Consider the following 124,033-nt stretch of genomic DNA (forward strand, 5'->3'; position numbering starts at 1 on the left):
ATTCTTTTCAGTAGCCACATAAGCAGCTCAGGAACCACAATGGATTCATTAATTAAGTTGATTGATACCTTTCTGCTGCTCCTTTATTTCTCACTGCACTATATTTTGCTAAGTACGCTCTCCACCTGCAGACTCATAAGCATTTGTAAGCTAAATTATTTTCATAGTCACACAATAAATAATGGTATTTCCCTCCTCTGTTTTTGCTGAAAAGAAAGAACTTGCATTTATATGGCACCTTTCACATCCTCACGATGGCCCAAAGTGCCAATGAGTTACTTTTGAATTGTGATCACTGTCGTAAAATGTGGGCAAGTTTCATGGCATCTGTGACCCCTTTGATTTTTGTCTTTTTGGCACTGAAATTAAAACAGTTTATCAGCCATGATACATTTCCATCTGTATCTGCCAGCACTAATTCAGTCACCACTTGTTAACTCCCGATTCGATGTTGGCATGATTCCATCAGCAAAAAAAGCTGTTTTTGATGGCATCTATCTGTTCCTTGATGAAGACAAAGAACAGTGAAGGGCCAATCTCTCCCTGAGGGGATTCCTGCATATACTGTAGTGCAGTGGTTTTGTCACTAGACTAGTAATCTAGAGAATGTGAATTTAGATTCCACCATGGCAATTTGAGAATTCAGTTTAAAAAAAATCTGGAAATAAAAAGCTGCTATTAGTAAAAGTGACCATGAAGCTATGGATTATCGTAGAAACCCAGCTGGTTCACTAATGTCCTTACCCGGTCTGGCCTATATGTGACTCCAGTTCCACGCCAATGTGGTTGACTCTTAACTGCCCTCTCAAGTGGCCTAGCAAGGCACTCAGTTGTATAAACAGCTATAAAGAATATCACACGGACTGCAGCAGTTCAAGAAGAAGGCCTTGCACCACCTTCTCAGGGTAATTAGGGATGAGCAATAAATGCTGGCCTCGACAGTGACGTCCACACCCTGAGAATACATTTTTAAAAAGACTAAAAGATGGACATCTTTTTATTATGACACATTGTTTACCTTCTCTGAAGAAATTATGATTTAACAACACATTGGATAGACCACAAGAGTTCAGTTTAACAATAATGCCTTATTATCATATCCTAACATAGGCCATGCAAATGTCAAAGGTTAGTGCTCAGACTTTGCTTTTAGAGAATTGTTCCATTTCCAGAACATGATATTGAGAATATCACCAATTGACAAGTATGCTACACTGGTGATCAGATAATAATTGAATTGTTGTAGCAGCTCTTCATTCACCAGGGTTCCCAGGAGCTTTGACAATGAGCTGGATCAATGTGCCGCAGTGAATTGATTTCAAGACCTCCTTATCCTTGTTATCAAAAATCCCACAGCCTTACCTCACCCTATTTGGGAAATCTTCTCCAACCATATGTCTCAGCCTGAACTTTTCATTCCTCTGACTTTGGATGTCTGCTTATGTCCCTTTATTGGAGGTAATCTTTCAACCATTTAAGCCACTATATCCCTATTACTGGATTTCTTTTCCAAAGCCATCTTGCCCTGTGACCTCTCCTCTGCCTTCAAAAGCCTTCTTAAAGCCTATTGCTTCTGTCTTGGCTTTGGTCACCCTTCCCCACAAAACAATTTATCTCTCTCTCTTGTAAAATGCTCAGTGATGTTCTTTTATGTGAGGTGCACTATACAAATGTAATCTGTATTACGTCTTTTGGAATTTAGTACAATAATTTTAAAATAGTAGCTATGTGCGACCTCTACCACCTAGAAGGACAGGGGCAGCAGGCACATGGGAACAACACCACCTGCACGTTCCCCTCCAAGTCACACACCATCACCATTCCTTCATCGTCGCTGGGTCAAAATCCTGGAACTCCCTTCCTAACAGCACTGTGGGAGAACCGTCACCACACGGACTGCAGCGGTTCAAGAAGGCGGCTCACCACCACCTTCTCAAGGGCAATTAGGGATGGGCAATAAATGCCGGCCTCGCCAGCGACGCCCACATCCCATGAACGAATAAAAAAAAAATTTTGCTAGCATGGTCTTCCTGATTAGTAAATTGGGTAGTGTTAGCAGAGGTGATCCAGCCACTGAGGCCTCATCTACAGTCATGGTGTTTTCATACTTTTTAAGCACATTCAGTTGCCAGTTAATTAATATTAAACAGCAAAATCCAGTTGTAGTGTGGAGAAATCTTATGGAGCTTCTGTAAAGTGAGGTTCAGTAACCAGGACCTGCATTTCCTCATTGACTGATTCGGAGACATTTTGGTCTAATGAATATCATGACAGCCCAATGCCCCGGCAGGAAATTGTCTACAAAGTGAATTCATGGTCCAGCATTATACGGCCCACCGGAAGAGGCCAACAAAAAGCTCTGTGACCTCACAAGATAATGAAGATAGGGCAAGAAAACCTCTCTATTAATGTGGTTATGAAGGAAATATTAATGACAGATGAAGTTTTAAGTGGAAGTGTCTTTAATTTCTTAATGAAATATACCAAATACTTGACTGAGTAGCCATTTCTAATATAAATGTGAAGGACATATTTGGCAGGTAACATTTCAAATGATTTTTTAAAAAAATTAATGGTAATAAATTAAATACTCACACATACAAATGAACAATTGCCATGCTAGCCTGTAACTGTTCATGTTTTAAGGCCAAACTTACATGGAAAAACAGGCCAAAGACATGAACAGGATAATGGATTGTACTGTGGAAAGCCTTTAATCACACTTGAACATAGAATTGTCCAACACATTGTACATAAGACACTGCACCTTAGGAGGTTGGGAGTGTTGAAAAACACCTGGTATATACTAAATTAAACTATATTAAACATATAGGGTCTAAAATTATTGGGGCCTCACTCTGTCGACAGAAGTGAGGTGGGGTCAGACTTCCGTCCGCCAATCTGCTGCAGCCCTGACCTGGTCGAAAATCCCTGGGTTAGGGTCAGAGTTTCAGATTGTGGAGTTAAAACAGCTGGTGGCTTTGCTACCAAGGAGAGGATGCAAAGGAGGCCAGAGTCAGAAGGTCAGAAGGTGCAAGCTGGCATGTAGGGCTGGAGGAGGTAGCAGAGGTAGGGAGGGGCGAGGCCATGTTTGGATCTGTCGATGCAGCCACTGGAATTTTAGATGCATTGGAGTTTATATAAGATGGACCTTCTGCGGCCAGTGAAAAGAACATTAGAAAAGTTAAGCTTGGAGGTGATGAAAGCGTGGTTGAGGGTTTCAGTGGCAGTGGGGGAGAGGTGGGGCAGAGGTGGGTGATGCTGTAGAGATGGAAATAGTTTGATCTTGCTGAAGGATTGGATAGGGGGTTTGAAGTTTAGCTCAGGGTCGAACAGAACCAAAATTGCAAACTTTCAGATTCAGCCTGAACAACTTGGGGAAGGGGATAGAATTGGGGGTTAGGGAATATGGTTTTTGGCAGGAGCCAAAAGAATGACCTCTGTCTTGCTGATGTTAAGTTGGAGTAAATTCTAGTTCATTTGTGACCTGATATCAGAGAGCACAGTGGTGATTATGGAGCCGAGTGTGATGGCAAAGTGGTAGAGCTGGATGTTGTTAGCATACATGTGGAAGCTAATCGTATGTCAATAGATGATATGTCAGGAATAGAACAGAGTCTAGGATGGATCCTTGGGGCATACTCAAGATGACCGTGCAGGACAGGAGGAAAAGTCCTTTCTGACTATGATCAGACAAGTATGAGTGGACCCAAGCAAATGAGGTACCATGGAGAAATGGCGGAGGACAATGGAGTGGTCAACTGTGTCGAATGCTGTGGAGAGAACAAGGGAGACAAGGAGGGATAGTTACACTCATGATATTGGTGAACTTGACCAGGTTGGTCTCAGTGCCGTGGCCAAGGCAGAAACCAGACTGAAATTACTTGAGCAGTGAGTGATGGGAGAGGTGAGCACGGAGCTGGGTATTGATGACATTTTCAAGAACCTTGAAGAGGAAAGAGAGGTTAGAGATGAGGCAGTAGTTAGAGAGGAGAGATAGGGCTGGGGTTTTTACAGAGGGATTGATGATGGTGGTTTTGAAGGGTAGAGAAACAAAGCCTGAGGAAAGGGAGCCGTTAACAATACCAGCAAACATTAAGCCAAGGAGGTAATTATGTGGCCAGAATTTGGATTGGGAGGGAATTAAGGGCACAGGAGGTTAGTCTAATGAAAGAGATGAGCTTGATGAAGGTAGGAAGGAGATAGGGAAAAAAACTACAGAATAATTTGAGGGCATAATTGAGGTATAGGGAGAGCCAGGAGGTGGTCAATGGTCGAGCAGGATAAGGCCGAGGCAGCCAAGTTGATAGTCTTGGTACCTTCGGGACAAAAAGTCAATGAGTTCCTGACACTTGACATTGGAGTTGAGGATGGAGAGAGTAGAGAAAGATAATATTTTGGCCTTTGCCTTATCTTATTAATTAATAGGTTCAAGAGTCTAGTTTCAGCAACTTTAATACTTTATTAAGAAATATAAGATTTAGCCTCTGCCTTATCTTATATATACATCAATCATAGTAAGCACGCAAGTGATATACGTCTACGTACTTACAAGCAGACATCCCATTGGCCGGACCTCGGATGCACTGAGCTTGATCTCCAATGTCTTTAGTCCAAGCTTCCCACAGGCCACTAGGATGTCCTGACCTTTATGCTCACTAACAAACAAACCATGTCACCTGACAGACCCCTGACCGTGCTTGTTTTTTTAGCACAAGATTAGAGCTGCAACTTGGACCCTTTCTTATCTGTGTTTCCGAAGGTCATGTTCCTTGCTGTCTGGCAAGTTCAGCTCCTTCCTTTCAGTATTTTTCCATCATCCCTAAACTATCTTACCTTCTGTTAATTATGTTATAGTATCAAAATCATATGTACCAAAATCATGTTATAATCTGATCTATCCTATTATTCATTCTGGATTTAGTCTACTTTATGATTAACCACAGTCAGTCACATTTTCTGCTGTTTCTACCATTTCAATTGCTGTTTATGCTTCTCTTGTTCTAATGTTATCTGTTCCAGATGGTTACAATTCCTTGTCTCTCTCACTAGTCTGTTTGCATACAGAACTCATTATTGTACTTTCAAGCTAAGAAGCACTTCAGAGGAGATGGTTTGTCATTCAGAAAAGGAGTTTGGCATTGCATCGAGGATAAACCTGGAATAGTATCAGGATTTGGCAATGAAAACGGAGACATGATATGCAGCCAAACCAGATGGTCATGTGCTTAAAGCAGCAGCCCTCAGACTTAAAGATTTTAAACATATAAAGACTTAAAGATATAAATGGTAAAAGGGTAGTCAAAGGAAGGATGGGATCCATATGGGACCAAAAAAGTGATCTTGTGGAGGCAGAGGGCATTGCTGATGTGCTAAATGAGTACTTTGTATCTGTCTTTCATTAGAGAAGAGGATGTTGCCAAAATCACAGTAAAGGAGGAGGTAGTAGAGAAATTGGATAGGATAAAAATAGAGAAAGAAGAGGTACTTAAAAGGTCAAAGTAGAAAAGTCATTCGGTCCAGATGGGATGCAGCCGAGGTTGCTGAGGGAAGTAAGGGTGGAAATTGGGGAGGCTCTGGCCACAATCTTCCAATCCTCCTTAGATATGGGGATGGTGTCAGAGGACTGGAGGTTTGCAAATGTTACACCCCTGTTCAAAAAAGGGGAGAGGGATAAACCTGGCAACTACAGGCCAGTCAGCCTAAAGTCGGTGATGGGAAATGTTTAGAGACAGTAATCCAGGACAAAATTAATTGTCACTTAGCAAAATATGGGTAAATAAATGACAGCCAGCGCGGATTTGTTAAAGACAAATTGTGTTTGACTAACTTGATTGAGTTCTTTGATGAAGTAACGGAGAGGGTTGATGAGGATAGTCCGGTTAATGTTGTGTATATGGACTTTCAAAAGGCGTTTGATAAAATACCACATAATAGACTTGTTAGCAAAATTCAAGCCCATGGGATTAAAGGGACAGTGGCAGCGTGGATATGAAATTGACTAAGGGACAGAAAGCAGAGAGTAGTGGTGAACGGTTGTTTTTCAGACTGGAGGGAAGTATACAGTGGTGTTTCCCAGGGGTCAGTATTAGGACCACTGCTCTTATTGATATATATTAATGACCTGGACGTGTATACAGGGCATAATTTCAAATTATCAGATGACATGAAACTCGGAAATGTAGTAAACAGTGAGGAGGATAGTAACAGCCTTCAGGAGGACATAGACAGACTGGTGATATGGGCAGACACATGGCCGATGCAATTTAATGCAGAGAAGTGTGAAGTGTTGCACTTGGGTAGGAAGATTGAGGAGAGGCAATATAGACTAAATGGTAGAATTTGAATTGGTGTGCAGGAACAGAGAGACCTGGGGGTGTACGTACACAAATCTTTGAAGGTGGCAGGACAAGTTGATAAGGCTGTTAAAAAAGCATACCGGATCCTTGGCTTTATAAACAGAGGCATAGAGTACAAAAGCAAGAAAGTTATGTTAAATCTTTATAAATCACTGGTTAGGCCCCAGCTGGAGTATTGTGTCCAATTTTGGGCACCACACTTTAGGAAGGAAGTCAATGCCTTAGAAAGGGTGCAGAGGAGATTTACTAGAATGGAACTAGGGATGCTGGACTTCAGTTATGTGGAGAGACTGGAGAAGCTGGGGTTGTTCTCCTTAGAACAGAGAAAGTTATGGGGAGATTTGATAGAGGTGTTGAAGACCATGAACGATTTTCACAGAGTAAATAAGGAGAAACTGTTTCCAGTGGCAGAAGGGTCGGTAACCAGAGGACGCAGATTTAAGGTAATTGGCAAAAGAACCAGAGGAGAGTTGAGGAGAATTTTTTTTACGCAACGAGTTGTTATGATCTGGAATACTCTGCCTCAAAGGGTGGTGGAAGCAGATTCAATAATAACTTTCAAAGGGGAATTGGATAAATACTTGAAGGGGGAAAATTTGCAGGGCTATGGGGAAAGAGCAGGGGAGTGGGACTAATTGCGCGGGTTGCACCTCAACATAGCTGGGACCAATGTCCTCACGGAGAGGTTCAGTAGTGTTGTGGGGAAGTGTTTAAACTAATTTGCCAGGGGGATGGGCACCAGGATGTAGCACTGGAAAGGAGAAACAAGGTGCACAATAGATTGGGAGAGACAGATAGCACTAGAGTAAGAAATAGTATGGTATTAGGTGGGATCAGACTAAGAGAGAGTACAAGAAGGTCTAAGATAGGTTTACAATGCATGTATGTAAACGCACGAAGCGTGGCCGCAGAACTGATTCCAGGATGGTATGTTCCCTCCCTGGTGCCAGGGTCAAGGATGTCACCGAAAGGCTGCAGAACATTCTGGAGGGGGAGGGTGAACAGCCAGAAGTCATGGCACCAATGACATAGGTAGAAAGAGGGATGAGGTCCTGCAGGCAGATTTTAAGGAGTTAGGAAAGGGATTAATAAGCAGGACCTCAAAGGTAGTAATCTTCAGATTACTCCCGGTGCCACGCGCTAGCAAGTATAGAAATTGGAGGATAGAGCAGATGAATGCAGGGCTGGAGAGATGATGCAGGAGGCAGGGCTTTAGATTCCTGGGGCATTGGGACCAGTTCTGGGGGAGATGGGACCTGTACAGGCCGGATGGGTTGCACTTCAACGGAGCTGGGACCAATGTCCTCGCAGGGACATTCGCTAGTGCTGTGGGGGGGGGGGAGGGAGGGCGGGGGGGGGGGGGAGGGCGGGTGGGGTTAAAACTAGCTTGGCAGGGGGATGGGAACCTGAGAGTAGATTCAGAAGGGAGAGAAGCAGAGCTGGAAATGGAAGGCTGAAAATTCGTAAGTGAGTTTGGAAGGCAGAGGGAACACTTTTTTTTATTCATTCATGGGATGTGGGATTGTTGGAAATGCCAGCATTTATTGCCCATCCCTAATTGCCCTTGAGAAGATGGTGGTGAGCTGCCTTCTTGAACTGCTGCAGTCCATGTGGTGAAGGTTCTCCCACAGTGCTGTTAGGTAGGGAGTTCCAGGATTTTGACCCAGTGATGAAGGAACGGCGATATATTTCCAAGTCGGGATGGTGTGTGACTTGGAGGGGGACGTGCAGGTGGCGTTGCTCCCATGTGCCCGCTGCCCTTGTCCTTCTAGGTGGTAAAGGTCGCAGGTTTGGAAGGTGCTGTCGAAGAAGCCTTGGCAAGTTGCTGCAGTGCATCCTGTACACACTGCGCTGGTGGTGAAGAGAGTGAATGTTTAGGGTGGTGGATGGGGTGCCAATCAAGCGGGCTGCTTTGTCCTGGATGGTGTCGAGCTTCTTGAGTGTTGTTGGAGCTGCACTCATCCAGGCAAGTGGAGAATATTTCATCACATTCCTGACTTGCGCCTTGTAGATGGGGAAAGGCTTTGGGGAGTCAGGAGGTGAGTCAATCTCCACAGAATACCCAGCCTCTGACCTGCTCTTGTAGCCACAGTATTTATGTGGCTGGTCCAGTTAAGTTTCTTGTCATTGGTGACCCTCAGGATGTTGATGGTGGGGGATTCGGCAATAGTAATGCCGTTGAATGTCAAGGGGATGTGGTTAGACTCTCTCTTGTTGGAGTTGGTCATTGCCTGGCACTTTTCTGGAGTGAATGTTGCTTGCCACTTTACAGCCCAAGGCTGGATGTTGTCCAGGTCTTGCTGCAGGCGGGCTCGGACTGCTTCATTATCTAAGGGGTTGCGAATGGAACTGAACACTGTGCAATCATCAGCGAACATCCCCATTTCTGACCTTATGATGGAGGGAAGGTCATTGATGAAGCAGCTGAAGATGGTTGGGCCTAGGACACTGCCCTGAGGAACTCCTGCAGCAATGCCCTGGGGCTGAGATGATTGGCCTCCAACAACCACTACCATCTTCCTTTGTGCTAGGTATGACTCCAGCCACTGGAGAGTTTTCCCCCGATTCCCATTGATTTCAATTTTACTGGGGCTCCTTGGTGCCACACTCGGTCAAATGCTGCCTTGATGTCAAGGGCAGTCACTCTCATCTCACCTCTGGAATTCAGCTCTTTTGTCCATGTTTTGACCAAAGCTGTAATGCGGTCTGGAGCCGAGTGGTCCTGGCGGAACCCAAACTGAGGATCGGTGAGCAGCTTATTGGTAAATGCCGCTTGATAGCACTGTCAACGACACCTTCAAAAAGTTAGTATGCAGGTGCAGCAGGTGATCAAGAAGGCCAACGGGATGTTGGCTTTTATTGCTCGGGGGATAGAATATAAAAACAGGGAGGTATTGCTGCAGTTGTATAAGGTATTGGTGAGACCGCACCTGGAATACTGCATACAGTTTTGGTCTCCATACTTAAGAAAAGACATACTTGCTCTCGAGGCAGTACAAAGAAGGTTCACTCGGTTAATCCCGGGGATGAGGGGGCGGACATATGAGGAGAGGTTGAGTAGATTGGGACTCTACTCATTGGAGTTCAGAAGAATGAGAGGCGATCTTATTGAAACATATAAGATTGTGAAGGGGCTTGATCGGGTGGATGTGGTAAGGATGTTCCCAAGGATGGGTGAAACTAGAACTAGGGGGCATAATCACAGAATAAGGGGCTACTCTTTCAAAACTGAGATGAGGAGAAACTTCTTCACTCAGAGGGTAGTAGGTCTGTGGAATTTGCTGCCCCAGGAAGCTGTGGAAGCTACATCATTAAATAAATTTAAAATAGAAATCGACAGTTTCCTAGAAGTAAAGGGAATTAGGGGTTACGGGGAGCGGGCAGGAAATTGGACATGAATTTAGATTTGAGATTAGGATCAGATCAGTCATGATCTTATTGCATGGCGGAGCAGGCTCGAGGGGCCGATTGGCCTACTCCTGCTCCTATTTCTTATGTTCTTATGTTCTTCCATCACTTTGCTGATGATTGAGAGTAGACTGATGGGTAGGTAATTGGTTGGTTTGGATTTGTCCTGCTTTTTGTGGACAGAACATACCTGGGCAATTTTCCACATTGTTGAGTAGATACCATTGTTGTAGCTGTACTGGAACAGTTTGGCTAGAGACGCAGCTAGTTCTGGAGCACAAGACTTCAGCACTACAGCTGGGATGTTGTCGGTGCCCATAGCTTTTGTTGAATCCAATGCACTCAGCCGTTCCTTGATATCACGTGGAGTGAATCAAATTGGCTGAAGACTGGCTCCTCTGATTTTTGGGATATCGGGAGCAGGCCGAGATGGATCATCCACTCGGCACTTCTGGCTGAAGATGGCTGCAAATGTTTCAACCTTGTCTCTTGCACTCACATGCTGGACTCTGCCATCATTGAGGATGGGGATGTTTAAAAGGCCTCCTCCTCCCATTAGTTGTTTAATTGTCCACCACCATTCACTACTGGATGTGGCAGGACTGCAGAGCTTTGATCTAATCCGTTGGTTGTGGACTCGCTTAGCTGTCTAAAGCATATTGCTTCCGCTGTTTAGCATTTTTTTTATTCATTCATGGGATGTGGGCGTCGCTGGCAAGGCCAGCATTTATTGCCCATCCCTAATTGCCCTTGAGAAGGTGGTGGTGAGCCGCCTTCTTGAACCGCTGCAGTCCGTGTGGTGAAGGTTCTCCCACAGTGCTGTTAGGAAGGGAGTTCCAGGATTTTGACCCAGCGACGATGAAGGAACGGCGATATACTTCCAAGTCGGGATGGTGTGTGACTTGGAGGGGAACGTGCAGGTGGTGTTTTTCCCATGTGCCTGATGTCCTTTTGCTTCTAGGTGGTAGAGGTTGCGGGTTTGGGAGGTGCTATCGAAGAAGCCTTGGCGAGTTGCTGCAGTGCATCCTGTAGCACACTGCAGCCACGGTGCACAGGTGGTGGAGGGAGTGAATGTTTAGGGTGGTGGATGGGGTGCCAATCAAGCGGATTGCTTTGTCCGGGATGTTGTCGAGCTTCTTGAGCGTTGTTGGAGCTGCACTCATCCAGGCAAGTGGAGAGTATTCCATCACACTCCTGACTTGTGCCTTGTAGATAGTGGAAAGGGTTTGGGTAGTCCGGGGGTGAGTCACTCGCCGCAAAATACCCAGCCTATCACCTGTTCTTGTAGTCACAGTATTAATGGGGCTGGTCCAGTTAAGTTTCTGGTCAATGGTGACCCCCAGGATGTTGATGGCGGGGGATTCAGCGATGGTAATGCCGTTGAATGTCAAGGGGAGGTGGGTAGACTCTCTCTTGTTGGAGATGGTCATTGCCTGGCACTTGTCTGGCGCGAATATTACTTGCCACTTATCAGCCCAAGCCTGGATATTGTCCAGGTCTTGCTGCATGTGGGCAGGGACTGCTTCATTATCTGAGGTGTTGCTAATGGAACTGAACACCTGTGCAATCATCAGTGAACACCCCCATTTCTGACCTTATGTTGGAGTGAAGGTCACTAATGAAGCAGCTGAAGATTGTTGGGCCTAGGACACTGCCCTGAGGAACTCCTGCAGCAATGTCCTGGGGCTGAGATGATTGGCCTCCAACAACCACTACCATCTTCCTTTGTGCTAGGTATGACTCCAGCCACTGGAGAGTTTTCCCCTTGATTCCCATTGACTTCAATTTTACTGGGGCCCCTTGGTGCCACACTCAGTGAAATGCTGCCTTGATGTCAAGGGCAGTCACTCTCACCTCACCTCTGGAATTCAGCTCTATTGTCCATGTTTGGACCAAGGCTGTAATGAGGTCCGGAGCCGAGTGGTCCTGGCGGAACCCAAACTGAGCATCGGTGAGCAGGTTGTTGGTGAGTAAGTGCCGCTTGATAGCACTGTCAACGACACCTTCCATCACTTTGCTGATGATTGAGAGTTGGCTGACGGGGCCGTAATTGGTCGGATTGGATTTGTCCCGCTTTTTGTGGACAGGACATAGCTGGACAATTTTCCAGTTTGTCAGGTAGATGCCAGTGTTGTAGCTGTACTGGAACAGTTTGGCTAGAGGCGCGGCTAGTTCTGGAGCACAATCTTCAGCACTACAGCTGGGATGTTGCCGGGGCCCATAGCCATTGCGGTATCCAGTGCACTCAGCCGTTTCTTGATATCACGTGGAGTGAATTGAATTGGCTGAAGACTGGCTTCACTGATGGTGGGGATACTGGGAGGAGGCCGAGATGGATCATCCACTTGGCACTTCTGGTTGAAGATGGTTTCAAATGCTTCAGCCTTGTCTTTTGCACTCACGTGCTAGACTCTGCTATCATTGAGGATGGCGATGTTTGCAGAGCCTTCTCCTTCCGTTAGTTGTCTAATTTTCCACCACCATTCACAACGGGATGTGGCAGGACTGCAGAGCTTTGATCTGATCCGTTGGTTGTGGAATTGCTTAGCTCTGTCTATAGCATGTTGCTTCTGCTATTTAGCATGTATGTAGTCCTGTGTTGTAGCTTCACCAGGTTGGCATCTCATTTTTAGGTATGCCTGGTGCTGCTCCTGGCATGTTCTTTTACACTCCTCATTGAACCAGGATTGATTCCCTGGCCTGTTGGTAATGATAGAGTGAGGAATGTACCGGGGATGAGGTTACAGATTGTGCTGGAATACAATTCTGATGCTGCTGATGGCCCACAGCACCTCATGGATGCCCAGTTTTGAGCTGCTAGATCTGTTCTGAATTTATCCTATTTAGCACGGTGGTAGTGCCACACAACACATTGGATGGTGTCTTCAGTGTGAAGACGGGACTTCGTCTCCACAAGGACTGTGCGGTGGTCACTCCTACCAATACTGTGATGGACAGATGCATCTGCGACAGGTGGATTGGTGAGGACGAGGTCAAGTATGTTTTCCCCTCGTCTTGGTTCACTCACCACCTGCCGCAGGACCAGTCTGGCAGCTATGTCCTTCAGGACTCGGCCAGCTCAGTCAGTAGAGGTGCTACCGAGCCACTCTTGGTGATGGACATTGAAGTCCCCCACCCAGAGTACATTCTGTGCATTTACTAACCTCAGTGCTTCCTCCAAGTGGTGCTCAACATGGAGGAGGACTGATTCATCAGCTGAGGGAGGGCGGTAGGTGGTAATCAGCAGGAGGTTTCCTTGCCCATGTTTGACCTGAAGCCATGAGATTTCATGGGGTCCAGAGTCAATGTTGAGGACTCCCAGGGCCACTCCCTTCTGACTGTATATCACTGTACCGCCACCTCTGGTGGGTCTGTCTTGGCAGTAGGACAGGACATACCCAGGGATGGTGATGGAAGAGTCTGGGATATTGGCTGAAAGGTATGATTCTGTGAGTATGGCTATGTCAGGCTGTTGCTTGACTCGTCTGTTGGACAGCTCTCCCAATTTTGGCACAAGTCCCCAGATGTTAGTGAGGAGAACTTTGCAGGGTCAACTGGGCTTGGTTTCCCTTTGTCGTGAGCGGTGCCTAGTGGTCCAATGCCAGGTGGTCCATCCGGTTTTATTCTTATTATGACTTTTGGTAGCGAGATTGTGAAATTGAGTGGCTTGCTAGGCCATTTCAGAGGGGGATTAAGTATCTAGAAACTAGACAACAAAGGAGTTTGGCAGTGCTTAATGGTATATACCTCAATGCAAGGAGTATAGTGAATAAGGCAGATGAGCTAAGGGCACAGATAGACATGTGGAAGTACGATATCTTAGTTATTATAAACATGGCTTAAACTGGGGCAGGAATGGCAGCTCAACGTTCCTGGGCACAGGGTTTTCAGATGAGATAGAGAAGGGGATAAAAAAAGGAAGGGGGTGACAATATTGGTTAAAGAAACAATTACGGCTGTCAGGAGGGATGCTATGTTAGAAGAATCATCGAATGAGGCCATATGGATTGAGCTAAAGTACAAAAAAGTGCTGGACATGTAGTATAGATCCCCAAACAGTTAGAGGGAGATGGAAGAGCAAATATGTAGTCACATTTCTGAGAAGTGCAAAAACAATAGGGCAGTAATTGCAGGGGATTTCAACTACCTTAATATTAACTGGGATACAATCAGTGTAAAAGGTATAGATGGCACAGAATTCTTAAATTGCATTCAGAAAAACTTTTTTAGCCACTACATAGCAAGCCCAACAAGAGGGGGTGCAGTTCTGGATTTAGTTTTAGGGAATGAAGCTGGGCAGGTGGAAGGAGTATCAGAGGGAGAGCATTTTGGTGGTAGTGATCACAATTCAGTTAGATTTAGCATAGTTATGGAAAAGAACAAAGATAGAATGGAAGTAAAAGTTCTAAATTGGGGAAGGGACAATTTTACCAAGCTGAGAAGTGATTTAGCAAAAGTGGACTGGAAACAGCCACTTGAAGGTAAATCAATGTCAGGGAAGTGGGGGCATTCAAGGGGGAGATTCTAGGGGTTCAGAGTAAACATGTTCCCACAAAGAAAAAGTGAGGGACTGCCAAATCTAGAGCCCCCTGGATGACAAGGAGCATACAGGGTAAGATAAGGCAAAAAGGGAAGCTTATGTCAGACACCAAGAGCTCAATACTGCAAAACACCTAGAGGAGTATAAAAAGTGCAGGGATGAAATTAAAAAAGAAATTAAGAAAGCAAAGAGAATGCATGAAAAAATACTGGCAAGTAAAATTAAGGAAAACCCAAAAATGTTTTACAAATACATAAAGAGCAAGAGGATAACTAAGGAAAGAGTAGGGCCTATTAGAGACCAAAAAGGTAAACGATGTGCGGAGGTGGAAGATGTGGGTATGGTTCTTAATGAATACTTTGTGTGTGTCTTCACAAAAGAGAGGGACGATGCAGACATTGTAGTTAAGGAGGAGAAGTGTGAAATATTGGATGGGATAAACATAGTGAGAGAGGAAGTATTAAGGGGTTTATCATCTTTGAAAGTAAGTAAATCGCCAGGCCCAGATAAAATGTGTCACAGGCTGTTAAAAGAAGCAAGGGAGGAAATAGTGGAGGCTCTGACCATCATTTTTTGATCCTCCCTGGCTACAGTCGTGGTGCCGGAGGATTGGAGGACTGCTAACATGTACCATTGTTTAAAAAGGGAGAAAGAGATAGACCGAGTAATTATAGGCCAGTCAGTCTAACCTCAGTGGTGGGCAAATTATTGGAATCAATTCTGAGGGACAGCATAAATCGTCATTTAGAAAGACATCGATTAATCAAGGACAATCAGCATGGATTTGTTAAGGAAGGTTGTGTCTGACTAACTTGATTGAATTTTTTGAGGAGGTAACAAGGATTTTAGCAAGGCTTTTGACAAAGTCCCACATGGCAGACTAGTAAAAAGTAAAAGCCCTTGGGATTCAAGGGAAAGTGGCAAGTTGGATCCAAAATTGGCCCAGTGGCAGGAAGCAAAGGGTAATGGTTGACGGGTGTTTTTGTGACTGGAAGGTTGTTTCCAATGGGGTTCCGCAGGGCTCAGTACTAGTTCCCTTGCTTTTTGTGGTATATGTTAATGATTTGGACTTGAATGTGGGGGTCTTGATCAAGAAGTTTGCAGATGATACAAAAGTTGGCCGTGTGGTTGATAGTGAGGAGGAAAGCTGTAGACTGCAGGAAGATATCAATGGACTGGTCAGGTGGGCAGAAAATTGGCAAATGGAATTCAATCCAGAGCAGTGTAAGGTAATACACTGGGGAGGGCAAACAAGACATGGGAGTACACAATAAATGGGAGGATTCTGAGAGGTGTAGAGGATCATAGGGGCCTTGGAGTGCATGTCCATGGATCCCTGAAGGTAGTAGGGCAGGTAGATAACGTGGTTAAAAAGGCATACGGAATACTTTCCTTTATTAGCTGAGCATAGAATATAAGAACAGGGAGGTTATGCTAGAACTGTATAAAACATTCGTTAGGCCACAGTTTGAGTACATTGTACAGTTCTGGTCACCACATTACAGGAAAGATGTGATTGCAGTAGAGAGGGTACAGAGGAGATTTACGAGGATGTTGCCAGGGCTGGAGAATTTTAGCTATGAGGAAAGATTGGATAGGCTGGGGTTGTTTTCTTTGGAACAAAGGAGGCCGAGGGGAGATTTAATTGAGGTGTATAAAATTATGACTGGACTAGATAGAGTGGATAGGGAGGACCTATTTCCCTTAGCAGAGGGGTCAGTGACCAGGGGGCATAGATTTAAAGTAATCGGTAGAAGAATTAGAGGGGAGCTGAGGAGAAATTTTTCACCCAGAGGGTGGTGGGTGTTTGGAAATCACTGCCTGAAAGGGTGGTAGAGGCAGAAACCTTCAACTCATTTAAAAAGTACTTAGATGTGCACTTGAAGTGCCATCCTTTAGGGCTATGGACCAAGTGCTGAAAAGTGGGATGAAGCTGGATAGCTTTTTTTCGGCCGGCATGAACACGATGGGCCGAATGGCCTCCTTCTGTGCCGTAACTTTCTATGATTCTATGAAATAAGGTTGGTGAACTGCAGGCGCAAATAGACACGTGGGAATATGATGTTGCGGTGATAACAGAGACCTGGCTCCAAAAAGGGCAGGATTGGGTCTAAATATTCCTGGATACAAGGTTTTCAGGAAAGATAGGGAAGGAAAGAAAGAAGGGGGGGGGGTGGCAATATTGATTAAGGAGAATATTTCAGTGCTGGAGGGAGAGGATGTTCTGGAGAGGTCAAGGACAGAATCTATTTGGTTAGAGTTAAGGAACAATAGAGGTGCCATTACACTACTGGGTGTATTCTAAAGGCCACCAACTAGTGGGAATGATATAGAGGAGCAAATTTGCAGGGAAATTACAGAGAGATGCTAGAACCATAGAGTAGTGATAATGGGTGACTTCAATTATCCCAATATAGACTGGGATATTAATAGTGTAAAAGGCAGAGAGGGGGAAGAATTTCTGAAGTGTCTTCAGGAGAACTTTCTTGATCAGTATGTTTCTGGCCCAACAAGGAAGGAGACATTGCTGGATCTGGTTCTGGGGAATGAGGTGGGTCAAGTGGAGCAAGTGTCAGTGGGGGAACATTTAGGGAACAGTGATCATAGTATCATAAGGTTTAGATTTGTTATGAAAAAGGACAAGGAGCAATCTAGAGCAAAAATACTTAATTGGAGGAGGGCCAATTTCAGTGGGTTGAGAACGGATCTGACCGGGTAAATTGGAAACAAAGATTGGCAGGCAAAACTGTATTCCAACAATGTGCCGCCTTTAAAGAGGAGATGATTCGGGTACAGTTTAGGTACATTCCCATGAGGGGGAAAGGTAGGGCAACCAAAGCCAGAGCACCCTGGATGACGAAAGAGATAGAGAGTAAGATGAAGCAGAAAATAGGGGGTATATGACAGATGTCAGGTTGATAATATAAGTGAGAACCAGGCTGAATATAGAAAGTTCAGAGGGGAAGTGAAAAAGGAAATAAGAGCAGCAAAGAGAGAGTATGAGAATAAACTGGCAACAAACTTAAAAGGGAAAGCAAAGGTCTTCTATTGGCATACAAATAGTAAACGGGTAGTAAGAGGAGGGGTGGGGCCAATTAGGGACCAAAATGGAAACCTACGCATGAAGGCAAAGGGCATATCTGAAGTACTAAATGAATACTTTGCATCTGTCTTTACCAAGGAAGAAGATGCTGCCAAAGTCACAGTAAAAGAGGAGGTAGTTGAGATACTGGATAGGCTAAAAATTGATAAAGAGGAGGTACTAGAAAGGCTAGCTGTACTTAAACTAGATAAGTCACCAGTTCCGGATGGGATGCATCGTAGGTTGATAAGGGAAGTAAGGGTGGAAATTGTGGAGGTGCTGGCCATAATCTTCGAATCATCTTTAGATACGGGGGTGGTGTCAGAGGACTGGAGAATTGCAAATGTTACATCCTTGTTCAAAAAAGGGTGTAAGGATAAACCCAGCAACTACAGGCCAGTCAGTTTAACCTCGGTGGTGGGGGAGCTTTTAGAAACGATGATCCGGGACAAAATTAATAGTAACTTGGACAAGTGTGGATTAATTAAGGAAAGCCAGCACGGATTTGTTAAAGGTAAATCATTTTTAACTAACTGAGTTTTTTGATGAGGTAACAGAGAGGGTTTATAAGGGCAATGTGGTTGATGTGGTGTGTATGGACTTCCAAAATGCATTTGATAAAATGCCACATAATAGGCTTGTCAAAGCCCATGGAATAAAAGGGCAGTGGCAGAATGGATATGAAATTGGCTAAGAGACAGGAAACAGAGAGTAGAGGTGAACGGTTGTTTTTCAGACTGGAGGAAGGTATACAGTGGTGTTCCCCAGGGGTCGGTACTAGGACCACTGCTTTTCTTGATATATATTAATGACTTGGACTTGGGTGTACAGGGCATATGAACATACGAACATACCGAATTAAGAGCAGGAGTAGGCCATTCGGCCCTTCGAGCCTGCTCTAGCATTTGATAAGATCATGGCTGATCTGATTGTGACCTTAACCCTACTTTCCCATTTACCTACTATAACCTTTGACTCCCTTGTTAATCAGGAATCTATCTAACTCAGCCTTAAAAATATTCAATGACCCTGCCTCCACCGCTCTCTGGGGAAGGGAGTTCCACAGAATCACAACCCTCTGAGAGAAAAAAATTCTCCTCATCTCCATCTTAAATGGGAGACCCCTTATTTTTAAACTGTGGCCCCTAGTTCTAGTCTCTCCCACAAGAGGAAACATCCTCTCAGCATCTACCCCTTCAAGTCCCCTCAGGATCTTATATGTTTCAACAAGATCACCTCTCATTCTTCTAAACTCCAATGTATACAGGCCCAACTTGTCCAACCTTTCCTCATAAGATAACCCCCTCATCCCAGGAATCAGTTGAGTGAACCTTCTCCAAATCGCCTCTAAAGCAATTATGTCCTTTCTTAAATAAGGAGACCTAAACTGCACACAATATTCTAGATGTGGTCGCACCAATGCCCTGTACAACTGTAGCAAAACATCTCTACTTTTATATTCCATTCCCCTTGCATACTAACTTTTTGTGCTTCGTGTACTAGGACACCCAGATCCCTCTGTACCTCAGAGTTCTGCAATCTCTCTCCATTTAAATAATATACTGCTTTTCTATTCCTTCTGCCAAAGTGGACAAGTTCACATTTTACCACACGATACTCCATCTGCCAGATTTTTGCCCACTCATTTAACCTATTTATATCCTTTTGCAGACTCCTTATGTCCTCTTCACAGCTTACTTTCCTACCTACCTTTGTGTCATCAGCAAATTTAGCAACCATACATTCAGTCCTATCATCCAAGTCATTGATATAGATTGTAAATAGTCGAGGCCCAAGCACTGATCCCTGTGACACTCCACTCATTATATCTTGCCAACCTGAAAATGACCTATTTATGCCTACTCTCTGTTTCCTGTTAGCTAACCAATACTAATATGTTACCCCCTACACCGTGAGCTCTTATTTTATGTAGTAGACTTTGATGTGGCATCTTGTCAAATGCCTTCTGGAAATCCAAGTATACCACATCCACAGGATCCCCTTTACCCACGTTGCTTGTTACTTCCTCAAAGATCTCTAATAAATTAGTCAAACATGATTTCCTTTTCACAAAGCCGTGTTGACTCTGCCTGATTGTATTGAGATTTTCTAAGTGCCCTGCTATAACCTCCTTAATAATAGATTCTAGCATTTTCCCTATGACAGATATTAAGCTAACTGGCCTGTAGTTTCCTGCTTTCTGACTCCCTCCTTGAATAGAAGAGTTACATTAGCTATTTTCCAATCTGATGGGACCCTTCCAAAATCTAGGGAATTTTGGAAAATTGATACCAATGCATCTACTATTCTGCAGCCACTTCTTTTAAGACCCTAGGATGAAGTCCGTCAGGACCTGGGGACTTGTCAGCTTTTAGTTCTAATAATTTTTTCAGAACCCTTTCCCTGGTGATTGTAAATGTTTTAAGTTCCTCCCTCCCTTTCACCTCTTGATTCACAATTATTTCTGGCATGTTATTTGTATCCTCGACAGTGAAGACAGACGCAAAATATCTGTTCGGTTCATCCGCCATCTCCTTATTCTCCATTATTAATTCCCCAGATTCACTCTCTAGAGGACCAACGCTCACTTTACTTACTCTTTTCCTTTTTAAATACCTGTAGAAACTCTTACTATCTGTTTTTACATTTCTAGCTAGCTTTCTCTTGTACTCTAATTTCTCCCTCCTTATTATTCTTTTAGTCATTCTTTGCTGTTTTTTATATTCTGTCCAATCTTCTGACCTGCCATCAATCTTCACAGAATTGTATGATTTCTCTTTCAATTTGTTACTATCTTTAATTTCCTTAGTTAGCCACGGATGTACGTCCTTCCCCTAGAGTCTTTCTTTCTCACTTGAATGTATCTTTGCTGAGTGTTATGAAATATCTCATTAAATATCTGCCACTGCATCTCTACTGACCTATCCCTTAACCTAATTTCCCAGTTCACTTTAGCCAGCTCTGTCTTCATGCCCTCATAATTGCCCTCACCACACGGACTGCAGCAGTTCAAGAAGGCGGCTCACCACCACCTTCTCAAGGACAATTAGGGATGGGCAATAAATGCTGGCCTTGCCAGCGATGCCCACATCCCATGAACAAATAAAAAAAATGTAAGTTTAAAACACTAGTCTTAGACTTACTCTTCTCTCCCTCAAACTGAAGGCACAATTTCAAAATTTGCAGATGACACAAAACTTGGAAGTGTAGTGAACAGTTAGGAGGATAGTGATAGACTTCAAGAGGACATAGATAGGCTGGTGGAATGGGTAGACACATGGCAAATGAAATTTAACGCAGAGATGTGCGAAGTGATACATTATGGTAGGAAGAACGAGGAGAGGCAATATAAGCTAAAGGGTACAATTCTAAAGAGGGTGCAGGAACAGAGAGACCTGGGGGTATTTGTGTACAGGTCATTGAAGGTGGCAGGGCAGGTTGAGAAAGTGGTTAAAAAAGCATACTGGGCTTTATAAGTAGAGGCATAGAGTACAAAAGCAAGGAAGTTATGATGAACCTTTATAAAACACTGGTTCGGCCACAGCTGGAATATTGTGACCGATTCTGGGCACCCCACTTTAGGAAGGATGTGAAGGCCTTAGAGAGGGTGCAGAAAAGATTTACTAGAATGGTTCCATTGACTTCAGTTACGTGGGTAGCCTGGAGAAGCTGGGGTTGTTCTCCTTAGAGCAGAGAAGGTTGAGAGGAGATTTGATACAGGTGTTCAAAATCATGAGGGGTCTGGACAGAGTAGATAGAGAGAAACTCTTCCTATTGGTGGAAGGGTCGAGAAAGGTCGAGAACCGGAGGACACAGATTTACGGTGATTGGCAAAAGAACCAAAGGCGAAATGAAGAAAAACTTTTTACACAGTGAGTGATTATGATCTGGAATGCACTGCCTGAAATGGTGGTGGAGGCAGATTCAATTTTGGCTTTCAAAAGGGAATTGGATATGTAGGTGAAGGGAAAAAATTTGCAGGGCTACAGGGAAAGGGCGGGGGAGTGGGACTAACCGGATTGCTCTTGCAGGGAGCCGGCATGGGCTCGACAGGCCGAATGGCCTCCTTCTGTGCTGTAACTATTCTATGATTCTATGAATTGGTTCAGTTCTTTCAAAGAGCCGGCATGGGTTCAATGGGCTGAATGGCCTTCTTCTGTGCTGTAAGATTCTATTAAATGTTTATGAAGAGTAACGATTGAGGTTCTTGCTGACCTATGGATAAGTGTACTTAGGTACTAATAATGATCAACTTGCTCTCTTCAGAGCATAGTGAACCAAATAGACTTCAGAATAGCACCATTCACCAGAGCACTTGGTGCATTTACCTTACATCTATTATTCAGTGAATTGGATGAGGCAGCTTAAGCTGAGGCACAGGTCAATGTTGCTGAAGGTGTAAGAGACATACAGAGTATGGTACGGTAGCATAGTGGTTATGTTACTGGACGAGTAATCCAGAAGCCTGAACTAATAATCCAGAGTAATGAGTTCAAATCCCGCCATGGCAGCAGGGGAATTTAAATTCAATTAGTTAAATAAAATCTAGAATAAAAAACTAGTATGTGACTCCAGACCCACAGCGATGTGGTTGATTCTTAATCGCCCTCTGAAATGGCCTAGCAAGCCATTCAGTTGTACAATCTCACTACGAAAAGTCGTAATAAGAATAAAACTGGAAGGACCACCCGGCATTGGACCACTAGGCACGGACACAACAAAGGGAAACCAAGCCCAGTCGACCCTGCACTAACATCTGGGGCCGTGTACCAAAATTGGGAGAGCTGTCCCACAGACTAGTCAAGCAACAGCCTGACATAGCCATACTCACAGAACATTCCTTTCAGCCAACGCCCCATACTCTTCCATCACCATCCCTGGGTATGTCCTGTCCCACCGGCAGGACAGACCCACCAGAGGTGGCAGTACAGTGATATACAGTCAGGAGGGGGTGGCCGTGGGGGTCCTCAACATTGACTCCAGACCCCATGAAATCTCATGGCATCAGGTCAAACATGGGCAAGGAAACCTCCTGCTGATTACCACCTATCGCCCTCCCTCAGCTGATGAATCAGTCCTCCTCCATGTTGAGCACTCCTTGGAGGAAGCACTGAGGGTAGCAAGTGCACAGAATGTACTCTGGGTGGGGGACTTCAATGTCCATCACCAAGAGTGGCTCGGTAGCACCACTCCTAGCCGAGTCCTGAAGGACATAGCTGCCAGATTGGGCCTGCGGCAGGTGGTGAACGAAACAACATGAGGGAAAAACCTACTTGACCTCGTCCTCACCAATCTACCTGTTGCAGATGCATCTGTCCATGACAGTATTGGTAGGAGTGACCACCGCACAGTCCTCGTGGAGATGAAGTTCCGTCTTCACACTTGAGGAAACCATCCAACGTGTTGTGTGGCACTACCACCGTGCTAAATGGGATAGAGTCAGAACAGATCTAGCAGCTCAAAACTGGGCATCCATGAGGCGCTGTGGGCCATCAGCAGCAGCAGGTTTGTATTCCAGCACAATCTGTACACCTCATGGCCCGGCATATTCCTCCCTCTACCTTTGCCAACAAGCCAGGGGATCAATCCTGGTTCAATGAGGAGTGTAGAAGAGCATGCCAGGAGCAGCACCAGGCGTACCTAAAAATGAGGTGCCAACCTGGTGAAGCTACAACACAGGACTACATACATGCTAAACAGCGGAAGCAACATGCTATAGACAGAGCTAAGCGATTCCACAACCAACGGATCAGATCAAAGCTCTGCAGTCCTGCCACATCCAGTCATGAACGTTGGTGGACAATTAAACAACTAACGGGAGGAGGAGGGTCTGTAAACATCCCCATCCTCAATGATGGCAGAGTCCAGCACGTGAGTGCAAAAAACAAGGCTGAAGCGTTTTCAACCATCTTCAGCCAGAAGTGTTGAGTGGATGATCCATCTCGGCATCGTCCTGATATCCCCCCATCACAGAAGCCAGTCTTCAGCCATTTCGATTCACTCCACGTGATATCAAGAGACGGCTGAGTGCATTGGATACAACAAAGGCTATGGGCCCCGACAACATCCCAGCTGAAGACTTGTGCTCCAGAACTAGCCGTGCCTCTAGCCAAACTGTTCCAGTACAGCTACAACACTGACATCTACCCGACAATGTGGAAAATTGCCCAGGTATGTCCTGTCCACAAAAAGCAGGACAAATCCAATCCGAGCAATTACCGCCCCATCAGTCTACTCTCAATCATCAGCAAAGTGATGGAAGGTGTCGTTGACAGCGCTATCAAGTGGCACTTACCAATAACCTGCTCACCGTTGCTCAGTTTGGGTTCCACCAGGACCACTCAGCTCCAGACCTCATTACAGCCTTGGTCCAAACATGGGCAAAAGAGCTGAATTCCAGAGGTGAGGTGAGAGTGACTGCTCTTGACATCAAGGCAGCATTTGACTGAGTGTGGCACCAAGGAGCCCTAGTAAAATTGAAGTCAATGGGAATCAGGGGAAAACTCTCCAGTGGCTGGAGTCATAACTAGCACAAAGGAAGATGGTAGTGGTTGTTGGAGGCCAATCATCTCAGCTGCAGGAGTTCTTCAGGGCAGTGTCCTAGGACTAACCATCTTCAGCTGCTTCATCAATGACTTTCCCTCCATCATAAGGTCAGAAATGGGGATGTTCGCTGATGATTGCACAGTGTTCAGTTCCATTCACAACCCCTCAGATAGTGAAGTAGTCCATGACCGAATGCAGCAAGACCTGGACAACATCCAGGCTTGGGCTGATTAGTGGCAAATAACATGCATGCCAGACAAGTGCCAGGCAATGACCATCTCGAACAAGAGAGAGACTAACCACCTCCACATGACATTCAATGGCATTACCATCACCGAATCCCCCACCATCATCATCCTGGTGGTCACCATTGACCAGAAAATTAACTGGACCAGCCACATAAATACTGTGGCTACAAGAGCAGGTCAGAGGCTGGGTATTCTGCAGCGAGTGACTCACCTCCTGACTCCCCAAAGCCTTTCCACCAACTACAAGGCACAAGTCAGGTGTGTGATGAAATACTCTCCACTTGCCTGGATGAGTGCAGCTCCAACAACACTCAAGAAGCTTGACATCATCTAGGACAAAGCAGCCCGCTTGATTGGCACCCCATCCACCACCCTAAACATTCACTCCCTTCACCACTGGCGCACCGTGGCTACAGTGTGTACCATTGACAGGATGCACTGCAGCAACTCGCCAAGGCTTCTTCGACAGCACCTTCCAAACCCACGACTTCTACCACCTAGAAGGACAAGGGCAGCAGGCACATGGGAACAACACCACCTGCACGTTCCCCTCCAAATCACACACCATCCCGACTTGGAAATATATCGCCGTTCCTTCATCATCGCTGGGTCAAAATCCTGGAAGTCCCTTCCTAACAGCACTGTGGGAGAACCTTCACCACACAGACTGCAGAGGTTCAAGAAGGCGGCTCACCACCACCTTCTCAAGGGCAATTAGAGATGGGCAATTAATGATGGCCTTGCCAGCGACGCCCACATCCCATGAACGAATAAAATAAAGAGTATTGAAGGACAGCAGGTCCGGGACAATATTCTGCCTGCCTGTGATGAGTTGCCACACCTTAGTGATTCAACAGGGAATGTTACAACATGTGGAATGTGTTGAGCAGGGACTCGACTTCACACCCATGGCAGTACAGGGGATAGAAGAATGGTCATCTGCACTCCAGCCTATCATTAAGCAGGAAGCAACAGCTGTACTTTACCCCAAGGAAATGCTGTAAACCTGGTCACTTAACAGCATTAATACATTTTCATTTATCACATCTTGCATTTTTATTCCTATGTAAGTGAGATTGTCAAATTTAGCACTAATTTGCCCCACTAATCTGTGGGCAGTGTTTTTTGTTCTACAGACCCATGAACACAAATGACCACAATCTCATTTCACTTAGAGTTTTCTAGCCCATCAGTCTAGTTTGGATTTATACACTGGTCTGGGTGGTTAAAGCATAGCATGTTAGACCACTGCACTCCCCAGCCCCCAGGACCCCGGTGGCCTGGAGGGGGATCACTTGTCCACCGGTACACTTGCTTCATTGTAGGATGTTAATTATATCATTAATGAGACAAACCCGATTATGATTTAGTTTTTATTTGTATCTTGCCCATATCAGATTGGATGGACCATTTGTATATTTGTGGTGACCTCCTAGAATGTTTTTATTTTGGGTTAGCCCAGTGTCACTCTACTGGTTCACTCCCAGTCCCCAGGAAGGTTTAGCTTCTGACAGATACAGTACTTGGTTAATCCAGTGCCATAGCTGAGAACTGGCAAAACTTTTCCTTGGAGTAAAACGGGAGGAGAGGCAATTCAAACATTTAAGCTCTACCCATGAGGCAACTGGTCTACTGCAAGCCAGGTGGCACTCTGCATATATTTTCATCAACTGAACACTCTCCATCCACACCTGAGGGGAAACCTCCTTCTGTGAGTGGGACATACTTAATTCTGAATATGTAAAATTGCATTCCCTTAATTTACCCCTACGTTTACATGTGCTTTATTTTGCATTAAAAGAAAGACTTGCATTTATATAGCTCCTTTCCCAAAGCGCCTTATAGCCAATGAATTACTTTTGAAGTGTAGTGACTGTTGTAACAAAGGAAAATTATTCTTTGCAAAATAGGGGGGGAAATATCGCTGTGACTAGCACCAGGGCCTAACTGCTTATACTATTGTTGACGAACATCCACACTCGGGCTCAGAGCGTGTTGTGCCGTGTGTGTGGGTCACCAACTGCTCTCGCTGCCATACCTTCATGTGGGCCCCACCACAAACTCCGTTCCCCAGCCACCGACTCCATCCCTCCCCAGCCACTCTCTGAAGTTTAACCAGACAGTTCACAACCTTGGCGTCCTATTTGACCATGAGACGAGCTTCTGACCCCATATCCTCTCCATCACCAAGACCGCTTAATTCCATCTCCGTAACATCGCGCATCTCCGCCTCTGCCTCAGTGTATCTGCTGCTGAAACCCTCATCCATGCCTTTGTTAGCTGGAGACTTGATTATTCCAATGCTCTCCTGACTGGTCTCCCATCTTCCGCCCTTAAAATACTTGAGCTCATCCAAAACTCTGCTGCACATATTCAAACTCGCAGCAAGTCTTGTGCGGCCATCACCCCTGTGCTCGCTGACGTATATTGGCTCCCGGTCCATCAACACCTTCATTTTAAAATTCTCATCCTCATGCTGAAATCCCTCTATGGCCTCACACCTTTCTATCTAAGCAGGGTAGTGTTAGCGCTGTGCGTTCTCTGAACTCGGTAGTGTTAGTGCTGTGTCTTCTCTGAACTCCATCACGAATCTCCATCAAAGACGGGCACCTCAGCACCTCACTCTACCGCAAGCCCACGGACAACCTCACGATGCTCCACTTTTCCAGCTTCCACCCTAACCACGTCAAAGAGGCCATCCCCTATGGACAGGCCCTGCGAATACACAGGGTCTGCTCAGACGAGGAGGAACGCGATGGACACCTACAGACGCTGAAAGACGCCCTAGTAAGAACGGGATATGACGCTCGACTCATCGATCGACAGTTCCGACGGGCCACAGCAAAAAATCGCATAGACCTCCTCAGGAGACTAACACGGGACGCAACCAACAGAGTACCCTTTGTCGTCCAGTACTTCCCCGGAGCGGAGAAACTACGCCATGTTCTCCGCAGCCTTCAACATATCATCAATGACGACGAACACCTCGCTATGGCCATCCCCACACCTCCACTACTCGCCTTTAAACAGCCACCCAACCTCAAACAGACCATCGTTCGCAGCAAATTACCCAGCTTTCAAGAGAACAGCGTACACGACACCACACAACCCTGCCGCGGTAACCTCTGCAAGACATGCCAGATCATCGACACAGATACCACCATCACACGAGAGGACACCACCCACCAGGTGCATGGTTCATACTCCTGTGACTCGGCCAACGTTGTCTACCTCATACGTTGCAGGAAAGGATGCCCCGGAGCATGGTACATTGGCGAGACCATGCAGACACTGCGACAACGGATGAACGGACACCGCGCAACAATCGCCAAACAGGAGGGTTCCCTCCCAGTCGGGGAACACTTCAGCAGTCAAGGACATTCAGCCACCGACCTTCGGGTAAGCGTACTCCAAGGCAGCCTTCGAGACACACGACAACGCAAAATCGTCGAGCAGAAATTGATAGCCAAGTTCCGCACCCATGAGGACGGCCTCAACCGGGATCTTGGGTTCATGTCACGCTACACGTGAACCCACCAGCGAACAAATGTTATCTGTTTTTAATATAACGGGTCAGTTGCTGTCTTTTCTATGTTTCTACCTCTCTATCTCTGTTTTTTTTTGTTTGTTGTTTTTTTTGGTGATTTGTATATTCTGAGACCTGGCAGGTAACACCTGTCTGTCTGCACACTGATTGCCTTGGCAACGGGCAGTTGAAAAAACTGTCTGTTATCACCAGCATTGTTCTGTGAATTATAAATGCGACTTCATTTCGAGGACTTCATTTCCGCATCGTTCACCTGAGGAAGGAGGTAGCCTCCGAAAGCTTGTGAATTTAAAATAAAATTGCTGGACTATAACTTGGTGTTGTAAAATTGTTTACAATTCTCTGAACTCGGTAGTGTTAGTGCTGTGTCTTCTCTGAACTCGGTAGTGTTAGTGCTGTGTCTTCTCTGAACTCGGTAGTGTTAGTGCTGTGTCTTCTCTGAACTCAGTAGTGTTAGCGCTGTGCGTTCTCTGAACTCGGTAGTGTTAGCGCTGTGCCTTCTCTGAACTCAGTAGTGTTAGTGCTGTGTGTTCTCTGAACTCGGTAGTGTTAGCGCTGTGTCTTCTCTGAACTTGGTAGTGTTAGTACTGTGCGATCTCTGAACTTGGTAGTGTTAGCGCTGTGCCTTCTCTGAACTCGGTAGTGTTAGTGCTGTGCCTTCTCTGAACTCGGTAGTGTTAGTGCTGTGCGTTCTCTGAACTCGGTAGTGTTAGTGCTGTGCGTTCTCTGAACTCGGTAGTGTTAGCGCTGTGTCTTCTCTGAACTCGGTAGTGTTAGTACTGTGCGATCTCTGAACTTGGTAGTGTTAGCGCTGTGCCTTCTCTGAACTCGGTAGTGTTAGTGCTGTGCGTTCTCTGAACTCGGTAGTGTTAGTGCTGTGCCTTCTCTGAACTTGGTAGTGTTAGTGCTGTGCGTTCTCTGAACTCGGTAGTGTTAGTGCTGTGCGTTCTCTGAACTCGATAGTGTTAGTGCTGTGCGTTCTCTGAACTCGGTAGTGTTAGTGCTGTGCCTTCTCTGAACTCGGTAGTGTTAGTGCTGTGCCTTCTCTGAACTCGGTAGTGTTAGTGCTGTGCGTTCTCTGAACTCGGTAGTGTTAGTGCTGTGCGTTCTCTGAACTCGGTAGTGTCGGCACTGTGCGTTCTCTGAACTCGGTAGTGTCGGCACTGTGCGTTCTCTGAACTCGGTAGTGTTAGCGCTGTGCATTGTCTGAACTTGGTAGTGTTAGTGCTGTGCGTTCTCTGAACTCAGCAGTGTTAGCGCTGTGTGTTCTCTGAACTTGGTAGTGTCAGCGTTGTGCCTTCGCTGAACTCAGCAGTGTTAGTGCTGTGCATTGTCTGAACTCAGCAGTGTTAGCGCTGTGCGTTCTCTGAACTCGGCGGTGTTAGCGCTGTGCGTTCTCTGAACTCGGTAGTGTTAGCACTGTGCGTTCTCTGAACTCGGCGGTGTTAGCGCTGTGCGTTCTCTGAACTCGGCGGTGTTAGCGCTGTGCGTTCTCTGAACATAAGAACATAAGAAATTGGAGCAGGAGTAGGCCAATCGGCCCCTCGAGCCTGCTCCGCCATTCAATAAGATCATGGCTGATCTGATCCCAACCACCAATCTAAAGAACACAAGAAGTCGGAGCAGGACCCGGCCACATAGCCCCTGGGCCCTCTCCGCCACCCACAGGGCATTGACCGATCCGAACTCAGCTTCATGTCCAATTTCCTGCCCGCTCCCCATAACCCCTAATTCCCTTTACTTCTAGGAAACTGTCTATTTCTGTTTTAAATTTATCTAATGATGTAGCTTCCACAGCTTCCTGGGGCAGCAAATTCCACAGACCTACCACCCTCTGAGTGAAGAAGTTTCTCCTCATCTCAGTTTTGAAAGAGCAGCCCCTTATTCTAAGATTATGCCCCCTAGTTCTAGTTTCACCCATCTTTGGGAACATCCTTACTGCATCCACCCGATCAAGACCCTTCACAATCTTATATGTTTCAATAAGATCGCCTCTCATTCTTCTGAACTCCAATGAGTAGAGTCCCAATCTACTCAACCTCTCCTCATATGTCCGCCCCCTCATCCCCGGGATTAACCGAGTGAACCTTCTTTGTACTGCCTCGAGAGCAAGTATGTCTTTTCTTAAGTATGGAGACCAAAACTGTATGCAGTATTCCAGGTGCGGTCTCACCAATACCTTATATAACTGCAGCAATACCTCCTTGTTTTTATATTCTATCCCCCTAGCAATAAAAGCCAACATTCCGTTGGCTTTCTTGATCACCTGCTGCACCTGCATACCAACTTTTTGATTTTCTTGCACTAGGACCCCCAGATCCCTTTGTACTGCAGTACTTTCCAGTCTCTCGCCATTAAGAAAATAACTTGCTCTCTGATTTTTCCTGCCAAAGTGCATAACCTCACATTTTCCAATATTATATTGCATCTGCCAAATCTCCGCCCACTCACCCAGCCTGTCTATATCCCCTTGCAGGTTTTTTATGTCCTCCTCACTCTCTACTTTCCCTCCCATCTTTGTATCATCTGCAAATTTTGATATGTTGCACTCGGTCCCCTCCTCCAAATCGTTAATATAGATTGTAAAGAGTTGGGGACCCAGCACCGACCCCTGTGGAACACCACTGGTTACTGGTTGCCAGTCTGAAAATGAACCATTTATCCCAACTCTCTGCTTCCTGTTCGATAACCAATCCTCCACCCATGCCAGAATATTACCCCCAATCCCGTGATTTTTTATCTTAAGTAATAATCTTTTATGTGGCACCTTGTCGAATGCCTTCTGGAAGTCTAAATACACTACGTCCACTGGTTCCCCTTTATCCACCCTATACGTTATATCCTCGAAGAACTCAAGCAAATTTGTCAGACATGACTTCCCCTTCATAAAGCCATGCTGACTTTGTCCTATTAAATTATGCTTATCTAAATGTTCCGTTACTGTCTCCTTAATAATAGACTCCAAAATTTTACCCACCACAGATGTTAAGCTAACTGGCCTATAATTTCCAGCCTTCTGCCTACTACCCTTTTTAAATAACGGTGTTACATTAGCAGTTTTCCAATCTGCCGGGACCTCTCCTGAGTCCAGGGAATTTTGGAAAACTATCACCAAAGCATCCACAATCCCTACTGCCACTTCCCTCAAGACCCTAGGATGGAAGCCATCAGGTCCAGGGGATTTATCCGCCTTGAGTCCCATTATTTTACTGAGTACCATCTCTTGAGTGATTTTAATCGTATTTAGCTCCTCCCCCCCGAGAGTCCCCTGTTTGTCCAGTGTTGGGATATTCTTAGTGTCCTCTACTGTAAAGACTGAAACAAAATATTTGTTCAGCATTTTTGCCATCTCCATGTTTCCCACCATTAATTTCCCGGTCTCATCCTCTAAGGGACCTATGTTTGCCTTAGCCACCCTTTTTCTTTTTATATAACTATAGAAACTCTTGCTATCTGTTTTTATATTTTTTGCTAATTTCTTTTCATAATCTAACTTCCCTTTCTTAATCAATCCTTTAGTTACTTTTTGCTGTCTTTTGAAGAATTCCCAATCTTCTATCCTCCCACTAAGTTTGGCTACCTTATATGTCCTTGTTTTTAGTCGGATACTATCCTTGATTTCTTTACTTAGCCACGGATGGCTGTCATTTCTTTTACACCCTTTTTTCCTCAGTGGAATATATTTATTTTGAAAGTTGTAAAATAACTCCCTAAATGAACACCACTGCTCATGTACCGTCTTACCCTTTAATCTATTTTCCCAGTCCACTTTAATCAATTCCGCTCTCATACCATCATAGTCTCCTTTATTCAAGCTCAGTACGCTTGTTTGAGAATCAACCTTCTCACCCTCTAATTGGATATGGAATTCAACCATGTTGTGGTCGCTCGTTCCAAGGGGATCCTTAACTAGGACATTATTAATTAATCCTGACTCATTACACAGGACCAGGTCCAAGGTTGCCTGCCCCCTTGTAGGATCAGTTACATACTGCTCAAGAAATCCATCCCTGATGCACTCAATGAACTCGTCCTCAAGGCTGCTCTGCCCAATTTGATTTGTCCAGTTAATATGATAATTAAAATCCCCCATAATTATGGCTGTTCCCTTATTACATGCCCCGACTATCTCCTGATTAATACTTCTTCCAGCAGAGTTGCAACTATTAGGAGACCTATATACTACGCCCACTAATGTTTTTTTTCCCTTATTATTCCTTATCTCCACCCAAACTGTTTCATTATCTTGATGCTTTGTCCCAATATCATTTCTCTGTATTACAGTGATTCCTTCCTTTATTAACATAGCCACCCCACCTCCCCTTCCTTCCTGCCTGTACTTCCTGATTGTTAAATACCCTGGCATATTTAATTCCCAGTCGTTGTCACCCTGCAGCCATGTTTCTGTAATGGCCACAAGATCATACCCATACGTAGTTATTTGTGCCGTTAACTCGTCCATTTTATTACGAATGCTACGTGCATTCAGATAAAGAACTTTCAAATCTGTTTTGTGACGCTTAGTTCCTGCTTTTTCCTTTTTTAACACTTTACCTATTACTCCATACCTTCTGTCCCTTCCTGTTACGCTTTCCTCTCTCTCCCTGCTCAGGTTCCCAACCCCCTGCCACTTTAGTTTAAACCCTCCCCAACAGCACTAGCAAACACTCCTCCTAGGACAGCGGTCCCGGCCCTGCCCAGGTGCAGACCGTCCGGTTTGTACTGGTCCCACCTCCCCCAGAACCGTTTCCAGTGTCCCAGGAATTTGAATCCCTCCCCCTTGCACCATTCCTCTAGCCACGTATTCATTTGAAATATCCTCCTATTTCTACTCTGACTAGCACGTGGCACTGGCAGCAATCCTGAGATTACTACCTTTGAGGTCCTATTTTTTAATTTACCTCCTAACTCCCTATATTCTGCTTTTAGGACCTCATCCCCTTTTTTACCTATATCGTTGGTGCCTATGTGCACCACGACAGCTGGCTGTTCGCCCTCCCCCTCCAAAATGTTCTGTAGCCTCTCCGAGACATCCTTGATCCTTGCACCAGGGAGGCAACACACCATCCTGGAGTCTCGGTTGCGGCCGCAGAAACGCCTGTCTATTCCCCTTACAATTGAGTCCCCTATCACTATAGCTCTGCCACTCTTTTTCCTCCCAGCCTGTGCAGCAGAGCTACCCGTGGTGCCAGGAAGTTGGCTGCTGCTGCCTTCCCCTGATAAGTCATCCCCCCCAACAGCATCCAAAGTGGCATATCTGTTTGAGAGGGGGATGGCCACAGGGGACCCCTGCACTACCTGCCTGCATCTCTTACTCTTCCTGGTGGTCACCTATTCACTTCCTGCCTGTATACCCTTTACCTGCGGTGTGACCAACTCGCTAAACGTGCTATCCACGAGTTTCTCTGCATCGCGGATGCTCCACAGTGAGTCCACCCGCAGCTCCAGCTCCGAGATACGATCGGTCAGTAGCTGCAGGTGGTAGTGTTGGCGCTGTGCGTTCTCTGAACTCGGTACTGTCGGCGCTGTGCGTTCTCTGAACTCGGCGGTGTTAGTGCTGTGCGTTCTCTGAACTCGGTAGTGTTAGCGCTGTGCGTTCTCTGAACTCGGTAGTGTTAGCGCTGTGCGTTCTCTGAACTCGGTAGTGTTAGCGCTGTGCGTTCTCAGAACTCGGTAGTGTTAGCGCTGTACGTTCTCTGAACTCGGTACTGTCGGCGCTGTGCATTGTCTGAACTCGGTAGTGTTAGCGCTGTGCGTTCTCTGAACTCGGTAGTGTTAGCGCTGTGCGTTCTCTGAACTCGGTAGTGTTGGCGCTGTGCGTTCTCTGAAAACGATAGTGTTGGCGCTGTGCGTTCTCTGAACTCGGTAGTGTTAGCGCTGTGCGTTCTCTGAACTCGGTAGTGTTAGCGCTGTGCGTTCTCTGAACTCGGTAGTGTTGGCGCTGTGCGTTCTCTGAACTCGGTAGTGTTGGCGCTGTGCGTTCTCTGAACTCGGTAGTGTTAGCGCTGTGCGTTCTCTGAACTCGGTAGTGTTAGCGCTGTGCGTTCTCTGAACTCGGTAGTGTTAGCGCTGTGCGTTCTCTGAACTCGGTAGTGTTAGCGCTGTGCGTTCTCTGAACTCGGTAGTGTTAGTGCTGTGCGTTCTCTGAACTCGGTAGTGTTAGTGCTGTGCGTTCTCTGAACTCGGTAGTGTTAGTGCTGTGCGTTCTCTGAACTCGGTAGTGTTAGCGCTGTGCGTTCTCTGAACTCGGTAGTGTTAGTGCTCTGTGTTCTCTGAACTCGGTAGTGTTGGCGCTGTGTCTTCTCTGAACTCGGTAGTGTTAGCGCTGTGCGTTCTCTGAACTCGGTAGTGTTAGCGCTGTGCGTTCTCTGAACTCGGTAGTGTTAGCGCTGTGCGTTCTCTGAACTCGGTAGTGTTAGTGCTGTGCGTTCTCTGAACTCGGTAGTGTTGGCGCTGTGTGTTCTCTGAACTCGGTAGTGTTAGCGCTGTGCGTTCTCTGAACTCGGTAGTGTTAGTGCTGTGTGTTCTCTGAACTCGGTAGTGTTGGCGCTGTGTGTTCTCTGAACTCGGTAGTGTTAGTGCTGTGCGTTCTCTGAACTCGGTAGTGTTAGTGCTGTGCATTCTCTGAACTCGGTAGTGTTAGCGCTGTGCATTCTCTGAACTCGGTAGTGTTAGCGCTGTGCGTTCTCTGAACTCGGTAGTGTTAGCGCTGTGCGTTCTCTGAACTCGGTAGTGTTAGCGCTGTGCATTCTCAGAACTCGGTAGTGTTAGCGCTATACGTTCTCTGAACTCGGTACTGTCGGCGCTGTGCATTGTCTGAACTCGGTAGTGTTAGCGCTGTGCATTCTCTGAACTCGGTAGTGTTAGCGCTGTGCGTTCTCTGAACTCGGTAGTGTTGGCGCTGTGCGTTCTCTGAAAACGATAGTGTTGGCGCTGTGCGTTCTCTGAACTCGGTAGTGTTAGCGCTGTGCGTTCTCTGAACTCGGTAGTGTTAGCGCTGTGTGTTCTCTGAACTCGGTAGTGTTAGCGCTGTGCGTTCTCTGAACTCAGTAGTGTTGGCGCTGTGTGTTCTCTGAACTCGGTAGTGTTAGCGCTGTGCGTTCTCTGAACTCGGTAGTGTTGGCGCTGTGTGTTCTCTGAACTCGGTAGTGTTGGCGCTGTGCGTTCTCTGAACTCGGTAGTGTTAGCGCTGTGCGTTCTCTGAACTCGGTAGTGTTAGCGCTGTGCGTTCTCTGAACTCGGTAGTGTTAGCGCTGTGCGTTCTCTGAACTCGGTAGTGTTAGCGCTGTGCGTTCTCTGAACTCGGTAGTGTTGGCGCTGTGCGTTCTCTGAACTCGGTAGTGTTAGTGCTGTGCGTTCTCTGAACTCGGTAGTGTTAGCGCTGTGCGTTCTCTGAACTCGGTAGTGTTAGTGCTGTGTGTTCTCTGAACTCGGTAGTGTTGGCGCTGTGTCTTCTCTGAACTCGGTAGTGTTAGCGCTGTGCGTTCTCTGAACTCGGTAGTGTTAGCGCTGTGCGTTCTCTGAACTCGGTAGTGTTAGCGCTGTGCGTTCTCTGAACTCGGTAGTGTTAGTGCTGTGCGTTCTCTGAACTCGGTAGTGTTGGCGCTGTGTGTTCTCTGAACTCGGTAGTGTTAGCGCTGTGCGTTCTCTGAACTCGGTAGTGTTAGTGCTGTGTGTTCTCTGAACTCGGTAGTGTTGGCGCTGTGTGTTCTCTGAACTCGGTAGTGTTAGTGCTGTGCGTTCTCTGAACTCGGTAGTGTTAGTGCTGTGCATTCTCTGAACTCGGTAGTGTTAGCGCTGTGCATTCTCTGAACTCGGTAGTGTTCGCGCTGTGCGTTCTCTGAACTCGGTAGTGTTAGTGCTGTGCATTCTCTGAACTCGGTAGTGTTCGCGCTGTGCGTTCTCTGAACTCGGTAGTGTTAGTGCTGTGCATTGTCTGAACTCGGTAGTGTTAGCGCTGTGCGTTCTCTGAACTCGGTAGTGTCGGCGCTGTGCGTTCTCTGAACTCGGTAGTGTTAGTGCTGTGCGTTCTCTGAACTCGGTAGTGTTAGCGCTGTGCGTTCTCTGAACTCAGTAGTGTTAGTGCTGTGCGTTCTCTGAACTCGGTAGTGTTAGCGCTGTGCGTTCTCTGAACTCGGTGGTGTTAGCGCTGTGCGTTCTCTGAACTCGGTAGTGTTGGCGCTGTGCGTTCTCTGAACTCGGTAGTGTTAGCGCTGTGTGTACTCTGAACCCGGTAGTGTTAGCGCTGTGCGTTCTCTGAACTCGGTGGTGTTGGCGCTGTGCGTTCTCTGAACTCGGTAGTGTTAGCGCTGTGTGTTCTCTGAACTCGGTAGTGTTAGTGCTGTGTGTTCTCTGAACTCGGTAGTGTTAGCGCTGTGCGTTCTCTGAACTCGGTAGTGTTGGCGCTGTGCGTTCTCTGAACTCGGTAGTGTTGGCGCTGTGCGTTCTCTGAACTCGGTAGTGTTGGCGCTGTGCGTTCTCTGAACTCGGTAGTGTTAGTGCTGTGCGTTCTCTGAACTCGGTAGTGTTAACGCTGTGCATTCTCTGAACTCGGTAGTGTTGGCGCTGTGTGTTCTCTGAACTCGGTAGTGTTAGCACTGTCTATTCTCTGAAATCAGTGGTTTTAGGACTGTGCATTCTTTGGACTTAGTAGTGTTAGCACTGTCTGTCCTCTGAAATCAGCAGTGTTAGCACTGTTCCTTGTCTGAACTCTGCGGCCAGCCTGACAATGACTGGATCAAATTACACATTCCAGAGAATTTGAATTATTCTGCAGCAGACAGGATCAAACTACAAATTCCAGATAAAGGGTTGACAATTGTAAAGGGTTGGGTGAGTATTGTTCTCCCACATCCCCTCAGTGGCAATACCAGAATGTGTTCCTGCCAGCATGGTGGTGGCAGTAGACGCGACCGAAGGGAATGAAAGCTAAATCAAGAAATGTGTGCAGCCAATTTGAATAGGGCAAACCTGCACCTCTAAACAAAAAAAAAATACAGTAAAAATAAAAGCAAAATCAAAGGCATGTTGTAAGCAGATTTTATAATCGGAGGGGAGGTTTCCCTTTAAAAAAAATACTGAAGTCAGTGCAACAGAAACTGATGTCTCCGGAAGTGAATTGTTATCGGGGACAAAATACACAGAGAGGGAGAGGGAGAGAGAGGCGGAGGGAGAGAGCGATCGGGGCTCCGCCCGTGTGGAGACGGACGGGAGGTTGATATCGGAGCGGTCGCTTTGTCTTTTTTTTGTGATTGTTTGTGTTGCTGGAGCGGCCTCTCGGCGGATTCCTCCCTCCCCGCTCATATTTAACCTCCTCCCCAGACCATGTTCAACAGGGGGCAGTCGGACAGCCCGCTCCTCCCTCTCTGAGATTCCCTGGCTTCAAGCGCTCGGCTCGGCTCGGCGGATCCCGGTGCTGTCGGTTCTTGTTCGAGGTTTCGCCTCTTGCAGAGATGTCCCTCCCCTGTTGTGTATCGCAGGTAAGATTCTTCCTCGTCCTTACCGAGCCCGTGGAAACAGGTTCACTCCTGACACCCATTAAACATGGGGATTTCCAAAGATCCGCTTGGTTTGATATATTTCTAAAAATTATTAGTATATATCGAGCATTCTCTCGCTGCTTTTTGAGGGGGCGTCATTTTAATCCTGAGTTTTGTAACAAGCCAGGACAGGGCTGCCAGCACATCTCAGCGATCGCTGACCAGTGCCTGCTCTGGTTGAGCTAATGTTCCTACTTAGCACATGTCCGGCAGAGTGGGGATGGCTGGAGGTTATTCTGTATGGAGAGGGGCAGGAGATGGTCATGTCCCATCAGGAGGATCAGTTTGTGCCTTGTAAACATTTCAACTAGCCATCTCCCGCGTGTCTTCATTAAACAGCATTTTAGGCCGATCTGAATTGGTACATGAACTTAAGTGGAGAAAATTGTTACCGTACAGCGGTCCCCTTAAGAGTTAGATAGAGGTGATCATCCGTCCCAGGACAGGTAGTCCCGAGAATGACTCACTCGTGTAACCGGTCGGGATTCATCCTGTTCAGTTTCTGTCACTTTTCAAAGCAGAAACACCCTCTCTTGGATCTGTTGTTGGTGGCTCAGTTAATCTGATTGTTGGTGTGCTGATTTTTTTTTAAGGGATTGTTTTCAGTTTTGTAAATACAGGCGGTGTTACAGTACTAATCAGTAGTTCACCAAAAATATTTCAAACTGACTGTACCTACAGCTAAGGGAAAAATAGTTTGAGTAAATAGCAACTATCTGAGCTCTTGACAAATCAAAACACTTGAGAAAGAGCAGGCACTGATTCAGAAATGACTAATTCAGCTATCAGTTGACTTTATTCATACCCACATCTGGCTACTGGGATATGTGGAGTCCTTGGGACAGATCTTCCTCTGGACTCAGTGTCCAATTAAGATTTCTTGGGGTCCTGGGCACCCCAGCACACCCCCCCCCCCCCCCTCAATATTCATTAAAACACAGATGTATAGTGAAATGCATAAAGAAATAAGCCCATAGAATGTTTACATACTGTATTAATAATAAAGCAAACCTTATCACAATATACTATGCCTAAATAAAACATTTGCAGAGGGGTCCCTGGCTGGAGTAATGCTGGAAAAGTGAATAAATATTTGAAGCAGAGGAAGATTCAGGGCCATGAGGAGAGATTGGGGCAGTGGGATTAGTCTTGGATTGCTCTAACTATGGGCTGAATTGTCTCCTTCTGTGCTGTAAACTTCTATATTTCTATTGCAGCCTGCCAAAATTATTAAAATGATCAGTGCCACAGCCCCATGCACCAGGCAGATGTCCTGCCCCTGTTGAAGTTATGCCACTGTGGTGGCAGGGAGGAAAAGCATCTCCCCCCCCCCCCCCCCCTCCTCCCCTGGTGTTTAAGATGTTTTTGTAATTTCTAAAGGGAGGAACATTAATGAGGATTTGATTATGGAATTATGATTGTCCAAGTCAGTGGATTTTAAACTTTGGTGTGAGGGAATGCTGTATATCTTAACTCACTCCTGGGGATCTGTCACAAACAGTGGTACTCCTGAGGACTCCCTACTATCTTCCAAAAGACACTGCTAGCTACCCAAAGGAAAACAGTAATAACATTCTCTGCAATTATAGTATACAGACATAAATAATCTGTTAGCAAGTCAATAAATACAGAAATTTGATGATTGAAGAAATTTTAAAATTCCGATGATCGAAGAAATACAATTAGCTGGAGTTAAGGTACAGATCAACTATGATCTAATTGAATGGTGGAACAGGCTCGAGGGGTTGAATGGCCTACTCCTGTTCCCATGTTGTTGACCCCCCCCCTCCCCCCCACAAGAGGCTGGGGACCCTAATTTGAAAACCTGTGATCTAAGTGCCTTCTAAATTTGACTGAAGACATTGAAGAACATCAGATTGAGAGCACCTCGCTGAGGTGCCCAAAGATGTGATTGATGTTGGCCAACCAACTGGCTCTCCCCACTCCCTCAATTTTCCCTCCTTCTTCATCTTTTTTGAAAACACTAACTCACTCTGGGCTTCTGTTTCTCAGGTGTCTGCAGGCTATTCCTCCTGTAACGGATGACTCTTGTACTGGAGTCAGAAATTGAAATTAAGCCATTTGGACATTTCTGTAATTTCATCCTTCAGATCAGCCTATCCGTAATTCCTTGGTACAGCACAGGCTATTACTTAATATTTAACGAGCTTAGGCTAGCCAGATATTTGCCTGGTTTTAATAAATGGAGGATACACATTGGAGACCAGTTGGTTGTGGTGTACAAGTCCCTCAGCTGGAGCATTGTGTCCAATTATAAACACCACGCTTTAGGAAGGCCCTGGAGAGAGTGCAGAGGAGATTTACCAGAATAATACCAGGGATGAGGGACTTCAGTTATGTGGAGGGACTGGAGAAGCTGAGATGTTCTCCTTTAGATTAAGGGGAGATTTAATAGAGGTGTTCAAAATTATGAGAGGTTTTTATAGAGTAGATAGGAAGAAACTGTTTCCACTGGAGGATGGGTCAGTAACCAGAGGACACAGATTTAAGATAATTGGCAAAAGAATCAGAGGGGCGATGAAGTGAAATTTTTTTATGCAGCGAGTTGTTATGATCTGGAATGCACTGCCTGAAAGGGTGAAAGCAGATTCAATAGTAACTTTTGAAAGGGAATAGTACATGTACTTGAAAAGTAAAAATTTGCAGGGCTATGGGGAAAGGGCAAGGGAATGGGACTAATTGGATAGCTCTTTTAAAGAGTCGGCACAGGCATGATGGGATGAATGGCCTCCTCCTGTGCTCTATGATTCTATGATATCGAGTTGTAGTTGACGACATTGAGTCAGTCTGTTGGATAATCCAAAGAGCCCTGAAGTGCTTTCAGGGGGTAGACCAAAGCAATTGCAAACAATCAATTTTTGCTTTTCAAAGGAAATGAGAAAGTACGTTTGAAAGTGAGGCCACATATAATGTTGTTATCATCCATGGTGTCACGTCATCTCAAAAGCAGTGGGAAAGGGGGGAAAGGTTTAGTTATTTGCAAGTAAAGTAGCCAATACATTAAAGGAAGCCAAGGTGATTGGAGCCAGAGCAACAACAATATGAGGAGGAAAAACAGGATAGCAATAAACAGCCATTGTTAGAACAAGTGAGTTGTCTTGGCAAAAATTGCTGAAAATTGAGAGAACTGCCTAACGCTGTGAGGAATACTTTTCTGGTGATCCCAGTCAGTTTGCCCCCTCTCATCAGTACATTAAAATGTGCTGCTGAGGGGGAAAGAAACAAGTCATGGTAGGCAAGGTAAATGATCTGGCGCAAGGTAATTCTGTGGTTTCATCCTGGGACATCACTTTCTCTGTCAATTCCTATTCTCAAGTATGTTTTGAAGTGCAGTATTTTCTCAGCCCATCTAAGACTGAAGGAAGTTTCCAGCTGGTTACTGTAACAGCTGCTCGTACAATCGATATGCACATCGCTTTGCATCCTGCCACTTATAACTCTAATTTTAAACCGTGCCGATGGGCTGACCACTTTACTTACCATGACTTGAACCAGCTGCCACCATAAGGTTTATGTGTTTCTTTTTACAAAAAATAGAAATGTATTTTTAATGTGCAGTGAATTTACCTGCTGCCTGGTGCACTCAATTGGTTGTAAAAAAAGTAATTGTATCTGGTTTGATTCTACTTATTTTACCGATTTGAATTTCATGGCTCCTAGGATTCATATTTAAGAAACAAAAGTAAAATCAATTGTTTTATTTCAAGGATTAAACAGTGGAACCTATGGTGTAAATAACTTCCAGTGTCCTGAATATACAGGGAATGTATGCTAATTATTTAATATTAAGCACCAGTGGCAATAATGTATCCGTGAAAAATAAGATATTGAGTGACAACACGATAATTCAATCCGACATTGGCGGGTTTTCTTTTTATCATAGAAATGTTACAGTATGGAAGGAGGCCATTCGGCCCATCAAGTCCGCGCAATCCAGCTAGTCCCACTTTCCCGTCCTATCCCTGTAGCCCTGCAAATCTTTTACTTTCAAGTATTTATCCAGTCCCCTTTTGAAGGCCATGATTGAATCTGCCTCCACCACCCCCTCGGGCAGTGCATTCCAGATCCTAACCACTCGCTGTGCTTAAAAAAAAAACGTTTTTCCTCATGTCATCATTGGTTCTTTTGCCAATCACCTTAAATCTATGCCCTCTGGTTCTTGACTCTTCTGCCAATGGAAACAGTTTCTCTCTGTCTACTGTCTAGACCCTTCATGATTTTGAATACCTCTATCAAACCGTCTCTGTTCCAAGAAGAACAATCCCAGCTTCTCCAGTCTATACACGTAACTAAAGTCCCTCATCCCTGGAATCATTCTAGTAAATCTCTTCTGGTAAATCTCTAAGGCCTTCACATCTTTTCTAAAGTGCGGTGCCCAGAACTGGACACAATATTCCAGTTGTGGCCGAACCAGTGTTTTATAAAGGTTCATCAAACACCAACCCTCCCCCCAACAATCTCCTCCCCATCAAACACCAACCCTCCCTCCAACAATCTCCTCCCCATCAAACACCAACCCTCCCCCCAACAATCTCCTCCCCATCAAACACCAACCCTCCCCCCAACAATCTCCCCCCCAACAATCTCCTCCCCATCAAACACCAACCCTCCCTCCAACAATCTCCTCCCCATCAAACACCAACCCTCCCCCCAACAATCTCCTCCCCATCAAACACCAACCCTCCCCCCAACAATCTCCTCCCCATCAAACACAACCCTCCCTCCAACAATCTCCTCCCCATCAAACACCAACCCTCCCCCCAACAATCTCCTCCCCATCAAACACCAACCCTCCCCCCAACAATCTCCTTCCCGTCGAACACAACCCTCCCCCCAACAATCTCCTCCCCATCGAACACCAACCCTCCCCCCAACAATCTCCTCCCCATCAAACACCAACCCTCCCCCCAACAATCTCCTTCCCGTCGAACACAACCCTCCCCCCAACAATCTCCTCCCCATCAAACACCAACCCTCCCCCCAACAATCTCCTCCCCATCAAACACCAACCCTCCCCCCAACAATCTCCTCCCCATCAAACACCAACCCTCCCTCCAACAATCTCCTCCCCGTCAAACACCAACCCTCCCCCCAACAATCTCCTCCCCATCAAACACCAACCCTCCCTCCAACAATCTCCTCCCCATCAAACACCAACCCTCCCCCCAACAGTCTCCTCCCCATCAAACACCAACCCTCCCCCCAACAATCTCCTCCCCATCAAACACCAACCCTCCCCCCAACAATCTCCTCCCCATCAAACACCAACCCTCCCCCCAACAATCTCCTCCCCATCAAACACCAACCCTCCCCCCAACAATCTCCTCCCCATCAAACACCAACCCTCCCCCCAACAATCTCCTCCCCATCAAACACCAACCCTCCCCCCAACAATCTCCTCCCCATCAAACACCAACCCTCCCCCCAACAATCTCCTCCCCATCAAACACCAACCCTCCCCCCAACAATCTCCTCCCCATCAAACACCAACCCTCCCCCCAACAATCTCCTCCCCATCAAACACCAACCCTCCCCCCAACAATCTCCTCCCCATCAAACACCAACCCTCCCCCCAACAATCTCCTCCCCATCAAACACCAACCCTCCCCCCAACAATCTCCTCCCCATCAAACACCAACCCTCCCCCCAACAATCTCCTCCCCATCAAACACAACCCTCCCCCCAACAATCTCCTCCCCATCAAACACAACCCTCCCCCCAACAATCTCCTCCCCATCAAACACCAACCCTCCCCCCAACAATCTCCTCCCCATCAAACACCAACCCTCCCCCCAACAATCTCCTCCCCATCAAACACCAACCCTCCCCCCAACAATCTCCTCCCCATCAAACACCAACCCTCCCCCCAACAATCTCCTCCCCATCAAACACCAACCCTCCCCCCAACAATCTCCTCCCCATCAAACACCAACCCTCCCCCCAACAATCTCCTCCCCATCAAACACCAACCCTCCCCCCAACAATCTCCTCCCCATCAAACACCAACCCTCCCCCCAACAATCTCCTCCCCATCAAACACCAACCCTCCCCCCAACAATCTCCTCCCCATCAAACACCAACCCTCCCCCCAACAATCTCCTCCCCATCAAACACCAACCCTCCCCCCAACAATCTCCTCCCCATCAAACACCAACCCTCCCCCCAACAATCTCCTCCCCATCAAACACCAACCCTCCCCCCATTGAACACAAGCCTCCCCCCAACAATCTCCTCCCCATCAAACACCAACCCTCCCCCCATTGAACACAACCCTCCCTCCAACAATCTCCTCCCCATCGAACACAACCCTCCCCCCATTGAACACAAGCCTCCCCCCAACAATCTCCTTGTCTCAAAACAATTTCTTGAACCTTAATGAATGATAGTGGAACTATGAGATTGAACTATTACCATAAACTTATTACTAGCTTATCCTTTTAGCTTTTTAAGGTAAAATATAGATTTTGTTTAATGAATGGCTGCTGATTAGCAACATGTTGATGTGATGGAGCGCATTGAAGTAATCGAGTTCAGATGTGACAAAGACATAGACGAGGGTTTCGGTGGCGGATGAGCTGATGGAGTGGAGGTGGTAGAGAGGATATGGGATCGGAAACTCAACTGGGGGAGCTGCCTTTTTTTAGTCCTTAAGGCCCAGGAATTTTAATTAGTTGAGGCCCAAAGCTACTGGTGACTAGTTTGTACAAAGAAAATTGGAATCTGCAGGAGTTTCACAACTGTTTCTTTCAAAGGAACTCACAGACTACCTCTTGGATACCCCTGCTTTACAGATGTAGTGCTGTATTTTGGAATTTAGTTCTACGCAGCATGTATAAGAGCAGGCTATGATTTTTGTCTTAAATATTCATTCCAACCAACTGGAAAAATGTATAGAGTATGGGATTAATACAGCAGTGTATATTTTATGTTATTTAGGTATAGAGAATGAGCAGTTGGCTACCTTTTTAGAAGGAATTGCTTTTGTGAGGAGTACTAATGTAGTAATCCCCTTTTAAAAATTAAGTCTAATTACAATTAATTGCATAGGTGAAGCGCTCAAATTATAATGGTTAAAGGCTGAACCATCCTGAGCTATCAGGTCCTTCTCCTAGAAGGCTTGTGGCCTGTGGGGTTGTGGTGTAGCACTTGTCAATCTATTTGAGTAGCACTCTGCTCTGTTGAGTAAAGAAGTGCTCATTGTCTTCAGATTCTAGAGCTCAGTTCTTGGTCCTTCACACACCCGGACTTTCTTTAGTCTTCAGCAGGCCCATCTCTTCGAGCCATTTTCTCCCCTTCCCCCAACTTCCTCTTACTCTCTTACTGCTATTGAAATACGAATAAGAGACTACAGAAATCAAAAAGCTAACTTAAAAGTGGCAATCAGTACTTTGCATCCAGTTACTGCAAATATGCAATACACATCCTGTCCCTAGATAGCTGTGCAATTGTGAAATCTCTAAAGGATACATTTTACAAAATATTTAATTGCTATCAGGCCCCTGCTGCATCACTGGATCCAGGCTGGTCTTGGAACCTGTGCATCATTTCCATATTTTGGTAAATTCTATGGGAAATTGTTTGTTCCCTGGTAATGTATTTTTTAAAAAACTTCACCTGTATACACAATCACTAACTAGGCTTACATATGAAGCTTGACTACTTGGAAAAAGTACCAGAGGAACATATGTAAGGAATCTTACAACACCAGGTTATTGTCCAACAGTTTTATTTGAAAATCACAAGCTTTCGGAGGCTTTCTCCTTCATCACTCACCTGACGAAGGAGAAAGCCTCCGAAAGCTTGTGATTTTCAAATAAAACAGTTGGACTATAACCTGGTGTTGTAAGATTCCTTACATTTGTCCACCCCAGTCCATCACCGGCATCTCCACATCAGAGGAACATAGGAAGATAGGAACAGGAGTAGGCCATTTTGCCCCTCAAGCCTGTTTCGCCATTCATTGAGATCATGGCTAATCTGTGACCTAACCCCGTATACCTGCCTTAGCCCCATATCCCTTAAAACCTTTGGTTAACTATTGAGCTGGCAACAACTGCTGTTTGCGGAAGAGAGTTCCAAACTTCTACCACCCTTTGCGTGTAGAAGTGTTTCCTAACTTCACTCTTGAAAGTTCTGGCTCTAATTTTTAGGCTATGTCCTCTAGTCCTAGACTCCCCAACCAGCAGAAATAGTTTCTCTCGATCTACCCTATCAGTTCCCCTTAATATCTTGAAAACTTCGATCAAATCACCCCTTGATCTTCTAAATTCCAGGGAATGCAACCCTAATTTGTGTAATCTCTCCTCGTAATTTTACCCTTGGAGTTCAGGTATCATTCTAGTAAATCCACGCTGCACTCCCTCCAAGGCCAGGTTTAGCACCTGTGCAGCCATACATCAGCAAGGCATCAACACCTTCACGGGGAAGAGAAAAAATTGACATAATGAGAAAAGCTTCTACGTTGAGTTCTGGAAGCTGAGTTAGATGCTGTGATAGGAAAAAATATAGGTTCCTGTGGAAGGATGAGCTCAGCCGTCAAATGGCCTCCCTTATCTCTATTTGCGATCATTTCTAGCTTTAAAATGCTGAGTTACACTAGGCTATAAAACATGCAACAAGATCTGTTCAGTAACCACCTGACAAAGGAACCTTAATCACTAAGATTATTATGACTCAAACCTGTGTGCTGAAATCACATGCCTTACAAAGACTTAAGGAATGTGCCTCCACAGATTTGCAGTCTACTCCTCTCAATTCAAAGTCTCTTAATTCAAGCTGTCTGATACTTACAATTTGTTTTAGCACTAAATTCCTACTTTCCTGTTCATTTAAAAATTCAAGTAGACAATAGGGAAGGTTCATTTCCGGTTTTTGTAAGATTAGTTGAAACATGAAACTTGTCTCATCCATCTACATTACAGCTATCTATTGCAATCCTTCTTCCTAACGTCTGGACGATGGGAAGATGAGGTTTCCATTGTCGGCTGTCAGTGTTGCTCCATGATGAATCAACAGCACATTTCTATGGGGCTGCAAAGGTGTTTCCAGTTTTTCCTTTCTTTTCTCCGCACCCCCCCCCCCCCAATCCAAAATAGCGCTGTGCTACTTCACTATATTTCCATTTGGGACCTGACTGAAAACAACCAAACTTCACCGAGTGAAAGTTACTGCCAGTCAAGTCATAGGTTGCTTACTCCCCAGTGATCTGTAAATGAGCTTCATAAATCATTTGGCTAGGAATTTTTTAAATCTGAGGTGAGAGTATTTCTCGATTCACTGACAGACATTATATTGCGCATAAATTGATTGTGTTATGTTGGACACTTTAATGCTGTGCTATGTAGTTCATTATTATGCACATCTTGTGCAATGCGGGAACTCCAGGACGTTTCCCATGTCCTGGACAATCACGGATGCAGGAAGTGTCGTCAGCTGGAGCAGCTTGAGCTCCGGGTTTTAGAGCTTGAGCAGCAGCTGGCGTCGCTGCAGTGCATCCGTGAGGCTGAGAGCTGCGTGGAAAGCACGTTTCAGGAGGAGGTCACCCCACAGCTTAAGAGAGTGCAGGCAGAGAGGGACTGGGTTGACCGCCAGATAGACGAGGAGGACTAGGTGGGCAGTGCAGGAGACCCCTGAGTGCATCTCGCTCCCTAACCGGGTCTGAGGGCGTTGGTTCCTCTGGGGAGTACGTAAGAAATAGGAGCAGGACCAGGCCATATGGCCCATCGAGCCTGCTCTGCCATTCAATCAGATCATGGCTGATCTTCAACCTCAACTCCATTTTCCTGCCTGATCCCCATACGACCAGAGCCAAGTCCATGACACCACGGGTGGCTCAGCTGTAAGTCGTGGGGGGGACAGACAGGCGTTTCTGTGGCTATAGTCGTAATTCCAGGTTGGTATGTTGCCTCCCTGGTGCCATGGTCAAGGATGTCACTGAGAGGCTGCAGAACATTCTGAAGGGGGAGGGTGAACAGCCAGAGGTCATGGTCCATATCGGTACCAATGACGTAGGTAGAAAGGGGGATGAGATCCTGCAGGCAGATTTTAGAGAGCTAGGAAAGAGGTTAATCAGCAGGATCTCAAAGGTAGTAATCTCCAGATTACTCCCAGTGCCACGCGCTAGTGAGTATAGAAATAGGAGGATAGAGCAGATGAATGCGTGGCTGGAGAGATGGTGCAGGAGGGAGGGCTTTAGATTCCTGGAGCATTGGGACCAGTTCTGGGGGAGGTGCGACCTGTACAGGCCAGTTGGGTTGCACCTCAACAAAGCTGGGACCAATGTCCTCGCGGGAAGGTTCACTAGTGCTGTGGGGGAGGGTTTAAACTAATTTGTCAGTGGGGTGGGCACCAGGATGTAGCATTGGAAAGGAGAAACAAGGGGCACAAAGAATTGGGAGAGGCAGATAGCACTAGAGTAAGAAATAGTACAGTATTAGGTGGGATCAGACTAAGAGAGAATACAAGAAGGTCTAAGATTGGTTTACAGTGCATGTGTGTAAACGCACAAAATGTGGTAAATAAGGTTGGTGAGCTGCAGGCGCAAATAGCCACATAGGAATATGATGTTGTGGTGATAACGGAGACCTGGCTCAGAAAAGGGCAGAATTGGGTACTAAATATTCCTGGATACAAGGTGTTCAGGAAAGAAAGGAGGTGGGGTGGTGGCAGTATTGATTTAAGGAGCATGTTGCAGTGCTGGAGAGAGAGGATGTCCTGGAGGGGTCAAGGACAGAATCTATTTGGTTAGTGTTAAGAAACAAAAGAGGTGCCATTACACTAGGTGTATTCTATAGGGCACCAGCTAGTGGGAAGGATATAGAGGAGCAAATTTGCAGGGAAATTATAGAGAGGTGCAAGAGACGTTGAGTAGTGATAATGGGGGTCTTCAATTATCCTAATATAGTCTGGGATAGTAATAGTGTAAAGGGCAGAAAGGGGAAGAATTTCTGAAGTGTGTTCAGGAGAACTTTCTTGATCAGTATGTTTCCGGCCCAATGAGGAAGGAGGCATTGCTGGATCTGGTTCTGGGGAATGAGGTGGATCAAGTGGAGCAAGTGTCAGTGGGGGAACATTTAGGGAACAGTGGATCATAGTATCATAAGATTTAGATTAGCTATGGAAAAGGACAAGGAGCAATCTAGAGTAAAAATACTTAATTGGAGGAGGGCCATTTTCAGTGGGTTGAGAATGGATCTGGCCCGGGTAAATTGGAAACAAAGATTGGCAGGCAAAACTGTAATTGAACAATGGGCGTCCTTTAAAGAGGAGATGATTCGGGTACAGTCTAGGTACGTTCCCACGAGGGAGAAAAGTAGGACAACCAAAGCCAGAGCTCCCTGGATGATGAAAGAGATAGAGAGTAAGGTGAAACAGAAAAAGGGGGTGTATGACAGATGTCAGGTTGATAATATAAGTGAGAACCAGGCTGAATATAGGAAGTTCAGAGGGGAAGTGAAAAAGGAAATAAGAGAGGCAAAAAGAGTATGAGAATAAACTGGCAACTAACATAAAATGGAAAACAGAAGTCTTCTATAGGCGTATATAATAGTAAAGGGGTAGTAAGAGGAGGGGTGGGTTTGATTAGGGACCAAAAAGGAGACCCACGCATGGAGACAGAGGGCATGGCTGAGGTACTGAGCATGGCTTTGCATCTGTCTTTACCAAGGAAGAAGATGCTGCCAAAGTCACAGTAAAAAGAGGAGGTAGTTGCTGGATGAGCTAAAAATTGACAGAGGAGGTACTAGAAAGGCTAGCTGTACTTAAAGTAGATAAGTCACCAAGTCCGGATGGGATGTATCCTAGGTCACTGAGGGAAGTAAGGGTGGAAATTGCAGAGGCACTGGCCATAATCTTCGAATCATCCTTAGATATGGTGGTGGTGCCAGAGGACTGGAGAATTGCAAGTGTTACACCCTTGTTCAAAAAAGGGTCTGTGGACAAATGCAGCAACTACAGGCCAGTCAGTTTAATCTCGGTGGTGCGGAAACTTTTAGAAACGGTAATTCGGGACAAAATTAACAGTCACTTGGACAAGTGTGGATTAATTAAGGAAAACCAGCATGGATTTGTTAAAGGAAATCATGTTTAACTAACTTGATTGAGCTTTTTGATGAGGTGACAGGTTAATGTGGTGTATATGGATTTTCAAAAGGCGTTTGATAAAGTGCCACATAATAGGCCTGTCAGCAAAGTTGAAGTCCATGGAATAAAAGGGGCAGTGGCAGCATGGATACGAAATTGGCGAGAAACAGAGAGTAGTGGTGAAGGGTGTTTTTTGGACTGGAGGAAGATATACAGTGTTGTTCCCCAGGGGTCGGTACTAGAACCACTGCTTTTTTTGATATATTTTAATTACTTTTACTCGGGTGTACAGGGCACAATTTCAAAATTTGCAGATGATACAAAACTTGGAAGGGTAATAAACAGTGAGGAGGATAGTGATAGACTTCAAGAGGACGTAGACAGGCTGGTGGAATGGGCAGACACGTGGCAGAAGAAATTTAACGCAGAGAAGTGGGAAGTGATACATTTTGATAGGAAGAAAGAGAGGCAATACAAGTTAAAGTGGTACAATTCTAAAGGGGGTGCAGGAACAGAGAGACCTGTTAGCAGTGGGGGTATATGTGCACAGGTTGTTGAAGGTGGCAGGGCAGGTTGAGAAAGCAGTTAAAAAGCGTGCAGGATCCTGGGCTTTATAAATAGAGGCATAGAGTACAAAAACAAGGAAGTTATGATGAACCTTTATAAAACACTGGTTTGGCCACAACTAGAGTATTGTGTCCATTTCTGGGCACCGCACTTTAGGAAGGATGTGAAGGCCTTAGAGAGGGTGCAGAAAAGATTTACCAGAATGGTTCCAGAGAAGAGGGACTTCATTTACATGGATGGACTGGAGAAGCTGGGGTTGTTCTCCTTAGAGCAGAGAAGGTTGAGAGGAGATTTGATAGAGGTGTTCAAAATCATGAGGGGTCGAGACAGAGTAGATGGAGAGAAACTCTTCCATTGGCAGAAGGGCCGAGAACCAGAGGACACAGATTTAAGGTAATTGGCAAAAGAACCAAAGGCGACATGAGGAAAAACTTTTTTTACGTAGCGAGCAGTTATGACCTGGAACGCACTGCCTGAAAGGGTGGTGGAGGCAGATTCAATCGTGGCTTTCAAAAGGGAATTGCATAAACACTTGAAGGGAGATAATTTTCAGGGCTACGGGATAGAGCGGGGGAGTGGGATTGCTCTTGCAGAGAGCTGCATGGGCTTGACGGACGGAATGGTCTCCTTCTGTGCTATAATCATTCTATTGTAAGCAATTTTACCAATCAAAAGGTGTCGTTGTTATTCAAACAGGCCAGTCACGGAGAACAGCACGTCCCAGTACACTAGATATACATTGTGTCGATTACACAGGCAGGCAGAAAGAAACTCAAAATGGCAGAGAGAGAGAGAGAGAATTTTAAAAAACATATAATTTTTTTCCCCCTTTTTGCTGGTGGGGTTACGTGTAGCGTGACATGAACCCAAGATCCCGGTTGAGGCCGTCCTCATGGGTGCGGAACTTGGCTATCAATTTCTGCTCGACAATTTTGCGTTGTCGTGTGTCTCGAAGGCCGCCTTGGAGTACGCTTACCCGAAGGTCGGTGGCTGAATGTCCCTGACTGCTGAAGTGTTCCCCGACTGGGAGGGAACCCTCCTGTCTGGCGATTGTTGCGCGGTGTCCGTTCATCCGTTGTCGCCGTGTCTGCATGGTCTCGCCAATGTACCATGCTCTGGGGCATCCTTTCCTGCAACGTATGAGGTAGACAACGTTGGCCGAGTCACAGGAGTATGAACCATGCACCTGGTGGGTGGTGTCCTCTCGTGTGATGGTGGTATCTGTGTCGATGATCTGGCATGTCTTGCAGAGGTTACCGTGGCAGGGTTGTGTGGTGTCGTGGACGCTGTTCTCCTGAAAGCTGGGTAATTTGCTGCGAACGATAGTCTGTTTTGAGGTTGGGTGGCTGTTTAAAGGCGAGTAGTGGAGGTGTGGGGATGGCCATAGCGAGGTGTTCATCGTCATTGATGACATGTTGAAGGCTGCGGAGAACATGGTGTAGTTTCTCCGCTCCGGGGAAGTACTGGACGGCGAAGGGTACTCTGTTGGTTGTGTCCCGTGTTAGTCTTCTGAGGAGGTCATTCTATGATTAGCATTTCCAATTTCCAGTGTTTATTTTTTAAATAATTTTTTTGGTACATATTTCAGACTTTTTTTTGGGTTGCATTAAATCTGAGCTTTCTTGATGTTTTTCTTTTATTTTAATTAAATGGAAAATTGGGTGTAAAAAAATCCAAGGTAGAGCAATGTTGTTTTATCCCAGTCTGGTCCGTTTCACTGTTGTTTCGACAGAATGAAAATTTCTTCTTATCGCTGTGAGGCAAGAAAAGTAACAACATATTTTAGAGAAATATTCTCACATATTTAACATTGAAAAATAGGTAGATGGTTGTTGTTTTACTTTTTTCCCCTTAATTTGGATGTTGTATTGGTATAGAAACAGGAGTAGGCCATTCAGCCTCTTGTCTGTTCTGCCATTCAATTAGATCACAGCTGAACTGTAATCTTAACTCCATCTATCCGCCTTGGTTTTATAACCCTTAATACTCTAGCCTAACAAAAATCGATCAATCTCAGTATTGAAATTTTCTATTGACCTAGTCTCAACAGCTTTTTGGGGGTGAGAGTTCCATATTTCCACTACCAGATTGAGTATTATCAAAAGATTATTTTTTTTCAACTGGATGAGGGGGTTTATTGGGTTTTTAGCAGTTTTTTTTTTACAGATATGACTAATGCACATAGGAGAATTCTAACCATACATATTCAAAACAGAACAGTGACTCCTACAACCAGTTTTAAAACTTGGACATGCAATCAAACCATAACCACAACAGTACAAAGCAAGGGCCTACCAGCTGTGTTAGTATCCTGGCATCCTAAACCAGTAGACGGTTTTTAATTGTTAGCATACCTGCTCGTTTTGATCACAAACTTCCTAAGCTAGTGAGTGGAAACCAACACACCTGGACTTTGTGAAGAGTTTCTGACTGTTGAGACTAGAGTGGATTTGGGTGAGGGATTAAGCCAATTTGCCCCCCAAAATTATGCCAAGACCAGCCTTTAGGTGTGTGAATGGAATTGTGAAATTTGCTATCTCACTCTTTTTAACCCCCTTTCGCTTCCCCAGGCACCCATCTTGAACCCTCCCACCCTCCCTCCCCCATGGCATTAGGAAAACCTAGGAGGAAAAAACAGCTTCCTGGGGCAAAGTCAATTTTTGAAATGTGCTTTAGCACCAGGATGTTTTGCTGATGAGTAATTTGGTCAAAAACGGTTCAAGTTTCTATGTTGGGGAAAGCTAGTGCATTGGCTGACACCCCTCACTAGTGTATTTGATTCAAGTTGATTTGCTTTTAATTAACAGCAAATAATTCTCCTGGTTCACTAAATATAACACTCTTCATTCTTTTTCATGAGAATGCCCATCCCAGTGACTAATCAAAGCATGTGATGTAATATTTATTTAGGCAGAGTATTGCCCATTCAGTCAAAAGGGATTGCTGTTGAAAGGATGGAAGTGTTGTATGAACCATTGCTTTGATCATTAAGTAATCAAATAAAAATGACTGAAATACAGTGAGGTTTAGTGTACTTCCAACTAAATAAGCGACCTTTTTATTATTGTTTAAATTCCCTGCAACTAGTGCCAGCCTGCTTTATTTTCTTCAAACCACGCTTGTATACAGGGAGAGGAAATTGGAAGTGCAGGAGGCAGTTAAACCTAAATTGAACTTCTGTTACTTTAGTCTGGACCCTGTGCACGTGTTTCAGTGAGCCCGTAAGTAAACAGGAAAAAGAATTTGTAAAAATGTTCCAAAATCTGCCCACGTAAATGTACTTGTGTGAAAGTCTCATTCTCTCTAAGCAAATTTTGCCATCCACCAACCAGGATACGCTGAATAATTTAACGGATAGCTAGCTAATCTGTCAGAAAATATATACTGAAAGAAAGAAAACCACATTTTTAATTTAGGATTTAGTAACTATACAAAGTTGTATGTTTATTTGAGGTCACTCTGATTTTCTATCTGTCTCCTCAGCCTTCAGATCAGACTTCACCACTGACCTATTAAATTTAATAACTTAAACCATAAATGACCGATTGAATAAAAACTTAAAAAAATTAATTATTGTCTGATCACTGGTGCGGATAAAGAGTGAGGTGTATATGGACTTTCAAAAAGCGTTTGATAAAGTGCCACATAATAGGCTTATCATCAAGATTGCGGCCCATGGAATAAAGGGGGCAGTGGTGACGTGGATACAGAACTGGCTAAGTGACAGGAAACAGAGAGTAGTGGTGAACGGTTGTTTGTCGGACTGGAGGGAGGTGTACTGTGGTGTTCCCCAGGGGTCGGTGCTGGGACCACTGCTTTTCTTGATATAAATTGATGACTTGGACTTAGGTGTACAGGGCACAATTTCAAAATTTGCAGATGACACGAAACTTGGAAGGGTAATGAACAGTGAGGAGGATAGTGATAGACTTCAAGAGGATATAAACAGGCTGGGGGTATGGGCGGACACGTGGCAGATGAAATTTAACGCTGAAAAATGTGAAGTGATACATTTTGGTAGGAAGAAAGAGGCGAGGCAATATAAACTAGAGGGCATAATTCTAAAAGGGGTACAGGAACATAGAGATCTGGGGGTAAATGTGCACAAATCATTGAAGGTGGCAGGGCAGATTGAGAAAGCGGTTAAAAAAGCGTACAGGATCCTGGGCTTTATAAGTAGAGGCATAGAGTACAAAAGTAAGGAAGTCATGATGAACCTTTTATAAAACATTGGTTCGACCACAACTGGAGTATTGTGTCCAGTTCTGGGCACCGCACTTTAGGAAAGAATGATTCCAGGGATGAGGGACTTTAGTTGCATGGATAGACTGGAGAAGCTGGGGTTGTTCTCCTTGGAACAGAGAAGGTTGCAAGGAGATTTGATAGAGGTGTACAAAATCATAAGGGGCCTAGACAGAGTAGATAGAGAGAAACTGTACCCATTGGCGGGAGGGTCAAGAACCAGAGGACATAGATGATTGGCAAAAGAACCAAAGGTGACATGAGGAAAATTTTTTTTACACAGCGAGTGGCAAGGATCTGGAATGCACTGCCTGAGGGGGTGGTGGAGGCAGATTCAATCATGGCCTTCAAAAGGGAACTGAATAAGAACTTGAAAGTTAAAAAAAATTGCAGGGCTACGAAGATAGGGCGGGGGAGTGGGACTAGCTGGAGTGCTCTTGCATTGAGCCGGTGTGAACTCGATGGGCCGAAAGGTCTCCTTCCATGCTGTAACCATTCTATGATTTTATGACTTTTTTTATCTCTCTAATGTCCTCTGTACCGGAGCTTTTCCTGATTCTTAAAGTGAGATGCAGTAATGAAAAGTATTGATGTCAAGCAGTGAGAAAATTGTGTGTTTAATAAGAGTGCAGAAGTGGGATGCAGTTAATTTTCTGCATGCGTCCCCTCCGGGCAGGATGACCTCATTGTGGCTCTCTTCTGCTCTGTAGTTCTTTGGTAAAACTATCCAGAGGTTTGACTCAAACACAACTGTATTTTTCTTGTTTTGGGAGCCAGATGCTGTGGAAAGTTTTGCCATACAACTGTGAGAGCACAAGGCACCTACTTTAGTGCTGCCCTTTGTAGAATTGCATGAATGAAACACAGGGGCCACCGCTTGGGTAGAAAAATACAAATAGGATTTCTGCGCCACACAGTAGCGCATAGCTCTGAGCATTTGGTTGAAGATTTTGGGGCTTTGAGGAAATTATTGACCTTTTTAGAATCTGGAAAAAAAAATCCTTTAATAAAATGATTGGTTGGTGCATGGGTAGTAATGCCAGTATTCAAAGATTCTTAATTAGGCACCATGTTGTATTTTCAATCTTAAAGAAACCGTAACCAAGTTAACCAGAGCAATTTGTTGTTGATTGCCACATTAGAGACATCACGTGAAGGCTTTGTTCTGGAATGGACCTTGAAATAATGGTAACTTGCCAAAATATCTCCATCTCCTCTTACAGGAAGCTGCTTAGGCCTATTACCTCTACATTAGTAGTTCACCACTTCATTGCTCTCTTCCTACTCCAAACTAGTGGCAGATGGGGATAAAGAAGAGAAAACCAATGCCTACTTTCCCTCATAGAATAAAGAGATTGAGGAAACAAACAGATTATGTATAAACTGAAATAAAAACGGAAAATGCTGGAAAAGCTCAGTAAGTGAGGCAGCATCTGTGGAGAAAGAAACAGAGTTAACGTTTCAGGTCGAAGACCTTTCATCAGAACTGGAAGATGTTAAAGACTTAAAGTTTTTAAGCAAGTACAGAACCAGGGAAAGGGAGGGAGGGGAGGGAAGGAAAGAACAAAAGGGAAGGTCTGTGATAGGGTCGAGGGTGAATAAATAACAAAAGGGATGATGGTGGAAGGCAAGGAAGGTGGTAATGGGACAAGTTAAGAAACAAAAGATTGGTCTAGAGGAGCTGTGAATGGCAACAGCAGAATAATTGCCATTACCCCTCTAGATTGGGGATACTAAACACAAATTGGGTGATGGCTTTGAACACTTCTGTTCAGTCCGCAAGCGTGACCCTGACCTGCCGGTCACTTGCCATTTCAATTCCCCGTCTCACTCCCACTCTGACCTCTCTTACACTGTTCCAATGAAGCTCAACATAAGCTCGAGGAGCAGCACCTCATCTTTCGATTAGGCACTTTACAATCATCCGGACTCAACATTGATTTCAATGACTTCAGATCATAACCACTGCTCCCATTTTTTTGGACAGCAAGTGCTGGTAATGGTTCTGCTGTTGCCATTTACAGCTACTCTAGACTGATCTTTTGTTTCTAATCTTGTCCCATTACCACCCTCCTTGCCTTGCACCATCATTCCTTTTGTCATTTAATCACTCCTGCTCTCTACCCTAACACAGACCTTCCCTTTTGTTCTTTCCTCCCCCCTCCCCCCCCTACTTTCCCTGATTCTGTACTTGCTTAAAAACTTTAACATCTTCCAGTTCTGATGAAAGGTCTTCGGCCTGAAACATGAACTCTGTTTCTTTCTCCGCAGTTACTACCTGACCTGCTGAACTTTTCCAGCATTTTCTATTTTTATTTCAGATTTCCAACATCCGCAGTATTTTGCTTTTGATTATGTATAAAACGGTGATGTATAAAACTGTTTTTAATCAGACTATAACCCTAATTTTCTTTAGTTTTTGGAGTTGAAATACTATGGCTGACCTTTAAAGATTTAATAATTTGCCAGAAATATTTGAAGCTGCAATGCCCACAGATGTTGGGGAAATGATAAACAAACCCCCCCGCCCCTTGCGTGTGTTTAAGCAAGCTGTGGAGTTCAAGTAACTTTTGAGTCTTTCATGACTGTGGTAAAGCACAGCTTCCAGTTCATGCTGTGTACAATAGTTAACCCACTTTTTTTTTAAAAGGCTGCTTTTCTTTACTATTACAACAGTGGCTTTTTACGCATAAAAGTAACTGTGGGCACTAAACCATTTAAAACTTGAAAAGCTGTTCGAACTACACTGCCTGTTCTTTGGCAGTGAAACAAATGCTTTACACTGTTAATGATTGACCAGCCAGTCTGGCTCATTAATGAGACCTGAAGAGGTAGGATTCTCGCTGGGGGATGGGATTCTTCCCACCGCTCCAGATAATCCTGCAAGCCAATATTGTAATGGGTCAGTGCTTCCAGCTGGAGAAGCAGCGAGGGTGAAGCACTTCAGCAGGATTGGCAGCAGTGCCAGTGGAAGTCGAGGGCAGAATGCCCGCTCTTCCAAATTTGTGTTTGTTTTTTTTCTAACAGACGTACTAATGGGATTTTTCTCCTTTAGAGCAGAGAAGGTTAAGGGGAGATTTAATAGATTCAAAATTATGAAGGGTTTTGAAAGAGTAAATAAGGAGAAACTGTTTCCACTGGGAGGAGGGTCAGTAACCAGAGGACACAGATTTAAGATAATTGGCAAAAGAACCGGGAGGAAGATGAGGCTAATATTTTTTTTAATGCAGCGAGTTGTTATGATCTGGAATGCACTGCCTGAAAAGGTGGTGGAAGCAGATTTAGTAGTAACTTTCAAAAGGGAATTGGATAAATACTTGAAAAGGAAACATTTTCTATGCGGAAAGAGCAGGGGAGTGGGACTAATTGGATATCTCTTCAAAGAGTCGGCACAGGCGCGATGGGCCTAACGGCCTCCTTCTGTGCTGTATGACTCTAGTAAGCTGCACAGTTTGACCTGGTTAAATGTTAAAAAATGTTTATGGAACCTTGGTGATTTGTATATTCTGAGACCTTGCAGGTAACACCTGTCTGTCTGCACACTGATTGCCTTGGCAACGGGCAGTTGAAAAAACTGTCTGTAATCACCAAGCATTGTTCTGTGAATTATAAATGCGATTTCATTTCGAGGATTTCATTTCCAACAAACGTTCACCTGAGGAAGGAGGAAGCCTCCGAAAGCTTGTGAATTTAAAATAAAATTGCTGGACTATAACTTGGTGTTGTAAAATTGTTTACAACTGGTTAAATCCAGCAGTACCCTTGCAAATATTTGGAGCACCTTAAGCTTTGGCTGCTGCTAATCTGTACGTAGGCTCTCTGGTCTGAGGTAAGTGTGGCGTGTCTGGGTAAACAGAAATTCTACTGTGGATTTCTCAGTAGCTTGGTATGGAGACTTTTAAGCATGGAGATGAATCTAGGTGTATGTCAGACTCTTTGTTGACCAAAAGAAGATAGTAAATAGCAAACCAAAAAAAATGTTTATGGAACCTGTGCCAGTGTACAGTACTGTAAAGATCAAAATAAATCTAATGGAATCCTGCCATATGCTGTATGTCATAAGGGACAAATTGGAACTTGTTTAAAAGTCTTCAACAACTTTCTTCCTGTATTGGCACATCTGCGGATTTGACTACTCAAACTGATTGTAATTTAAATCTTTCTCAAAGAATCAAAAGGTATGAAAAGTAGAGGTTGCCCTTGATTAAAGATTTGTTATGACGACTGTTACAAAAATGTGCAGTGAATGTAGACAGCTGTTACAGTAGTCAGTGCTCTGATCTGCAGCTGGCTCATGGAAACTCCTTATCACACACTAGTATTGAGGTAATTAAAAGCCTCTAGACAAACCAAGCTCTCACATCCAGCCAAGTTGCACGAATAAATGCCACAGCACACTCAAATCTGAAAACATGTTCTTATGAATTCTCTGATTTCTTTAAAGTTTTTAATTTAAAAAAAACCTGTAGAACCTGAATAAAAACCATAAAACTTCAAACATGTAGGAACAACAGCAATAAAATTAGTTTGTCTGCTGTCCTATTTCAGAACAGTAAAAACACCACATGTAGCTCATGGTCTCTTTATATTCTGCCATTTTTTAAAATAGAAATGTTATATATTAAAAAAAATGGCCTTCTCCCACAGATCCAGGTCTGGAGTGGCAACACACTGTATACAGACTGAGCTGTGTGTGTTTGGGACCCAGCTGATTCCTCATTGATTCAGACGAATCAGTGATGCGACGAAGCCGGTTAACTGGTGCCCGCTGCTGTTGCCTGAAGTGTTGCCTCTCCACTACACTTTGCACAATCACTTGTGGCTTCCTAGATGACTGCCAGCCACACAAGGACTCATCTCTGGTCCATGTTGCAGATGTGGTAGGGTAGGGGAAAAGAGGAAAAATTACTTTTTTTAGGTAAATTTATCCTTCAGATCTCAGCTTAGGTTTATTTTTTGTTCTCTGGATGTGGGCCATGCTGACCAGGCCGCATTTATAGCTCTTTCGTACTTACCCTGAGAAAGTGGTAGTGGGCCTTCCAGGACATTGACCTAGTGACGATGGAAGAACAACATCTAAGCCAGGATGGTATGTGACTTAGGTACGATAGTCTAGTGATTTGGTATTGGTCGAAAGTTTAGATTTCATCGTGGCAAATTGTGAAATTAAATTCATAAATTTGGCAATTTGTGGGCTGGTACCAGAAAAATAAGCATGAAAGCTACCTGATTCTTGTAAAAACCGAAGTGGTTCAGTAATGTCCTACAGTGAAGGGAAATGCCACCTGGTCCAACACTGTGGTTGACTATTAATGGCCTAAGGGCAATTAATGATGGGCAATAAATATAGCCTTGCCAGTGTTGCTCATATCTCAAGGACAAACAAAACAAACCTTGGCAATGGCATCCCCATGACATTGTTGTAATAAATTGGGTAGCCAGGTGTTGAAGGATAGAATACTAGAGCCTGGTCTTCAGTTGTTTCCAAGCCTTTATTCACAGAGATCAACATTACCCATTATGCACCCCCTAGATAAGCTCTCATATAAAAGGATACAAGAGAGCCCCCAATTGATACGCACCACCTGGATACAATTAACACTAATTGATATAAATCATACAGATACAATTAACAATTGTTGCTCATGTCTTTCCTGGTGGTAGAGGTCATAGGATGGGAAGTTCTGTTGAAGTAACCTGGTTAGTTGCTGCAGTGCATCTTATAGATTGTACTTACTGCAACCACAATGTACCAGTGATGGAAGGGGTGGATATTGAGTCCAGTGCCATGGGCGCTGATCAATCAAACTACTCTGTCCTGAATGGTGTCAAGCTTCTTAAATGTTGCCGCTGCACCCATCCAGGCAAGTGGTGAGTTCCAACACACTCTTACCTTGAGTCTAATAGACGGTGGAGAGACTTTGAGGAGTAAGAGGTGAGCTAATCATTGTAGTGTACCTATTCTCTGCCCTGCCCTTTTTAGCAATGATGCTAATATGGCTGGTACAATTAAACATTTGGTCACTGGTGACCCCCACCCCCCAAGATGTTGATGGTCAGGGCCTCAGTGATGGTGGTATAATTGAAGGTCAGGGGAGATGGTTAGGCTTTTGCTTGTTGGCAGTAGTCATAACCTGGCACTTGTGTGGCATGAATGTTACCTTTCACTTGTCAACCCAAGCCTGGATGTTGTCCAAGTCCTGCTGTAGGCTGGCATGGTCTGCTCCATTATCGGAGGAATTGTGAATGGAGTGGGACACTGGCAATGTCAGCAAAGAGCCCCACTCCTAGCCTTATGACGGAGGGCTAATCATTGATAAAGCAGCTGAAGATGGTTGGGCTGAGGATGAAGATGGTTGGGCTGAGGATGAAGATGGTTGGGCTGAGGATGCTTCCTTGAGGAACCCCTGCAATGACATGATGGGCCTCTTGAAACCACAACCATTTTCCCTTGTTTCAGGTATTACGCCGGCCACTGGAAGGTTTTTCCATTAACCTCTGTTTTGCTAGGGCTCCTTTGTGCAATGCTCACTTGAATGCTGCCTTGATGTTGAAGACAGTTACTTTAGCCTCTCCTCTGGCATTCAGCTATTCCGTATGCACCTGGATCAAGGCACTGATGAGGCCTGGAGCCAAGTGGTTCTGGCCACTAATGAGATAATGACCCATACGGGGTACAACACTTTGGAGCTGAAGACGAGTAGCTCCATGCTGTTCAATTTTATTTTATGCTTGGAAATACATCCCAACAACCCTTGTTTATGGAGAATTGTAAACAATTTTACAACACCAAGTTATAGTCCAGCAATTTTATTTTAAATTCACAAGCTTTCGGAGATTTTCTCCTTCCTCAGGCAAATGTTTCAAGATCTCCTTGAAGCCTACGCATTTATACATATTGAACAATAATACATGGTGTTTACAGACTGCCCCTGCAACTGCCCGTTGCCAAGGCAATCACCGTGTTCAGACAGAGAGGTGTTACCTGCAGAACCTCCGAATACACATTCAACAAAAAAACAAACAGGGAAAAAAAACAGAGAAAAAAAAACACAGAGAGAGGCAGAAACATCCGGAAGGCAGAGAGAGCCAGCAAATGACCCATTATATTAAAAACAGATAACATTTGTTCGCTGGTGGGGTAACGTGTAGCGTGACATGAACCCAAGATCCCGGTTGAGGCCGTCCTCATGGGTGCGGAACTTGGCTATCAATTTCTGCTCGACGATTTTGCGTTGTCGTGTGTCTCGAAGGCCGCCTTGGAGTACGCTTACCCGAAGGTCGGTGGATGAATGTCCATGACTGCTGAAGTGTTCCCCGACTGGGAGGGAACCCTCCTGTTTGGCGATTGTTGCGCGGTGTCCGTTCATCCGTTGTCGCAGCGTCTGCATGGTCTCGCCAATGTACCATGCTCTGGGGCATCCTTTCCTGCAACGTATGAGGTAGACAACGTTGGCTGAGTCACAGGAGTATGAACCATGCACCTGGTGGGTGGTGTCATCTCGTGTGATGGTGGTATCTGTGTCGATGATCTGGCATGTCTTGCAGAGGTTACCGTGGCAGGGTTGTGTGGCGTCGTGGACGCTGTTCTCTTGAAAGCTAGGTAGTTTGCTGCGAACGATGGTCTGTTTGAGGTTGGGTGGCTGTTTAAAGGCGAGTAGTGGAGGTGTGGGGATGGCCATAGCGAGGTGTTTGTCCTCATTGATGACATGTTGAAGGCTGCGGAGAACATGGCGTAGTTTCTCCGCTCCGGGGAAGTACTGGACGACAAAGGGTACTCTGTTGGTTGCGTCCCGTGTTAGTCTCCTGAGGAGGTCTATGCGATTTTTTGCTGTGGCCCGTCGGAACTGTCGATCGATGAGTCGAGCGTCATATCCCGTTCTTACTAGGGCGTCTTTCAGCGTCTGTAGGTGTCCATCGCGTTCCTCCTCGTCTGAGCAGACCCTGTGTATTCGCAGGGCCTGTCCATAGGGGATGGCCTCTTTGACGTGGTTAGGGTGGAAGCTGGAAAAGTGGAGCATCGTGAGGTTGTCCGTGGGCTTGCGGTAGAGTGAGGTGCTGAGGTGCCCGTCTTTGATGGAGATTCGTGTGTCCAAGAAAGAAACTGATTCTGAGGAGTAGTCCATGGTGAGCTTGATGGTGGGATGGAACTTGTTGATGTTATCGTGTAGTCTCTTTAGTGATTCCTTGCCGTGGGTCCATAGAAAGAAAATGTCGTCGATGTATCTGGTGTATAGTGTTGGTTGGAGGTCTTGTGCAGTGAAGAAGTCCTGCTCGAACTTGTGCATGAAAATGTTGGCGTATTGGGGTGCGAATTTGGTCCCCATGGCTGTTCCGTGTGTTTGGGTAAAGAACTGGTTATCGAAGGTGAAGACATTGTGATCCAGGATGAAGCGGATGAGTTGTAGGATGGCTTCCGGAGATTGGCTGTTGTTGGTGTTGAGTATTGATGCTGTCGCAGCGATGCCGTCATCGTGGGGGATACTGGTGTATAGTGCCGAGACGTCCATCGTGGTGAGAAGTGTTCCTGGTTCAACTGGTCCGTGGGTACTGAGTTTTTGTAGGAAGTCTGTAGTGTCGCGACAGAAGCTGGGGGTTCCCTGTACGATGGGTTTCAGGATGCCCTCGATGTATCCAGAGAGGTTCTCACACAGGGTTCCGTTGCCTGATACGATGGGACGTCCGGGTGTGTTGGCTTTGTGTATCTTTGGGAGGCAGTAGAAGTCTCCCACGCGGGGATTACGTGGGATGAGAATGCGTAGGATGCTTTGAAGGTCTGGATCGAAGGTCTTGATCAGTTTGTTGAGCTCAACAAACTGATCAAGACCTTCGATCCAGACCTTCAAAGCATCCTACGCATTCTCATCCCACGTAATCCCCGCGTGGGAGACTTCTACTGCCTCCCAAAGATACACAAAGCCAACACACCCGGACGTCCCATCGTATCAGGCAACGGAACCCTGTGTGAGAACCTCTCTGGATACATCGAGGGCATCCTGAAACCCATCGTACAGGGAACCCCCAGCTTCTGTCGCGACACTACAGACTTCCTACAAAAACTCAGTACCCACGGACCAGTTGAACCAGGAACACTTCTCACCACGATGGACGTCTCGGCACTATACACCAGTATCCCCCACGATGACGGCATCGCTGCGACAGCATCAATACTCAACACCAACAACAGCCAATCTCCGGAAGCCATCCTACAACTCATCCGCTTCATCCTGGATCACAATGTCTTCACCTTCGATAACCAGTTCTTTACCCAAACACACGGAACAGCCATGGGGACCAAATTCGCACCCCAATACGCCAACATTTTCATGCACAAGTTCGAGCAGGACTTCTTCACTGCACAAGACCTCCAACCAACACTATACACCAGATACATCGACGACATTTTCTTTCTATGGACCCACGGCAAGGAATCACTAAAGAGACTACACGATAACATCAACAAGTTCCATCCCACCATCAAGCTCACCATGGACTACTCCTCAGAATCAGTTTCTTTCTTGGACACACGAATCTCCATCAAAGACGGGCACCTCAGCACCTCACTCTACCGCAAGCCCACGGACAACCTCACGATGCTCCACTTTTCCAGCTTCCACCCTAACCACGTCAAAGAGGCCATCCCCTATGGACAGGCCCTGCGAATACACAGGGTCTGCTCAGACGAGGAGGAACGCGATGGACACCTACAGACGCTGAAAGACGCCCTAGTAAGAACGGGATATGACGCTCGACTCATCGATCGACAGTTCCGACGGGCCACAGCAAAAAATCGCATAGACCTCCTCAGGAGACTAACACGGGACGCAACCAACAGAGTACCCTTTGTCGTCCAGTACTTCCCCGGAGCGGAGAAACTACGCCATGTTCTCCGCAGCCTTCAACATGTCATCAATGAGGACAAACACCTCGCTATGGCCATCCCCACACCTCCACTACTCGCCTTTAAACAGCCACCCAACCTCAAACAGACCATCGTTCGCAGCAAACTACCTAGCTTTCAAGAGAACAGCGTCCACGACGCCACACAACCCTGCCACGGTAACCTCTGCAAGACATGCCAGATCATCGACACAGATACCACCATCACACGAGATGACACCACCCACCAGGTGCATGGTTCATACTCCTGTGACTCAGCCAACGTTGTCTACCTCATACGTTGCAGGAAAGGATGCCCCAGAGCATGGTACATTGGCGAGACCATGCAGACGCTGCGACAACGGATGAACGGACACCGCGCAACAATCGCCAAACAGGAGGGTTCCCTCCCAGTCGGGGAACACTTCAGCAGTCATGGACATTCATCCACCGACCTTCGGGTAAGCGTACTCCAAGGCGGCCTTCGAGACACACGACAACGCAAAATCGTCGAGCAGAAATTGATAGCCAAGTTCCGCACCCATGAGGACGGCCTCAACCGGGATCTTGGGTTCATGTCACGCTACACGTTACCCCACCAGCGAACAAATGTTATCTGTTTTTAATATAATGGGTCATTTGCTGGCTCTCTCTGCCTTCCGGATGTTTCTGCCTCTCTCTGTGTTTTTTTTTCTCTGTTTTTTTTCCCTGTTTGTTTTTTTGTTGAATGTGTATTCGGAGGTTCTGCAGGTAACACCTCTCTGTCTGAACACGGTGATTGCCTTGGCAACGGGCAGTTGCAGGGGCAGTCTGTAAACACCATGTATTATTGTTCAATATGTATAAATGCGTAGGCTTCAAGGAGATCTTGAAACATTTGCCTGAGGAAGGAGAAAATCTCCGAAAGCTTGTGAATTTAAAATAAAATTGCTGGACTATAACTTGGTGTTGTAAAATTGTTTACAATTGTCAACCCCAGTCCATCACCGGCATCTCCACATTATGGAGAATTGCTGAGAGCTCCCTGTTTCACATTCCTGAGGTGCCTCAGGAGCAGTTCTGTTTGTGACAGGGAATTCTTTACTTTGCTGTTACTACATCTGTTGACGCTGAAGGACACGATGACTCAGAGCAGGACAGAGACAGGAAGTCTATTTGCGTGTATTTTCCTGGAGTGGAGATTTTATTTACATTGAAGGACTGATGCAGTTCTGTTAAATATTAGTGGTGCAATTAGTGATGTGTGTCAATACTGGTTTCATTAGTGAAGTAGAGTTAGTAATAACCGTGTAATCTGCACTTCTGTCTTGTGGTGCCTGAGAGTCACAAATCAAAAGCAGTTGGAATTTTTTTCAAATTAGTTAACCAAATAACACAACACTTAGTTGATAATACAGTTGTAGAACTGCATTGTGACAAGGTCACAAGAAAGCTTTGATTTAACTAAGTGACAGGCACATATAGAGGCTACTCTACGTGGATTTTTCCTTATTCATTCATTTCATTGGCAGTTCTTATATTTTTGTGTTAATGTACAGAGGAAATTTAATTCAATTAAATGTAAAAAGGCTAGGGCTGTCTTGTGTCCAGCTATCAATTGGCTTTGCTATAACTTTTAAAGGAAGAAGTCACTGTGATGGCTCATAAACTTTCTTCGTCTGAAATGATCATGTTTAGAGCATTTACCCTCGCATCCACTCTGGGATCATTAATTAAGAGTGAAGATTTCCAATGAAGCCAGCTCTTCTTTATGTGTAAATTGCATGCATGCTGTTATCCGCCTACTACTGTTTACACATGGGGGTATCTAATCTGTCGAAACTGCTCTTTATGTCCAAGCCTTTGCACAAGTTGCCACCCCGCTGTTCACCGCACTTTCTCACAGTTCTCTATCTAAAGGAAAACCTTGCCTGTTAAACCACTTTTATATTGTTCTTCATCTGCTGGCTCGGGTCTTAGCCTCTTATGTTGGCCTAATTGCCTCTTGTAAAAGTGCAACGTTGTGATATAGGCACAGCCCTTTGATGACATCATGACGTATGTGGCCTCGGTCCCATAAATGTTTTGTACTCGTGACATTACTAGTTTATGGCGTTGTGAACTTCTTAAGAATTGAGGGAGGGAGAAACCAGGTAACTGCAGACCTGTCAGTTTAACATGAATTGTGGGGAAGTTACTGGAACCTAACATCAGAGACCACAGTGACTGAGCACTTGGAAAAGTATGAGCTTATCAAAGATAGTCAGCATTGATTTGTGACGGGTAGGCTATGTCTCACTAGTTGAATTTTTTGATGACATCACTAACATGGTGGATAGGGGCGTGCCTATGGATATTGTATATATGAACGTCCAGAAGGCATTTGATAAAGTTTCACACGAGATTATTACCTAAAATGGGAGCGTGTGGATTTGGAGGTAACCTTGTGAGATGGGTTAGTAATTGGTTGAGAGGCAGATGATAGAGTAGCGATAAAGGGTTCATTCTCTGATTGGCAGGATGTGACAAGTGGTCATCCCCAGGAATCTGTACTGGGCTTCAGCTTTTCACCGTGTATATCAATGACTTGGTTTAAGGAATCGATAGTCATGTATCCAAATTTGCAGATACACTAAGATGGGAGACACAGTAAGTTGTGTGGATGGGAGGAGGAGGAAGTTACAAAGGGACATGGATAGACTAAATGAGTGGGCAAAACCATGGTAGATGTTCAATGTGGGGAAGTATGAGCTGATCCATTTTGAATCTGAGAAAGACAAATCAGCATATTTTCTTAATGGTGAGAGACTAGGAGCTGTGGAACAGCACTGCAATTTAGGTGCCCATGTACTCAAATCATTAAAAGCTAGTGCACAGATACAAAAAGTAATCATAAAGGCGAATGAAATGTTGGCCTTTCTCACAAGGGGGTTGAAATTCAAAACCATGGTCAGACTCCATCTGGAGAACTGCATTGAATTTTTGGCACCGAACCTCAGGAAAGATATATTGGCCTTGGAAGGGATACAGTGTAGAATCGCTACAATGATACCAGGGCTTAAAGGATTAAATTATGTAGATAGGTTGCATAAACTTGGCTTGTATTCCCTTCAGTTCAGAAGGTTGAAGGGTAACCTAATCAAGGTGTTGAAAATGATAAAAAGATTTGATAGGTTAAATACAGACAAACTATTTCCTCTAGTGGAAGAATCCAGAACAAGAGGACATAATCTTAAAATTAGAGCTAGGCCATTTAAGAGTGAAATCAGGAAACACATTTTTTACACAAAGGGTAGTGGAAATCTGGAACTTGCTTCCTCAAAAGGCTGTGGATGCTGGGTCAAGACTGAGATTGATAGACATTTCTTAGGTAAGGGGTTTAAGGGAAATGGAGCAACGGTGGGTAAACGGGAGTTGAGGTACAAATCAGCCATGATCTAATTGAATGGTGGAACAGGCTTGAGGGGCCAAATGGCATACTCCTGTTCCTATGATGCAATTACACTAGACGTGCACATGCTTTCCCTCTGCCTTTAATTTACAGGGTGGACAGCAACATAATTCAGAAATAAATTCAGCAGAGCGGGTCTCTTGGGTTGCTCCCACTAGACCCTGTCTACTTTATGAAGGTTCCGTTGAATAGGTGACCACCATGAGGTTTGGAAATCCAATCGCTAGAACTGGGAGGGGGAAGTAAAACAAATCTAAAAGAATTAATTGCAGCATTTTATCATGTCAAAACATCTTTTAAATGAATTACTTTTTGAACTGTAGTGACTATTGAGATCCCAAATCCAGGCATGACTGTTAGTTCTCGAGAGGGAGAAACATATTGAAGATATTTGACAATTGCCACAAAGAAAGAACTGGTGTGGACTAACTTTTTTCCTTTTTAAAATTCTAATCATTGCTAACCATCTACCTTGCTTAACACAACTGTAGAATACAACAAGGAGTGGGGGCTGGATCATCATCTGTAGAGGGCGGTTGCTCAAGGTTGAATATCCATCCCAACATCTCCACAAGATATTTGACAGTTTCATTTGATTACCTTGAGGGAGCAGGGATGATATATGCAGTACTTAGAAGATTAAGTGTGTGTGGTAGAGTCCATGGTAGGGTAGATTGTATGTAGTCTGTAGGAGGATCAAGCTAAATGGTTGGTGGTTGTTCTAGGCTTTCCTTATGTTCTTAATAGGGACCGGTATAAATAATTATTCAGAAATTAGATGTTGTGCATCCCTTCCCCCCCGCCCCCGCCGCCCATTTTAATGTATAATGATGAGTTTACCCAGACAGGCCAGTTTGACTATCTCCCATTGTAACTTTATCTTCTTCCAATCTATATAGAAGCTTCTATTGTGACATTTGCCAGAAGTTCACCAACAACCCAAAGAAGGCAATTTCCCCCCCACCCCCCCCCCCCATCTTCCCCAGCAATATATTTAATATAAAAACATGATGAAAACAAGTACGAACTATTAAGGAGCCTTTTTGCTCTGGCACCAACTCCAAACCTGTACCTTGGTCAGTCCCACCACTCTGGTATGTGACCGGGACACTGCTGTACTTCACTGCAGCTTGTCCAAAACATTGGGAGGGAAAACGGAAGTTTTAATTAATGTGACCGGATGCTTACATAAACATCCACATGTACTAAGATGTTTCAAAGGAAAGTGTGTTGCGTTCATGCAAAAGTTATATTCAAAAAAGCAAACATTTGATGTTAACGTGAAACATATGGAGACAGATGGAAATAGAAATACTTATGGTCTTCCCACCCCTTACTGTTCTATGGATGCAAAATGCCAAAAATGTTTTTTCATTTGTGGCTTTCTGAAATCTTTATTTTTTTCTACGCCAATGTAAGCTTTTTTTTCATATGTGAAGGCTCAGCAAGGAACATTCCAAATACTGCTCTGCTGCAATGAGATGTTCCTATATCCTTCCCTGGTCCCACATCTGTGATCTAAAAAGAGCTTAAATTTCAGGGGGGGCAGTGCCCCACTCTCAGATCTCTGCTGATTCTGCTATATGATAAGCTATTAGGAGATATGCAAGAACTGCCTAGCGTGAATCCCACAGGGGAAGGAGGGAGGGTGAGAGAGAGAGTGATTGCACATATCACATGTACTCAAGTGCTGGGATTTCAGAAATTCCTCAATGTTATGACCTAAAGTTTTTACGCTTAGTATTGATCGCAAAAGTATATATCAGTTGCGTGATTTGAAGAGCTCAGAGAGAGGAGACCATCGAACCATAGAGGTTCGCAGCACAGAAGGAGCCCATTGTGTCTGTGTCAGCTCTTTGCTAGGTCAATCCTGCTTTGCCTTTTCCCCATTGCCCTGATAAAACTGTGAGTATTATAATTTTCTTATAGTCTGAATTTTGATTTTGATTGCATTATATTTTACTGAAGTTTCTACAATAAGCAGAAATTTATATTTTTACCATTTGTCACTCCACTTGCTGTTGGAGCTTTAACTCCGAGGACTTCCAGCAGTAGGGCATGGTTCAATGAAACCGTTCTGCTGATGCCATCAGTGTCCCTAGAACTCTGACCCTGAATCGCAGCTTTAATTTAAAGAAATGCTTACGCTTTTATAGGATCTTATCATGTTTCTCAGAATTGTCCCAAAGTGCTTTTCATAAAATGACTTGTTTTGAGGTGGAATGATTGTTGTTAGGCAGGCAAAAGCAGCAGTCGCTTTTGCACACAGCAAGATCCCACAAACGTTAGTCAGGTTTGAATGACCAGTGGATCCATTTTTTTCCCCCTGATGTAGATCTGAGGGAGAAATGTTGGTCAGGAGACAGAACTCACTGGAAGTACTGAGACATGTCACAGGCAATTGTGCTGCCCAGACAAACTGAGTTTAAACCTGTTAGACTCCAAGTACAGCATCAGATGCACTAATGTTTGTCCTTTTTACTTGACAATCTAATGTAATTGTTCACAACTTCCCACCCTGCTGTACTTTCAATACTGATTTGACAGACTTAAACTCAGAGCATTGGGTAATCGGCCTGCAAAAGTGGTGAACCTTTTAATGTGACAATCTATTGTATTAACTCCGGGCTAGTGTGAGGGAGCACAGGTTCACACTAGTAAAAGACAAATTAGGGACTGATGTCAGGAAGTTCGCCTTCATGCGAAGAGCGATCAGTACATGGTATGTTCTTTTGGATAGGATTATGGGGACAAAAACCTTGAAATCATTTAAGAATGAGCTAGATGTTGTGATTGGGGAATGGTATGTTCTTTCTGCATGGATGAGCACAGATTGGCTGAATTTTCTCATTCGTATCTTGTGGAGTGATTCCAAAATTGGTTTGTAGCACTGGGTTCAATCTGATAAGCAAATGGGCCAAAGGGCTGCCTTCATCAGAGCTGAACTTGTGATCATGTGATTAACATTTTTATCTGATGTAACTGATATTTCAATAAGTTTATTTAAAAACTTCCTTTTCCTTTCTACCCTCAGCTGGCCTGTTGCTGTGGCACCAGTGATTGTTCTCTCTGCTGCAGCTGCTGCCCAAACATTAAAACCTCCACGGGGACCCGAGTCATGTATACTCTCTACCACATTCTAGGAACCATTGTCTGCTTCCTCATGTTATTGCCATCTGTAGGTGAAGCGTTGAGGACGCATGTAAGTAACCAATCATACCATTATGTCTCTAAGCCTAGCCTGATATATGCTCCACAATAAATTGGATCGTCACTGCGCTGACACTCATCAGCACTGTCTGTAACCACATTTGGCTCCAATAAATCCTCAATGGCAAGGTAGTTGATTTAGCACCAATTATTGTTATTGGCCTACTCAAATCAGAAATATGGAAGTTGTATAACTTAATAATATCTAAAGAAATGAAGTAAAATCTATAGAATCCAAATTGATGCAATATTTCAAGTAGTTCATTGAAGTCTCAGAATTTATTCCTTCCCTAAAGGACATTAATGAACTAGTTGGGTTTTTACAACAATCCAGCAGTTTCATAGTCATTTTCAGATTTTGTTTTAGGGTGAATTCATATTCTCAAACTGCGAAACTGTGGGATTTGAACTCACATTCTCTGGGTTATTAGTCCAGGCCTCTGGATTACTAGTCCAGTAACATAACCACTACAGTCCCATACCTGGTGACAGCTTTTTTTTTTGTATTTTGTTGAATTGAGTTTAAACCTCATTTGGACTCTTGCTGAACTATGTGTTCCATTTTAGAGAGCCCTGAATTTGTTTAGCCACGAACTGAATGACCAAGGGAAGAGGAGCAAAAAATGGCAATAAAATTCGAAGTGTGGAGGGTGTTCTGTAATTCTGTTTTATAACACTTCATCACAAAATTGTGGATTTTTATATGAAAGAGAAGTTGTATATCTGTTCAGCACCAAAAGGCCCTCTCGATACTCTAAGGGTTATCCTGTTCCAAATTGGAAATGTCCATTCAGAGTTTTGGGATGGTAAAGGATTAAATATTCAGTACGGTCAATATTCAACACGATCAGTTAAAGGCTAAAGTTGCAGTGCTGCACAGAATAAAATGCTTCAAAGCTCAGCTTGAACCATCTTCCTCTCTTTTCGACTGGGAGATGGAAAAAGTTTTGAGAATGATGCAAGAACAATGTAAGCAAAGAGCAACGAGTATTGTACTAATGGGTTTGCAAACTGCAGCTCTCTAAGTAAGCATAGGAACATAGGAACAGGAGTAGGCCATTCAGCCCCTCGTGCCTGCTCTGCCATTTGATAAAATCATGGCTGATCTGTGATCTAACTCCATATACCTGCCTTTGGCCCATTATCCCTTAATACCTTTGGTTGCCAAAAAGCTATCCATCTCAGATTTAAATTTAGCAATTGAGCTAGCATCAATTGCTGTTTGCAGAAGAGAGTTCCAAACTTCTACCACCCTTTGTGTGTGTGTAGAAATGTTTTCTAATCTCGCTCCTGAAAGGTCTGGCTCTAATTTTTAGACTGTGCCCCCTACTCCTAAAATCCCCAACCAGCGGAAATAGTTTCTCTCTATCCACCCTATCTGTTCCCCTTAATATCTTATAAACTTCGATCAGATCACCCCTTATCCTTCTAAACTCTAGAGAATACAACCTCAATTTGTATAATCGCTCCTCGTAACTTAACCCTTGAAGTCCGGGTATCATTCTAGTAAACCTATGCTGCACTCCCTCCAAGGCCAAGCAGAATAAAGTTTTAGAACTATTCAGCACTTGCTATAGTTTATTATTTTCTCATTGGGTGGTGATTATTTTATTAACCCTGGAGAGCAAACGCTATAATGTTTGACCCAGTTGTATGTTCTTACCTTTTGATTCCCTTGCAGTAGCAGTTTATTGTTGTTTGTGGATCCTTCAGGCACTGGCCAAGATGGTTTGGACAGATCCTTCCATGGTCATAGACATAGTGCTCTGTGATCGACCAACTTGAGACAGAATAGAAAGTGTAGGTGAAATAAAAAGGACAGTTGATCAGACAATGGTAGAAAGCAGTGACATTTTATTATTTTTGCTCTCCTTTTTCCAGGTTCCCTTCTATGGTGAATTTTGTGAGACTATTCAGGCAGGCGCTCGTTGTGAAAGGTTGGTCGGCTACTCCGCTGTTTACAAGGTCTGCTTCGGAATGGCCATATTCTTCTTCATTTTCTTCCTCCTGATGATTAATGTGAAAACCAGCAAAGATTGCCGAGCGTACCTCCACAATGGGTAAGTGTCATTTCTTGGCCTGAGGGTCCATTTGGAGAATGATGGCATAGAAGTTGCATTTTGGAATGGGGTTTTTCTTTATCGGAGTGTTAATGTCTGTATTCTATGTCTAGGTTCTGGTTTGCAAAGCTTGTGGTGTTGGGTGGAATGTGTGCAGGAGCTTTCTTTATACCTGACCAGGACACCTTTCACAAAGGTAAAGCTATTTAAAGCCAGCTGACTGTTTCATTTTGTCCTTTTGGGGATTGCAGCAGCATTTCTGTGTTGAGGTCTTTCCTAAAGTAACAGAATTTAAATGTGTTTCTAGTTTATCTTATTAGTGTACCTTGTAAGTGCAGTGGATTCATTGCTCTTAAAATTTTCTCGACGAAAGGTATCAAAAAATAGAATATAAACTGATAATTATAGAATTGTTTGAAAGACTAGAATAAAAAGGGGAAAAGTAGTTTTTAAAAAAAATCACAGTAAAACTCAAATGTTTCATCACTCATATGGGCACATCATCAGAAGTGACAAAAACTATTGAGGTAAACTGTTAAACTACTGCAAATGGTATAATCTATTGCAAATTAACTAAAATCTTAAGAAGACCTTGCCTAGTAAACCTCAATTAATACCATCCAGATATAGGAACAGGAGTAGGCCATTTAGCCCCTCTAGCCTGTTCCGCCATTCATTGAGATCATGGCTCATCTTTGACCTAACTCCATAAACCCGTCTTAACCCCATATCCCTTATTACCTTTGGTTAACAAAAATCTATCAATCTCAGATTTAAAATTAACAATTGAGCTAGCATCAACTGCTGTTTGTGGAAGAGAGTTCCAAACTTCTACCACCCTTTGCATGTAGAAGTGTTTCCTGACTTCACTTCTGAAAGTCCTGGCTCTAATTTTTAGCCTATATCCCCTAGTCCTAGACTCCCCAACCAGCGGAAATAGTTTCTCTCTCTCTACCCTATCAGTTCTCCCTTAATATCTTGAAAACTTCAGTCTAATCACCCCTTGATCTTCTAAATTCTGTGAATACAGCCTTAATTTGTGTAATCTCTCCTTGTAATTTAACCTTTGGAATCCAGGTATCATTCTACTAAATCTACACTGCATTCCCTCCAAGGCCAATATATCCTTCCTAAGGTGTAGTGCCCAGAACTGAACATAGCACTCCATAGTACTCCACAGTACTAACCAGTGCTTTATATAGCTGTAGCATAACTTCTACCCCCTTGTATTCTAGTCCTCTAGATATAAAGGCCAGAATTCCATTAGCTTTTTTGATTATTTTCTGTACCCGTCCATGACATTTAATTGATCTATGTACATGGATCCTTAAGTCTCTTTGGACCTCCACTGTTTCAAGCTTTTCACCATTTAGAAAGTGCTCTAATCTATCCTTTTTAGGTCCAAAGTGGATGACCTCACACTTGCCTACATTGAAATCCATCTGCCACAGTTTTGCCATTCACTTAATCTGTTAATATCTCTCTGTAATTTTATGCTTCCATCTACACTGCTTACCAAGTTGTCTATCTTTGTGTCATCGGCAAACTTGGATATGTTGCTCTCTATCCCGTCATCTAAGTCATTAATGAATACAGTGAATAGTTGAGGCCCCAACACAGATCCCTGTGGGTCACCACTAGTCACATCCTGCCAATTTGAGTACCTGCCCATTATCCTTATTCTCTGTCTCCTGCCGCTCAGCCAACTTCTTAACCAGGTCAATAATTTGCCCTCAATTCCATGAGCTTCAACTTTAGCTAACAATCTCTTATGTGGGACTTTATCAAATGCCTTCTGGAAATCCATATAAACAACATCTATAGACATTCAGCAAGTTAACAAAAATTCTAAAGCCGTTGCCTCGGTAATTTCAATTACAGACTGAGATACCACTAATAATAAGTCCAGCTTTGGAATTAATATTGAAGTTGTTTCTAGGCCAGATTTCCACAGTTGCTCATTTTTGTGTTTCTGCTGCAGGAATAACCAATTTAGCTGCATCAAGTTCTGTATCTGACCTTCAGCTGCGTAGGCTGCGAGAGCTTTATTTTGGATTTGACTGCTTTTTTTCTCCAATCATATCTCTGTTCAGAAGCTGTGGTATGCAATGGGAGGAAGGTTGTAGGCCAAACTTTGCAGCTAAACTGATCCTGCTTAATGTGAATTCTGCCAGAAACTGCAAAAAGTTGTGGAAATCTGGTCCAGAGACAACTTAGTTATTAAATCTGAAGATGGACTTTAGTGGCATCTGGCTGTCTGTAATTTGAAACCTGGATAATGGCTTAAAAGTTTTTGTTAGTGGATTCTGGTTAGCTAAGTAATAGCTTAAGATTGATTACAGCTTTTTCAAAGCTTATTACAGTTGGTTTTGTCGCTTCAGAAGAGAATGCCTATAAGAGCAGTGAAATGTTGAATTTTACTTTTTCTCTTCCTTTTGATTTGTTTTTGTTTTACCTTTACTGCCATTATATATAACCTGTTTTTTGAAATGTCTTTCTTGAACAATATATTGATGTTCTGTAATTTTGTTTTATAATGCTTCATCATAAAATTGTGGATTTTTAAATGAAAGAGATGTTGTGTATCTGTTCAGAACGAAAAAGCCCTCTCGTACTCTGGGGATTACCCTGTTCCAAATCGGAAGTGTCCATCTATTGGGAATTCATAGTTTGGGGATGGTAAAGGGTTAAATATTCTGTACGGCCAACATTTAACAAAATCAGTTAAAGGCTAAGGTTACGGTGCTGCACAGAATAAAATGCTTCAAAGCTTAGTTTGAACCATCCTCCTGTTTTTTTGGACTCGGAGATGGAAAAAGTTTTGAGAACAATGCAGGAACTGTAAGTGAAGAATAATGAGCATTGTACTAATGGGTTTGCAAACTGCAGCTCTCTAAGTGACCAGAATAAAGTTAGTAGAGTTAAAAGACTGACTTCCAATGCAGCCCCATCACAAAGCTTTCCTCTTATCAGCAGGGTTTTAGGATTGAACAAGTTTGTAATTATTGAGGTTGTTTTGTTCCCCTGGTCCAAATCCAATTGCGATAGATAGACTACCCACTAGCAATGATGAGAACCTTCTGGAATAATAATCGGGTGAAGGTTTCTGAATGAATGGAAAACACTTGAAGCAACAAAGGCGTAAGAGCCAGTTGCTTGGGTAGCATCCACCGTTTACAGGAGTCTCTTGGTGCTATGCTCTGTATGTCAGCTGTGCTGGTGACTTCAGTTCATTGATTCTGAAGGACAGTAAGTACTTTGTATCTACATTTCCATGTGACCGTCTGTTAAGTTTAAAAAAAACACTGAAAACAATGAGAATCTTGTTCTTATCTGTGGATGGTATTTTTTTATATGAAAAGTTTGCTACATTTTTTTTCCAAATAGTCCATTGTGAATTTTGACGCGTTGTATCTTTTCTGCAGTTCTGAAGTTGTATTTAACTTCAGTCATTTGAAACACACCAGCAAACTCTTCAAAATACTCCCGTTTTAAAACTGGTACTGTGCTTGAGCTATTAGTTCTGCACTCCTGTTAATTGTAAAATTCTCAAAACGTCTGCCTGGAGTGACAGCAACAAAAATATACATGTTCCAGAGGATTAGATGTAAAAGTAAAATCGAACTATGAATAATATATGTATATTCCTCACCAGAAATAATGGGAAGACTATCAGATTGGAGGTAGAGGTGTACATCGAACTTAATCTTATCGCCATTATCTTTGGTGAATTGTTTTCATGTGTATAGATTGTTGAAAGCTGTAATCCCATACATTGCTTTACACTATATCTAAAGGGGAATTGTTCCACTAGAGTTAGTGTTACTTTTGCATTGGCTCAGCACTACCCACGTTGGCAGTGGAATAACATAGGAACAGGTGTAGGCCATTCAGCCCCGAGAGCCTGTTCCGTCACAGGTGGAGTGTGAGCCCGTCACGACCTTTGCGTTAATAGTTTTCTCAAAGGTGCAGTGTTTTATAGGTTTTGGGTATGTTGATGTTTTCAGAATATGTTTATTTCTTAACTTGAGCGGGTTTTTCTGATTGGTGTTTTGGATAGCTGTATTATGGTAATTGAGCAGATTGTCTGTTCAGTCAGTTTACTCTTATTTCAACATGGTTCACGGGAGTGTTGATAATACTTTCTCAAAACTTCTTCCAACATTCTGAATCTAACGAAACAGTCCTAGTCAGCAGATAGAAGGCACTTCATGTAGAGGTAAATATTTTCTATGTACCATTGTGAGAATAGACAATGTTGCATCATTTAAATAGGTGAAATATTGCCCAAGAATTATAGCACAATGGATAAATGCACCAGGCAGGATGGTACTGAGTTTTGAAAACCAGGAAGACCCATGTTTGATCCCATGTCCATGCTAAATTAGTTGATCTCTGCGAGGGAAGTGTGGGTCACTAAAATTGTCCTTGTTGTACTTGGGCGACAGAAACCTTCAATAAGGTACTGCATAGTAGACTCATGACTAAGGTCAGAGCATGTGGAGTCATGGGACAAGTAGCAGAATGGATAGCAAGCTGGCTACAAAACAGAAAACAGAGAGTAGGGGTTAAAGATAGTTATTCAGACTGGCAAAAGGTGGGAAATGGTGTTCCAAAGGATCGGTGCTGGGACCACTATTGTTCACCATCTACAGAAACCCCTGATTTGGACTCGGGAATCAGAAGTACAATTTTAAAATTTGCGGACAACACCAAATTGGGGGTATAGTTAATACTGAGGAGGACTGTGACAAAATATAGGAAGACGTTAATAAACTTGCAGAATGTAATTAGCAAATGAATTTCAATATAGATAAGTGTGAGGTGGTACATTTTGGTAGGAGGAATAAGAAGCCACATATTCCTTGGAAAATAAGAGTCTAAATGGGTAGAGGAGCAGAGGGATCTGGGGGTACAGATACACAAATCACTAAAAGTAGCAATGCAGGTTAATAAGGCCTTAAAAAAGCAAACAAAGCACTGGGGTTCATTTCTAGAGGGATAGAGTTGAAAAGCAGGGAAATTATATTAAACTTGTATAAAATCTTGGTTAGACTACACTTGGAATACTGTGAACAGTTCTGGTCTCCATATTATAAAAAGGATATCGACGCACTGGAGAAGGTGCAATAAAAATTTACTTGGATGATACCAGAACTGAGGGGTTATACCCATCAGGAAAGATTGAACAGGCTTGGGCGTTTTGCTCTAGAAAAAAGACTGAGGGGTGACCTGATAGAGGTCTTTAAGATTATGAAAAGGTTTGATAGGGTAGACATAGAGAAGATGTTTCCACTTGTGAGGGAGACCAGAACTAGGGGCTATAAATATAAGATAGTCACTAATAAATCCAATAGGGAATTCTGGAGAAACTTCTTTACCCAGAGAGTGGTTAGAATGTGGAACTCACTACCTCAAGGAGTAGTTAAGGTGACTAGCATAGATACATTTAAGGGGAAGCTAGATAAACACACGAGGGAGAAAGGAATAGAAGGATATGTTGATGGGGTTAGATGAAGAAAGGTGGGAGGAGGCTTGTGTGGAGCATAAACACTAACATGGACCTGTTGGGCCAAATGGCCTGTTTCTGTGCTGTACATTCTATGTAAAATCATCTAGGTTTCCTGCTCCTGATTGCTATACAGTGACCCCCTGGAAAGTGTGTTGTTGGGTACATCTGTTGAGGAGAGGTTGGGGTTTGATTATGATTGTTAATTATATCATGTGATTTATATCAATTAGTGTTAATTGTATTCAGGTGGTGTGTGTCAATTGGGGACTCTTGTATCCTTTTTATATGAGAGCTTATGTAGGGGGGGGGTGGGAGGGAGTCTCTGTGAATAAAGGCTTGGAAGCAACTGAAGACCTGGCTCTAGAATTCTATCCTTTACCACTTGGCTATCCAATTTATAACAACAGTCACAAGTGAATAATCTGCTTGGCGCTTTCTCTCTAGGTTCACACGTGAACCATGACACCAAGGCGATGGCTGCCAACTCCCAAGGACTCACATTGCAGCATGAATCACTGCCTTTGGGAGAGAAGGAAAGGGGGGGAAAAAAACGGGAGAGCATTTCAACTGGAAGGGGAGAATTGCAAGAAGAGGGGGGATTTGTATGGCTTTTGGATGTCTGGTCAGCGGATTGGATTGGAAACTGAAACATACCTATATAGGATCGGACAAATGACCAACTAAACTGTTTTAGTGATATTGGTTGAGGGATAAGTGTTGGTCAGAACTCCTCTGCTCTTCTTCGAATTGTGCTGTGGGACATTTTATGTCCACCTGAGAGGGCAGACAGGATTGTGTCAATGTTTTAATTATCTTCTGGCTACAGACAATACAAAGCTGTCTGGATTTAAGCCAAGACTGATGTGACTGACTTGCAGCAATATAAATAGCAAATAGTTGCTGCCTCAGTGAATATGATTTGTTGATGCACAGAAATAAATTGTCATAACTTTGCAGCCAAGGGTTGAAGAATGCATTTGAATAAATGGGAAGGAAGGGCAAAAAGAATTGCTATGAAACCTTAAATTGAGGGTACTTAACTTTTTCTGGAATTCACTTGTGTTTAGCTTTATTCTGTTGTTTCCTTTTTATGCACTTGAATTTAAAAATGTGGGTAGTAGATTGGGATGACCAAGGACTTAGTGCTTTTCCTAGTCTGGAGAGCTGAGAATTGTTTGCAGAAAAGAGGAACCAAGCTACATTCTGCCATTAATCTGAGGGAGACAACTCTCTTTATCAGCCCAGAATCTGTGTTTCTTGGATTTGGAGGTGATCACTGGGAGACCATTTGCTCTCCCTAAGAGTGAGGCTGAATAGTACACTGTCTTTTAATTTCTCTGGCAGACCAAACATATTAGTGAAGAAATTAATGCTATACTTCTAACCTAAAAACTGCAGCATCTAGTCTAAGTTGCTAGTCATGCATTCTAATGGTGATGTTTTGCCTTGTCGAGCACAGCTTGGCTGTACATCGGTGCTGCTGGAGCCTTCCTGTTCATCCTGATTCAGCTCATACTACTGGTGGAGTTTGCGCACAAATGGAACAAAACTTGGTGAGTTGCATCTCTTACAATTTTTTGAAAAATAGTGAACATGTTTAGGTTTGTACAGATAGTGACAGTTTTTGGAATGATGACCAATTGGTTTGCTGTTGTACAGCATAATATTTTATAAATTTATGTTTTTGTTCACTGGATTGTTTGGAGAGAGTGAGAAAATCTTTATGTCCTTAACCTGATGTTTCCCGTTAAAATATCACAAGGTTTATTTCTGAGTCTGGGATCCATTCCTGGTTACAAAGAGTTGTGGGCTGATAGCTGACGTCTGCAAGCACCTTTTCATGGTACTCTGTGCTCAGATTTGAATGCTCCTGTTATCCCCTCTTGTTGCCATAACGATCCAGAGTGAAAAGAAGAGCTGTGTGCACAATCTTAACATTCTCAAAACAATACAGTGAAAACACAGGATAATTAACATTATAGTGTGCAAGTAACTTTCTATCAACTCAACAAGAATAAAGCATATTGACAGTCCTTGAATAATTGGCCACATAACTTGAATTGAAAATAAAGCTTTTTGTGTACAATGGATATTCTTCCACCTCTGCTGAACTCCTAATCAGGTTATGAAGTTAGATTAATTCTACGTTCCATTATTCTATTTGTTTTGATTATATTGTGTATAAAATTACCATGCACTTACTTAAAAAGTTTGCAAGCCTGCCCCCCCCATCCAGCACCCTAAGCATCTCAATAGGGGAGAGCAAACTATCAAAGGAGAGGAATAAGCCAACAATAGCCAGCTACCTGATTCCAGTCAAAGGTTATGACCCGTCCCCCAACCAGCAGGAAGACTAGTTAGGAAGGATTCCCCATTTCTTCATACCCCTTGGTCCAACTGATCTTTAAAGACCAAGATTAAGTGAGTTGTTTCAGCCTTTATAAGAACATAAGAAATAGGAGCAGGAGTAGGCCAATCGGCCCCTCGAGCCTGCTCCGCCATTCAATAAGATCACGGCTGATCTGATCCTAACCTCAAATCTAAATTCATGTCCAATTTCCTGCCCGCTCCCCGTAACCCCTAATTCCCTTTACTTCTAGGAAACTGTCTATTTCTGGTTTTAATTTATTTAATGATGTAGCTTCCACAGCTTCCTGGGGCAGCAAATTCCACAGACCTACTACCCTCTGAGTGAAGAAGTTTCTCCACATCTCAGTTTTGAAAGAGCAGCCCCTTATTCTAAGATTATGCCCCCTAGTTCTAGTTTCACCCATGCCTACAAGCTGGTCTCTCCTGCAAGTACCATATAGCCAGAATGTATATTGGCTTCATAATGTTTTTTGTGTAGGTACAATGAATGCATTGAAGCGACCCATCTACCCTGAAATGTTAGTGCAGCAGTTCTATATGAGCTGGGTTCCAGTGGCAGCCAAAGGAGGGGGGATGAGTGTAGGTTAAATTCTTCTGCAGGTCTGAAGGGGAAACCTGAAATTACATCAAAGCCAGTTTTTGCACAGTTCCTAGTAAATTATTACAGAACGGCATTGCCAGAAATTTAAGATGGGGCACCTGATGGCCCTTTTGGCCTAGTACGAAAGGAAACGGTTGGAAAACTGGCAAGGAGTACAATCATTGTGTTTTTAATTTGGATGGAAGTTGAGCTATTTTTCTGACATCATGGGTTATTATGCCCTAGCTAGGAAAGGTGCTCTTTCAGTGTAGTGTTTCAATAAACATTTAAGATTCTGGGCACCATCACCTCATGTCTGATCTAACGTGTGGGCTTTTGGTTCTTGTCTACTATTCAAATGACTACTGACCAGTTTCCTGTTTTGTGTATTTTGCTAATAGGTGGGCTGGAACATCAAACAATAAGTGCTGGTATGCTGCCTTGGCCCTGGTGACTCTCATTCTGTACTCGATAGCTGTTTTAGCTGTTGTTCTAATGGTGATATTTTACACCGACCCTGACGGATGCAAGCTAAGCAAGATTTTGTTGGGTGTGAACACTGGCCTATGCTTCATCGTCTCCATGGTGGCGATTACACCCTGTGTTCAAAAATGTGAGTTCACAACATTGAATCCTGACTCCCAATATTACTAAACTAGCACTTCTCCAGTGCTTTTATTTTCATCCCTGATTCCAACAAAGCTGCATGAGGAAAGACACTGAGAGCTGATTTGAGACTCACTCATTTGTACTTGCTGAAAATGTTATAATTTCAAAGCTTAAAATAAAGTACTTAAAATATCTTGTACTTATATATAGACTATTCCTCACTGATTAATTGTTAATTGCTCTAAACTTTCTACTGCTTATGTAATTTAAGCATCTTGGGACATCTTGCTACGTTAAAGGCGCTATATAAATGCAAGTTGTTGTTGTAATCCATAAAGTGGACATCATGTATCAATTACACTGAGTGCCCAGACATTATACTTGTTATCTGATGGATTATCTTTCTCTCAATCCAGTCTCTCTTTTTCTCACTTTTCTCTTTCCCCCCCCCCCCCTCTTTTTCTCCTTTCTGTTCCCTTTTTCTCTTTCTTTTTTCCCAGTACTGTCTGTTTTTATTAACGTCAGTAATAATGGCGAATGATTTTGGTTGCTGTACTTTTTGATCTCCAGTTTAAAAATTCTGTGTGAGTGAACTCACCGCTTCAGCCTGACTTTGTTATTTCAGCTGGTATTCTGATATTTAATGACAGTGCTTGTCACCATTCCTACTGGGTTGTGTTTGGAGGAGGCGGAAGAGGGCCAGATGGCTTTGTGTAGGGAACAAGTTAAACCAGTCTGGCGGCTGCCTCTGGAGGTCGACCCCACCATTCACTGTAGTGCCTGGTGCACGCCTCCTGAGTTTTTTTTTGTGACTGGAACTCCATCACTTGAGCATTTCCAATTACACTCCGACTTGTCTTTCCCACACCCAACAAAGCCATATGGCCCTAGTGTTTACTTATTTAAAAAAAAACTTTCCATTCATTGCCATCAAATTACAAGGCTATGATTACATGATCGAACTGTGACAAATATGGGCATGATGTGCTACTTTGTGCTGTACTATCCATGCAGAAATAAGCGATGGTAACTGTTTGGATGCTTAAGAGGATCTGTTCTGAGACATTGTAGAAAGGTGATACAATTCCCTAATAGAAGAACAAGCTGTGAAAATCATACGAACTGCTGGGAAGAAAAGCAATCTAATCCGACTGGAAGTGGAATTGGGTCATGTGAAAGTAATAGAATGTCATTGCGTCAGATAAAACCACACGGTTGTGTGTTCAGCAAGGCTTACCTGTTGGTAAGGAAAAGTGAGCATTCTAGCCTACAATAATGCTCCATTTGAATGGGCAGGTTCTTGTTGCCAAGGGGTTAGAAATGCTTCTGTTAAAATCATACTTTGTTTCAACGTGTGTTTCCCTGCTGTCCTTGAGGCACAATACTTGATGTTCTGCTGCCCTTGCCACAAACTAACCTACTATATTTTAGTTGTAAAAACAAAATCCCTTTTGTGTCTCTCGGTTGGGTTTTGGGTTCAGTGCGCTCCCTCCAGCGACTCGGCATCCTCTGTGTGACATTCCACATGTCGGTGTAGAACAGCTGTCAACGTGACGTGTATTCAGTCTAATTTGTCTGTCTCTTTTGTGCAAGTCCTGAAGTGAAGTTTATTTCAGAAGAAATTATTTTATGGGTATCTGTGTCATGTATTCCCATTTTAAGAATACATCAAGGATACATTCTAGACAGTAGTGTGACACATAAATATCTCCCCAAACTAGTCTGAATAACTTAAAAAAATATATATATTTTTGTCAACTTTTTTTCTCTCACTTATTACTCTCCACCCATCTCTCCTGAAGAGATTGACACTTTGCTGGGATATGGTTCCACAGGTGCCTTCTGATCTCCTCCACGTGGCCGTTATTCATGTATGAACTCCGACAGTGAGTATCGGCAGACTGTTGAACCATCAAACCCCTTGCCACTGAGTCAATTCCATCTTCATCTGATGTCTCCAAATTCACACTTCAACAAGGGTATTGGATAGCAGCAACCCTGGCCTAATTGTGTTATTTTTCCCTTTCTCTGTGTAGTCCAGAGGAACTGAGATCAATTGTAACCCTCTAGTGCTGTTCTGCAAACTCAGTGCAGCTGAGGAATTGAACCTGGGATTTTATTGCCTGTGTGGCTCAGCTACTCACTGCCAGAATGAGCAGGAGGGGAGGGGGGTTCCATGACTTGATAACTAATGTTCAGCATCGCAAGTGACTGGTTGGAACTTTCTATTTCTAAACACTTAAGTACATTCTTGGTGTTGTAAAATTGTTTATAATTTTTTTTAACACCAAGTTATAGTCCAGCAATTTTATTTTAAATTCACAAGCTTTCGGAGGCTTCCTCCTTCCTCAGGTGAACGATGTGAAAATGAAATCCTCGAAATGAAAAAATGAGGATTTCATTTTCACATCGTTCACCTGACGAAGGAGGAAGCCTCCGAAAGCTTGTGAATTTAAAATAAAATTGCTGGACTATAACTTGGTGTTGTAAAATTGTTTACAATTGTCAACCCCAGTCCATCACCGGCATCTCCACATCATAAAAAAAATTAAATATTTCAATAATTTCTAAACCCTTGAATTCTATTCACCCCTTTTTTTATGGCAGTGACGACATAAATCTTATTCTCACTAATATCTCTTGTGTTTAAAGCCATACTCTCCTATATGGTGCATTTTCACTTTTAAATAGTTTTCAGCTATTGGTTCTTGATTTATTTCCTGGTCTGTTCAGTCTCACCGTGTGAAGTAGTTTTTCCGGCTGCTTCAATATGAGCTTTCTGTAAAATCATGAAATAAATGATTTAAGCAAAGCTTATTGCAAGTTTCAGACAGTTGCTATAAAGTCCTGCTAAAAGAGGCAAGCAGAGTGTTTGCATAACCAAGTTCCTCCAGAAGTACTGCATTTTTGGTCATATTTATATTCTAATCAGCGGTGCGGGCTGCGTAGGGGGCTTGGATTTGTCTGTATTGTGTACCTCTAACGGGGGCATTCAAACTGTGGCCATGAAACACATGTAGTCCTTGAGCATTGGCCTTCTGACCCATGAAGCCCAAACAACTCTGTCCTTTTGGTGCTTATATTTTTTGCTAATTGGTTTGTCCTGTTTGAATTTTCTGGGCAAGTCTGTTGATTAGCACTGTTGCCTCATTGTGGATCTGTTAACATTAGTAAACTGAGTTAAATGCCAATTAATGGGACCATTAATTTATACATGGCCCCAAGCTCCATTGTAGCCTTAAGTAGATCACAAAGGAAGACCCTTCTGTACAGGATTCTGTGTTTTATTTAATGAAAGAGAAGACATTATTTCCTTGCTCCTTGTACATCACATATTTAACTATTTGTTTTGCATAATTCTTTTAAAGGATTCTCTATTTGCATTCTGTTTTAGATCAGCCTAACTCAGGTCTCCTGCAGTCTGGAGTAATCAGCTGTTATGTGATGTATCTCACCTTCTCTGCACTAGCCAATACACCTGCAGAATATGGTACGTACACATTTCGGTAAAAATAAAAAAACATTTTTTAAAAAATAGGCTGTTTTATTATAAATGATTTCATTTTAAAAATAAATAGAATTGTCATGTCTCTAAAGATTTAGTGGAACTGACTTGTTTTTAATTTCTCTTCAGTTATGAAGAATGGAGTCAATACCACAATCTGCACCCCTCAGTTATTGGACAGTGGTCTTCAAACAGATGACCGGCTTGTTTCTGTGCTGGGAGCCATTATCATGTATGGCTGTGTGCTCTATGCCTGGTATGTTAATCTCTCATTTTGTTGTTCAGGTCAGATAAACCAACATCTGGCTGTGGTCATACAACTGGGACTTTTAGATTGACATTGATCTTGAACATATCCGTTATATCAGAGTAAGAAGGCCCTGCCAGTCATGTACTCCGATGACTGCAAACTTACGTAGAAAGTACAGCACCAAAATAGGCCATTTGGCCCAACGGGTCCACGTCAGTGCTTATGCTCCACACGAGCCTCCTCGCTCCCTACTTCATCTAACCCTATCAGCATATCCTTCTATTCCTTTCTCCCTCATGTGCTTATCTAGCTTCCCCTTAAATGCATCCACACTAATCACCTCAACTACTCCTTGTGGTAGCGAGTTCTACATTCTAATCACTCTCTGGTAAAGAAGTTTCTCCTGAATTCCCTATTGGATTTATTAGTGACTATTTTATATTTATGGCCCCTAGTTCTGATCTCCCCCACAAGTGGAAACATCTTCTCTACGTCTCCCCTATCAAATCCTTTCATAATCTTAAAGATCCTCTATCAGGTCACCCCTCAGCCTTCTCTTTTCTAAAGAAAAGAGCCCCAGCTTGCTCAATCTTTCCTGATGGGTATAATCTCTCAGTTCTGGTATCATCCTAGTAAATGTTTTTTGCACCTTCTCCAGTGTGTCTATATCCTTTTTATAATTTGGAGACCAGAACTGTGCACAGTACTCCAAGTGTGGGCTAACCTAGGTTCTATACAAGTTTAACATGAACCCCAGTACTTGGTTTGCTTTTTTTAATGGCCTTATTAATCTGCGTCCGTACCCCTCCCGATCCCTCTGCTCCTCTACGCCATTTAGACTCTTATTATCCAAGCAGTATGTGGCCTCCTTATTCTTCCTACCAAAATGTAATACCTCACACTTATCTATATTGAAATTCATTTGCCAATTACATGCCCATTCTGCAAGTTTATTAATGTCTTCCTGGATTTTGTCGCAGTCCTTCTTGGTATTAACTATACTTCCCAATTTGGTGTTGTCCGCAAATTTTGAAATTGTACTTCCAAATCCCGAGTCCAAATCGTTTATGTAAATAGTGAACAACAGTGGTCCCAGCACCGATCCTTGTGGAACATCACTTCCCACATTTTACCAGTTTGAGTAACTACCTTTAATCCCTACTCTCTCTGTTTTCTGTTTCGCAGCCAGCTTGCTATCCATTCTGCTACTTGTCCTATTGTCCCCTGACTCCACATGCTCTGACCTTAGTCATGAGTCTACTATGCGGTACCTTTTATTGGAGGTCTTTTGAAAATCCAAATGTATTACATCTACTGCATTACCCTTGTCCACCCTTTCAAATAATTCAATAAGGTTGTCGAGCATGGCTTTCTCTTTTGAAATCCGTGCTTTGTTATATTATTTTTGGTTTCTAGTTGTTTTTCTCTTACATCTTTTGAGTAAGGATTCCGTTATCTGTCCTACCACCGACTTTGGTCTATAGTTCCCTGGACTGGTTCTATGTCATTTTTTTAAATATAGGAATCACATTAGCTGTCTGCCAGTCCTCTGGCACTATTCCCTTTTCTAATGATTTTTTATATATATGTCATCGTGCCTCTGCTATCTCTTCCCTAATTTCTTTTAATATGCACGGAGGCAATCCATCAGAACCAGGGGCTTTATCCTCTCTAAGTTTGATTAGTTCATCAATTATCTCCCCCCTTTCTATCTTAAATGTCCTTATATCTTTTTTGATCTCTTCTTCTAATATCATGCCCACCATGTTAGCGTCTCTGGTAAATACTGAGGCGAAGTAATTATTTAATATTTCTTCTATTTTGCAGTCATTACCTGTGAGTTTATTGTGTGTATCCCTTAGTGGCTCTATCCCTATCCTGATTTTTCTTTTTTTATTTGTCTGTTTATGTTTATGTTTCTTTTTATATTCCTTGATAATTTAATTTTGTATTTCTCTTTGCCTTCCTAATTGTTTTTCTTAAATTTCTTCCTAACCTATTCGTATTCCATTTTGTCATCCTCCTTTGTTGTCTATGTACTTAGTGACTGCCTTTTTCTTTCAATTTTGCCTTTATCTCTTTATTCATCCATGGTGTATCATTACTGGCTAGTTTGTTCTTGCTTTTTAGTGGGATACATTTCTCCTGGACTCTTGATCACGATTTTAAATGTTTCCCACTGCTGTTTTGGTTCATTGTTTATCAGTAAAATTTTCCAGTTTATTTTCCCTGGTTCCATTTGCATCTCCTGAAAATCAGCTTTTTTCCCCAATTTATTACTTTGGCCTTTGTCTTACTTATGTCTTTCTCAATCTTAATTTTAAAACTTATTATGTTGTGATCGCTATTACCTAGATGTTCCCTTACGCTTATGTCTTTTAACTGTTCTGGTTCATTTCCCAATACTAGATCCAGCTGTGCTTCCTCTCTTGGGCTTTTTACACACTGGGTAAGAAAGGAGTCCTGCACACATTGTAAAAACTCCATTCCTTGTACCCCTTTACCTACCTCTTCTTGCCAGTTTATTTGGGGATAGTTAAAATCTCCCATGATTATTATTCTATGTCATTTACTCATTTCACATATTTGCTTACATATTTCTTCCTTCACCTCCTTTCCACTATTAGGTGGTCTGTAGTATACCTCTATTAACATGATCGATCCCTTATCTTTAATTTCAATCCATATGGATTCTGTTTCTATCCTTCTGTTAGTTATCAGTCTTTTTTTATCTACTGCCATTATATTTGTAATTATTACAGCTACTCCACCCCCTTCTTCCCTATCCTTTCTGATTAGGTTATAACCTGCAATATTTAGTTGCCAGTCCTGTTCTTTATTTAGCCATGTTTCAGTTATTCCAACTACATCTGTTCCCTCACTATGGATTATTACCACCAGCTCCCCTGTTTTATTTTGGACGCTGTGTACATTGCTGTACAGGCTGTTTAATTCATCTTTAATAGTTGCTCCTTTTACTTTATTTTTAATTGTCCTTTTATACTTCTGTTTTATAACTGTATTTGTTCCTTGACCGTTTGTTATCTTTATTCCTTACTCTGGTCTGACCTTTACACTCATCTCCTGTTTATTTTATCTTTAAGCTTTTGTTATTGCTACCAGATCCCTCCCCCCATCTTGCTAGTTTAAAGCCTTATCCACCGCCCTATTTATCCTTTTCTGCTCGGACTCTGGTCCCATTCCAGTTCAGGTGGAGCCCGTCCCAGCGGTACAGCTCCTTCCTGTCCCAGTACTAGTGCCAGTGTCCCATGAAAGTGGTCTTCCCACACCACTCTTTCATCCACACATTCACCTTTCTGATTTGTTTATCCCTATACCAATTAGCACATGGCTCGGGTAGTAAACCTGAGATTACCACCCGTGGGGTCCTGCATTTTAACTTAGTTCCTAGCTTCTGATATTCCCTCAGCAGGATCTCCTTCTTGTTCTTTCTTATGTCATTGGTGCTGACTGGATCCTCCCTCTCCCTTTCCAAGTTCCTTTCCAGTTGCTCTGAGACGTCCTTTACCCTTGCACCAGGTGGGCAACACACCCTCCTTGTTTCCAGAACACTCTGATTTTGCAATTTTAATTGATGAAATGGAGGCAGCACACTTAAAGCTTGTATGTACATAAAATAAATATGGGCAAGGGCAAGTTCTCATCCACCCTATCAGAAATGGATTCAAATGTTGCTATTTAACTTGGAAGTTACCAAAGTTTGCAATTGTACGGCCCATTTTAGGTCATTCAGAGGCAACTCAACAGGCTGTTGAGTGAGAACACTTCCAGATATAAAAGGTAAATCAAGACTCTTAAGTGACACTATAATCACCTGAAAGCTGCTTTTGAGACACCAAAGCGCTCTCATTTGGAGTGCTGACTTATTCTTCTTCGCCACAATTTTTTTTGTTGATTATTTAGTTTTAAATTGAAATAAAAATAAAAATTGAGGTTGTAATGGAGAACGTAATCTCTGAACAACTTTTTTAAAAAAAAATTGCCGGATTGTTTCTGGCATAATTGTTTTGATTGTAGAACTGCAAATTTTGGCACTTTTTGTGCACTCGTGTGTAGCAGAATCGTCCATCGCAAGGGGAAACAGTTGCTGCTGGTGTGTTTACTGATGCACAATCGAAGTTGTACTAGTGAGGAGTATGGGGGAGGCACTTCCCTTCAAATTGTCTCTGTCAGATCGGTAATGAGCAGCCTGCTTAAAAGCAAGAGTAGAGTTGGGCCTAATCGCGACCAGTTTTCAGACTGATTAAATAATGACCTAAAGTGGGTTGTCATGGGCTGTTCTTCAAAATACATTCATGGAACAAAGGGACAAGTTGAAACAAAATGACTAGGGAGCCAGATGTAGAGTGTTGGAAGAGGAGGTATCAGATGTACAGCAGACTGTTGGAGGAGGCGAGGTATGTGTGTTAGAAGTTTTAATGATGCAACTATCTGACAATTGACACAGCCTTGGGGAAACATTTGGGGGAAAATTTTATCTCAACTAAAACCCGCCCACTTCTGGTATTAACGGAGGCGGGTCGAGGGGCGGGCGACCAACCCACTGTCAGGAGGCGGGTCAGTCACTGAAAGTTTTCAAGGAGGCTGCGGGCCTCCATTTTGACTTTATTTTTTATTTTTAACTCCTGGGGGCTGGGATTCCCGGGCCTTCTGCATCATGCCACGTAAGAAGAGGGGAGAAGGCCCGGCTCAGCAGCTAAGTACCTTTTTGGACTATTTGTGGGGCTGGAGGAGCAGGAGTGTTTCCTACACGGGCCCAACAAGGCTACCTGCCGCGATTGCACACACGCGAAACGGCTGACCCCCCCCCCCCCCCCCCAGCCCACGATATCCTACTCCCCCCCCCCCCCCCCCACCACCTGCCATCTTGCCCGCCCGCCACCTTGGGTCCCCTCCCACCCACACTGGCCTGCTACCTGGGGCTCCCCCCACCCACCACAGCCCGTCATCTCGCCCCCACCCGCGCCCCTGATTGTTATAAATTGGATAGCCAGGTGGTGAAGGATAGAATACCAGAGCCTGGTCTTCAGTTGCTTCCAAGCCTTTATTCACACAGCTCCACATTACACACACCACAACACACCCTAGATCAGCTCTCTTAAATATGGATACAGGAGACTTCTCAAATGATATGCACCACCTGAATACAATTAAAACTATCCATAAATCTCATGGATACAATTAACAGCGAACTCCGACTCCCCCCTCCCAATGATGGACCCGCCCCCATCTAACACTTACCTGCTAGCAACCGTTCCCTGGCTGCTCTCCCGTCCGACTGACTGACAGCCAGCCTGTTAATCTGACTGGCCTGTTGGGCGGGAAACCTACAGGGAAAAAAAATGAAAGACGTCCTCATGCCAAAATCGTGAGGACTGTCTGGGTGACCCGTACCTCCAGCTTTCCTGTCAGGAATTCCAGCCCTCACTCTGCCCAGCTCCCTGTTAAAATTTACCCCTTGGTCTCCACGCTGAGTTTATTGATGCTGCTACAACCTGGAAAACAATGGGAGATACTTTAATAGTAAATGGATTCCCAAGTGGGAGAGCCACAAGGGGTCTTCAAGAGACTCTAATCTTATTTTTAAAAAAACTTTTTTTTTCTGTTTTTTTTAGTCTAAGCTCCACAACACGTTCTAGCTCAGTAACCCTGGGGGTGAGCAAAACCCCAAGCTCTGAACCGACGGTGAGTATATAAATATATATCTGATTTGCCAAAGTGGAAGAAGCCGTAGCCCATGAGGTAGAAATCCGTCCTAGGGGCGTGTAATGGGCGACTGATTTGATAACGCCCACTTTGCACTGACTGCCTAAGATGGATTTCTACCTGCACGTCTGTACCTAAGACTGGATTTCAAGCTGTTGTGCTGTCGATTCTCAAATGTTCCAGTGCTCATTCATTGCCTTTTGTCCAGTGCAATTGCTGTCTGAGTGGCATGTTTGTGCAAGGCACCCTGGGGAGAGAATTTACTATCCGTTAAAGAAAAGCATATCACCCACTTGGTGGAGCTTTGTGGGATTTTAACCAGTGGAACATTTTGTAGGTTTGTGTTCAAACCTTTTACAAAATGGTCTTGGACATTTTAAAGTGTTCCTTTTTTTCTATTCCAGTTATAATCACTAGCCCACTGAGGGCAGTGTCAATAAACATAAATCTGTGTCTTGTTTTTTCTTAACGTTTAAAAATCTGTCTTGGCGGGTTGATGGGAAGGGACCTTCCGGCTTTAAATCCATTTTTAGAAAGTGGGTCCAACAGAGATTTAATTTAATCAGTTGCCATCTGCATATCATTTGATGTGGATGGATTCAAGACTGAATTATCCACTTCAGAAAGATACTGTGGATCCTGGAGCATGTCCTGATTTTTAAACCTGAAACTCCATCCCGCTCTCTGCAGTAAATGTTGTATTTCTGGAGAAACATTCTGAGCAAAGTTTATGGCTAGAATCTAGTGTTGCTGTTTCAGATGTATATAAAAATAATCTTTGATATGATTTTAATGGAATTTATTAGTCTGTACCCTGCAATAATATTTATATTGAGGGCTTGGTGGGTAGAATATGTTTAATTATATATGTATGCATAGTGTATTCATGCAAAATTCCAGTCTGTGCAGACATTCAAATAGACTGAGCTGGTGCGAGATTGTAACAGCCTGTTTGTATGCTGCTGTGGCCTCATACCATGTGCCGAAGTACGCAGAGTATCTGCATATTTACACCTACAGTTTGCGTACTTCAGATCCAATCCACCCACAGTGTGGTGTATAATGTGCTCTCATTAATGCTGTCCAAACAAAAAATTCTAACATTGGCATTGCTCAAAAGTAAGTTTGAGTAAACTATTTAAATGTACCACATAATAATTATCATCCCTGTCTTCACACTTTGGAGGTGATTGCAGCCTGGCAGTTGAGCTCCCTATCTTTGGTTCTGATTTGCTGTTACCCATATAAAGGCCAGCATTTATTGCCCAACCCTAGTTGGACTTGAGAACGTGGAGGTGGGCCGCCTTCTTGAACCTCTGCAGTCTGTGTGGTGAAGGTTCGTTCACAGTTTGCTTGGTGGTTGAGTACACTAACGTACAGAATCAGTCGCACCATGCCATGGTACAGGATTGGGTTTACTCATGATTGTCCCTAAACAGCAACTTTCCTGTCTTCCTTTTCTTCCCGCCCCCCCTTTCCCATCTGCCCAAATTGGGAGCATTAAGGATGGGGGACGGTGCAGAAAATCGGGGGTGGGGGCTTGAGTCTTTACAGCTGCTTACATGTTTCTCTCAGTGGATACTATAACTGAGTTCCAGGTAGAGGCCTAAGGTTGTCCACCTTCTTTGGAAACGTGTGGGTCTGCAACAGAGCTGTACGGGAGGAGAAATGGAAAGCATTTCTATAAAGGAAAAAAGATCACTTTTTATATACTGCACAAAATAAAAATTGAAAGTTAGTGTAGGGTTGTAATTTGCATTCCTACTTGCACATCTGAAAGGGAAAAAATCTGACCCAGTATTGTTCAATCAGTATGCTTTTAACATTGAAATGCGTTTAAATTAAATAGTACTGCCCGAGACCCTGTTCTGTATAGTGACTGCGTTTAATGTAACTCCTCATTGTTGCAGGAAGCTCGCTGCTGCTTCTGTTTTGTGCCAGATGAAGAAGGTAAGATCCGAACCTCCATTACTAGAATTTGGAAGCAAATAAACTGGGAGTGGAATTGGATATGGCAGGGGACGCTAAACAGGCAGAATCACGTCACGTCACACTCTCCGCCCCTTTTGAGGAAGTGCCTGACCTCCATTTGGCATTTTTCCCATAGCAACGTTGGCTGCCATCTGCAACTCAGGAGAGTGGAAGACTGCAGCCAGCAATCCATCTTGCCTCTTTGTTGCTGTATGACCCCATGACTTTTTATTAATAACAATGCAGTAATGGTATGTAACAAAAATACTATTTTCAAAGCCACGGAAATAGATAATAGTTGTTGGTTGACAGGAGTTTGTTCACAGAAGAGACACGGAAGCGTAGAACAAAGTGAATGTCTGTCCTGGTACTAAGTTCACCCTGAGCTCTCGTGCTGGCTTGTGGGTTGAATATTAATATATTAATAAATATTAACATATGTGGCAGTGGGCCACTCACCATTTGCTGTACTTGGTAAATTTGATAACTGCGGCTTCATACACTGACCTATTTACCTCTATGTGCCAGGTAACTATGATGTAGATGGAGGTGAGAAAGGAACCCAGAAAGTGATCCACAATGAGAAGAATGCTGTCGTGTACAGTTACTCCTTCTTCCACTTTGTCTTTTTTCTTGGCTCTCTGTATGTGATGATGACCCTAACAAACTGGTTTGAGTAAGTAAACTGCACTCAATTTCTGTTTGATAAGCTACCATAAAAATTACTATACATACATGCACTACTGGACTTCCTGTGGAATTTGTCACACATAAAATTTTTAAAAAGGAACAATTGAGTACCGAAATAAATCTGTTCCCCCTCAGCCAGCCCATGCACATAAATAAATCTGCCACCCTCGACCACCTGTTTATATCATTAGAAGTGAAATAGATGAGCATCAGAAATATTTGATCTAACTGTATTATGAATCTAAATATATTAGGACCTGTTTGCATGTTGTTTATTCTTGCTACAATATTGCTAGCCAGCCAAGAAAAGAAGCAGTGAAGTTTCTGCATGCACTTTCTTCCATATGTTCAAGTCTGGGCTCAGCTGAGTGGGCTGGGCTGTGGTGAAGAATCACCAATGGTTATACCCAAACTCACACTTGTGCATTAGACTTGGAACAATGCATTGGGCCATGGGAGGGGAGGGGAGAAGTTGGTATTTTCTGGATTGTTGTTTGTCCGGTATATTGTCAATTTTATTACTTCCATCTGACTGGGTAGAATGTGATTGGGGACAAAAATGGAAATTGGAGAGAGAAGTTTTGGGTAAAATGATTAGTGGATAGCAAACATGAAAATAACTGATTTAAAAAGTAGAAAAGTAAAGACTTAAATCAGTGAGGAAGAAGGAAACGGCCAGATTTGACAGCCACAACATAGACAACGGTCACAATTTTAATTAAAAAGAGAGTTATGTATGTTTATATTTTTTGTTGACTTTATTTGCCCTGGGGCCTTGCTGCACACACTGTAGATTTTTACCGCACAGGAGACCATTTTCCCTATCATGCCTGTGCCGTACTGTGATCAAGTGGCAAAACGTGACCCAATTCCACGCTTTGCCAAAGCCAATACTCAACCAGTTGCTACCAGGTGTACGTGTGGGGCTACCTCCTCTTTCACCCACTTGGTCAGTACTGATCCAGCTGAGATTGAGTTGCAGGGATGAACCTATATCTTCATTCTACAATATGCACAGCATTACTGTGCTACTTGTAGCTGGAGTTGTGATTATTGAGCTTGTATGAAAGCACCAGGATATTTACCAGAGTCTTTATTGAAAGCTTCTTTTTCATGGAGTAAGCTGTATAATTCTTTATTACATGAATTTGTGGGAAAAGAGGGAAATTGGCGTTTGATCTTGGACATGGTTTGTAAGATTAGATGGTAACCATTTCAGGCTTATGCAGCAATAAAGTAGCTGTCTGAATTGATAAACAGAAGCTGATGGATGCAGGTTGAATTTGAAATGATGAGCAGTAAGACACAAACTGAACCACTTTAAATTCCAGTGGTTTTTACTGTATTGAAGGGGAGGAAGCATTCTGAAAGTTTACCATATTGCCTAACAGACTTAAAAATAAAAGCAATTAATGGCAAATTTATTTTCTCTCTAACCTTCCTCAAAGATGGTTCTTGTTTTAAAATAAATGAAACTGTGTTTCTCTTTTCACAGGTATGATGGTGTTGATTTAGAAAAGTTCATTGTACCTGGGAACCTGTCCACCCTCTGGATTAAGATGGCTTCCTGTTGGCTATGTATCTTGCTGTTTTTATGGACCATTATTGCTCCCATGTGTTGTCCAAACCGTGAATTTTCAGTGTAAATTTTCTACCTTCCCCCAGAACTCCAGTTTCCCTCATCCCTCTTCCATATTAACTTGTCATATTTCTGCCCTGTTGTCTATTGCAACAGTTTGACCCGTCATATTGTATTGTACTCTAGCTATGGGCTTTTTTTATACTATTATGGCCTCTGACAACAATGTTTTATATGTTAAATTGCATTTCTACAGGTTTCTGTATGGATAGTATTTGGATGTTGAATGGGGTTAGATACTCTCATCAGTAACTTGGTGAGTTTGATTGGGAAACAGGATAGGTACATACGTACATACGAATTAAGAGCAGGAGTAGGCCATTTGGCCACTTGAGCATACTCTGATAAGATCGTGGCTGATCTGATTGTGACCTCAAGCCTACTTTCCCATCTACCTACTATAACCTTTGACTCCCTGTCAATACGTACATATTAACTGCTATTGATTGGTCCAGCAGTTCAAGTGTGTTTGTGGGCGGGGGGCGGGGGAGTCAAAAAAATTACTTGGCAGGTGATGTCTGGAAGTTTATAGGAATAATGTTGGGTTGCTGGTTTATATTGAGGTGGCATTAGTAAAATAAACAATTTGAATTTAGCAAGATTAGGGAAGAATTTAAATATCATGCATATATACAGCGCCGAGCCAGATTATAAATAAATAGAAATATTATGTACATTGACATGTTAAGTAACCTAAAGGTTGTCAACCTAGCTGGTCTGGTAAATTACAGTCAAGCAAGTTGCTACTGGATCCCAATTTGTGTCTGACCCAATCTATAAATCAGAATAAGAGTGGATCTTTTTGTCTGTAACACCTAATGCATGTATAGAGATTAGATTCTACTCCTTGATAACTTCTGGACTGAAAGGGAAAACTGGAAGTTTTAGTGCTTCGTAATAAAAAATGTAAAATATCAAATCTTTCAATTAAAATAAACAGGATTCCAATGTATAGTGGATGTAAAGTAGTCTGAAGTAAGAGTTAGGGATTATGCAAATGAAGGTGCGTAGTTACTCGGAATACATATAGAGAGGGGGGTATTGTTATTCTAATTATCAACTTAAATTTAATACACGTGTATTCTGTATTTGGATTGCGTTGTCTACCTCTCCTCCCCCATGCTAATTCTTTTGTTTGTTGATCAACAAGAAATGCCACCAGATTATGACAATTGCATCAGAACCGTGTGGTAATGTTATATTTGTACAGCACTCAGGATCAAAATATTCTGGCTCTATGCATCACAAACTACCAACAGGGGTGAACTGATTTAACCCAAGCACCTTGACATTTTTCCACATACATCATCTTTTCAAAGAGTTGCACCTCATGTGATATGTTAATATATGAAGAAACTGAAAAGGGTTGATTGTATGGAGTGTTTTGATGCGGGTATTAATGTGTATTTATTTAACTTGTAGGTTGTTTTTTTACTAGTGTTTGATGCAAAGATCTCTAGTACAGTTACATCATACTCTTAACTATGTTACACCATTACAGCAGCCACATTGGTCAAGAAGACTGATCACATAGTTCACATGATCAAATGTGTGGCTGTTAATTAAGTAAAACTACTGGAACAAATACGTTTATGCTGACTTTTACCAAATGCTAATCATATTTTAGCCACATTTTTCTTTCCATTTTGTCCAAGTGGTAACCATTGGCATAAGAATCTATTCTAAATATTTGTGTGGTTAAACTTGTCAAACTATAATAAGCTAAATAAAGAGGACTCTGCTGCCCAATTTAAACGCCACATGGCATTACTGAGCCAAATTGGCATGGCAGCTTGTGCTCGCTGCCTCTCCAAATTGTTGCACTGTACTCAACATCCCCCTTAAATGAATATAGCCTCTTTTAAAATGACACTAAATGGGGGAGAAAAGCTTCAGTATTTAGTATTTATGGTCTTTCTAAACAAACCCAAATGAGGAGTTGATAAAATGAAGAAAAATAGGTAATGAAGAGGGGCAGAAATAGTTAAGTATAATTTATTTTAAAAATCTTTTCAAGCGAAAGAGTACAATAAAAGAGAATAAGTTCAGAAGAGCTTGTTCCATTTGTTGTCTGGCCTGAGGAAGTGGAGGAAAGCAGAATTTCTTCTTGTGGAATAGTAGATGAGATAGGGACTTTCTGAAACCCATTTCACACAGGAACCTCCACAATCAATCCATCTAGTGGAGGGGGAATTTACAGTATCATATTGACACTGACAAGAACTGGAACTGAGCATGTAGTTGATGGCTGAATCTTGCTTTTTATCCTCAGTACTGTGGGGTGGGGGGAGGGAGGGTGGTTAAGTGGTCAAAAGTTTTATGACATCACCAGAATAAAGCTGTATCCCTTTACTTATCTCAATATTCTCATGCCAGCTTTCCAGTAGCATGAATGGCTGGTGGTAACTATGTTCTATAGATCTCTTTCCTCAATTCCAGCAATTACAACTTGAAATGAAGAGGATAAATACAGTTGTTAAAGTACACTGACAATCGAGTATTGCGTCATTTACCCGCCAAAAAGCCCTGTTAACCCAGTAAACCCTGAGTTGATTATTAAAATTTTCAGCTTCATGTATGTTAGAACTCAAAACTGTGGCAACTTTTTAAAAAGGAGCTGCAACTTTGTTGCTGCATGTGGACTGTTTGTGAGAACATTGAAAACAAAGTAGACTGTGTTTCTTTCTGCATGCTGCAAGCCTTCCTACAGTGTTCCACTGCAGTGATAGCAAAATGTCTGAACTAACTCGTTCACCATTCTGAGGCATGCCCAACAGCAATTTTCAAGAATAATTGATTAAATACTGTAACATTTGGTTTATAGGTTGTACCTTTGTGGATGTTTTTGTTTCTGTGAATTATGGGGAGGGGAATGACTTCAGTGCAAAACTGCAACTTACAGGTTTTCTGCTGTAATGGCCCCTGGTAGATGGGCAAGCAGCATTATGGTTACAATTTTATAATCCAGATTTTATGATGCGTTAATATTACCAGGTATCTCAATTATTTTCAAGTCACAAGTTAAATGTACACTTTTGACTGGTATTTTTCCCCCTCATTGGATACAAATATTATTGCTGATGGAGTGTGGTTTGCAGCAATTACAGAATTTGTTCCCTGTGAATTTTCACTCCCATACTGGTGCTAATGACTGGCATGCCTGCCACATTGGGGCATACAAGTTTCAAATGTTGGAAGATTTTGCTTCTCCCTGTGGCCATATCTCCATTGCCTCGGATTTTCTGCAAAATGCCTCATTTTATAACTTTTTCATATGGAATTGATGGCACTCAGTGTCCAAGATTCAAATAACTTTTTACACATGGACCACAGACTCTAGTCTGAGGCAACAGTGCCTGAATTTGTGCCCAACTGTTTACCATCGCCAAACAAAGACAAAAATCCTGGACCTTAATGTGCAGGTTTTGTTAAAGGGCAATTGCAGATTTTTTTATAAAGCTGTGGCAAAGGTTCTTTAATACATTAATGGTTTTTAAAACACAAGATTATCTCTCACTATTGCAATATGACTGTGTTGTAGCACCTTTTTTATTATTTGTGCTAGTCATTGTTTTAATATGGCTTGCTTAAGGTTTTATTGTCAGGTTTTCAGTCTTCCTTAAAATTATCTGTTAATTTAAGGTGGAAGTTTTTATTTATCTAGCTCCTGAATTGCTGATACTTCTTAAATGTATTGTCGATTCTCTCAGCCTCCAGTTATCTTAAGTAAATTTCACTAAATGTTCTAATTAAATTCTTCCATTTTTTTCATAAGTTATCCCTGGCTATACAATGTTAAATTCTACCTTAAATGTTTTCATGTAAAGATTATACATTAATATTCTTGTGTACAATTTCCAATGTGTAATGTTGCTTTACTGACTTTCTACCTTACAAACACACATTCTGTTTTTATTAAAATACTTAATAAATTGGAGTTCTTTTTTCTGAGCTGTATTGCTTTGAAGTGTGCTTGGTAAAAATCTACAAAATGTTATGCTAATCTGGAGACACGTTTCTTGATTATTTTTATTTTAATAAAATTGCATGAATTTGAGGGAAAGAAAAAAGATTTGCATTTATATAGCGCCTTTCATAACCTCAGGATGTCCCAAAGTGCTTTATAACAGATGAAGTACTTTTTGAAGTATAGCCACTGTTGTAATTTAGGAAACATGGCCACAAATTTGCACACAGCAAGCTCCCATAAATAGTAATGAAATAAATGGCCAGATCATCTGTTTTAGGTGTTGATTGAAGGATAAATGTTGGCCAGGACCCCTGCTCTACTTCGAATAGTGCCTTGGGATCTTTTACGTCCAATTCAGAGGGCAGACGAGGCCTCGGTTTAACATCTCATCCGAAAGATTGTTCTTTGTCAGTGCAGCACTCCCTCAGTACTGCACTGAATTGTCAGCCTAGATTATGTGCTCAGGTCTCTAGAGTGGGACTCGAGCCCATAACCTTCTGACCCAGAGGCGAGAGTGCTACCTCTGAGCCACAGCTGATGAGAGTGACCTGCTAAAAAGAAATTCATAATGAAGTAGTACACTGTCCATTTCCCTCTGCCATCTGGATTTATTTCCAGTGCTGACTGATGGGAAGAAAGCTCTATCTCTGCCTCTTGTAATGATCCAAAGTGAAATGGGCTTGAGCAATCTCAATGCATTTCCATGGTAAGGTCACTAGGAGAGTAGGGGGTGCATTTTTGAGACTGGAGTTAAGGAACATCAGGGTACGAAATCTTTTGATCTGTGTAGCAATGTTGTAAGCACGTTCTTTTAGAATACATTAACAATATCACTACCCAGCGGGACCAGAACACTTCTTCCTCATTGTTGGCCTTCACAAAGGGAGCTTTACCTTCATGTATCTTGATCCAGATACTGGGTGGAAAAGTTTTCATTCTTCACCGGTAACATTCCTCTCCTTGAAGAATACAAAAATTTAACTCAGGTGCTTGGCACCTGTGGAACTTATATTTGTGAATAATGGGATATAGTTTTGCCCACCACTGAAGGTGTCTTGGTGTGATTTTATCAGTTTCTACGTGAGCGATATAAATGGAATTTATTAGGCAACCAGTTGGAAGCTTAAGAATGAACAGGCTTGAATGTTGTGGAGTTGTAACATTGGATAAGTACTACTACTACTCAATCAATAAAAAAACTACAGAGATTCCAAATAAATTCCACCCTCACCTAGATTTCAATGCAAGATTGAGTTGGGTGGAGAAAGAAGACTGGACTGGCAGTGTAAGCTAACAAGGCACAATCTGGCTATTTGCATAGATGTGAACTTGTCTGAAGCAGGTCCTTCCAATAGATTCATCTCATTTTGGCCTCCTGTAGAGGAAATAAGACTCCAAACCTGTGAATGATCAGACAGCGTGGTATGTGTATTTGGGGGAAGTATTTTTAAAGATCCAAATACATATGTCATAACTACAGAAGCAATTGATAACTCTGCTCAGGACAGAATGCATTAATGCTCCCGTACACCCAGGTGGATCAAAATAGCATTTTCCTCTTAGTTATGCTTCATGTGCCATGGCCTAAAATAGTAATAGAAAGAATTTGAGGGCTGGCATTCCCTTTTCAGTGAATTTATTTTCTTATGACAATTGTTTTAAAATCTTTTTGTTAGCTGCAGAAAACCTTTTCCAATTACCTACATTTCCTCAAAGTGACTCCTTCATTTCCCTTTAAATCTCCTTTGCATGCTATAAACTCTGCCAAATATTAGCAAATTCCAGAGTGTCCTCTTTAACACATAAGAAAATTGAGCAGAGTATAGAATATTCTTATAGAGCCAGCTTCCAGATGGAATCAAGTAATGTGGGTCTTGTCAGGGGATCAATTATTTAGTTATTTTGTTGGCACTTCCAGTGTTCTAGCCAGACAGCAGGGTCATGCTAAAAGCTAATGTAAGAGCTCTACGATTGATGGTATTACCTTTGTAGTCAGAGACTTAGAACTCCCAGAAGACCTGCACAGTTCAAAGTACTGGCATAGGGCCCATGCATTCTGCATTAGCTATTGACAAACCTCTCAACATCCCGTTGTTTTCTACATCATTTTTATATGGCTTATTCTCATTTTTCTATTGCAACAGTAAATAATGCAGTGCATATTAAAATATGTGTTGGGATTGCATTAGTTTTTAACCTCTTTAATGGGTTGTGAAGGAATGGAAGTTTAAAGTTTCATCTTTTGAATATTATAAGAGACTTTGGGATGAAAGAGCAAAAACCATTGGATGATGTGAGCATTCTTTGAAGGTGCAATATGACAAAGTAATAGTTCTGATTTATAAAGTGTCTCAAAGCCAAGTGTCCTCTGATTTTCCCAGTACCATAGCTTCAGTTTGTACATGGTTATAATTTAATTGAAAAGTAAATGGTTGCACCTAAAGTGAATAATCTAGCTCTTTTGCATTTGGATATAGAATCATAGAAAGATTACAGCACGGAAGGCGGCCATTCGGCCCATTGAGTCCGTGCCGGCTCTATGCAAGAGCAATCCAGCTAGTCCCATTCCCCCGCCCTATCCCCATAGCCCTGCAATTTTTTTTCCTTTCGAGTACTTATCCAGTTCCCTTTTGAAGGCCATGATTGAATCTGCCTTCACCACCTCCTCAGGCATTGCATTCCAGATCCTAACCACTCGCTGTGTAAAAACATTTTTCCTCATGTCACCATTGGTTCTTTTGCCAATCACCTTAAATCTATGCCCTCTGGTTCTTGACCTTTCCACCAATGGGAACAGTTTCTATCTATTCTGCTAGACCCTTCATGATTTTGAATATCTCTATCAAATTTCCTCGCAACCGTCTCTGTTCCAAGGAGAACAACCCCAGCTTCTCCAGTCTATCCACATAACTGAAGTCCCTCATCCCTGGAATCATTCTAGTAAATCTCTTCTGCACCCTCTCTAAGGCTTTCACATTTTTCCTAAAGTGCGATGCCCAGAACTGGACACGATACTCCAATTGTGGCCGAACCAGTGTTTTATAAAGGTTCATCATGACTTCCTTACTTTAGTACTCTATGCCTCTATTTACCCCAGGATCCCGTATGCTTTTTTTAACCGCTCTCTCAGCCTGCCCTGCCACCTTCAATGATTTGTGCACATATACCCCCAGATCTCTTTGTTCCTATACCCTTTTTAGAATTGTGCCCTCTAGTCTATATTGCCTTTCCTCGTTCTTCCTACCGAAATGTATCACTTTGCATTTTTCAGCGTTAATTTTCATCTGCCACGTGTCTGGCCATGCCACCAGCCTGTCTCTATCCTCTATATATGGGGTCACTTATGATTTCATCCCTCAGAAACATTGTCACTCAACAGGAGTTAGCTTCTGTAAAATGTTCCTAACAGAACAGAGCATCCTCCGGTCTTCAGTGCAGTACTGAGGGCATGCTGTACTGTCAGATGTGCTGGCTTTTGGATGAGACTTTAAACCAAAGCCTTGTCTGATCCGTATGGTGGATATAAAGATCCCATGGCACTATTGGAAGAAGAGTTCTCCTGGTGCTTGGCCAACATTTGTCTGTCAATCAACACCACCAAAAACAGATTATCTGGTCATTTTTCTATTACAACAATATCTGCTCTTACTTGTTTTTAATCTCATTGACAACCATCTTGACAACACAATAGACACCACAAATATAAGATCCAACAGGTTTAGTGTTGTCAAGATGGCCAGTTCTAAACTGTCAAACTCGGAAAGCCAAACTTACCTCACAAAGGTTGGTGGATTCTGATCCCATTGATTTTTTTTTTTGGACGTAGGGTTAGGAGAAAAAGTTTGGTGTTCCATTAAGTTGGCCCAGGTGAAGTGGGGCAGTCCCCAATGGAATAATCACACATAGGCTCTGCATGGAGCAAGCTTGATGGGCTGAATGGCCTTCCTTTGCTCTGGATTTTCTTATGTTTTTATACACTTTATTCAGTAAAGCTCTAATCTACAATGAGAATAGCAATATCAGCCAATTTGTTAATGAAGAGTAATTCACTTTTTGCTTATATGCTAAAGGATGCTGGCTAAATGTTGCTGTAAATGGATGTAATTAACATCCATAGAATTTACTACAAGCTCTCTTCAGTTATAAATTATTACAAATGAAGAGATATTTGGTTACATTGAATACTGTCCCAAGACCATAGAAGTTTACAGCACATTTGACCAATCGTGTCTCTTACAGCTCTGGTAGAGCAATCCAATATTGTCCTGATCTCTCCCTGTAACTGTATCTTTCTTTGCTTTAAATATTTATCTACTTTTCCCTTAAAAGATGCAATGGTCTCTGTCTCAACAATTCCCTGTGCAATGCACTCCATTCTCCAACAACTCACTGTGTAAGGACATTTCTAACCTCTTCTCACTTTCATAGTGACCAATTTAAATTAACAACCCCTCATCAGTGGCTCCCCAACCAAAGGAAATAGTCATTCCTTATTCACCCTATTAAAGCCGTTCATATTTTTTTTAAACGCACATTAAATCTCCTCTTAGTCTCTCTGCTTCATTGGAAATAATCCTAGAACTTCTAGTCTCATAACTATCTCCCATCTGGCATCCTGGTGAATTTACACTGAATACGCTCAATGGTGTGTCACCTAGAACTGCACACTATATGCTAACTGTGGCCCAACCAATGTTTTCTACAAATTCATCATTACTTCTTTACTGTTTTACCCTATACCTCTGTTTATAAAACTCAAAATGCTGTTGGCCTCTATGGCTTTATCTACCTGTACTGGCACTTCCGGGGAATTATATATTTGAACCTCTAGCTCTCTCTGTACATCACTAACCTTCATTGTCCTTCAGTGTATATTCCCATTCCTTATTTTTCCTCCCAAAATGTATTATTTCATTCTTCTCCACATTAAATTGCATCTATCACTTGTGCGCCCATTCTTCTAACCTGCCTCTGCCCTTCTGAAGTCTTTTACAGTTCTCTTCTGTGTTATCAGCAAATTTTAATATTGTGCATCCTATGCCCAAGTCCAAATCATAATCCCTCCGTGGCCTCGCTCCTTTCTTTCTCTGTCTCTGTAACCTCCTCCAGCCCTACAACCCCCTGAGAAGTCTGCGTTCCTCCAACTCCGGCCTCTTGTGCATCCCCCACTTCCTTCGCCCCACCGTTGGCAGCTGTGCCTTCAGCCGTCAAAGCCCTAAGCTCTGGAATTCCCTCCCGAAGCCTCTCCACCTCTCTTTCCTTCTTTAAGACGCTCCTTAAAACCTACCTTTGTCATCTGTCCTAATATCTCCTTCTTTGGCTCGGTGTCAATTTTTGTCTGATTACACACTCCTGTGAAGCCCTGTGGGACATTTTACTATGTTAAAGGCACTGTATAAATGCAAGTTGTTGTTGTTATTATCTATATATTAAGAATAAAAATGAACCCAGCATTGACCCCTGGGCACACCACTTCCAAATCTTCACCAATCCGAACAGAAACAACTTACCAAATGGTAAGGGGGCAGAAAGAAAACCTAATTTAAAAAAAATTGTTAGTTGGTAAGACTCAAATATATAATTATCTAATTTATTTAACAGCAAATTGGTCTTTACTAATAAAATAGTTCCACTGTACTATTCTAGACTGTATGTAGTCTAACTCCTGGACTTGGACTTTCTGGGACAAGATGATGTTGAGTCTCAGGCATTTCCTTTGTGAAGTTTTTTAAAAACATTTATTATTCCACTCAGCTTTTCTTCATAAATGGCTCTGTGACAAAGTAACAGAGCACTTACAAATCTCAGCATTGAAGCTCTCAGACTGCTATTAGATCTCCCTTAACCTTCTCTGTTCCAGTCCCAATTTTTTGAGCCTTCACAACTATGACTTCTTATTATTGGTATCATTCTAGCAAAAGTTCATTTTATCCTATCCATAGCTTTAATATCCTTCCTATATGGGGAGCCCAGAACTGCATACAGTACACCAACTGTGGCCTAATCAATGTCTTGTACAAATTCAGCATAATTTCCTTGCTCTTCTTTGCCTCTATATAAAACCCAGAATCCGAGTTGGCTTTTTATGGCCTTTCCAACCTCCATTCCCACCTTTAAGGAAATACGCACCCACATCCCTAGATCTCTATTTCTCCACACAGTTACTGTATAGCATATACTTTTTTTGCTGTTTTTCACATTTCACTATATTAAATTGTGTCTGCTTAGTCTTCTAATCCATCTGTTTCCTCCTGTGATTTTTCTCACAGTTTGACATGCCCCCTATTTTTATATTTTTCTTGTATATTTATATTGTTTATATTAGTATAAATAGTATATAATGTTTTATATTTTTTACACTTTTATATAAATGGAAAGTAAAAGAGGTTCCAACACTGATCTGTGAGGTACACAATTAACCATATCCTGCCAATATGAAAAGCATATACCCTAACTCCTAGCCATCACTCTATCCCTGCAGATGCATTCCATTTAATATCACCTGCCTTAATTTTTATAGCAAAACTCTTATCAAATGCCTTCCAAAAACCTATATATACAACATCCATTGCATTCCCTTTGTCTATACACTCTATGATTTTCTCAATATCTGATTACCACTGACTGGAAAGTGCACCTGTGTAAGTGAAGACAGGACCAGATTTGACTATGAAGCTTTGATGATTGAAAAACCTATTGTCTTTGCTTACACATGAAGAATGGTCACTAATGCTTGGTATCAGAAATTTGCTAGGCTTTCCGGAGAGGAGGGAAGAAAATCTGTGGGAAACGCTCCAAACTCATAGAGGTACTGCTGTTTCCTTTGGCATAGAATAGACCTTTGGTGGGGGGGGGGATGTATTATTGATGCTTGTCCTAGTGAGGAATGATGCCCCCTCTCACTTCTGACCCTGTTGCTCAGAGTACTGACCAAGTTCCTCTTCTCACTCCTCCCTTTCCCAGTAACCCTGGTAGATGCGGTAAGGATGTTCCCAAGGATGGGTGAAACTAGAACTAGGGGGCATAATCTTAGAATAAAGGGCTGCTCTTTCAAAACTGAGATGAGGAGAAACTTCTTCACTCAGAGGGTAGTAGGTCTGTGGAATTTGCTGCCCCAGGAAGCTGTGGAAGCTACATCATTAAATACATTTAAAACAGAAATAGACAGTTTCCTAGAAGTAAAGGGAATTAAGGGTTACGGGGAGGAGGCAGGAAATTGGACATGAATTTAAATTTGAGGTTAGGATCAGATCAGCCATGATCTTATTGAATGGCGGAGCAGGCTCGAGAGGCCGATTGGCCTACTACTCCTCCTGTTTCTTATGTTCTTATAGCAGATTCCCTCACCAGGTTTGATATGGCAGTTGGAAAGCATCTGTTTCATCTGAGATAACCTGTAAAAATGTATAAACTTCCTGTCTGAGAAATTCATATGAATTCATGAGGGATTCATATGAGTTTGTTGCTTGTCACAATGTCAATTATGGAAAGAAAAGCTTAGTGAGCGGAATAATAAATGTTAAAAAAACACTTTACAGAGGAAATCCCCAAGAGATAAGACTTCCTTGTCCCAGAAAGTCCAGGAGTTGGATTATGTTTGCCTTTACAATAGTTCAATATGTTCCCCACACACTAAAAACAGTTTTTTTTAAGTGTTGGATAGATACAGGTTAAAAAAACAATACTCTTCATCTTCAATGCATATGTCAACTAGGCCAGTTAGAAATAGACACAACTATTTAATAAGTGTAGTAAGCATAGTGGTTATGTTACTGGATTAATAATCCAGAGAATGCGAGTTCAAATCTCACCATGGATGTTTGAGAATTCAAATTTAGTTTTTAAAAATTTACCAGTAAAAGTGACCGTGAAGTTGTGGGATTGTCATCAATACATAACTGGTTCACTACTGTTCTTTACGGAAGGAAACCTGGTGTGGCCTATATGTGACTCCAGTTCTATGCTAAAATGTGGTTGACTCAACTGCCCTGTTAAGTGGCCTAGCAAGCCACTCTGTTGTATGAAACCGGTTCAAGAAGGGCCATCGCCACCTTCTCAAGGTCAAATAGGGATGGGCAATGAATGCTGGTCTTACCAGCAATGCCCACATTCTGAGAATGAAATTAAACTAAGCTTAAATTTGTTGTCGGGTAATCCACAGCAGAAGGAATGTTTAATTTTTGCTCAATCAGCTGCTGTTTCAATAAGTCTCTAAAATGATTAACATGGGGGTGCATATACACAAATCTTTGAAGGTGGCAGGACAAGTTGAGAAGACTGTTAATAAAACATATGGCATCCTGGGCTTTATTAATAGAGGCATAGAGTACAAAAGCAAGGAAACTATGCTAAACCTTTATAAAACATTGGTTAGGTTTCAGCTGGAGTATTGTGTTCAATCCTGGACACCACATTTTAGGAAGCATATCAAGGCCTTCGAGAGGGTGCAGAAGAGGTTTATTAGACTGGTACCAGGAATGAGGGACTTCAGTTATGTGGAGAGACTGGAGAAGCTGGGTTTGTTATCCTTAGAACAGAGAAGGTTAAGGGGAGATTTGATAGAGATGTTCAAAATCATCAACGGTTTTGATAGAGTAAATAAGGAGAAACTGTTTCCAGTGGCAGAAGGTAACCAGAGGACACAGATTTAAGGTGATCAGCAAAAGAGCCAGAGGCAACATGAGGAAACATTTTTTTACGCAGCGAGTTGTAATGATCTGGAATGCACTGCCTGAAAGGGTGGTGGAAGCAGATTCAATAGTAACTTTCAAAAGGGAATTGGATAAATACTTGAAGGGAAAAAATTTATAGGGATATGCAGAAAAGAGCAGGGGAGTGGGACTAATTGGATAGCTTTTTCAAAGAGCCAGCACAGGCACGATGGGCTGAATGGTTTCCTGTTGGTACTGTACCTACTAAGATACTGTGATGAAGTAGAAGCCTGGATTTTCCTTTGAAAAACTGAATTTTCAGGCAGGAAAATGGAGTGTTAGGATAATCCTTATCCTTTTAATAACAGATTTGTGAAAGCTAGAGACAGTAATATATCTGACAATTAACTTCATTTATTATTTTTACATTAGCTGTTCTGCCTTCATTCCATATTTAAAAAAATGTAAAAACATATATGTATTCTTACATGCGGTGGGGTGGCTTTCTGACAGAATCTCATCCCAAGAAATGGCCACCAACATTTTGCACCAACACGATCGCAAGTAAACATATTGCTTTCCACTTTCTCAGAAATATCACTCCATGTAAGGAGAATCTAATTGGACCTATGCCTTATCAATTTTTTTATCAAGATTTTACAACTGATTGGCTTGCTAGGCCATTTCACAGGGCAATTAAGAATCAACCACATTGCTGTGGGTTTGGAGTCACAAATAGGCCAGACCAGGTAAGGATGGCAGGTTTCTGGTAGTTTCATGGCCACCATTACTGATACTAGTATTTTAATACCAGATTTAATTAATTGAATTTAAATTCCCCAGCTGCCGTGGCAGGATTTAAACTCATGACTCTGGATTATTAGTCTAGGCCTCTGGATTACTAGGCCAGTAAGATAACCACTATGCTACCCTACCCAGTAGCTGCCAGACTGGGCCTGCGGCAAGTGGTGAGCGAACCAACACGAGGGAAAAACTTACTTGACCTCGTCCTCACCAATCTGCCTGTCGCAAATGCATCTGTCCATGACAGTGTTGGTAGGAGTGACCACTGTACAGTCCTCATGGAGGTGAAGTCCCGTCTTCGCACTGAGGATACCATCCAACGTGTTGTGTGGCACTACCACCGTGCTAAATGTGATACATTCAGAACAGATCTAGCAGCTCAAAAACTGGGCATCCATGAGGTGCTGTGGGCCATCAGCAGCAGCAGATTTGTAATCCAGCACAATTTGTAACCTCATGGCCCGGCATATTCCTCACTCTACCATTACCAACAAGCCAGGGGATCAACCCTGGTGCAGTGAGGATTGTAGAAGAGCATGCCAGGAGCAGCACCAGGTGTACCTAAAAATGAGGTGCCAACCTGATGAAGCTACAACTCAGGACTACATGCATGCTAAACAGCAGAAGCAACATGCTATAGACAGAGCTAAGCGATTCCACAACCAACGGATCAGATCAAAGCTCTGCAGTCCTGCCACATCCAGTCGTGAATGGTGGTGGACAATTAAACAACTAACGGGAGGAGGAGGCTCTGTAAACATACCCATCCTCAATGATGGCGGAGTCCAGCACGTGAGTGCAAAAGACAAGGCTGAAGCGTTTGCAACCATCTTCAGCCAGAAGTGCCGAGTGGATTATCCATCTCGGCCTCCTCCCGATATCCCCACCATCACAGAAGCCAGTCTTCAGCCAATTTGATTCACTCCACGTGATATCAAGAAACGGCTGAGTGCACTGGATACAGCAAAAGCTATGGGCCCCGACAACATCCCAGCTGTGGTGCTGAAGACTTGTGCTCCAGAACTAGCTGCGCCTCTAGCCAAACTGTTCCAGTGCAGCTACAACACTGGCATCTACCTGACAACGTGGAAAATTGCCCAGGTATGTCCTGTTCACAAAAAGCAGGACAAATCCAATCCGGCCAATTACCGCCCCATCAGTCTACTCTCAATCATCAGCAAAGTGATGGAAGGTGTCGTCAACAGTGCTATCAAGTGGCACTTACTCACCAATAACCTGCTCACCGATGCTCAGTTTGGGTTCCGCCAGGACCTCATTACAGCCTTGGTCCAAACATGGACAAAAGAGCTGAATTCCAGAGGTGAGGTGAGAGTGACTGCCCTTGACATCAAGGCAGCATTTGACCGAGTGTGGCACCAAGGAGCCCTCGTAAAATTGAAGTCAATGGGAATCAGGGGGAAAACTCTCTAGTGACTGAAGTCATACCTAGCACAAAGGAAGATGGTAGTGGTTGTTGGAGGCCAATCATCTCAGCCCCAGGACATTGCTGTTCCTCAGGGCAGTGTCCTAGGCCCAACCATCTTCAGCTGCTTCATCAATGACCTTGCCACCATCATAAGGTCAGAAATGGGGATGTTCACTGATGATTGCACAGTGTTCAGTTCCATTCGCAACCCCTCAAATAATGAAGCAGTCCGTGCCCGCATGCAGCAAGACCTGGACATCATCCAGGATTGGGCTGATAAGTGGCAAGTAACATTCGTGCCAGACAAGTGCCAGGCAATGACTATCTCCAACAAGAGAGAGTCTAACCACCTCCCCTTGACATTCAACGGCAATACCATCACCGAATCCCCCACCATCAACATCCTGGGGGTCACCATTGACCAGAAACTTAACTGGACCAGCCATACAAGAGCAGGTCAGAGGCTGAGTATTCTGCGGCGAGTGACTCACCTCCTGACACCCCAAAGCCTTTCCACCATCTACAAGGCACAAGTCAGGAGTGTGATGGAATACTCTCCACTTGCCTGGATGAGTGCAGCTCCAACAACACTCAAGAAGCTCAACACCATCCAGGACAAAGCAGCCCGCTTGATTGGCACCCCATCCACCACCCTAAACATTCATAAGAACATAAGAACATAAGAAATAGGAGCAGGAGTAGGCCAATCGGCCCCTCGAGCCTGCTCCGCCATTCAATAAGATCATGGCTGATCTGATCCTAACATCAAATCTAAATTCATGTCCAATTTCCTGCCCGCTCCCCATAACCCCTAATTCCCTTTACTTCTAGGAAACTGTCTATTTCTGTTATAAATTTATTTAATGATGTAGCTTCCACAGCTTCCTGGGGCAGCAAATTCCACAGACCTACTACCCTCTGAGTGAAGAAGTTTCTCCTCATCTCAGTTTTGAAAGAGCAGCCCCTTATTCTAAGATTATGCCCCCTAGTTCTAGTTTCACCCATCCTTGGGAACATCCTTACCGCATCCACCCGATCAAGCCCCTTCACAATCTTATATGTTTCAATAAGATCGCCTCTCATTCTTCTGAACTCCAATGAGTAGAGTCCCAATCTACTCAACCTCTCCTCATATGTCCACCCCCTCATCCCCGGGATTAACCGAGTGAACCTTCTTTGTACTGCCTCGAGAGCAAGTATGTCTTTTCTTAAGTATGGACACCAAAACTGTATGTAGTATTCCAGGTGCGGTCTCACCAATACCTTATATAACTGCAGCAATACCTCCCTGTTTTTATATTCTATCCCCCTAGCAATAAAAGCCAACATTCCATTGGCCTTCTTGATCACCTGCTGCACCTGCATGCTAACTTTTTGATTTTCTTGCACTAGGACCCCCAGATCCCTTTGTACTGCAGTACTTTCCAGTTTCTCGCCATTAAGATAATAACTTGCTCTCTGATTTTTCCTGCCAAAGTGCATAACCTCACATTTTCCAATATTGTATTGCATCTGCCAAATCTCCGCCCATTCTCCCAGCCTGTCTATATCCCCTTGTAGGTTTTTTATGTCCTCCTCACTCTCCACTTTCCCTCCCATCTTTGTATCATCTGCAAACTTTGATGTTACACTCGGTCCCCTCCTCCAAATCGTTAATATAGATTGTAAAGAGCTGGGGACCCAGCACCGACCCCTGCGGAACACCACTGGCCACTGGTTGCCAGTCCGAGAATGAACCATCTATCCCAACTCTCTGCTTCCTGTTAGATAACCAATCCTCCACCCATGCCAGAATATTACCCCCAATCCAGTGATTCTTTATCTTGAGCAATAATCTTTTATGTGGCACCTTGTCGAATGCCTTCTGGAAGTCTAAATACACTACGTCCACTGGTTCCCCTTTATCCACCCTGTACTTTATGTCCTCACTCCCTTCACCACCGGCGCACTGTGGCTGCAGTGTGTACCATCCACAGGATGCACTGTAGCAACTAGCAACTCACCAAGGCTTCTTGGACAGCATCTCCCAAACCCGCGACTTCTACCACCTAGAAGGACAAGAGCCGCAGGCACATGGGAATACCACCTCCTGCACGTTCCCCTCCAAGTCACACACCATCCCGACTTGGAAATATATCGCCGTTCCTTCATCGTCGCTGGGTCAAAATCCTGGAACTCCCTTCCTAACAGCACTGTGGGAGAACCGTCACCACACAGACTGCAGCGGTTCAAGAAGGCGGCTCACTACCACCTTCTCAAGGGCAATTAGGGATGGGCAATAAATGCTGGCCTTGCCAGCGATGCCCACATCCTATGAACGAATAATTTTTTAAAAATCAATGTCTTCAGTTAATTATTTGATTCCTTACTAATAAGCTCTTTTTCTATTGGGCTAACAAGATCAGTATAACTCCCTTATTTAATTATCTTATCAAGATTTCTTTCTTGTTATATGTAATTGCTATTCCAACAAGTGAAACCTTTAATTATAAGTCTATCTTTGATTCTGTACTACTCAGCACCAGTTTGATACCCCCCATTCTACCGAAACCTAAATTAAATGATAACATTTACCTAGATGTTTTCTTTTTGCAGGACTAACTGTTGTCCTTGTACCCATTATGTGGAGATGCCAGTGATGGACTGGGGTGGACAAATGTAAGGAATCTTACAACACCAGGTTATAGTCCAACAAATTTATTTTAAAATCACAAGCTTTCGGAGATTATCTCCTTCGTCAGATGAATGAGTGAAAAGGTTCTCAAATCGCATATCTTATACTATGTTGGGACAGCATCACACCAATCAAAAGGTGTCGTTGTTATTCAAACAGGCCAGTCACGGAGAACAGCACGTCCCAACACAGTTCTTTACCCAAACACACGGAACAGCCATGGGGACCAAATTCGCACCCCAATACGACAACATTTTCATGCACAAGTTCGAGCACGACTTCTTCACTGCACAGGACCTCCAACCAACGCTATACACCAGATACATCGACGACATTTTCTTCCTATGGACCCACGGCGAAGAATCACTGAAGAGACTTCACGATAACATCAACAAGTTCCATCCCACCATCAAACTCACCATGGACTACTCCTCAGAATCGGTTTCTTTCTTGGACACACAAATCTCCATCAAAGACGGGCACCTCAGCACCTCACTCTACCGCAAGCCCACGGACAACCTCACGATGCTCCACTTTTCCAGCTTCCACCCCAACCACATCAAAGAGGCCATCCCCTATCCTATGGACAGGCCCTACGAATACTCAGGATCTGCTCAGACGAGGAGGAACGCGATGGACACCTACAGACGCTGAAAGACGCCCTCGTAAGAACGGGATAGGACGCTCGACTTGTCGATCGACAGTTCCGACGGGCCACAGCGAAGAATCGCATAGACCTCCTCAGAAGACAAACACGGGACGCAACCAACAGAGTACCCTTCGTCGTCCAGTACTTCCCTGGAGCGGAGAAACTACACCATGTTCTCCGCAGCCTTCAACATGTCATCGATGACGACGAACACCTCGCTAAGGCCATCCCCACGCCTCCACTGCTCGCCTTTAAACAGCCACCCAACCTCAAACAGACCATCGTTCGCAGCAAGTTACCCAGTTTTCAGGAGAACAGCGTCCACGACACCACACAACCCTGCCACGGCAACCTCTGCAAGACATGCCAGATCATCGACACGGATACCACCATCACACGAGAGGACACCACCCACCAGGTACATGGTTCATACTCCTGTGACTCGGCCAACGTTGTTTACCTCATACGTTGCAGGAAAGGATGCCCCGGAGCATGGTACATTGGCGAGACCATGCAGACGCTGCGACAACGGATGAACGGACACCGCGCAACAATCGCCAGACAGGAGGGTTCCCTCCCAGTCGGGGAACACTTTAGCAGTCAAGGACATTCAGCCACCGATCTTCGGGTAAGCGTTCTCCAAGGCGGCCTTCGAGACACACGACAACGCAAAATCGTCGAGCAGAAGTTGATAGCCAAGTTCCGCACCCATGAGGACGACCTCAACCGGGATCTTGGGTTCATGTCAAGCTACACGTAACCCCACCAGCAAAAAGGGGGAAAAAAATTATATGTTTTTTAAAATTCTCTCTCTCTCTCTCTCTGCCATTTTGAGTTTCTTTCTGCCTGCCTGTGTAATCGACACAATGTATATCTAGTGTACTGGGACGTGCTGTTCTCCGTGACTGGCCTGTTTGAATAACAACGACACCTTTTGATTGGTGTGATGCTGTCCCAACATAGTATAAGATATGCGATTTGAGAACCTTTTCACTCATTCATCTGATGAAGGAGATAATCTCCGAAAGCTTGTGATTTTAAAATAAATTTGTTGGACTATAACCTGGTGTTGTAAGATTCCTTACACTTGTACCCATTATCAGTGATGGCAATCTCCCTGAAACTGAGGAATCAGAATGCAATGGCACATCTCCAATTAATTCCTCTCAATAAGCAGGTGGCTACTTCTTTAGAATTGAATCGTACTTTTCTACTTAACAAAGGCTAAAAGCTAACATTACTACAATATAAAGCAAAATCAATAGCAGTATTACATTAGCACAGTTCAAGTCAGTCTGATTAACCCTTTCCTTACAGGACTATAAGAATTTTATTACATCAAACCATAGGCATTTTGAAGTCTTGTTTTTGGTACTTGGATAAATATGCTGGAATCCTGCACTATGGTCCAGCAAGAATCTGAAGCTCCCTCAGATTCTGGCATTGGAGGTGGCCTTAAAAAAGTAAATGCACTGTCATTATCGTGAGAGACAGCAATATCTGTTACCACTCCTTGCAATCCACTGGTGCAGGACATAGGCTCAGATGTGCTACTGTTTAGTGTCATTAGAGACTGAACTGTCCCAATCAAGTCTTGGAAGCCCTGTAAATGTATGTGTTCAGGCTGACCCTCTATCTATTGAAGCAATGGTACCTGCCATTCCAAAAGCCACTGATGCCGTTAGAACCTCATCCTGGTGCCATAGAAATCTCCTGGATTGGCACTCTCTTCAGGGTGTTCTGCATGTCACGAGACACTTCCTGCAATGTTTTGTAGATGAATGTAATGGACTCCTCCCACATCTCCATCATCTCAACCAAATACATAAAAGCCACCTTTACTGCCTGCACATGAGACCTGTGATCATCATTGTTCTTTTGAAGACTGGGTCTCTGAGATCTGAGTCCCAAGGCTCCTCAGCTGAGGGTGATTGTTTTCTCACCCTTTGTGGCTGAACAGCACTCTCCCCCTCTTCCACTCCAAGGTCCTCTTGCTCACTAGTGCTAGTAGGCATTTCTGAACTGGTGCTGGAGCAGGTAAATGCCATGATGGAGTTGGTGAGGGTGGGGCAAAAGTTATGGAATTGATGAATCCGGTTGTTCATCTGAGTGGCTAGCCTCTTTCTCCAAGACATTCCCAAGGATTTCAAAAACACAAACGTTTGTTTAGGTGTGTAAAGACTTACATGATTCCTTGAATAGTGGTTGAGAGCATTGTCATCGCTATAGTTTGTCAATCCACAGGAAGCTGAAATGACCTGTGCGCCCCCTTTGCCCTGCCTTTGCCAACCTGACCTTCTCCTCCTACTTCCCAATCTCCTATTTATCTGCCTGTGAGCGGCAAAGTTTCCACTTGCACACCCAGAGTTTTCAGGATTTGTGTTCCTCCTAGATTTGCTGGTTACGCGTTATCTTTTCCTTGGCAAAGAGGGAACACAGTGTTAGGAGAATGTGACTGCCACTCACACTCCTATTCACCAAGGTGCCTGCACCTATCTTATGATCTAATGCTTGCAGGTGCTGGCTCCCTTTAAATAAACACTTCTCCTTCCAGAATAACGTACCTTCTCATGGCAGGCAATGTGAGTTTAGATAGTGCTTTGGAGTCAGCAAAGTGCTGTACTGTTGGCAGAGGTTCCTTGTGACTAGTGTAGGCTTTCTTCCACTCAATTAATGGCACTAAGAAAGAATGTTTATATCAGTGTTGCAGGCTGTGCATGGGGAACAGTACCTTCACTTAACTTGGACAAGATTGTGAGGTCATTAAACCTTTTTCTGCACGGTAGAGCAGTTCTTGGGGTAATGGAGGTTGCACTGACTGCTTCAGCAATCTTCCTCCATAATCTTCTGCACCACTCTCTCATGTGGCTTCCTGTTCTCGGTCCCTAGGAGTTTGCCCCTTCTGCCCCCACTTTTGCTAGAAACACATCAACTGATGAATCAAAAAACCTGGGCGCCCTTCCTGAGGCTGATTTCTACCCCATTCCCCCCATCCCCCATGCAGCTCCTAAGCCAGTCTTTGTTGCTTTTTTTCAGATGCTTCATTCAATGAAGAACGAGCGGCCCTTTGATCAAAGCTACAATGTTTTAAACGCTGCAACATAACTGAATTTCCTTCCCTCCCAGCGGCAGTAGATCAACGACTGCTGCCATCCCACACTGCGTAATTGATGAAGCCTTTCTAAGGCAATTTGAGCAGGCTAGGGGCGGAGTTACATGGGTGGGTGGAAGACCCCATCCCACTGCAAACCTGCCAGTGGGTGGAGAATCCAGCCCTCAATGTTTAAATAGTGAATAATGGTGATTTAGACTATTTTGTTCCACTCCGTTCTCTGTCCCCTTAATCGCAATGAGGTATTGGTCACCCCATTCCTAGTTCTGCCTTCTTTTCTTGCAGATTCACCACCGCACAGGAGGAGGAAGATGATGATGATGATGAAGTGCAGGAAGAACAGAAACACAAATATCTCCTGGTGAACTATTTGATGCTGAGGAAGATGAGGATGATGATGATGAAGAGGGAGATGAAGGAAAGGAGGATGTTTGAGGAACATCACACCTTTATAGAGGTTCTGAGGATGTGTGGCAATTGACAATTGAGGCTCTTCAGTCTACAGCTCTCATTTGCAGCAACATCAGGGAAGCTTTGTCTTTGTTGCAGGCACCAACGGAGCATGTGGCAGTTTCACTGGAATCTGCAGCAGACCCTTCCGCCTAAAAAGCTGGCAGAGACCAGGTGGTGCCTCTACCTCCATGAAAGCACTGACTGCAGCTCTGGTACCAATCGGGAAGAGAACAGCATCCTGCGCACCAGCTTCCAGACCGTGACGGTCCCTGCTGTCTCTCAGGGCTTTCAGGATCTGATAGCTACCATTAGACCAACCACCCACTGATCAGGGGGCCACAGCTCCAGGAATGGTGATGACTAGTGTCCACCTCCATGATACTGACGTTTCTCAGGTCAGCAGCACATGACAGGCCTCTGGCCTTCCCCCCTCAGAGCGTCACGCCAGCGGAACATGGGTAGCGACACAGGCTGCCCAGGAAAAAGCTCCAGAAGTGCAGCCAACAATGGGTCCTTGCCTTGGGCAAGCATCCATGAGAGGAGGGCCACATCAGTTCCATGACCCTTTTGTAGAACATAAGCAGTCAACCACATCTCACGATATTGCCCCTCAGGTTACTCCTAGGAACAGGTGAAAGAAATACATGTGTAGCCATGGAAAGCATGGTGTTAGTAGGTTGGCTTGTGTTCACTTTGGACATTATTGTAATATAACAGAATATGCTTTGCTTTGTTATTCATGGAATTTAGAATCATGCAGGAAATGGTGCACTTATTTTGTGCTGACATATTCAATCAGGTGATGATTATTGTAAGATCATCATAGTATCATAGTTGGTACAGCACAGGAGTAAGCCATTCAGCCCATCGTGCCTGTGCCTGCTGTTTGAAAGAGCTATCCATTTAGTCCCATTCCCCTGCTCTTTCCCCATAGCCCTGTAAATTTTTTCCCTTCAAGTATTTACCCAATTCCCTTTTGAAAGTTACTATTGAATCTGCTTCCACCGTACTTTCAGGCAGTGCGTTCCAGATCATTATAACTTGCTGCATAAAAAAATGTTTCCTCATGTCGCCTCTGGCTCTTTTGCCCATCACCTTAAATCTGTGTCCTCTGGTCACCGACCCTTCTGCCACTGGAAACAGTTTCTCCTTATTTACTCTGTCAAAACCGTTCATGACTTTGAACACCTCTATCAAATCTCCCCTTAACCTTCTCTGTTCTCAGGATAACAAACCCAGCTTCTCCAGTCTCTCCACATAACTGAAGTCCCTTATCCTTGCCACCATTCTAGCAAATCTCTTCTGCAACCTCTCTAAGGCCTTGACATCATTCCTAAATTGTGGTGCCCAGAATTGAACACAATACTCCAGCTGAGGCCTAACCAATGTTTTATAAAGGGTTAGCATAACTACCTTGCTTTTGTACTCTATGCCTCTATTAATAAAGCCCAGGATACCATTTTTTTAAACAGCCTTCTCAACTTGTCCTGCCACCTTCAAAGATTTGTATGTGCACCCTTGGGTCTCTCTGTTCCTCACCCCCTTTAAAACTGTACCATTTAGTTTATATTGCCTCTCCTCATTCTTCCTAGGAAAATGCATCATTTCACAGTTCTCTGCGTTAAATTTCATCTGCCACGTGTCTGCCCATTTCACCAGTCTGTCTATTTCCTCCTGAAGTCTGTTACTATCCTTCACCTTTTTTACCACATGTAGGGGCAAAGAGGGCTGATGTGTATATTGTGTTGTATGATGGGTACTGGATTGAGGGAATGCTCCTTTATTTGAAAGTGGAGGAGGAGGAGGTCAGGCTCTGGTATCAAAGGTAGATTGTGTTAAAGAGAAGAGAAGACTTCAGTGATGAGATGTGCTCTGATTCCCTTTGCAGTAAATGGTGCCTGTTAGAAACGTTGAGAAGCAAGTCCAGTTCAATATGGGCAGAATGTCAAAACAATTGCTGCAAATAATGGTTCCCAGCTGTAGAAATCTCTGCGCTCTTCAGGCTCAGTCACTCTTCATTTCTGCCTGTTTCAGTTGATGCTGGAAACTGCTGCACCTTATCATTCTCAGTCTAATTTACCCCAAGGGCTTTGCGAGTGTGAAAGCAGGAAACTGGTAGCTGCAGCACCACTGGTCCTCATTGTAATGAGGTCACTCGGGACTTGGTGGACAGATCACAGGAAAGGCCAAAAAGCACGAGAATGTTCGAAGGGCATCGATTTTGAGGTAGAAAACCAGCTTCTGCCACATTTTCCTGCCACAAATGTTATTTGCCTTGATTATGTGCTAAAATTACACTGAAAACGTATGGAAATTCTCCCTCCAAACCTTTATCTAGGAATTTCCTGTGGATACTAATCCCAATCCCAAAGTTTGAATTGCTCACTCTCTACAGGAAAATGGTGCTGATCCATGGACTGCACTGTCAACACCAGCTCTCAACCCGATGGGATAAGAAAAGATTCAGATGGAATTTCAATTAATGATCAAAATGAAACATTCTGTTCATGATTCTAGATATAAGATTCTTTATTAAAGAAAATGGATTTTTTGTTTATCACACGGTTGTGTTTTCCTTTATGTTGAATGGAAAATTGGATTTGAGTGAACAGTGGAGCAATAGCAGTGGAAATCAGTAATGGACTTTTCTTTCATATTTACTGCCATTCAGTCTAAAATGTGTTTGTGAAAGTTATCTCATAAAAAAAATGATCAAGGGGGAAAAGTGAGTTAATTAATCAGTCGTATCCCTGAGTTTGTTGTTTGAAAGAAAGGTAAGAATGCAAATTTCAACAGAGCACTTCCAGTAAATAGTAAAGTGGTGTTTTCATCTCCACAGAGTGGGTGCAGCAGCTATTGCTGATTGTTATATCCTTGAGCAGAGTGATTTTGGAGCTTAAAGGGCATAGGAGATGCACCATTCACAAAACAAACTATCCCAGACAGTGGATCTGCCACAACGGATGCAACTACTTAGACCTTACAGAGGACTGATACATGACGAGGCCCGTCTCAGGAACTAGGCTGTGATCTACCTGGTCCACAATGATGTGTGGGGACAGTCAACTATCTGCACCACCAATGTCATCATTACCCTCAATCTTTTTGCTACGGGTCCTTCCAGGCAACCACAGGAAATATCACAGGAGTCAATCACCATAACACCCACTAAGGAGGTAACTGAAGGCCCATTACCTGTAAATGCAATTACCTAACTGTGATGTACCTGCAACAGTGCTAAAAGTGCTCTGTGCTGTATTTGCTGTACATTCATTGCTTCCTGAGCTGCTGCCTGCAGCCACTTGCACAGGCCAACATGGTGGTCCAGAACTGCCCTGCCACTGAAATTACTATCATAGGACTGCTCCTGTGCTTCTCTACTCCTGGAAGCCAACTTGAAGGAAGAGGTGACCAAATTTTAATTTTTTTATGGTAACCTCCTTTTCAGTGCCCATTTCAAATGGGGTCTGTGCACCTGGAGCACAACTTAGGCACTCCAGCCACATCATGGGGAAACTGCATTATTTATATTAAAACAGGGTAGTCTAAGGAGCCTAGCATATAGCTGTGTGCAGGTCCCCATCCCCCCTAGCACTTGCCATCCTCACTGTGGTAAGCTGGTGGCCTCAGGTGCATTGTAGGCCTCAGGTCTCCACACTTGATTTTCCAGGGATGGGTGCTTGGCATTATATTATTGGCCCCATACAACAACAACAACTTGCATTTATATAGCGCGTTCCAGCCACATAAGGAGGTATTAGGACAAGTGACAAAGAAGTGGTTTTAAGGAGCATCTTAAAGGAGGAGAGAGAGGTAGAGAGGCAGAGAGGCTTATGGAGGAAATTCCAGAGCTTAGGGCCTAGGCAGCTGAAGGCACGGCCGCCAATGGTGGAGCGATTAAAATTGGGGAAGTGCAAGAGGCCAGAATTGGAGGACAGCAGAGATCTCGGACGGTTGTAGGGCTGGAGGAGGATACAGAGATAGGGAGGGGTGAAGCCATAGACGGATTTGAAAACAAGAATGAGAATTTTAAAATTGAGGCGTAGGTCAGCGAGCACAGGGGTGATGGGTGAATGGGACTTCGTGCGAGTTAGGATATGGGCAGCAGAGTTTTGGATGAGCTCATGTTTATGGAGGGTGGATGATGGGAAGCTAGCCAGGAGATCATTCGAATTGCCAAGTCTAGAGGTAATAAAGGCATGGATGAAGGTTTCAACAGCAGGTGTGCTGAGGCAGAGGTGGAGACAGGCAATACTACGGAGGTCTTGGTGATGGAGAGAATATGTGGTCGGAAGCTCATCTCAGAGTCAAATAGGATGCTGAGGTTGCAAACGGTTTGGTTCAGCCTCAGACAATGGTCAGGGAGAGGGATGGAGTCGGTGGCCGAAGACAATAGCTTCGATCTTCCCAATATTTAATTGGAGGAAATTTCTGCTCATCCAATACTGGATGTTGGACAACCAGTGTGACAAATCGGAGGCAGTGGAGGGGTCAAGAGAGGTGGTGGTGAGGTAGAGCTGGATGTTATCAGCTTGCATGTGGAACCTGATGTCATGTTTTTGGATGATGTTACTGAAGGGCAGCATATAGATGAGAAATAGGAAGGGGCCAATGATAGATCCTTGGGGGACTCGAGGTTACGGTGCGGGAGCAGGAAGAGAAGCCATTGCAGGTGATTCTCTGGATTGGATAGATAGGAATGGAACCAGGTGAGGGAGGACAACGGAGAAGAGACATTTGAGGAGGATGGTGTAGTCAACCGTATCAAAGGCTGCAGACAGGTTGAGAAGGATGAAGAGGGATAGTTTACCATGGTCACAGTCACACAGAATGTCATTTGTAACTTTGATAAGGGCCGTTTCACTGCTGTAGCAGGGGCAGAAACCTGATTGGAGGGGTTCATACATGGAGTTGCGGCAAAGATGGGCACGGATTTGGGAGGCGACAGTTCATGGACATTGACTGGGACAGCCATAGCATTAGGGGCTTGGATGGAGAGAAATTTGTTGAGTGTATTCAGGAGGAATTTCTCATTCAGTATGTGGATGGCCCGACTAGAGATGGGGCAAAACTTGACCTCCTCTTGGGAAATAAGGAAGGGCGGGTGACAGAAGTGTTAGTGAGGGATCACTTTGGGACCAGTGATCATAATTCCATTAGTTTTAAGATAGCTATGGAGAATGATAGGTCTGGCCCAGAAGTTAAAATTCTAAATTGGGGAAAGGCCAATTTTGATGGTATTAGACAGGAACTTTCAGAAGTTGATTGGGAGAGTCTGTTGGCAGGCAAAGGGACGTCTGGTAAGTGGGAGGCTTTCAAAAGTGTGTTAACCAGGGTTCAGGGTAAGCACATTCCTTATAAAGTGAAGGGCAAGGCTGGTAGAAGTAGGGAACCTTGGATGACTCGGGAGATTGAGGCCCTAGTCAAAAAGAAGAAGGAGGCATATGACATGCATAGACAGCTGGGATCAAGTGGATCCCTTGAAGAGTATAGAGATTGCCGGAGTAGAGTTAAGAGAGAAATCAGGAGGGCAAAAAGGGGACTTGAGATTGCTTTGGCAGATAAGGCAAAGGAGAATCCAAAGAGCTTCTACAAATACGTAAAGGGCAAAAGAGTAATGAGGGAGAGAGTAGGGCCTCTTAAGGATCAACAAGGTCATCTATGTGCGGAACCACAAGAGATGGGTGAGATCCTAAATGAATATTTCACATCGGTATTTACGGTTGAGAAAGGCATGGATGTTAGGGAACTTGGGGAAATAAATAGTGATGTCTTGAGGAGTGTACATATTACAGAGAGGAAGGTGCTGGAAGTCTTAACGCGCATCAAGGTAGATAAATCTCCGGGACCTGATGAAATGTATCCCAGGACATTATGGGAGGTTAGGGAGGAAATTGCGGGTCCCCTAGCAGAGATATTTGAATCATCGACATCTACAGGTGAGGTGCCTGAAGATTGGAGGGTAGCAAATGTTGTGCCTTTGTTTAAGAAGGGAGGCAGGGAAAAGCCTGGGAACTACAGACCGGTGAGCCTGACATCTGTAGTGGGTAAGTTGTTAGAGGGTATTCTGAGAGACAGGATCTACAGGCATTTGGAGAGGCAGGGACTGATTAGGAACAGTCAGCATGGTTTTGTGAGAGGAAAATCATGTCTCACAAATTTGATTGAGTTTTTTGAAGGGGTAACCAAGAAGATAGATGAGGGCTGTGCAGTAGACGTGGTCTACATGGACTTTAGCAAAGCCTTTGACAAGGTACCGCATGGTAGGTTGTTACATAAGGTTAAATCTCATGGGATCCAAGGTGAGGTAGCCAATTGGATACAAAATTGGATTGACGACAGAAGACAGAGGTGGTTGTAGAGGGTTGTTTTTCAAACTGGAGGCCTGTGACCAGCGGTGTGCCTCAGGGATCGGTGCTGGGTCCGCTGTTATTTGTTATTTATATTAATGATTTGGATGAGAATTTAGGAGGCATGGTTAGTAAGTTTGCAGATGACACCAAGATTGGTGGCATTGTGGACAGTGAAGAAGGTTATCCAGGATTGCAACGGGATCTTGATAAATTGGGCCAGTGGGCCGATGAATGGCAGATGGAGTTTAATTTAGATAAATGTGAGGTGATGCATTTTGGTAGATCGAATCGGGCCAGGACCTACTCCGTTAATGGTAGGGCATTGGGGA

At 43.5% G+C, this 124,033-nt stretch overlaps 1 protein-coding gene across 1 annotated transcript; it reads left to right on the top strand.

Moving 5' to 3' along the window:
- The first annotated feature begins 36,848 nt into the window (after positions 1-36,848).
- Positions 36,849-99,563, top strand: serinc5 (serine incorporator 5). Its single transcript, XM_067982649.1, has 12 exons — positions 36,849-37,209; positions 70,524-70,691; positions 72,581-72,759; positions 72,873-72,955; positions 79,731-79,824; positions 81,623-81,834; positions 85,225-85,320; positions 85,465-85,591; positions 91,222-91,291; positions 93,223-93,262; positions 93,812-93,959; positions 95,469-99,563. The coding sequence occupies exons 1-12, from the start codon at positions 37,183-37,185 to the stop codon at positions 95,617-95,619; spliced, it is 1,395 nt and encodes a 464-aa protein (XP_067838750.1). The 5' UTR covers positions 36,849-37,182; the 3' UTR covers positions 95,620-99,563.
- Positions 99,564-124,033: the final 24,470 nt, after the last annotated feature.

This window comes from Heptranchias perlo, chromosome 4, assembly GCF_035084215.1.
Source record: "Heptranchias perlo isolate sHepPer1 chromosome 4, sHepPer1.hap1, whole genome shotgun sequence".
Taxonomy (NCBI): Eukaryota; Metazoa; Chordata; class Chondrichthyes; order Hexanchiformes; family Hexanchidae; genus Heptranchias; species Heptranchias perlo.

Excerpts from the sequence above, each read along its gene's own strand:
- serinc5 (XM_067982649.1), top strand. The coding sequence starts at position 37,183 with ATGTCCCTCCCCTGTTGTGTATCGCAG. Across the intron at positions 81,835-85,224 it reads TACACCCTGTGTTCAAAAAT|ATCAGCCTAACTCAGGTCTC; the intron begins GTGAGTTCACAA and ends ATTCTGTTTTAG. Across the intron at positions 85,592-91,221 it reads GGCTGTGTGCTCTATGCCTG|TCTAAGCTCCACAACACGTT; the intron begins GTATGTTAATCT and ends TGTTTTTTTTAG.